We start from the raw sequence: 144179 nt of genomic DNA on the forward strand, positions 1-144179 counted from the left end.
TCAGTAACAATGAGGACTGAAGTACCAATTCCTGGAATAGCTATGGATGTGTCCTTATATTTGATCCCTGGAAGCAGGACAGTCCTCCCAAGAATATACCTTTAGTCTTAGTGTTGCCCACTCTGTGTCTGCAGCTCTACCCCAAGTTCCCACCAACCCACTAGTGGCCAAGATAAATATGTCTGTTGTCAGCTTTACATGGTGCTAAGCAAAGAAGAACAGACCTACAATGGCTCTATGAAGAACTGAGTAAACCTCCCTTATTGTGGAAAAGAATTTGGAGCTCATGGAGGACCAAATCCTCACACTTGCTTTAAAATTCCTATCCTGCTAATTCTCCTGGAACAATATAGAATGTTCCCAAAAAACATTTGAAGATGAACTAGTTGTGTCAGAGCAGCATGGCTGGATTCATTGAGTACAGAATCAATGGGGCCTGATTGCCCCTCAAGGTCTTCATGGTAAATGAATTTGCTCTTGGCAGCAATGGTGGAGGCACGGAGAATTCCAGGTCTCTAGGCACATGGTGTCCATTATGATAGCCAAAGCCACTTGTTGCTCCTGGCCACTGCACTTGACAGCCTTGAGTAAAGTACATCTCTGTCACTGTGAAGAGTTGCGTTGACAACGCGGTCCTGGACCTTTGCTTAGTCATCCAGTCATCTGCCAATTTACATGTGAGTAACTAGCAGGTACATGTAGTATGATAAGCACCATGTCAACTTCTCAGATTATAAGGTTTAACTGGGGAGCCTGGGAAGGTTGCAGACAGGTGATGATCTTCCTGCCTCTCCAAGGCAGAGTGAGGTTGGGGAAAGAGAAGGTGCTTTATGGGAAGAAGAACTAGCATGGCATGGTAACATCTCTCCCAAAGGCAGAGACCTTGGCCAGGTCACAATGTTCCTTTATTCTGCTGTTGACTGTATCTCCACGACCTTGTTGAGTTTCAGTTTCCTTATTTGTAAGATGGGAACAAGATCTGTCTCATGGCATTATTTTAAGTATCAAATAAAGCACAGCATAGGGAGGTACATAGCATCATGCCCCATACATTTTAGAAGCTCAATAGGTATTAGCTCTTTCTTTTTAATTTGTCAGAGCCAGGATGGAGGTCCCTAGGAACCCCTCCCTCCCAGGCTTCCTGCCCAGGTCCTGGCTGCAGAGGGCTATGCCTTGTGGTCGTCTCATGTTCTGCCTGTGTGCTGGGCTAGAAGGCTGCTGTTAATTGCAGCTATTGCCAGCCCACAGTGAAGCCTTCATTTCTTTTCCTTGCTTTGTTTTGCAGCAGGTGGTTCTCATTATTCTGCAGTGAAGTGGTGGCAGTGGACGCACCAGTACGAGCCATGTGATTCACAAGTCACATGGCTCATGCCTGGGAGTGACAGGCAAACTCTACTAGGCATGGCTTCTGGAGTTGTCTCTGGTTAACCTGCAGTCTTCTGGAGTGCAGCCTCTTGGTAGGGAAGGCAAGGACTTTGAAATCAGAGCTGGAATGGAAACCAGCCCTATTGTTATCAACAGTCCGGCCTGAGGCCAGTGGCTCATTCTCTCTACCCTTTCAGTTTCTTGTCTCTTAACTGGATGTCTTAATCTGTCTGATGCTACTATAACAGAATATCACAGACTCGATAGTTTATAATGAAACTTATTGGTTGACAGTTTTGTAGGCTGTGGAGTCCAAGACTGAAGTATCATCTGGCAAAGGCCTTCTTACCGTATCATTCCATGCAGGTGGTGGAAATTGGGGAAGGGGACACAAAAGAGTATTAAACTTGTCCTTTTATAAGGAACTCACTCCCAAGATAACCAACCCACTCTGGTGATAACAGCATGAATGTATTCATGTGTGTAGAGCCCACATGGCTATCACTTCTCATTAGGGCACTTCCTAATACCACTGCATTGGAGATTAAGTGTCTAACACTGTTTTTAGGGGGACACATTCAATCCATAGCAGTGGCTGAACTCTTCAACTATAGCTTTGCTGTGAGAAGAGCTGCGATGCCACATAGCAGGCATCTAGTATAGTTCAGTCATATTCAATGCTGGTTTTCATTTCCTTATGATGTTAAGAATTCCAGAATTTTAGTAGGGTTGGGATATAGCTCAGTGGGAGAGCTCTTGCCTAGTATGTGCAAGGCCCTGGGTTCAATCTCCAGCACCACAGAAATAAAACAAAACAAAACAACAGTGACAATGATTCTAGTGCAGAGAGGCAACTCTACTGAGTTCATCATGCTTAATCAATGTCAGGAATTCCACACCTATCATGGGCCAGATGCTTTGGTTCCATGACCTTCTTTGGTTCTCACCTGAGCCAATAGATTTTGTTAGTCACAAACAGGGGTGAGGAAAATGGGGCACTGTCTCCAAAACCACACAGCCAGTGTGACAGAGCTGGATTTCATTTCTCACCTCCTGTCTCTAAGCTCTTTCCCTCAGGCCCTCCTCTACCCAACCTCAGCTGCTTCATGAGAAAAAACATTGGGGTAGCCAGATATCTCTGGTTGTGCTTTCTATGGAGCTGAAGCACAGCTGGGGATACAGAGAGGCATCATGGGAAAGCCACTTAATCCTTCACAATCTGAATGACAGAGTCAAACTCTGCCAGGAGAGTCACACTTGGGAAATAGTCCAGGTAACTAGAGTTGGACAAATTGACTTCACGCAAACACAGTGACCAGATGCGAGCCTCTTGACGGAAGGTAAAAGGCCATGTCCTTCTCACTGCCAGGCCCTTCGGCCCTCCTGCTTGCCCTAGTTACAGATCCAATAGTTTCCCTCAGTCCAAGCTCCACTTCATCACCCAGAGCAAACTCTGATTATCAAACTTTCAGCCGCCTACTGCTGATTCACCCATCCCTCCTGAATCAGCACAACTGGAAAAAACATGCTCCCCAGAGATTCCTGCCTCTGGCTCTGCTCCTGGAGGCACTGGTGACATGCCATGCCTGATAGTTAAAGCACAGGTCCTGAAAACTCCACTTTCACATTCTCTCTATATAGTTCCTTTTGTCCAATTTCCCTCAGTGTGGGAAAACACACCCTTTACACACAGTGCAATGGTCTGGGCTGTAGTTGTGGTAAGTATTAGGCCCCAAATGTAGTTTCTTTTTGCATCAAGACATCGGGCTAATCTTCACCAACCAATCAGGAATTCAGAGCAGGTAGAAGTTTCAGCAGCCAAGTGAGACACATGCTCTTCTCAATACGGTCTGTTTGCAAGCAATTGCCTCTGCAGTCTGTTTATGGAGAGTGGTGTCCCATGCAGTGTAAATAGTGGGGCTCTGTCATATTTATGAAGTGCCTCACATCTTTCACCTTACATATGAATATATGAACACTTTACATAGATAGGCCCATCTGTGCCTCCAGTGACACTGAAAAATGATATAGGGATTATTATCCTCACTTCCTAGATAAGGAAACCAAGACACTGGGTAGTAGTCATATAGCTGGTTCACTGTGAAGACAAGATTCATTCATTTCTTCACCCAAACAATATCTTCTGAGTGCCTACTATGTACCAAATGGAACACTAAGTGCCATGGGCACAGAAATAATTAAAACACAAAAATTTCTTCCTTACAATATTAGGCAAGACAGGCAATGGTCCCATTAATGCAGCAAGTGAGGTATTCTGTAGGAAAGTGCGGGGAGTCAGTCAAGGGGTGGAGAAGTGGTGGTCTCATTCACATTCCTGAGCAAAGACTAGGGTCCTGTGGGAGGTGTGAGGCACATCCTGTCCAAGCTCTGCATTTTTCCAGTCTGCATTCCACCCGAGTCCCCAGTCATGAACAGGAATACTATCTAAGAAGATGAATAGGCAATGCAGCAAAGATTGAGAATTCCTGGGTTTGCCCCAGCCAGCAGTTGGGGTCACCTTGCCCAAGGGTGGCTTCTAAACAGCAGAAGATCAGAGGCCAAAGCAGAGTCTGGGCACTGTCATTGCTCTTTGGGGACCTGATCCTAGGACCCACAAAACAAGAGGATATTGGTGTAGTCAGAAGAAAATCACAACAAAAAGTAGGATGGCCATGGTGAGGACAAGGGATTAGTGAGGAGAAAATCATGGCAGGGCGCTGTCCATTTTCATCATGAGCAGGACTCCACTTTTCACTGTGGATCCTTGGATTCCTGATTACTTCAGCAAAGGAGCCTGCTGCATCTCCTTCTTACTGTTCTCCCTTCCATCTCCAGGGTGCATCACTCTTCTTTCCATGGACATCCATGTGTTCATATTTCACACCTTTCTTTGGTGCCCTATGGCCCCTACAGTCCCTGCTGGGGCTTGACCCTTCTCCATTGTCTTCTTTTTCCTGTACTCCCCCAGCATGTCCTTCTTCCTCTGCTTGCTTTTTCTAGGCAGGAGCCAGGCCCACAGCCTGTCACCCATTTATCAATGCATTGGAACTGTAACTCAGGTATTGATCTGTGTTTGTTGGTTTTTTTCCTGTAAACTCAGGCTGTAAAGGTTTCATTAGCCTGCCTCACAGTCATTACATCAAGTAATAGGAAACATCCATCTTCCTCGGACTTCACTTCTGCACCCAATGGAGATCGGTCTGAAGAGCGTTAATCAAGCTATGAAAATCATTGGCAGCTCATTCCTTTATGATGAAAAAGCTGGTTTGCAGCCTCACTGGGTAGCAGAGGCCTGACACCATAGATACCTACAGCAATTATGGACTGTGTGGTTCCCTGCTTATGGAGTCTATTCTTTGCCTAACGCCTGTATGCAAATCTAATTCTTTGCTTTAATGTGATTCCCTGAGTTGTATGCAGTATGAATAAAGCAAGGATGAGTCTGGGTTTCTCTGCAGAACTGTGGGGAAAGGGAGGGCTGTCAGTTACTGTCACAGATCCCTGCCAAGGTCAGACCTGGACAGAGGTGGCAAAGTTCCACAAACATGGTACGTGTATGAAGGTGTATGATGGCATGTATCACTGATTTACACACCTAGCCCTTCACCCAGGACTTCTTCCACCCAGCCTTCGGTGTAGATGGGATGCCTGCAGAAAGCAGTGCAAACAAGCTACATAAGGAGGGTAACAAAATACCCAATTACAAGTAACATTTTCATATACATCAAATTCAGGGTGTAGAGTGAGTTCCTGAGGAAATATGATCTGGAATAAGTAAAACTGGAGACTGGAAGTAAGAAGATGGGAGAGGAGATTAGAGTACCCTGTGCTGGGGAGATGGGACAGATTGAGGGACCTGTAGATGGTCTTACGCCACTAGTCTCAATGTGTGATCCCTGGATCTGCAGCATGAGCATCACCTGGGAACTTGTGAGAAACAAGAATACCTGGGCTCCATCACACACCTGCTCAGTGGACAAGGCTAGGAAGAGATCCTACATCCGTGTTCAAGGAAGCTATCCAGAGGATTCTGATCCATACCCTGAACACCAAAGGAGTCACAAAATGGCATCAGATAAGAGGCTAAGGCATTAAAAGAACAAACAAGAAAACAGAAAACACAAAGCATGCCTAGGACTGGTCCTGTGAATGCCAAAAATGGGGGCAGGTGATAACCTGCTCTGCCACTCTGAGGGAATGGGGCTGGTTCCAGCAGCAATGATTAAATGATCAAGATCAGGCCCTACATCAGGAATGCATAGGTTCCAAGACCAGTTTTGCCATGTGCTACTGTGTATCTACTCTCCTTATCTACCAGTTCTGAACCCATGGATTCAACCAATCACAGACTGAAAAACTTAGAAAAAAATTGAAACTGTACAAAAAACGTACAGACTTTTTTTACTTACCATTATCCCATACACATTACAGTATGACAAGTGGTTACATATCATTTGCATTATAGAGGGTATTGTAAATTATAAATAACCTGGAGATGATTTCAAGTATATGGAAGGATATGTGCAGGTTTTATGCAAATACTACACCACTTTATATAAGAGACTTGACTCTATTCTGGAACCAATACCCCACCGACACCAAGGGACAATTGTAGATGACTTAACACAGGGGAAGCCTTTAGAACAGCATCTGGCACAGAGTAAATGCTCAATAAACATCTCTCTGAGTGCCATTTCACACAGTGTGCATTCCAGCTGCACACATACATAAAAGACAGAGAGATCTGGAAACAGAAACAACAATCTGATCAAAATACTGTCAGAACAGTATGTATATACTGTTATATCAATGAAGCAGAAGAGAGATCCAAACACCCACACTGAATCCTAACAAACAAATCAGCAAGAAATAGACTGCCATCAATTCAAAGATTCATATATTTACTCACTTGTTCAGCCTAAGTTGAGTAACTTCTTGGGACACACGAGAGTACAGAGATGCAGGGAGCAGCCATCTACTGCTCCTTTTGAGACCCTAAGGGTCACAAAAATGGCAAGCAGTGACACCAAGTGGAGGGCAAAGGCAGTTTAGGCCCAGAGATGCATGAGAAAACAGAGGAAGGGCCTCTGGGCCAGACCAGAATTTGGCTTCCTGGAGGAGTTGCCAAGCTAAGAGGGACTTGAAGCATTCAGAGGAATTAACTTGCATGGAGGGAAGGGCCAGGTGAGCACTGTAGCAGCACAAACAAAGCAACACAAACAAAAACCACAGCACTGGGAGCTGATAGAGGGAAAGTGAAACAGACTGGGGTGGTCTGAGCATGCACTGTAGCTTGCAATGGCCAGGAGATGGGTCTGCAGACACAGTATGGTGGGTTTTACAAGTCACATGCATGCATCCTTGAGATGAGGAGGCGTTAGACTTAAGCAGAGGAGTGAGCCATTCCTGCTTTAGTACTCTTTTTCTGGAGCCGTACAGAGTTCATATTTCAGAAGATCAAGACCAAGAGGAGGGAAACCAGTTAGAAGCTATAGCTCAGGGCTGCCCCACAACTCCCTGGGGCTCCCTGCCTTCTGACTTTCACAAGATGCGACATTTCATCAGGAACTTGAAAGACACAGATAGATCAGCCTTGAAACTATCTGAGCAATGAGTAGCCAGATGTACCCAGGGACTGGCAGGCACAAATGTATAAGACAGGAATGTGCTTAAGAACACAGGGAGTTGCAGTGTGGTCTAGGGGTCTAAGACAAAGATGAGAAGAGGTAGCCTGGGATCAATCCTATCCTCATAGGTCCTGGGAGAGTGTGACTTTTCTTCTAAGCATAACAGGAAACCATCAGAGGGCTTTCCTAAGAAAAATGGTGTGAAGCTAATGTAGTTGTTCAAAGATTATCCTGGCTGCTCTGTGCTTAACTGAGGTGTAAGGAAAAGAACAGCAGCAGGGCCCTGGCCAGGAGGCTATCCCCAGGTCAAGGTGGAGTGGGTGGGGACCATGGTAGCAGTCCTGAATCTTGGAAGGACTGGGAAACAGTGGTAACTAAGAGACAAACAATCCCGCAGAGCTACCAGGTAGATTTCAGCAGCTCCATTTTCCAGATGAGGAAACGGAAGAGTGAAGAGTTTACGAAATTTACCCGTGCTCCCCAAAGCTTCCACACTGGACTTCACTCTGAATTACAACTCCCCAGTGTTTCTCCCACATCCTCGAATAGCATTGTGAGGTAAGAGGGGCTGCATGGAGAGGTTGAAAGAAATAGGGAAAATGCCTATTGTGAAAAAACCATCCTTAGCTAACACAACGACCTACTCCCTGAAAATACATTTTCTTCATTTTCCCTTTCTGCCTTAAGCTTTACTGTTTATCACCTGAGTCTTTGAAATACCTTAAAGAGCAGAGAAAAGAGTTTCTACCCCCAGGCTGTCCAAGGGGGAGCCTACAGCAGCACACAACAAACAGGGAAGTTTAGGGAAGTCACCTGTTTTAGCTTTAAGATTCACGAGTGCTATATTCTGCTTCACAATGCAACAATGATTACTTAAATGCTTAAAACCATGTTTTAAATTATAGTCAAGTATCGCAACTTGAAGGTACAGGATTTAAAAACAAAATTTATCTTCCTGAATCATATATCATATTATAGATATTCTGTATCACTGTTTCCTATGGGCCAGCCACTGTTCTGAGTGTGTTACTTACATACCCTTCTTGTGAAGGCAGGTTTCGCTATGTCATCTGTGGATGAGGAATTTGGGGTTCAGAGAAGGAAGTGACTTACACAAGGACATACAGCGTGGGCAGAGTCTGGATTTGAATTCCCATGTGTCTATTAACACCTATGCATGTGGCCTCTACTGCATACACCTCGAGATAAGCAAGCCCCACCCAGAAAGCTCAGATTTAGGCTATGCCCTGCAGGACAAGGATCATGTCTCATGGCCCAGGTGGATGGCCACAGAACATGCTCAGTTTTCATTGTTGGGGGTTTGGGAGGCTGAGAAGATGCTAAAGTGATTTTGGGCCTGTTCCATGAAGGACTGTAGTTGGCATGTCATCAGTCCTATCCAGATCTCTGATTAAGATTTGAATGAGCCCACGCTCAGGATGGACTTAGCACCTGGACTTTCTGGGCACAGGGGACCAGTCACTTGAAATAGGACTCGGCTCGGGGCTTAGGAATGAAGGTATATTTTCATTCTTCACAAGAAGAGGTTGCTAAGAAAGAGCAGGTGCAAAGCCAGGTTAAACAGATCACAGTTCAGAAAAGAACATTAGCACCAACTGAGAAACTAAGAGACCCACCCTCCATATTAGACATTGTACAAGCAAGGCTGTGAAGAAGGAGAGGAGGCTGAAGTTGCTGGGTAGCTGGAGTCTGCAATCCACTTCTAAATCCATCCCTGCAATGTTCCTGCAGCATACCAGCTGGCAAGTCTGAGCTTGTCATTCTCCGCCCAGGTAGGGATTCAGGTTGGAAAGGGAGGGATGCACTTGGGTAAGGAAGTCTGAGTGGCTATATTTGAGAGATACTGCAAAAGACAGCAATTGACATCTAAAAATTCTCTTCTCTTTTTATAGCAGAAGGGAATCTACACAGCACACAGCCTTCACTTTCATTCCTCAAGAGTTAAAGCCCCTTCTCCATGGTCTAGTCCTCCCGCAATTCTAACTTGAATTATAGTATATAATTGTAGCATTTTGATCCTTGTTTCTGTTTCTAATGAAGAAAAGCAGCTCCAGACTAGCTCCCAACAACAACCTTCTTCTATGGTAAAAAGAATTGTACTAAAAATCCATAAAGCCATTGTTTACCTTCTTTTTCTACCAAATATCTGGACTGTATTTATACAGGTGAAACAAAAGCTGTACATAAGATAGAAGGGAACTTTTTAAGGGGCCTCCCATTTTGTGGTAGATTTCTTGACATTTTGCCATATCTTACTTCTTGCAGGCCAGTTGAAAATCTAGCTGGGACCATTATCACTCACTCAATAGAACAAGGGGCCAAGATTCAAGCAAAGAAAGGAATGAGTTCATTTGCAACCTCTGGGCTAGAAGCACAGTCTCATTGCAAATCCAAAATGAAGCAAGAGCCAGGAAGCAAAGACTAAGGGCAAATTGTCAATAACTATCCTGGGAAAAGGTTAATCGGGAGCTTGGAGGAACTTGCATAAGGACTGAGATCATTCAGGACATGTTTGCTATGTCAAAAGGCAGCCACTGCCCAGGGACTCCAGGCCAACTGGCTCTGGAGAGGATGGAGGGGGAGAGAGTTCTAGTAAATTGCATAATAACTGCTATTTGTTAACTAATGTTTATTGAGTTCATCTTCCTTTGCCAGACACTGTGCTAAGTATTTTCTACATATTTTCTGCGATTTAGCACCTCAAAAGCTTTGTGTGGGAAGAATTATTTCTGTTTTACAGATGAAGAAAGTGAATCTGTGAAATGCCCACAGTCACACGCCAAGATATAATAAAGCTGGAACTTGAACTCAGGCATGGGTAACTACAAATCTCTTAGTCTTAACCATTACATTTTATTGCTTCTTTATACTGCTTGTGATAACTGCCATTGTCTTGAGTTGTTAGTTAAACCTTAGATTACTTTAAATAGTGCATATGGCCAGCTTGGGTTTCCTACCTGGTAATGAGTTCCTCAAGGAAGAGACAGTTTTATACTTTTCTAATATCCCTCAAGTAGAAAAAATGCCCTAAATATAATAATTTGCTTTTTCACAGTACTTTATACTCTTCAAAACATTTCAGCATATGTATATTTGCTCACTCCCTGTGAGAGGAACAGGCTATTATTACCCCTAATTCATAGGTAAGAAAGCAGAAGCATAAGGAGTTTTACAATGTGCCACAGTTAGCCAATGGAAGAAAGAGACTCAACTTCCCTGTGCATTTTACTTCTAGGCCAATGTCCTTTTGTGTCAGGTACTGTTAACTGCCTTCCCAACAGCCAGTTCTCCTCACTAACAGGGAGAACACACATTTGTTTAGAAACTGGAGAGAGTGTAAATCTCAGGAAGCATAGCTCAGTCCCTAACTTAGTAGTGAACATTAGACCTATTTTAGGCAATGAGATGTAAACAGGTAGGGTTTCTTTCTCTAATAAAAGCAAAACCCTGTGCTGTGCCATGTTTCCTATCTGGAATGTGGGACCTGATTCTCAGCACGGCTGTGGACATCTTATGATCAAGAAGAGAAAAATCAATAGAACTATAGACTTGTTGACCTTGAGCCACTACCTACCACCATATCTTTGTTATAATAAAATACAAAATAAACTGTTACTTATAACTGAAAGATTTCCTACTGACTAGGCTTTCCATTGTACCAATGGAATGACACTCAGGTGATGTACATTTGAAAGATTATGATCTATACCTATTCTTTGTATAGGTTGGTCAGTCAACGGATTCACTATACAAGCACGAGTATCAGCATTTTTGTCACCATTTTATATTAAACAGGCCTTTAAATGATCTATATTGTTACATTATGTCATATTTTTATATCATATTACATTATTTTCACAAAGGACCATGGACATGCTGCACTGAGACACATCTGCTCTGATGAGTTGTTGTTGCCCTTTGTGCTATTACCATAGGCATACTTTCTCTGACTCAGTCTTGCTTTCTGTGCACTGACATAAAAATCTTCCATTCTTTCAGCTCACAGTACAGTATGAAGGCAAAATAGAGATGGGAGAGAAAACTAAAGAAGCAACAGGAAAGGGAACCAGCTTTTACTAAAATAAAGATTATGTTTGGATGTTGTGTTTGGCTCTTTATTTGTCTGCCCCTTTATTGCAGTCTCATTGAGTGACAGTGTTACCAGGAAAGCTCTCTCCTTTCCGAACCCCATGTCAGGATGGGACAGGGAAACCGGAGATGACTTGATGAATTGCAGCCCCACCAGGGATTTGGCTCTAATATCCTTCCTTCAGAATATAAAGCATGCAGGAGGAGCTTGTCTAAGCCCGGGTAGCAGGTCACAAGAAACAAAATCAACGGAATTGATTTCTTGGGTGGACCATGGGGGCCATTTAGTCCTTATGGTGACAGTGTATTGAATTATAGGCAGAAGAGGAATTTTGAGGGGAAATGATCTCAGCCCCCAGTTCTGTACAGTCAACAGTTACACAGAAACCAGAATTTGCCTCTTAACCTCTAAGGACAATTATAATTGGCCAGAGGAAGCTGCAAAATTTACCAGGCATAAGCAGAGAAAGATTGCTCAAAGTGCACAAGGAAGAAAATTAATTTAGAGGAAACAGGATGAACATGGAGTAACCTTCCAGAGGCCTGGCAATAAATGAACTTGCCCGGTTAGGATTACAGTGGCCAATCACCCACCCTTATCCATGTCTCAGATTCTACTCAGCTTTTAATCAATTCCTGAACCACTGAGAGAAGAGCACTTATGCCTTCCTCGGGTACCAATACAGATGTCATATTTATAGATGAGTAAAACATGGTCCCTGCTCTCAAGGTGCTTATATAGAAGCTAGAAAAGGTAACAAGCATGGCATTGTTCTTATGATTTGAAGCTGAGGGCCCTGAGTTTCACGTGCCCCTTTGTTTGAACCAAAAATGGTCTTCTGAAAAGACTGAGCTATAGTATGCTTTGAATGAGGGATAGAAACATGGTGTTCCTCAAATGGGGTATGCAATGATAGCTGAAATTTAGTTAATGCATATAAACTATCAAATGCACTGCCTATTGCACAGTGAGAAAGAAATTGGTGTTTAAAAGTTCAGAGAAGATGCAGCTGATAGATGATTGATGATCATTTGGGAAGACCCACAGATGAGAAGTGACACAGATAAAGAGGCCACTGTGTTGTCAAGAGAAACATCTATGATTTCATGAAGCTTGAAAAACTTTAAAATTCTTGATTCTATCCAAATTTATTGCTGGTCACAACAGACCACTGTGCTGTGCCCCAAAAAACCTTAAAATAATAATAATAATAATAATAATAAAATAAGAAACAGAAAACAGAGGAGAGGAAGAAAACCATGATGGAGAATCCAATTTACTGAATCTCTTCAATTGCAACATTAAGTTAAGGTGAATTTGGTATAAGGACAAGTACTCAGATATAATCTGAAGTGACTTTTCTGTTTGATATAAAGCCATAGAAAATGCACAGGACAGTTTAAAGAACAAGCAAGGTGAGTGAGCTGCATTAAAATGGGAATAAAAAAATAACCCAGAAAATGCTATTTATTGTAAAAATTGCCGGCATGCTTAGAGCTGCTTTGATCATCTTTGCCTCAAAGAAAGCAGAACCAACAAAGTGAAGTTTCAGAAAAGGGCAGCAAAATGATCAGAGGCATAATGGGTGAGAAAAGGTCTTTATCCCTAGAAGGAAAGAAACAATTGGGAAAAAAATTCTTTGGCTTAATAGAGATCTATTGGATAATGAATGGTGAGTAGCGGCCATTCAGGTGCTGCCCTCTCCCCTGTCCCAAATCACAGAAATGAGAAGGAATTTGAAAGGACTGAAAATAGATAAATGGCCATTGCGTGTTTAAAGCCTCCACTGGGGAAACTGGCAGCCTCAGGGCATTTTTGAAGCAAACAATAGAGTGACTTTCTAAGCAGATCAAAAATTCTACACTAGCCCAATAGCAACTCGTAATCCAGGGGTGTTTGCTAAAAAACAGGCACCACAGCCTGTGCCAGACCCTCTGGAATAGAGAAAGCTTTTCCCTTCCCTTTCCCCTTCCACTTCTCAGTGCTGTCCACAGCTGAAGTGGAGGCAGAGGGAGAGAAAAGACTGAATTGATTTTCTCTTTGAGATTCAGAAAATGCAACAGGAGAATGCTAAGGAGACACTTTCAGATTTGCGAGGAGGTGAAGCAAATTGTCCTGTCCTTCATATGCCTCTCCATCTTCCCTGCTAAGGAATCAAGAATTGCATCTTGGTTTTAGCCTCTCAAGGTTGATCCAGGACCAACTAAAGCAACCCCCCCCATACACAGATTTTGTGAAAAATCTAGAATCTTAGTCCCATTACAGATCCCAGAAGTAGAATCTGCATTGTAACCAGATTGATTCACTACCATCTCAGAACAATCAGGCAAGTGAGAGGGAGACCCGGCATGCTCTGACCCGAGCTATACCTACGTACGTACTGTGGGACAGCCAGTTATGCTATCTCCATAAGCCTCAGTTCCTTCATTCAAGCACTGGGAACTGAATCCCAATGAGTATTAAAATAGATAATGCATATAACATTTGGAAATGTATCTGACATATAAGCATTAGTGAATTCAGAAAGCATTAGTGAGCATGTAGGTTACAATGACTGATATTTAAAAGACAAGCTTAAGAATGATCCATAATGTTACAAGAATAGGGAAAGAGTACAAGCAATAAGAAAAAGAGACAAGAACATCGACTCTGAATGTCCCAACTATGAATGAGATGTGTAAGAGATGGGGCAGGAGACAATGGAAATTCACTACAATGTTCCAGAGCACATAAAATGGCTTTATATAAAGCCCAGCCGTGAATAGGCTTGAGAGACAGGCAAAAGTGTTACAAGCTAATTAAGAAAGACAATACAGAACTTATATGTGTCTGTGTGTGCATGCTTTGCTTAGTCATTTATCAAATATTTTGGTGTTGTTTGATTTGTTTTTAAAGTCGTTAAGGTAAATTATCACTTTATATTCTTCTCAATAAGTGTTATTTGTCTTTTTAATAAAAAAGATTACTGAATGGTAATCGCCCAGAATTCCTCACTCACTCACTTAACCAAATTGAACCCAAGATCCCAGTTATTCTTGTTAATAGAGATAATACCCCAGCAATTAAGAAGAAATAACTCAGCAGAGGTAACAGTGCAATAGAGAAAGGTATTCAAAAGTTTCAAATGCTCCCAAATATTGGTAAGGATGTACCACAAAAGCAGAAATCATGAAAATTGTTCCTAGAATTTACTTTAAGCATAATTCTGGCAAAGATGTGAGCCAATTTCTGAGGACAAGAGGTCAGTCTTTTCTACCTGTGTGTCCATAGCCTGAACCAGGCAGGTGGGTGTCCCATCCATGATGGAGTCATTGTAGCCTCCCAGTCCATGCTTCTGCCATTTAGACACTCTGCAATATCCTTACTCTAATTAATCGCCTGGGTAATAAACAGTGCCTGTTATTCACAGACAGGTGTATACCCTTGTCAAAGGTCTTGGCTAAATCATCTTGATTGTCTTTAATAACAACGTTAACGACCCTCTACATTAGCGTCAGGTTGTAAAACATCTTTCCTTGATATTTGTTCAATATTTCCATGAGAATTAGAAGCATCCATTACAGACTCTAGGATGCTAAAGGGCTCCTGGAACATGGTGCCATAATTCATGTTCAAAACTCAGCAGAAACCACAGCTACTTGGAGCCTATGCTATCACCTCCCAGAAAGAGAGAAAAATGTAGTCCTGAGCTATTGAGGAGATGTCTTCAACATTTCTCTTATGGAATACACAGATCCACAAAAAGGACATGAGATATTTGTGTGGTTCTCTACCATTCTAGACAGAGTAATAACCATGCCATGTAGGTGAGTTTTGCAGCCAAACTTCCTATTCTGGTACTGAATTTTATCAGTATTTTATCAATGTGGAGATATGCAATAGTACAAACATAAAAGAAATTTAAATTATCAGGAATGTGAATTAATCAAGATCTTAAAAATAGCCCAGAGTCTACGCAGGGAATATTAAACAACTTTGATTTCCATTATTATTATCATTATTAAAGATAATTATTAATAATTATTAAGATTCATTATTAAAGAATATATTCCCTATTACCATGCCTAGTGGTATTCTGAGGGATCCAGGAAGGTAAGGAAGAGTCTTGAAAGTTCCCTTCTGTAAAGAAACAGATATCTTCTTTTTTATTATTATTATTGTTGTACTGGGGGTATATTGTGACATTTACAAAAATTCTTACAATATACCATAGTTGAATTCACCCCTTCCATCACTCTCCTTTATCTCTCCTCTCCCCATTCCTGGAATAGTTACAACAGGTCTCAACAGGTATCTTCTGTTCATTCATTCAAAGTCTCAGTGAACTTAGGAGGAAACCTAAGTCATATCTGGACTTTTTCAAAGGGCAGAATTTTCAAGTTCTGATTCTTGTTTAAATTTGACCCAAATTTCTTTTGCCAAACCCACAAGTGCCCTTCTCAATAGCTGGCATATCTATATGATCTTATAGAATTTGTATGTTCTGTAACCTTTAGGATGGAAGGTAATATGACATCTTTCCTTCCTGCAGTCCAAATCCCACATCCACACCCCATATGTTCAACCATCTAACATAAACCTGCAGTTGAATTGTCTTATATCACCCAATGCTATCCAACCGAACAAAGAACTCATGGTCTGCCTCATCTCTTGCCCTTATTTTTCCTTATTCCAAATACCTCATGTTTGCTCCTGGTGACTAAGTCACTGGTACAGTATACTTTTCCCCATGTATGACCCCTCCTCCTTCTTTATTCCTTGAATCTGATGTATCACTTAGAAAGGTTTCTTTGTTGGGATTGTCCATCAGTTACTTTCCCCCTCTATTGCCAACATTCATTTAATAAATATTTGGGGGCAATCTTTTATATCTCAGCACTTTGGAAGGGCTGGACCTCAGGGTTAGAAGGACCCAGAAGTAGTTTTGTAATTAGAAATTCTACCATTGCCAGCGCACTCTGTAGTAGGATCGAACCGTCTGTGTCTATGCTACTGGCTGTGGGAGCCTGAGGAGACTAAGGTGAACTACTCTATAGAAAGATAGTATCATCTAAAGAGTCTACAATTCACTAGACATAATAAAAGACAAAACCAAAAGAAAAAAAAGGTAACAGAAAGCAATCAGATTTGATACAACTGGAGTTTTCAGAAATATACTTAAAATCATTATAGGTAATATGTGCAAGACAACAACTGATGAGATGAAGAATTTCACTGGAGAATGCAATTTCTATAAACCTACCAAACAAATCCTTTAAATAAATCTCTGAAATTATAGACACAATACAGTTTTCACAGCAGATTGGACCTAACAACTTTCATGAGGCCAACAGAACTTTTTTTTTTAATCAAAGCATGATCCAAATCACAAAATAATACATTTCATCTTTCTCAAAATCATAGTTTCAAAAGTATAACACAAGCCAGGCACTGGAGGCTCATGCCTGCAATTCTATTTGACTTTAGAAGCTGTGATCAGGATTGTGGTTCAAGGCCATCATAGGCAAAAAATTTGCAAGACCCCATCTCAATGAAAAAAACTTGGGCTTGGTGGTGTGTGCCTGCCATTCCATCTTTGCAGGAAGCTTAAAATAGGAGGATTGTGGTCCACTCTGGTCTAGGTAAAAATTGAGACCCTATCTCCAAAATAACCAGAGAATAAAAGACATGGCTCAAGCAGTAGAGCACCTGACTGGCAAGCATGAAACCTTGAGTTCAAACCTCAGTAACCAAAAAAAACCCAAAAAACACTAGCACACAGTGATATAATTCAGCACATTTGTAGACTAAATGAAAGATATTTTGTCATTTCATTATATATAATACATTTGATAACATTCAACCACTATTTATGATACAAATAACACATAAGGCTTACCAAAATAGAAACCTAAGGGAGCTTTGTTAATCTGGTAACAATTATTTATATTTTAAAAAGTAGCAGTAAAATTTAATGGAACTTGAAAACTTTCCTTTGAAACCAAGAAAAAGTCAAGGGTATTCATTATCACCACTTTTATTCAACACTGTACTCAAAGTCACACAGTGTTCAAAAGAACACTATCTTGATTTAGACAGATTTCTTTAAAAGGACATGGATGATACTAAACTGGAGGAAAATATTGCTAAAATCAGCTAGAATTTCTGTTTTCCCACCTTGAAAGTGAAAATTGAAGCCACAGAGTAGAAGGAAATATTTGTAATATGTAAATGACAAAAGACTTGCATCCAGAATATTTAAATAAGTCCTTTAAATTAATAAGACAAATGATAAAGTCTCAATTTAAACATAAGCAAAAGAGAGGTGCACACCTGTAATCCCAGAAGTTGGGAGGAGGAGGTAAGAGGATCCTGAGGTGAAGGCCAGCCTGGGTTTCATAGCAAGATCTTGTTTCAAAAACAAATAGTCAAAAGATTTGAGCAGACCCTTTCTGAAATGAGATATCTAAATGGACAATAATTAAATAGAACATGCTCAGCTTCATTAGTCATCAGGAAATAATGAGTTGGAAAATATTGAAATATAGCCACAAGGCTTATGCTAAAAGGACTAAAAGCAAGTGTTACAAAAAACAAAACAAAAAAAAATGGTTCAGCTAGAACTGTCCCCTGCTAATTGTGGGAATGTAGATTGCTACAACCACTTGGAACAAACTGTTCTTCAAAATGTACTGAAGGTGAATACACGACAAGAATTTCCACTCCTAGGTAGATGAGTACCAGAAATATTTATAGAAAGGCATGAGTGCAAGTTGTTGTGGCTGCACTGTTCATTGCAGACACAAACTGGAAGTAATTCAGTTATCTACTAACACTATAGTGCTTAAGTAAATTATAATCTATGGATTGGAATTCTACACAATGAGAATAAACAAATTACTGCTGTATGCAAAACGGATGAATCTATAAACAATTGAGCACTAAATGTCAGCTACCAAAGATTGCACAATATATGGTTTCGTTTATGTGCAGGCACACGCAAACGGACATTGATGGAACTGGAAGTCAGGAGAGCAGTGACCACTGGGGACCTGGCAAGTGGACGTGAAAGGACAAGAAGGAGCCCTGAGGTGGAGGTAATGTTCTGGTTTGTTGGTGGTAGTTTCATGGGTATTTTGACTTAATGAAAACTAAATTTATGTGTACGCTTTTTGGTTTATGCTCCTTTCTGTGCATTTACAATATTTGAATTAAAATTTGCTTAAAAGATGAGTTTCAAAAGGGAGTGATTGACAGTGTCCAGATTGAATAAACTGAAAATAGTACCATAATACTTTATTTTTAAGTGGAAGTTTTCATAACCTTGACAAGAATAATTTTAGTTTCCTTGTGCTAGCTAAGTCATTCTTCAACTCCTTTAAAGTATTTCAGTAAATATATTATTGTATTACTTTCAGTTTTTACTTTTGGCAGTACTGTGGTTTGTACTCAGGGCCTCGCTCTTGCTAGGCAGGAGCTTTGCCACAACTTCAGATTTTTTTCTTTCTTTCTTTCTTTTGTCCTTTTTCTTGAATAAGGTCTGGTCTCATACTGCAATCCTCCCGTATTGCCTCCCTTTTGGGATTACAGAAGTACATCACAATACCTGACTTACTTGTTGAGATGGGGATCTCACTAACTCAAAGCATGATCCTCCCAATCTCTGCCTCCTGATCCATTTTGGGTTAACTTTTGTACACAGTGAGAGATAGGGATCTAGTTTCTGTCTTCTTCATGTGACTGTTCAGTTTTCCCAAAACCAGTTGTTAAAAAGGTTATCTTTTTTCCAGTGTGTTATGGATATTCTTGTGAAAAATTCAGTGACTGTAGCTGTGTGGGTTTATTTCTGGATCTTCTATTCTATTCCATCGGTCTACATGTCTGTTTTTGTGCCAGTGATATGCTGTTTTTATCACTACAACTCTGTAGTATAATTTGAAGTAAGGTATCATGATAATTCTAGCATTGCTCTTTTTGCCAATGACTGTTTTGCCGATTCCTGGTCTTTTATGGCTCCATATGAATTTTAGGATTGATTTCTCTATTTCTGTGAAAAATGACATTGAAATTTTGATGAGCATTGCGTTGAATCTGTTGATTTTTTTTTTTTGGTAGTATAATGACATTCGCAACATTATTGCTGCCAACCCATGAATATGGGAGTCTTCTAATGTCTTATTTGGTTTTTCTCTTCTATATTTATAGTTCTCATTGTAGAGGTTTTCACCTCCTTAGTGAGGTTTATTCCTAGGTAATTTTTGAGGCTAAAGTGAACAGGATTGCTTTTGTGATTTCTTTCTCAACCTGCTGTTGGGATAGAAAAGCTATTGGCTTTTGTACATTGATTTTTTTTTTTATCCTGTTACTTTGCCAAATGTGTTTATCAGTTCAAAGAGGTTTTTGATGGAATCTTTATGGTACTTTATATATTGGATCATATCACGTGCAAATAGGAATAACGTGACTTCTTCCTTTCCTGTTTGCATTCCATTTATTTCTTTCTCTTACCTTATTGATCTGGCAAAGGACTCAAGCTCTATATTGAAAAAGAGTGGAGAAAGTAGATTCCCTTGTATTGTTTCTGACTTTAAAGTAAATGGTTTCTGTTTTTTCCCATTTATTATGATGTTGGCTATAAGTTTGTTATACATAACCTTTATTATGTGGAGGTATTTTCTTCCATTCCTACTTTCTTCAAGGTTTTTATCATGGGTTGTTGAATTTTGTCAAAGGCATTTACTGCATACATTGAGATAACCTTGTGATTTTTATCTTTTATTCTGTTTGTGTGCTGTGTTAAATTTAATTGATTTGCATATGTTGAGCCATCCTTGCATACTTAAAATAAAATCAGTTTCATCATGGCTTATGATCATTTTAATGTGTTGTTGAATTTGGGTAACAAGTATTTTATTGAGAATTTTTATGTCTAAGTTCATCAAGAAATTGGTCTATAATTTTCTTTTTTGTTGTATCTTTATCTGGTTTTGGTATAAGAGAAATACTAGTTTCATAGAATCAGTTTAGTAGTGCTCCTTCTCCTTCTCTTTTATGGACTAGTTTGGGGAGCACTGATGTTCCTTCTTTCAAGGTCTGGTAGAATTCAGCAGTGAATCTTTCCAGCCCTGAGCTTTTCCTCATTAGAAGACCCTTTACTTCTTCATTCTCATTGCTTGCTGTAGATCTGTTTAAGTTGTTTAACAACTTTATATCATCTTGGTTCAATTTTGGTGGAAATTATCCATTTCTTCTACATTTTCCATTTTTTTAGTATATAGATTTTCAGACTACTAGTAATGGTCTTCTGAATTTCATTGGTATGTGTTGTGATAACCCCTTTCATCTTTAATTTTATTAATTTGGGTCATTTCCCTATTTCTTTTGGTGAATTTAGCTATGGGTTTGTCAATCCTGTTTATCTTTCCAAAGAACTAACTCTTTATTTCATTGATTCTTTGTATCATTCTTTTAGTCTCCATTTTATTAATTTCTTTCTTGGTCTTTAGTATTTCTTTTTGTCTATTGCTTTTAGCTTTGTCTTATTCTTATTCAGCTAAGAGCTTGAAGTATGTCATTAAGTTATTTATTTGAGATCCTCCTAACTTTTTAATTTAAGCATTTATAACTAAAATTTGCTCTTAACATGCATGGCCTTCGCTGTGTCCCAAAGGTAAGTTGTGATTTCACTTTCATTTCCTCCTAGGAAGTTTTTGATCACTCCCCCCATTTCTTCTATGAAAGGCTAATCATTCTAAGGTGTATTGTTCAGTTTCCATGTGTGTGTCTATTTTCTGTAGTTTCTCTTGCTATTGATTTCTAGTTTTATTTCATTCTGGTCTATTAAAGCAAAAGATGCTATTTCAATTTTCTTGTATTCATTAAAACCTGTTTTTCTGGGTGCTGGTGGCTCACACCTGTAATCCTAGCTACTCAGGAGATAGAGATCAGAAGGATCATGGTTCAAAGTCAGCCCAGGCAAATGGTTCCAGAGACCCTATCCTGAGAAAACCCATCATACAAAAGGGCTAGTGGAGTGGCTCAAGGTGCAGGCCCTGAGTTCAAACTCCAGGACTTCAAAAATAATCTGTTTTAGATCCTAAAACATGACATAATTTGGAGAAGGTTCTATGAGCTTCTGAGAATAATGTATGTTCTATGGCTGTTGGGTGGAATATTCTGTAGATATCTGTTAAGTCTCTTTGATCTATAATGGCATCTAATTTTGATATTTCTTTGTTGATTTTTTTGTCTGGATGACCTATGTATTTATAAGAATGAGGTATTGAAGTCAAACACATTTATTGTGCTGGGGTCCAGGAGTGTTTGTTTTATGAAGTTGTGTGCACCAAAGCTTGGTGCATGTATGTTCAGGATTGTTATATCCTCTTGATGGAGTCTGCCTTTTATCAATGTGAAATGACTTCCTTTGTGTCTTCTTTTTTCATTTGAAATCCACTTTGTCAGATATGAGTATACTTACTCCAGCTTGCTTGAGGCTCCATTTGCCTAGAATTTCTTTTTCCATCATTTAACTTTAAGCCTATGTTTGTCTTTGCCACTGTGTTTCTTGTACACAATAAATGATTCAGTCTTGTTTTACAATCTGAACCACCAGTCTGTGTCTTTTGATTGGAAATCTATGAGTATAATCATTTAGAGTTCTTACTGACACGAATGTAGTAATTCCTGTCATTTTCTTGTTTTTGTAATGTTTCATGCTTTCCTAACCTCATTTGCTTATCTAGTTATCTAGTGAGATTTATTCTTTCTCGTATTTCTATGGTTGTGATTATCTTCCTCTTCTATGTGCAGAATTCCTTTAAGTATCTTCTGAAATTCTGACTTAGTGGTCATGAATTCCTTTCATTTTTATTTACCATGGAAAGATTTTATTTCAATTTTAATTATGAAGGATAATTTTGTTAGCTATAGTAGTTTGTCAGTTATTTTCTTTCAGAGCTTGCAATTATATGATATTTTCTGAAAGAAAATTATATTACAAGAAAATGCAACTATGTTTTCTGAAAAAAATCTTTATACATCATTATATTCCTACTTTTCTTTTAGAATTTTTGTTGAGAAATCTGCTGTTATTCTGATGGATTTGCCTTTATATATGACTGGATACTTCTCTCTTGTGGCTTTCAATATTCTTTCCTTGTTTTGTATATTTTATGTTTAGAGAAGTTCATTTTTGGTCTTCTCTGTTTGGTGTTCTAAAAGCTTCCTGTACCTGAATAACCATCTATTTCTTCAAATTTAGGAAATTTTATATTATAATTTTATTGAATATGCTGCTCCTGCCTTTATCTTGCATCTTTTCTCTTTTGTCAAAACCTACAATTCATAGACTTGGTCTTTTAATAGTGTTCCAGAGCTTTCCCATGTTCTATTTGTACTTTCTTATTGTTTTTCTTTTTAATCTGAATGTCTTCAAACCCTGATATTCTGTCTTCACCTTGATTAAGTCTATTGATGAGGATTTCAACTAAGTTTTACATTGGACTTATTGAACTTTCACTTCTAGAATTTCAATTTGATACTTTCCAGATCTGTATCGGTGAGATGACAGGCACATACCACCATTCTCAGCTTTATTAGTTGAGATGGGGTTTCACTCACTCTTTGCCCAGATTGGCCATGAACCATGATCTTTCCTATCTCCACCTCCTGAGTAGCTGGTGTTACAAGCATGAGCCATGCACCTGGTCTCATTCTTCAGAATTCTTTAACTGAAATTTAATCTGCTTCACTATCATTATTGTTTATTATTATAAATCATTAACTTTTGGAATTGTCATGTTGCCTTGTGGGTTTTTTCATATTTCTTGTGTTTTGTATTGGAGTTTGCACATAAGCCAACTCACTAGTTGGTGGTTTAAATCACCTACAATCTTTTTAAAATTTAAAAAAAAATTTTAAAGATTTTATTTTTTATTATTGTGCTATGGGCATAAAAATATTTTAACCAAAGTAAAATTTTCAACCCAGAAGGAGCCTGGTAAGCACTGACTTTTTGTTTTTGTGAAAGTTATGGAGAGGATCTGTTGACTTGCAATTCATCAACCTTATCTCCTCCAAGGATATCAGCATCTTCCCCACTCAGAACTGCATTGCTTAGATTTTGCTAATATCATCATCCTTCTACTCACCCTAGTGTGGAGTCTTCTTCAGTTCATTGGTTTTTTTTTTTATTCATCTTATCACTTACCAAATCCCTGTTTCCAACTTAAGTATATCTCTTGCACCAAACTCTCTCCTCTCCAACATTACGTTTCTTAGTTGGTTGAAGATCTAATAAGGTCTTGATTAAACTGTTTCAGCAACTTCCTAACTGATTCCTCTCTTCTATCTGTTTCTTTGTATTCTAGTTTCCAGTACTAGAAAAATCTTACTGGAAATAGGGCTCAGAAAATGTAACTCACTTTTTTGTGATTCCATATCGCCAAAAAAATAATAACAATGATATAGCCTTTATACTAGGTCCTACCTAACAACTCCCATTTGCCTTTTTATATTTTCCTCCCACCATGGCAGTTTCTCTAGTGATGGTTTTCCACAAATGCTCTGAACCTTATTATCTCCCTTGCCTTTGTTCATGCTTTCTTTTATTGACACACCTATTCCTATCTTTTATATCTATGAAAGTCCTGGTCTCAGACTTGATTAAAATTACATACTCTTGACAAGTATTTCCAGTTCTTCAAAACATGCTTACTTGACTCTCTTTTTCCTGTCCCCCATGTCCTCTAATAGTGGCTTTATTTAAGCATATGTCATGGTCTGGCTTGAATCATTAGTACTTATATCTGTCTGTCTCATGCTCTAGGAAGTACATCTCTAGAGGGAGGAGATAGGGGTCTCATTACCTGTTGTTTCTTCCTCCATTGCCCCGTCTCTGGCATATACTAGTTGATTGACTTGACTCTTACTATAATAGCCATAGCCATAGTCATCATCTTCCCTGCTGTGTCTGTATTTAACATTGGATTGCACAATTTAGTTTTCAAAACAATGCTAAGTGAGATGCTATCGTGGTGTAGGAAAAGCAAACCAGCCTAGGGATCTGATCACCTGGGTTTAGGGTCTAGCTCTGGCACTAAATTTTGTAATTTTTGCAAGTCATGTTCTCTTTCTGATTCTCACATACTGAACTATAAAAAAAAAGGACGTGGACTAGTTCCACATTTCCAAAAGTATGTCCCATGAACACTAGTCCTCTGGATGCACTTTCCACCAGAAAGGATTTTATAATCTATTAAATCACAGAAATGTCAAATAATATGTGCCCCTTGTAGAGATTTGCACTATACCAGGGTTTTTCAAATTGTAGGTCAGAAACAATTAATAGGCCATGAAATTAACTGTGTTTCAATGAATATTTTTAAATAAATTAGAACAAGAGGTATCATACGTCATTCCATATAATAAGTATAGTATGATTTTAAGAAACTTTTATGTTTTATAGATTGGGGGGGTTGCATGTGTATGTCTTTCTTATGGGAGGTTTTGGTTAAATGCTTTGGAAACACTGCACTCCACACTAGCATATTAAAGGCTCTAAATTATCTTGCACTAGACTCCCTATTCAACTCTTTTATTCTAAGCTTTTACAAATTTAAATGTTACCCCTCCAAGTACACACATATTTTTTTTCTTGACATATTGGCATATTGCAAGCCATGATTGTCCCAAGAAAACACACATCAGGAAATAAATTCTAGTTTACATCATCTTAGAAATTTCTTTATTCCCAAGCACCCTATCACTCTGTGACTTGAGAAATCAGCCAACCTGTAAGTTATAGCACTGTTACTTGCTGCAAAATTCTCACTGCTTACAGAAGACCTCTGGGAAATCTGGATTTTTCTCTTTCTCTTTCTACTTCCAGAATACTTTTCTTTTACTCTTACACAGCATATGGCAACAAGAGAAACTCCTTCATCAGGCTTACTAGCCAGGGCCCAGTGAACCCCTTAGCTGGCACAGAAGTATGATGAACATGTCAGGAGGAAGACTAGCCAAAGGACAATTGTGGCTGTCACTGATGGGTCCATCTGGGTCTTCTTCCTTCTCAGAAGCTGCTCTCCACCCACAGTTCCTGGTGCATCTATAGGAGACACCGCAGAAAAGCCCTTTGCTTCCCTCTATTACACAAACACAGACATGATGCTGGAAATGGGATTTGAAACAACTTCCAATGTGGTGGGTTATCCCAGTGTTTCCATAGTGAGCCCAAACATGAGACAGCCAAGACATTGGCAGATTGACAGAGGGAAATAGAGCATAGGAAGTCAAGTTTTTAAAATAATTTTTATGAGGATATATTCATTATATAGGGGGGATTCACAGGACAATTCCAATTAGACTTATATTATACATTCTTTACATTGCCCATCATTCTCTCCCCTTCAACCCCCTCCCTGCCCCACTTAAAACAATTGCAAGAGGCTTCTTAGTTCTATTTCATATAGGAATATGAAGTCCATCTACTGTATACCAAAAATGGATGCAACTGGAGGATATCATGTTAAGTGAAGAATACCAGGTTCAGAAAAAGAAAACCACAGGATTCTCTCATATGTGGAAGATAAATCCAAAGATAAACATATACACAAAAACAAGCATGATCATATACAAACTCAGATGTAGAACATATCTGTAATAGTGGAACTACTCTGTGGAGCCAGGGAAAGGAGGGAAAGAAAAGAGAATGATAGAGCAGCAGTGATATTGTATAATATAAGATGTGAAGGTAGAGGATACAATGATGTGTACTGAAAGCTGTTGAAAGTGGGGGTGGGTGGGAGGTAAAGGGGTAAGGGAGAGTAATGCAAGGGTTAAACAGACCAAAGTAAAGTATACTCACAGATAAATGGAAGTCAAGTGTTTAAACAGCTTTGCTCCCATGGTTGTCACCCCCTGACCAGGAAATTCTCCCATGTGGAGAAGGGAGTCTCTTCTCCTAATGCCTTGCTCTCTGCAGACCTTGAAGTGATATGCACCTTTAGGAAGTCAGATATGGAGTGATCCTTAGCAGCATTCGGACACTGTTCTTGTAAGGCATGTGTTGGCAGCCCTGGGTGACCAACCTTCCCTGCAGTGTGTGTCCTCCTCCATGCTATCACCATGGCTTTTCCCTGCTTGACTGTTGTGGCTCCCTATAGCCTTTCCTTTCTGGAACAGAACAGTCAGTAAATGAGATATAAATTGATGTAGCAGAGTGGCAGAGACTCTTGGAGTAGAATTGTATATAAATGAGGAAATCATCAGGACATAGCCTCATATTATTCAAGTCAGTTTGGCTTGGTTTTCCTTCTGTATCTTCCTTGGACAGTTGCTCAGGACCTCCTGTCTATTTCTCCCTTGCTTATCCTCAAATAGCCTGGAGCTATTTCTCTTAGCTCCCTTGACACCTGGGAAACACAGCTTATCCTGGGTAAGGCACAAGACCACCCCTTATCCCCAGGTTAAAATTGTTTCTCTATTTTTAAATCACTTAAGGCCCAACTTGATAACATCACCAAGTCTTCACTGCAGAATTGCGCTGAATTAAACTTGTTTTCCCCTATCACACAACCCAGAGACAGGGTCAGATTAAGTTTCCTTCATAGTGCTCTTTCCTCACCACACCCTATGACCCTCAGAACTTTATCCTCTTCCCCATCCTTTCTCTCAAATGCCATTAATCAGCTCATAAGAGGAGTACTCATTTCCAGGTTAATCTCTTCTCAAGTCAGTTTTGGAAAAATTCACTTACCTTGGGTCAGCAAAGCATTAAAAATTCTTTAGAATGTAGGTTGACAGTTTCTTCCAAAACAGAAATAATTTGAATAAACAACTTGGATGGTGTACACTAAGCATGACAATTTATGCTTTATTCTACAGGTATAAGAGAATGAGGACATTTTTCAGAGTAAGAGAAAAAAATTATGACAAATGTGTGTGTGTGTGTGTGTTGTTTCCTTCTGGAACAAATAGTTTCCAAAGAATGAGTATTAGTCAGAAACAAAACCAGTAGTAGGTGTGTGTGGTGACACCACCAGTATGTGTGTGTGTAAGAGAGAAACTGAAACAAAAAGACAGAGACAGAAGGAGAGAGAGACAGAGAGAGTGAGGTGGTGGTGGTGGTAGTGGCTCACAGGACAATGAAGGCTAAGAAGTCCTAAGATCTATAGTCTGAAAATGAGAGACCTGGGAGAACCAATGTTTAGTTTCAGTTAAACAGTAAGAAGGTTCAGAACAAAAAGCTCATATTTTAGTCTTTGTACAAAGGCCAGGAAAAGAGAAAAACAACAACAACAATAAAAAACAATGCCCAATGCAAAGATTCTGTTCTATTTTATTTAGGTCTTCAATTTGTTGGATGAATACCACCCACTTTAGGGAGGGTAATCTGCTTTACTCAGTCTACAGATTTAAATGCCAATTTCATTCAGAATCATCCTTTCAGACACACCCAGAATAATGACTGAAGGACTGTCTGGGCACTCTCTGGTCCAGTTAGGTTGATACATAAAATTAACTACCACAATAAGGCTATTTGGACTACTAGCCTTCTCATTTGAAACAAGGAAGGGGTTAGCAAAGATAGGAGAAATCACTGCATCTGAAAGAGGGAATAGAGGAAGAGGGGTTGCTGTCAGGGCATGGTTAATGCATTACTGAAGGGGTCAGGTTGATCAGCAGCTGGTACAGTCAGTGTAGCTAATGTAGCCAGCACAATCAGACCAACAAACAAATGGCCAGAGAGATAAGCAGCCAGTTAGCCAGAGCAGAGTTCCTTAAAGTTTCCAACAGTCCAAACCCTAAATTTTGGGGACAGGTTAAATTTAGGAAGAAGATTATGGCATTGAGAAGAGGGTACAAATGGGCCACACAGGTGAGTGTAGCCTGTTGTTAGGAGAACTCAAGGAAGCTGAGAACAGTATGGATAACTGTGCATCAAGTATTAAGTGCAACAAATTAAGTAGAAATAACTTTTCTTAACAAGACTGATTCAAATGTGTCACATTCAGTGTCATGCAATATGCAGATATATAAATGCAAAGATACAGAAATAGCTAAAAGGTAATAATTTAACAGTAATAGCAGTAACTTTTTAAGGAAAATGCTTGAAACAATGTAAATTAGAGTTACATAAATATAGAGGGATACTGTGACCACTGGTATCCAACCTGCTTTGAATACAGTATTATCACAGAAGATCACCAGCCTGTAAAATCAGACATCAGCCCAAGGAGCAGCTGTACAGAATAGAACCAGCTCTAAGATTTTGCCCATAGCTATCCATCGCCATGTTTTCCTAATGTCTTTATATTACTGCTTCACATTTGTGTTGTAAATATTTTCATTATGAATATATGTAACTAGGTTCAGTGTTTAGTAAACCTCTGTATAATTCAACCATTAACTTATGTAGGCTTTTGTTAATTATTTAGTTCCCAAATTTCTCTTTATAATCAGTTTATTGGTAGATTAGATGGTTTTGTTGCCTAAACAGGATCAATCTTGACCAAGTCACCCAGACAATGGCCCCTCTGATACCTTCTGAAGGCTCTGAGAAGGATCCTTTTCCTCCACCCATAATCAAAAGGCAGGAAAATAAAGCAAAGAAGACAATAAAGGCACAAAGCAAAATAGGGTTTATTGAAACAAAAGTAGTGAAACAAAGTCAATCACCATGACTGTGAAGGGCTTGTTGGGAATATCGAGACCACCAAAGTGCACACAGATAACAAAGTAGATAGGAGAATCAGAATCGGAGAATGGAAACAAAAAGTCTTCTCAAGGGAGAGCAAAGTTAGAGAACAAAAAGACTTCTCAAACAGGAAGGGGTTTGGCACCCCACAGCTGCCTCTCCAGTTTCCCGCATTCAGCTGCTGCCATGAGTACCTGCTCAGGGTCATTAACCCCTCACCCTCCTGTAACTCTAACTCACTATTTTAACTTGTGTACCTGTTAGCTCTTGCTCCCTAACAAACCACCCCCAATACGTGGCCTTTAAAAACAACATTTGTTATTTTTCATGAGTGGGTTGCCTGGGCAGTTCTAGGCAGTTTTTCTGGGATGAATTGGTTGATCGTTGTGGTTAGCTTGTCGCTCATCTTGGCTACTTGCTCTTTCCTTACTGGACAGTTGATGACATCTACTGGGACAGTAAAGGTGACTTGTTCACATGTCTCTCATCGCAGCCTAGCTGGCCTGTGTCTTTCTTATAGTGGTGGGCACAGTATTCACCAGAACAGCAAAGGAGGGCTAGTCACAAAACACAAGTCAACTTAAAATTTTCAAGCTTCTTCCAATGTCACATTTGCTATTGTCTTATTGGCCAACAAAAATTACAGGAGCAAACCCAGAGTCAGTGTGGGAGGGGATGAACCAAGGAGAATTATCCCTGACTTTTTGTTAGATATTATACTACAAGTGTATTGGTGCCACCACTACAACTTGCTTTTGCATCTTCCCAGTCAATCCATGTGAATTTTGAACAATAGCTTATGTGCCCCATCAGCAACATGCCAAGTCTGATAATGTCACCCCTCCATAACACGAGTGACTACTGCAAATGGATGAGAGTTCCACACACATTAGAACCGTCCTCTCACCTCGAAAAAGGGCTCTTCTTTTTCATTAAATGAAATTTGATTATGGGAAAACTTACATTCAAAGTCTCACTTTCTGCTTCATGCCCTTTGATGACTCAGCAGTATGTGGGAAAGATACATAAGGGAACAGAAACTTAATATATAAATTCCAAATTTATAGAACAGAAAGTTAGGGAGTAGGGAGTGATTCACCCATCACAATGGAATCCTTTGCTCTTAAACCAAGATTCTTTAAAACAGCCAGCTCCCCAGGGCCTCCAAAACAAAACTCATCCCCAAACTACCACACATACATTCTGGAAACTACCTGTGCTGCATTAGAGCAAGGTACACTGTATTGATTATTCTCTTCCTGGCTTCCACTCGACCTGAGGGTCAGTATAGGGCTGTGTCCTACATGGAAGAGCTATGAATCAAGCAACAATGTTATGCCTGAAGAATACCTATGAAACTCATACCATTCCACGATTTAAGTGTGTGAAATCATATGGTCTAGTGAAGCTAAAACTATCTCCCTTCCAAAAGGCGGGACCTGAGTTTGAGCATCAGCCTTCAGTCAGCAAGAGATGTGGGGGACAGGTGATATCCAACAGGCAGACAGGGGCAGAACTGAAGGTGTCCTCCCTGCATCTCCCAGGGTACTACCCCAGTGTTCCAGCCCCCACGGGGAACTACTTCTTTCTCTCTTCCTCTGTTCTCATCTTTGCCATGATGAATTTGCCCCCACTTGATTGACACAGTCCTTAAAGAGCAGGCATCTCCGTTCCTGAGCTGTGTGTTCATGCATTGCAATGCAGGAGACTGGAGTCCATCAAGGGGAAGAATTGCAGTGCTGTGGCCCGTGTCTCACAGCCTGTTTCTCCTTGGTGCTGCCCCCGTTCCATTCCACTAGGTGGTTGTGAGCCAGCAGGTTATGTAACATCCTATAGAAGGCTCCTATTTAAAACTCTGAGAGGTGACAGCCCACATGATAAGCAGGCTTCACTCCGTCAAGCGAACATCTCCAAAGTGTCTGCATTTACCGGGTTGCTGTTTTCTTTCTGTAGTCCATCAGGGCTGCACTCAGCTATTCAGGCCCTTCCATGGGATGGGAGTTGCTGTGTCTCAGCAAGGGGCTGTCAAATTGTTCCACTTTCCTGCCTAATTCATGTGAGGGTATCCATATTTATATCGATCTAAGCACATGAATGGCACTCACACGCTAAGCATCGACTTGGCAGAGATAATCCAAAGGGAGTTTGCACTGACTGCAAATTTCAACTCACCCACAAAATGCATCTATTTAGCCTGGTGCTGATGTGATTTGTTTCCCCACTATAAACAGAAATCACATCAGCAATGTGTGTGTGTGTGTGTGTGTGTGTGTGTGTGTGTGTGCATACACACTCATAGATTCTCTTTCTTATGTTAACTGTTTAGAAATCCCATCTATTACACATTTTGGCAGTTTTCTGCTGCAAATTACCTATGGGTTAGTGGTTATGGCTCCTATCATTGACATGGCAGTTGAAGCCTTCATCTAGTGCACACTTGGATACAACCCCTACAGCCCTGATGATGACCAGTCTGAGGAGAGGAGGGAAGCTGGCACGCTCTGTGTCTTCTGGCTCTGTTGAACAATTGCTATCCTGTGCCTTTGTCTTTGACATTTTTTTTTTTTGCAGTACTGGGGCTTGAACTCAGGGCCTTCACCTTGAGCCACTCCACCAACTCTATTTTTTTGTGAAGGGTTTTTCAAGATAGTATCTCACAGAACTCTTTGCCCGGGCTGGCTTCGAACTGCAAACTTCCTGATCTCTGCCTCCTGAGTAGCTAAGATTACGGGAGTGAGCCACTGGTGCCTGAGTTGTCAGTGACCTTTGCGATGCACTGCGCCTTTTCTGGTCCTTGCCATTTTCCTCTGTCATCTTGTCCTGATAACCATTCCAGCATGTTCCATGTGAGCCACCAGCAAACATTCTGTGTCCCCTTTGTCCCAACCACTGGCCACTTCAGTTCTGTTTGTCTTCTTTCATCCTTTAGTTGACTCCCTGACAGCTCAGATCTCCCAGTTCCTCAGCACCTGAGGTGCCCAGATTCTCAAACCTGCCTTCAGACCCATTGATCTTGGCACCTCGTTCAACTGGGCTACTCCATTGCTAGCATGCCCTCCTGCCCACGGTGCGTTTGCACCAGGGAAGGAAAATGCAACTCTCCTCTGTTTTTTTCATGTTAAACTTGCTTTCTTGGATATTCACCCACCATCCAGCCACCACTAACTCTGGTGTAGTGTCCTGACTTCTAGGGTCCACAAATTTGATATAATCTTGATATGTCCTTCCTCTTCTCTCTGGAAACAATTGGAACCAGGAAGTATCTATCACCTGTTCTGGCTGAGTACAATCCAACATTTACACTATCATGTATTCTGTATCTTACTGGTGTTATATAATACATTTTTTGGCCTGATTCTTTTCTTCACTCAAAACCCAGTACTTGTAAGTCAAAACCTTCTATTTTCAAGACTACTACTTCTGCTATACATTAAATTATATGTTTGTAATAGTATAATATATTTCTCTGTTTTTGTATTTTTCCACCCTCTGCCAAAGACAGTGCCTGTCAGAAATGGTTGCCTAAGTCTTGCCATGAAAGATTATAAGTACATGAACAATAGATCATCTGAGGACAGGGGAAAGAAGAAAGAATTAGTATCTAAAACTTTTATCTACCTCATTCTTATGAGAAATCTGCATTCATTTTTTTCAGCACAAATAATATTTGGTATGATTATGGATGTTCAATTATGTACCACCACCAACCACCATCAGTTACAACAACAACAATAATAAAACTAAAAGTGTATATGTTTGGCTAGTTTACAATGAAGAATTTTTCATATCTATTTTAAGAGTATGGACTTCATTGTATTTGCGTGTCATAAGGAGCCAGAGTTATGCATGGTATCTGTAGAGCAGATGCCAGTTTGGAAGAGGCAAGGACATGGTCCACCTTGTTCATCATGTATGCACACTGAGCATCCCCAGCATGCTGATGTGGGTCTCTGTGAATGTTGATTGAGTGACTGATGGACTCCTCCCTTTTTCTTGGACCACTGAGATGGCGTTCCAAGCAGGGCAGGATTAAAATATACTGATTCGTGTTTTGTCTACACCAATATGCTCTCTAGAAAAGACAGATGCATCTATGATAAATCAGAGTTTTGGAATCCTCACTGGCTCTGACGGCAGGAAACAAAAGGTGGCTGTCAAAACGAGCTATGCTTACAGCTCACAAATGCCCAACACAGCTGACTCTAATTGAACCTTCATTCCCAACCTGTTATGTCCACTTTACCACCTATTGCCTCTGAAATTCTGAAAATTATGTATTCACTGTGTCCTCTTGTTCAGATCACGGTATGCTTTGTTTTCTCAAGACCCTTGTTTTCTGGTTACAAAATAAATTCTAAATTAAGCCTGAGAAAAAGGAATACATCTAAACCACACTGCTCAAGAAAAGATAATTAACAAAAACCTATTGTTTCCCGAAAGAGGAATTCAAGACCAAGCAAGCCTGTGTGCTTCGACCGCCTTACTTTTAGAGCAAGATGAGAAGTCACCCCTTGTAAAAACCAGTCTTCACAGACCATACTAGGTGCTCAGTGAAAAATCACATGGCTATTTAAATAGCCTCTCTTCAAAGTGTCACCTCTCAGAAGAAATCACCCAGACCTTGCTTCCCAACTCTCCTTGGACCACCAGGATTAGTGTGTGCCTGTAAAAAGAGGAAATGTTCTTTTCAGATGTAGGAAAGGATTTCAGGAAAGGTGGGCAGAAGCATCTTCCAGAGCTCAGAGGCACTGGAGCAAACTGATCAAAAAAGAGGCCTGTTGAGGTTTGCCCCCCCACACCAGATATGCACATTTGCAGAGTTCACCCCACTTTGCTCTTAGAATAGCCCAGTCAAGCATGAGCAGCTGTAGAGAGCCAACTGTGTACATCTTCCACATGTAACCTTCCCCCTTCAGGTTCAAAACAAGGCCCAATTAGGCAAATCACCTTCACATTTTTTTTTTATCTTATCTCTTCCATGTAACTCAAACTTGAATAATTCCTCTTATCACCCTTCTAAATCTATCCAGATCTGTAGATAACATTGCCCTATAATTTGTTATATTTTTAAATCAACTCAATTTGTATTAGATGCATTTATTTCTTAAAATACATTTATATCAATAATAATGTAATACAAATTCAAATCACAAGGGGTTTCTATGTGCTCTATAAATAAAAAGTGTTTCCTAGGGGCTTTGGGAAGTTGCTGATACCTCTGGATTCAGACTGCCTGGACTAAATCCTGCTGCTGGTATTTCCCAGCTGTGTGAATTCTGAATCTTCAATTTATCTTTCACAAGATGGGAACAGTAGAACTCTATTTCATTGAGTTGTTGTGAGGATTAAATGATTAAATATAAGCAGTGTCCTTATTACCCAGGAGAAAATATGGGCTTAATATGTTAACTAATTAGTATAATTTACCCCTTTCTAGCACCTCATTTAATGTCTGTAGCAGTCAGATTTTTATTACTTTAATGGAATATATTAGGCTGGGAAACTTTATAAAGAAAAAAATATTTATTTCACTCACGGTTCTGGAGGTCTGAGGTCTGGTGAAGACCTCATTGCCACCAGAGTCCTGAGGCAGCACAGGGCATCACATGGTGAAAGACAGGGATCATGTGTGTGTGCATCTTTTCTGATCTCTCTCTCTTATAAAGCCATCAGGACTCACTCATAGAGGTTTCACCTTGAGGACATTATATAATCCTAATCACTTGTCAAAGGTCCCACCTATAAACACCACAGTTGAAGTCTCCACCTCTTAATTTCTGCCAATGGACATTACAGTTCAACGTGTGAGCTGTTGGGGCACACACTTGATCCATATCCAAACCAGAGCATTATACCTTATAGAACCCAAAAATGTTTCTGGGGTGCCCCACTGAGCACCATAAAAGATCACAGGAAATTAGAGAGGGAAAGAAGCCTTCTTATCGTTAGGCCTCAGCTTCAATGCCAAGTTCTCAGAACAGAGTCTTGTTTCCCTGATCGTCCTAGGTCCACTCTGCCACGTGCTCCCCTAACTCCTTATCAGGGCACTTCCAATGGTTTCATTTATCAAATGAAATTTTTATCAGACTCAACTGCCCATACTGATTTCACTTATTTATCTATGTGCTAAATGCTCATACATTGCTTTTATCAAAAATAATACCCTTACACACATATGTACATGTATATTGTTCTAGACTATAAAATAAGTACAAGGGCTTGGCCTGCCTTTCCTTGGCTGTATGCCCACTGCCTCATATACTGTCACTGAGATAAATATTTGTTGAATGAATAACTAACTAACTAAATAAATGCTATTATTTTGCAGCGCTAATTGATAAAGTGCTTTCCCAAGGTCACACAGGTACTAAGGAGCAGGGTCATGAAGAAGGTCTGTATGAGCTCTGTTGCCAGACACCACCATGCAACAGACTAGAATAGCTGTGAATGACTATAGAACCTTGGGAGTCCCCCATACCACTTGAGAAGTCCATGGGTCAGAATTATTTTCATAATTATGCTAAGAATGCTTTTTCATTTTTAACTTTACTGACATTGGCATTGATGATAGGAAAATAATGGCCGGTAAAACCAGTGGCCTCTTGACACAAATCAAGGCAGTTTCATTCATTGTGCTCACAGCCATCGTGTTATTCTTCATTGCCACACACTTGTAGTAAGGGAACGAAAAGCCAGCTCACTTAGGAATGTTCTCTGATAAAACAGTAAAAACATGGGAATTCTATCAAATCTCAGTCCTTAAATACAGATCTTCTTAATATTCTGTGTGACAAAAACTGAGGTACACATGAAGCAGAGAAGCTGCAAAAATCAATATTATGGTTATTTCCATGAACAGCCCATGTGGAATTCAGTTGGGAGCTGAACTAACCACTTTTTTCTTGGAACACAGTTTTGCTTGAAAGAACAAATTCCAAACAAACTATGGTTATTCAGACTTGGGCATTTGGCAGGCATCTTCTCAAAAATGAGCAAAGGGAGCCTGTCAGTTAAAGGAAAACAACTGAGAAGATTGGTTGCCAATGATAAAGTTGAGTTGCTGAGCAAAAAAAAAAAAAAATCAGAATTAAAAAAATATGTAATCTGTCTCTTGAACTTGACAGCTTCCCAATATCAAAAGACTTTTCTGATGTGATCAGTAATTATGTTAATAGATGTGATTTTTTAATAATGTGGAATGAAATGTGTCTGCATTTGAAAGATGTGAATAACTCAGCAAATGTGTATTGTCCAAATTTCCAATGCCCGGTGTTATGAAATCATGTTAGATGAAAGACCCATTGAGAATGCAAGGAACACCAAGTTTTATTTAACAAAGTATGAGGGCTTGCTGATAGGGTTTCACATTCCACATTAAAATTAACATTTAAGATTCTTCTGCCACCTGTCAAGTTTTGGTGTAGTATCAAAGAACAAACATTCTTAGTTACCTGAAAAGACTAGCCAAATAATTCTTCCTTTTCCTACTACATATCTGTGTGATGCCAGATTTTCACATCAATCAAAACAACTTATTCCAGCAGATTGAATGCAAGAGCACATAGGAGAATGCAACTGAATTCTATTAACTCAGACATTACAAAGATTTGCAAAACAAAAAAAATGACACTTTGTATGTTTTTTGTTTTGAATAATATGGTTACTTTTCATGACTATCTTCTTGCTAACATGTAAACATTTATTATTTTTACTTTAAAAATATTCTTATTTTTGTTTTTATTTCTAATATAGTAATCACTGATAATAATAACCTATATATAGTAATAATTCTTTGAGGACTTTATTTTGAAATGTATGAAGAGTTGCTGAGAGCAAGAAGGTTTTACAGATACAAATGCGAACCTAACATGCAGTGTTTAAACCCGCAAGTGCTTATAGAAGTACAAGCTCTCCCAGCTGGTGAGTTAGCGCTCACAGCCTCTGCCATTGGTTATGTGATTCTGCAAGGTGGCCTTAGTATCACTTAAAAAGTAGTGAGCTGTCTCTACAATTTAAAAATTAATAAATAACACAATTTGTATTGATGTGGATACGTGTTTAAACAAACAGACAAAAAATACCCTTCAAGGGTAAAAATGACAAAGATATATTTGGCAGTCTTCCTAAATACACATTTCAGGTTGCTTGGGGCTCTTTTCCACACCTCTTCACTCAAGAATTCAGGTGAGTGGAGCTTAGAGTACATGAAGCTCTGTGGGTTGCCAGAGGAGGAAAGGACACGGTGAAGTCTTCATTTTAAGAGAATCTGCTCTTAACCAGCTACCACCAAAAGGCTACATGTCTCTGCCATTTACATTTCTTTCCTGAAGAAAATTTCATAGCCCTCCCTGATTTGGAAGGGGTCAGGAAGAAGTTGCCATCCTCCCATGAAACCTTGACCTAGGAAGTAGAAGGTTGGCATGGATATTCGTGGCAGGCAGTGTGTATCAGCCGCTTTAATGTTTACCACAACAGGAATCCTCTATCCACAACAAAAGCCCCATTTATACAATTTAATGACATCTGACTCTTGACTTGTTCATTTCTCACTTTTTATGGTTAAGTAACTTTGAACAAGCTTTTTTGTGTTTTGTCTTGGGTTTTTTTTTTTTTTACATTATTTCACATCTTCATTGTTCTATTCTCATATTTGTAGTTTTAGCTTATGTTAAATTTTACTCTATTAACAAATTATTCTAATTTTAATTGTTGGGTATTTGGGTGGTAAGTAGCTACTCTTTCACTAACATATATGACATAGCAATATATATCAATGTAGGAAAATATTTTTAAAATTTTGGAGGGAACATTACTAAGTCAAGACTTAGATAGATTTTTGTTGGATGACATGTGCTCCATTTACCCAGCATTGCATAAGCTTTTGTGGATGGGATCTGACCTTATTTATTTCTGTATTGCTAGGGCCTAACTAAGTATCTGGAATTTGGTAGGCACTCAATACTTGCCTGTTGAATGAATGGTTCTTGCCATATTGCTTTCTAGAATTATTACTCCAATTTGCAATGCCACCAGTACAGAATTTTATTGCTCTAACAGACTCTTTAATAGTTTGAGCAGTGGTTTGCTTTTTCATTTATGTAATGATTAGCAGGGAAACATATTTCCAAGTTTTTTCTGTTATTCTGTCTTTTCTTGCTTGTACTCTACTTAGTAAAGTAAATCTGACAATTCTTCTTAGCAATTAACTCCATATATTTAAGTTTTTGAAGATTTGGAGCTATCCTTTTCAGGTTAATTGAGAAAAGAGAACAAACTAGGAGGAGGAGAAGGAAGAGGTAGAATCAATGGGTTTAGATGAAAAAATAAAACGCAAAATGGTATTGTTATAATCCTTGTCTTAATCCATTTTTTTTTTTTGCTGCTATAATTGAATACCTGTGACTAGGTAATTTATAATGAAGAGAAATGTATTTCCCCATAGTTCTCATGGTTCCTCATAGACGCAAGCCAGCTTTTGAATCTCTGTCCGTCTGTCTAAATTTGGAACCTGAGTTTTTCTTTCTGCTTCCTGCTTCCTGGCCACCAGCAGACAGACCAACAACCCGAAACACCTGTCTCTAGGAGAAGTACTCTTGGTCTGTGGGGGCCCACAGCAGCACATCTGTTCTGTGATCTAGGGGTCTGCAGACAGAGGTGCTCAAGGTGACACTCAGGAAGACATTTGGCCTGAGCTAGGATCCCTGGCAGCACCCGGGGGAAGGAGCACAAGGGCTGGTCCTCAAATGCAGGGGTGTGTAGGAGAGGGGCAGACTATCCTATGCCTGGCCACACAGAAGCCATTTCAAAGCAGGCACCAGGGACAGTACAGAGACAGACCAGAAGCAAGGCAGTAGCCCAGTTGAGGGCCCAGCATACAAGGCTCAGAGCAGGGTGGGAAAGAAGGAAGGGTAATCTGGTGGACATGCTGGACTCCCACGGGGGCTTAGGCCTAGAACAAGTTCCAAGCATCCTCTTCCACTGGTAAGTGACTGAGAAGCCACCTCTTTTCCTTAGCTCTTCCTTAGCTCTCCCATAGGCTGCTCGGTATGGTTATTCACCTTTAAATTAAATGGAAGAAAATTAAAATGCCAATTCCTCAGTCTCATCAGATACATCTCTCTCATGAGCCTCCTTAGCTCCTGTTCTCCTGACCTAACTGGGGGTGACTGGAGATGCAGAAAGGACAAAAGATTGATAAACATGCAGAAAGTGGGGATCAGGTGTGCTGGGTACTCAGATGGAGATGCACAATAGCCTTGTTGCTTCTTTTCTTTAATAACTCTTCTTTTACTTTGCTTCTTTCCTTTATTCTTTAAAGCCTTGCTTCTAAAGTCTTTCTTCTTTTCTGTTCTTTAAAGTCTCTTTCCTTAGACTCACACTGTCTCATGTTTTCCTTAATCTCTCTTAAAGTCTTGGCCCTCAGACTCACAGGCACACAACAGCCAGCAGCAGCAGCATTCTTGCAAGTAGCCAACCAATCAATCCATTCCCCCAACCAATCAACCAAGTCCTTCTTCAGTGATTCTTTTATATCCAGTGGTAAATAAGGAGGTGGAGCAACAGTTCTTGGGGAGGAACATGACATTGTAACAAGAGAAACCTGTGCTCTACTTCTCTGAACAGTATACAACTTAGGAAAGCAGCTTTGCTGCATTTTGCTTTCGGCCCCCTTCTGAAGCTGGTGCCATGCTAAACTCAGCCGGCCGATTTGACACAGCTGTGCTTATGTCACATTCTCATAGGCTTCTCATAATCCACTCCCTACACATCTCCAGGGCTCAGTAGTAGCTAGTGAATAGGACATCACAGAAAGTTCTATTGGACTACATAGCTAGCCCTTGCTTTTCCAGGTGGACCAGTACAGGCCATCACTAGCAGTATCCACTTTCCCTGGAGGCCTGTGAGAAGTATAGAATCTCAGACCCTAGTCCAGATCTACTGTATTGGGAGCTCCAGATAAGAAGACTTCCAGGGGTTGTGCAAGCACTCTCAGGTTAACAGCATTTACCTCTTCTCAATGGATTCAGAAAATATCAGCAGATCTGCTCTGCTAACGATTTGTGCTACCTGAGCTGAGGGGGGTCCAGGAAAAGACAGGCTAACCTTTAATTTGTCATCTTTAGTGCAAACATTTTCCCCAGTCTATTGCTCTTCCTTTTATTTTAGTTTTGTTCATTTTTTATGAACATATTTTTGGATCTTATTAATATTTAAAAGATTACAATAGTGGGAGCCTGCCTTGGCTCTAACTTGGGAACAAATTGCATCCTTCTACCTCCAGTCCTCCCTGCTTTAGCTCTGTAGCCAACACCTTTGTGGCATCCCTCCACTGAGGTGGTGGTTTCTCCTGCTCAGATTTGTTCCATTTCACAGCCTCACCAAGAAACTGGGTACAAAGACCCACCCACCATCTGCTAAGCAGCCCTATCCTCAAGAGCTCAGTTTTTATATATGCCCTGGCAGGAATAGGGGCCCAACTTGCAAGGCCTCATACATATTTAACAACAGGCACTTTGTAAAGAAGAGTGTTATTAAGGGCAGTGCTGCCAGCAGCTTCAAATGTGCCCATATATCAAGAGCTGCTAATGCTGTATGGACACAACCCTCTCACAATAGCCCTAGGCAGATCAGCTCCTTATCTTATAAGGGGAGTTGGGGAAGAATTTAGAGGAATTTGAAAATATTCCTGCCCTTCAGAGGCTGAATACTGGATCCTCTCCTAGCAGAGAATGGCTTTCCAACACATTAGGCATTTAAGAGAGAAAAGGCAGTAGTTGTAGTAGGAAAAAAAATACACACACACACACACACACACACACACACACACACACACCCTAGGATGTCCACATACAGAAGAGACCTGTGCAGCCCAGTTATAGAGGGCTTCTTTGGTTCTGCTGCTATGTGATGAATTTGAATCACCATGGAAGCCCAGTCCTGCCCAGCCCACTTATTTTAAGGCTTCAAGCTTTAATGATACTGGTTCAGTTTTCCTTACCCTGTGGATTGGATGTACCACGTTGCAATTCAAATCACCCCAAACACCACAGTAAGCATGAGGTGATCACATTTCTTCCTAAGTGGAAATGGCTCTCCACAGGGGACTCATTCTGGGAGCCAGGGGCTGGGACAGCATTGCCCTGGCAACTTCTCTTTCCCCAGATGATCATCACTGGAGGTAAATGCTTGGAAGATTAAAGTCTCCAATCCATGAAGCAAACTCCTGTTATGTTAGGAAAATATCCTCTACTGGCCATCTTCAGGGCAACAGATAAATCACAAGGGATTGTAAAATGTGTGTGTGTGTGTCTGGTGTGTATGCATGTGTGTGTGTAGCATGCTTATTACAGTTTTCCTTTAAAATCTTTTCACTTCTTTTGTCTCATAATAACCCCTGTGGAGGGGTCTGAACAGCTAATTTGACTAGCTGAAGGTGACCCACAGAAAACAGAGCATTTGGGTTTTTGCTACTATAAAACACTTCCTCCAAAGATCTGCCAGGAAAGAAAGTGACTGCTAAGTTCCTACATAGATTTTGTTCCAGGAACTCACCTTTCACTGCAGAAGCAGGCTCTTGGGGCTGTGTACATGAAGATGAGCCGCCTTGTAAAGTAGCGACCCATCTGCTTTTGTCATATGTTGTTCTGCATTTCAGCCAGTCAGTCATGCAGAGAAGGGCCAGTCACCAAGTATTTGCTGAGAACATTTAAGAGAGCTAACTGACCCATGTGCTAATGTAAACATCACTAACCTCTTCTATGCGTTCATGAGCAAGCACTTTTCAGTATAAGCTTTGTTGCAAATTATAATAAAAAAGTTCATTTGTAAGGATGTTGCTTGGACTTGGAATACACTTTCCCATAGAAACGATGTTATAAATAGTGCTCTAGTTTAGCCCACAAAGGCTCATCTCACCCAAATGTGGTTCCAGTATTATAGAGTTGCAAGAAAACTTTGTAGAAAACAATAACAGTGAGATATCCATAATCAAACCAAACAGTAGGACAGTAAGATGAAATCTCTCTCTCTCTCTTTTTTTTTTAACATGAACATTCATTCTTGAGGAAAAAGATTAATTGGAGGAGGGTGGGGGAGGTAAGTGGAGACTGTGGTGCTCTTGAAGGAGGCTCTGGGTTACCTGAAGGGCTGTTGAGGCTGATGGCTCAGGCTCTTTAATATGTCTCATTTCACTTCAGATCTTATCACCTGCTTTTGCTTGATTCAGGTAGACAGCTAGCACTACTTATACTTATCCCCCATAATTAAAGTCAGTTTTTATTTTTCCCCTACAGATTGAGAAAAAGGAGCATGAGGAATAGGGGAAGGCAGGCAAGACAAGAGGAAGGAGAGTGATTGGAGGAAAACAAGGGAGAAGTAATCTTTTGAAGCAGCTAGGTAAAGGTTAAAAATGAAGAGGAAAAATAAGGAGTTTAGAGAAAATCTGTATTTGTGCGTGAAAAATTGCCTTGGAGGTGTCAAATGAATCAGTCACGAGAATGAGAGACTATCCCTACTCTTATGGAAAAGTGCTGCCTTGGTCAGTTTCTTTGCAGGTCATTAGAGGGTGCTATCTTTGTTGCTGACTGGAGCAAATCAGACAGGGGACAGCCTTGGGGTGAATGGGGTGAGATGAGGATAATGCACAACCTCCCCTTCTCACATAAGGGGTTGACGGGTGCAGTGCTAACATCAGAACTGAAACATCTATGAAGTTACTGGAGGTGACTTAACTCCTCATGAATTATCATTATTTCTTACATAACCTCCACCTCCCCAAGTCTCCCGTTCTTCCTTCCAAGATGGCCCTTTTTTTATTAGGAAGTCCAGCACAACCTTCAAGATGTTCGAGTCTGCCTGGTTCTTAGTCCCCCTCTCATTCTGTTTTCTTCCTTCTGTTGCCCTTCTTCATGTCAACCTCCTTCTTCTCATTCCTAGAGAGTCACTCACGCATGCAGTTGGATTTAATGGGATCTCACCAAATATTTAGAGATAAGAGAAGGAAATTATAGAATATAAGAAAAGCAGTATTAAATTCAATGCCAGATACCCTTGTTCCTACAAAGTCATTGACTGCTCTTCTAGCACAAGGACTCTCCTCTGGCTCCATCTGACTCTGTAGAGCTGAGCCTCATCTTCTAGCCCCAAGGCACCACCCATTGCCTTACTCCCTGAGTTTCTGGGCTGCCTAAACTTCTTTCCTTTCCAAGAGCCTTCCAGGAACTTTCAGGAGACAAGAATTATTCCATCTAGGGCCCAACATCTTTTCCCCTCACAGCCATGTGGCGTGAAGCAGGTGAGCCTCAATCACCAAGCTTCTTTCTCCCAGTGTCTGGGTGAGAAAGCAGAATCTATATGAGAAGATTTAGATCTGTGGTCATAGTCATGATGGACACACTGGGCCCTCAGGGGATGTTGTTCTGCGGGCCTGACTAACTGTTAGGAAGCCTGCAGGAAAATGGAAAGCAGGAGAGAGGTGAGGAAGGTTGGAAGATGGAGGGTATGGGTGGGCTGGTTTGTATGAAAGAAAGAGATTTTGAGGAGGAGAATCTAAGCATTCCTTTGAGTCATAGAAAACTCAAGAACTATGGGGTGTGTTCTGAGAAGCTGGCAAAGACTCAAGAGGCAAACCCAGAATTCTTGGAAGAGAGAATCTTGCTACCTTAAATCCAACACAGCTGATGGGAGGCTGTTTCTGCCTCATTATGCAGAGAGATTTCATCCTCTTTTGTCTCAATCTTCCTCTGCAGACTAGATTGAAGCCTAACCTAGAGGCCTATTAATTGGCTTTTTAAACAAAAAGCCATCTTCCCTGAGATAAAGCTTGGACTCCCTTATAAAGCACACGTGGATGAAGTCATTTATTTTTTTAAATAGCGTCCCATCCCTCAGCTTACACTTATTCTATGTGTTCCTTCACAGTCCACAAAGAGTTTCCATTTAATCACCATCTGGCAACCCTCCCCCCAATCAAATTCTCATCATAAAGAGAGTGACTGTTTAATAAAAATATTTTAATTGTCACCAAAAGATGTAAAAATGGGGAAATATTATCATTTTGAATCCTGGACCAACTCCAAATGACTAATATTTTCTCATTACTGGCTGTCAGGCCTGGGGAGGGAAGGAGCAAGTATGAAGCAGGGAGACTGAGCCCTTTTGGCTGGACACACTAGGTTTGGCTGGAGCCAGGGTGAAGTGTGTTAGGAAACTGATATCACCCACAGTAGGTAGATATGAATGCAGACAGACTCAGGACCTCTTAACATCTGTACAGGCATTCCTAACCGTATCCTCTCCAGCCTGAACTGGTCCAGTTCCTTATTTTCCCTACTTAGTTCTCCTTTGTTAACTTGATTGTTGTTATGGAGTCAATATTTGGGTCTCCCTCAAGATTCATAGGTTGAACTCTTGGGAATATACCCAAAAGACTGTGACACAGGTTACTCCAGAGGCACCTGCACACCCATGTTTATTGCAGCACTATTCACAATAGCCAAGTTATGGAAACAGCCAAGATGCACCACCACCGATGAATGGATTAAGAAAATGTGGTATCTATACACAATGGAATTTTATGCAGCCATGAAGAAGAACGAAATGTTATCATTCGCTGGTAAATGGATGGAATTGGAGAACATCATTCTGAGTGAGGTTAGCCTGGACCAAAAGACCAAAAATTGTATGTTCTCCCTCATATGTGGACATTAGATCAAGGGCAAACACAACAATGGGATTGGACTTTGAGCACATGATAAAAGCTTTAGCACACAAGTGAGGGGTGAGGATAGGTAAGACACCTAAAAAATTAGCTAGCATTTGTTGCCCTTAACGCAGAGAAACTAAAGCAGATACCTTAAAGCAACTGAGGCCAATAGGAAAAGGAGACCAGGAACTAGAGAAAAGGTTAGATCAAAAAGAATTAACCTAGAAGGTAACACCCACGCACAGGAAATCAATGTGAGTCAACGCCCTGTATAGCTATCCTTATCTCATCAGCAAAAACCCTTGTTCCTTCCTATTATGGCTTATACTCTCTCTACAACAAAATTAGAAATAAGGGCAAAATAGTTTCTGCTGGGTATTGAGGCGGGGAGAGGAAGGGGGCAGAGTGGGTGGCAAGGGAGGGGGTGGGGGCAGGGAGGAGAAATGACCCAAGCCTTGTATGCACATATGAATAATAAAATAAATTAAAAAAAAAAAAGAAAAAAAATCCAACACATACAAAAAAAAAAAGATTCATAGGTTGAAATCCTATCTTCCAATGTGATGGTGTTAGTAGGTGGGGCCTTTGGGAGGTGATTAGGTCATGGGGGTGGAGCCCTCATTACTACAATTGGTGGCCTTATAAAAGAGACTCCAGAGAGCTTTCTCATCCCTTTTGCCATGTGAGGATGCAGCAAGAAGACTGTAATCTGTGGACCAGGAAGGAAGCCATTGGTGGACACTAACTCTGTGTCCAAGATCTCTCATCTTGGACTTTCAGACTCTAGAACAATGAGAAACAAAGGTCAGTTGTATAAAAGCTACCCAGGCTATGGCACTTTGTTATAACAACTTTAAATAGCTATGGCCATTGCTTTCCCCGCTCCTGCCCTTACTTCATAGTTTGGCTTGATAGGATTGGGTGTGAGAAATGACTTGGGGATGAGAGTCTTACCTTCAACTTCCTGAACACTCCAGGTCCTTTCATGGTAACTGAGCAGAAAGCCACAAGGTCTCATTTTTGGAATATCTATTTTAAGATTTCATTTGTGAAAACAAAGAGTGGACTACAAAGTTTGCTTTGATGTTATTTTAGTAGTGAATCCTAAATATAAGAAGATTATTCTGAAAGCAAGTATACATGAATTTTGTAAAAATGAAAACTATTGTAAAGCAAGACATAATTTAGTCATGCCAATGCAATTGACTAATTTGAAATTGATTGATTTGACCTGATTTATAAAGATACAGTAAAATACAAATGATAATAATTCTGTTATTTATTAAAGTTTTAGTTTATGTACTCATTGCTTAGAGGTGTCAAATGAATCAGTCACAAGAAGGAAGGAGAGAAAGAGAGAGAGAGAGAGAGAGAGAGAGAGATTATACCTGCTATACCTGCTCTTATGGAAAAGTGCTATCTCGGACAGTTACCTTACAATCTGCACTCCATCTTGTCTGAGAGAGCAATGCTTCTTATGGCTAGACATGGCCATGTTTAAGAAAGAAAGCTGGGCCTGAAAAATGTGAGTCTTGCCCAAGAGGGATCCTACCAGAGGGTAAGGGGAACACAATGGCATGATCCCTGACAATTACCATACGGAGCACCTCCCATGTTATTCTTTTGATGGAAGCATGCACTCTTTTCTCAGTTGGCAGCTCCCGGCCCCTCTATTGGAAAGGATGGTCCACTTCCTGTGGTCACCCATCCTTCCATAAATCCACTTCCCATCCCTATCAGAGGCTGTCTACGTGCTGGAAGAGAGGAAAGGAGAAAACTACTGTCATGCTGCTATAGGATTGATTTGATGTTAAATCAAGGTCAAAATCATGATGAAATTCTTAGACTGTATTCTCTAATTTCCAAACTCAGATTGCATTTGTGACTCAAAGAGAAGATCTGTTGCTTAAGAACTGATCTGAGGTTTGACCAGATGCATTAGTAGAACCCTGTGCATTGCTTATGACCAGTGTCCATTAATAGGGATCAAAAAAAGCCATGGATCTGCCAGGTTTTTTATCCAAATGCAAAGAGAGATTATAATAAAATTAAAAAATAAAACTTTTAAAACATTGAATAAAAAGTGTGAGATCTTTAATTTTTATACTAATTTAATGTGGCTTCTTCCACAAAATCATTTCAAACATATTCACATGCTCTTTAATACATATTACTGTTCTCATCATTTGGATTTCAAGGGGAAAACAAAACCAGTCAAGAATATGCTGGAATCAGGTAGGAACAAAAGACCACTAAGAGATAGGACTAATTCAGAAGTTAATAATTATTTTTTAGAAAGTTTCTCAAATTACCAATTATAATTCATTAATTAGTTATGAAGTAAATCTAGTGTGGGCTATGACCCAGTGATTTTTTTTAAATGAAATTGAATAGATGGGATGAAATAGAAAAGACAGAATAGAACATAGAATGTCAGAGTGCATCCTCCACAGTAAGATTAAATATTATTTAGCATGCTTTTATTTGTTATCCATATATGAGAGTGTATATTTGTGTAGTAGGCTGAGGATATAAAATTTATTTCACATCGTATCTCACAATCAAATTTTTTTGAAATACAGCATATACAAGATCCATGAAGAAAAAGTAAGCCAAGAGTCAAAGGTGACATGAGGAATAACATATAAGGAGTGAGAAAGAAAAGCCTAAGAGAAAGGTCAGACAAATTCCATGTTTCTTTATCTCTTCCCTTCCAAATTCTTTTTCTAAGAATTTAAGGTAATACTTACACTCAAAGCTCTTTAAAGCTATCTTACTCATTTGGGCCTTTGTTAACAGAAGGAAAAGGAAGGAAGAGGGAAAAGAGGATGAAAAAAGAAGGGAAAGAAAAAAAGAAAAGCAGTAAGTTACAAAGTAAATAAGTTACTGAAGATAATAGGGAAAGCTTCTACCCCCACCAGCTTTTAATACAACCTCACTGTACTCAGCATTTGGGAGACATGGGCACATTAAAAAAACACTTTGAAATGAAAGGAATTCCAAGTTATCGTCAATGTACAGTTCATTTTGCAGTATTGTTACATGTGATATACAAAAAAGATTGTGATACTAACAAAATGACTGTACTATGTATAGTGCTCTGGCAGTGAATTTTGTAAGCTCTTTTTTGAACACTCAACTTGTGCTTATCATGGAAACTTAACATATCTCACTAAAATTTCCAGGAATATTTCACAACAGATAGCATATCCCAGGGTATACATTGAGCATGAAAGATTCATTATACAGGATGGACCAGTCTCGGGTTGTCACCTAGTGCTGATTTTAGATGCTGCCTTTCCAGTGTGTGCTCCATGAGTGAGGGCCTTTGGGTTGTGAAGTGTAATGCTCAGCCCCACAGGCTGCCAATGCTTCCTGCTGGCCAGAACACCACCTGCAGTGTTAGTGATAGCCCTGGTCTCTGAACTCGAAGCCTAGGCACTGAGCCCTGGGCCTCTGCCTTGTCCTGTGCAGGAGTCTGTTTGGTCTGCCTTCACCAAGGGTCTTCTCCTGGTATGGCAAGGTCTTCTGATTTGCAGGTAGTATGCATACCCTCATAATTATACCACCTCTAAGATATCTAGTAGGGTTGATTTGTGGCAAATCTTCATTTTTTATCATATGCTACCAACACAAGCCCCAATCGTCCCCCAAACCAATCACAGTCTTCAAGAGCTGGTGAAGATTCCACAGTGTCTTCAGTAAAGCCTGTCCTACCTTGCCTAGCTCTCATTGACCTTCCTCTCATCTAAATGACCACCATGCTTAATGTTGTCTCATGTATTTGTGTTAGTCTTGGCTCCTCAGACTGTGAACTTCTCCATCTTTGCTATCCTTTGTAACAACCAGCACCCTGCAGTGACTCAAAGTACTGGACACCCTCAGAGTTGAGTTGCAAGCTGTCTATTCTTTGAGCATCGTTGCCTTGTGTGTGAAAAGTGCCTTCAGGACCAATGTATCTTTTTCAGAGCACCTATAAATGCTTGGAGGTGGTTCCTAGAGACATAAAACAGAAAAAGTAAAGGAAACATGTATGCCAGGCAGAATATAAAGTACCTTACATGCAACATTTTTCTTAACACTGACTAGAACACTAATAGGTGGGTATTTTTAAACCCAAATTTATTGAAAAAGAGAAAGGTTAGTTTCTTCAAATTGTAGAACCTGGAGCCAATATATGTTCTCCCGTTTTACAAAAATAGTGTCTTTTATATAGATTAGTCCTGTCCTGAATTTGAAATCATTCAGGTGCATAGAAAAAAAAAAAAAAAAACTGCCTCTGCCAGAGAGCACTGTAGCTCACCAGAAGTTTCAAAGCCACTTCTCAGGGTGCTTAAAGGTTAGTGGTCCAGGATGTCACAGAAGACTGTATCTGCCAGACTCACACTGGGCACTGGTCATTCATAAGAAAACTACCTACACCATCAAGATAAGATGGAAACAAACAGACAAAGAGGTGCATAAAGGAGTCATAATATCTGGGGGAAAACAAAGAAATCCCGAGTGAAAACGACTTAATAAATGAAGGTAAAATAGCAAGGTGAGGATCTGGGGTTATAGCTAAGTGGTAGGGCACTGACCTAAATGTGCAAGACCTTGGGTTTGATCACCAGCCAGCACTGTAAAAGAAATAAATAATAAACAGCAAGGCAATGTCAATACTGAAATGCATGGAATGAGCCAGAATGTGTGCACAGCTTTCTACAAACTTGATATTCTTTGAGAAGGGCTGCAACCACATTGCTACAAGAAATACAGGCTTACCTGATCTGAAGGTTTAGTACTCTTAAACCCAGGTCAAATTATAACTTAAAATGGCAAAAAAAAATTATTGAACACTTCTTATGCTGAACACTTAAATGTTAATGAAAATTTGGTGAGGTTGATTATACCAGCAAATATTTGTAGATCTTCTAGCCACTGAGGTGGGGGGAGGGAGAGGTACAGCAGTGAACAAAAAAGACAAAACTCTCCATCCTCTTCAAGCTTACATCCTTACAGGCACGAATTATTGGAAATACTATTTTTCCTACACGACAGATAAATAAACCAAGGCTTACAGGGGTTCAACATGTACTCCATGGCAGAGGCTCGGGTTTGAATCCAAATTGTTTTATTCAAAGCTCAAATTGAGCCTCATCTTCCAGTGCCTCCAGCTGCACTCAGAGTCATTGTCAGGAGAGCTTCTGTAAGATCCCACTCTTAATTATCTTACTTGCTGAGGCATTATACACTTGGTCTTTATTGTCTGTTCTAGCCCTTGATCATATTGTCATTTACTATTTTCTAAAAGTTTCAAAGATGTAAGATTTGTTTGCCTACCTAAATTGAAAACTTCTGGGAGGTTGGACAAGATAATATATTCTGTCATGTTTCCCAGAGGATCTAGTATCTTACAGGACTGGGTGCATTTCACACAGGTTTTAAGCACCTGTTAATCTGCCAGGGAAGAGTGCTCAGCACCATGGGAATTTCAAAAATCAAAAAATACTGCCACTGTCATCCAAAGTTGTGTAACTTAGTGGACACTGTCACTGGAACTGACTGCTGGGATGTTAGTTTGAATGAGCCCATTTTTGAGAACTCATGGATAAGGCTTCCAGTCACTAGATGCAGAGATATCAACATCTTTTTAAAAAGCAGAAAGACCATGACTCAGAAAGTTAGAGCTCAGTAACAAAGTGTAATTTGCCTATGAGGAGCGCTCTCAGTAGGAATCAAGAAAGGGTCAATTAGGAGAAAGGTTTTAGGGTGTTGAGTAAAAACCATTGTGACCTCAAAAGGAATATGTCATATCTGACATATCCAGTCACTTCTATCAAAAAGATGAAAATAAACCTAGTAGAAATGGTGAGGCAATAATTATATTATGGCTTGACATAGTAAGGTTGTGGATTCTGCCTCATGTGACATGCTCATAAATACACCAACAAAATAGAGCTAGGAGAACATACCAGATGATAGGTGTTCTCAGATGATGCTGACAAACAGCCAGCCCTCTCTTGAGAAGAAAGACACAAAACAGATATTGGGTAGGAACTGGCCACAAGTCCTGAAGTCTGTACAGTTTCCATTGATGAAGTGGGTGATGAGAGTAAGGACAGGCTTATTAAGTCATGGATAGCATTTGAAGTACAGTGTAGACATCACTTTATTGAACAGGCCTGGAATTCTCAATAACTCACATAGATTACTAAGGAAAAAGTTGAAAATTGAAAAACATTGGGTTTTAATAAGGGAAGGCATGTAGGAAAAACAATTTCGGATCTTTCTCTTCTTCTTTCTTGATGTTACCTCTGGGTGGCTCTGATGTGGGAGAAGGATTACCTGGCTTTGGGTGTGAGTTTATCCAGTGGGACCTCAGTTTTCTCATCTGTGAAATGGGTTAATAGCTAGTCTGTAATATGTGAGCATTATCTAGTGTGGAATAGCTCATTAAGGATCACTTAGGACCTTAAAAATGCAAAGTGTTGCATAAATGCTAAGTATTATTATGTTTTATGAAAAGGGCAAAGATCTTGACTTGGGAAGAAAATGGGAGGAAAAATTACAGGAAATAGAACAAGAACACACAGGAGAGAAGCTATTAGCCAGTTTGGGGAGTACAATTGCAAGACTTGAGCATCATAAAACATCTGTGGTAATTTCCACTCACCTCTGCTCCTCTAACTGCTGGAAGGGAGAAAGCAGTGTGTTGTCTTTTAAGTAAAGAATAAAGAAAAGCAATAAAGAGAGCATTTGCCCTTGACAAGGTCGAGGAAATCTCTCAAATGTTATACAGTGTGGGATATTCTAAATGAAGAAATTACTTAATCTACCTGGAGGATTGTAGCTATTACATAAACCGGGGTAAGCAAGGCTCCAAAATCCAGCTACTAAAGATTCCTGGCAGACAGCTCAAAATGATAAGTTTCTTGGGCCACCCTTAAAATTCATTTTGCTGGACTTGGTTCATTTTGAATTAATGGAGACCTAAAGCTGCCCTTTTGGGTTCCCTCAAGGTTCCAAGGTTATAAGGAAGGGTTCCAGGGTTATAAGGAAGGCCATAAAGACAAATTTTAGGTATCTTAGTACCAAGGGGTACTGTCTCAGTCAAGGGCAGGGGCAATCTAATTACCTTTCCTTTATTGCTGGTGGCAGAAGAGCCTCAAAAAGGTCAAGGTATTGGAGGTGGGAGTTGTTTCTAAAGCTATTGCCAAAAAACAAAAACAAGGAAAAAAAACCCCCAAAAACCTCAAACCAAAAAACAAAAATGCCTATTCACACATTTTCTTCCTCCCTAAATTCTAATCACCTGCTCTTGAAGCATTCCTCTAACAAATTAAAAGAGTTTTGTCAAGTAGCTGATTCTATTATTAACCAGACGTGTGTCTCTCCTGGGGCTTCTTGGTAGATCAAGAAGGCTATCGGCCTCCTCCACAGGATCCCAGGGCCTCTTAGCTGAGCTCAGCAGTCCCACAAGAAGATGAGTTCTTTAATTTGGCCAAATGGCCCAAAAGAGGGACCCAGTGATAACTGTGTGGTTGCATTTGGAATCTTCCATGCCTTCTTTTCAAGTCACTCAAGGGCATTGGTGCTGGCTGTGACTGTGGGCAGTGAGTGCAAAGAGGTGACACAATTCATGCCTAAAATATCTTATCCAAAGACCCACTGGACTTTTTTTACTTGACTGCGTAGCTGTAAAGACTGGAGAAGCAGAGAATTTACCTTTGTGTCCTTGGAACCCAATTGTCACAGGAAAATGCATTACAAATTATCACATGCCCAGCTGCAAAAAAAATCAGAACTGACAAAAATGAGACAAGCATGGTTCTGGACTTCCTGTTTGAAACTTGGCCTATTTTGAAATTTAACCTTCCTTAGGAGAGGTTCTTGGTCTTTTCTGGGTGTTTTTGATTGGAAGGAAATGTATATCTTTTTATATTATGTTGGCAAGAGCAGACATAGAAGACGAAGATCAAGATGTTAGAGGGTGGAAATGAATTTGAATGGGAACATTATTCATATTAAGTCAGCCTCACTTGGGAAACCCAATCACTTTTCAGCTCCAACTAACCGGCTAAACAAGCAGAAAATAGCAGAATCCTGAAACTTTAAGAATATTCACATTCCACAGTGAGCTGGAAGTGCCTGTGTTGGAGCAGAGTCCTTTTAATAAATCTCCTTAGATGACTCTGTATGCTGCCTGACACACAGTAGGTTTTCAACCAATGCTTATGGATGAGGAAATAGTTAAAGGGTAAGTTATAAAATGTCTAGAAACTTAGCACAGTAAGGTAATGTTTGCTTAAAACCTGAGTCATTTCTTAAAAATCATGTTTTAGTGTCTTGAGTGCAACTTAAACCCACTGTCAATAGAATGTCATCTTTCTTGGGCACTGGAAGCCCTCTCTTTTAGAAGTAAATGTCCACAGGGTTCCCTCAACTAAGAAGAGCACAACATGGACCTGGCAGTGGCTGCTTCTCTCCCCTGCTATTCGTATCAGCTGCTCAGGAAATCAAAGATCCGTGCAGCTTCTTAGGGTTTCCTGAGCATAATTTATGTTGGTTAAGGATTTAAGCTTATAGGATTAGACTGATGATCATAAACCTTGCCCATTATAAAATCCTAAAATCATTATTAATTTTAAAATGAGTATAAAACCTTGAGCAAAACTAATAACAAATGTATGCCAAGGCTAAGACCAAGAGGAAGCCCAAATCCTGTCTAATTTGGAGAGCTCAGGTTGGAGCGGATTATGGAGCAAGACTGAGGATTTTCCCTCCCTGGAGACAGCAAGGAGGAACAAGACAGGCTCCTTGCTTCTACCTGAAGGGAGGGAGTGACAGGTAGCAGCCTGGTAGTTCTCTAGCTCTGACTTAAAAAGAGAAGGATGGAGCTGGGGCTGGAAACAGGGTGAAGAATGTCCAAGGCAAAACAAGAGCGTGGACCAAAAACAGCATCCAGGGTCACAAAAGCTCTGTGATGCTCCGTTCTATGACTCTTGCAATCACTGCTTATCTCACACAGTCTGAAAGGTAAGAAATAGAAGAAGAGACACATTGGCATCCGGAGGATGGGGCTTATGATCGAATACAAAAACCTGTTTTTGCCAAGATATAACATGGATTTTCCCATGCAAACAATCCACAGCTGCCCACCCAGAGTGGGTGCAGAAGTGAAGAGGCCAATCTCAACTAGGGGTATGTGATTTACAACCCAAGTTCAAAGTAATCATAATACCATGTTTTTACTTTTTAAATTGTTTTATCCTGCTTTTCCAGCCCATAAGGAATGCACCTTGGTGTCAACAGAACCCCTTTGTCTTTGTAAGCTATTTTGAAGCAAACTATCAGTAAATTACTTCCCAAACCACCACACAACTAGATCATGCTGAGAAAATGGGCTTTGCAAGAATGCAGCAAATTGTTTCTGTCACAGAAGAAAATACAACCAGTAGAAATCGTTATGGATGAATCATTATGAGAGAGTCCAAAAAAATTAACCCTCATCCATTTTCTTTGTTTTCATGCATGTGAAGGGGGAAGGTATGTATGTGTATGTATTTATTTGAATTTGCCAGCCGCACTTAGGACTGGAGCTAGGGAGGATTTGAGAGATAATAAGGCCAGCATGTTCCCTAGCACAGGTGTGGCAGTGGGAGGAAGAGGAAGAGGTGACTTCAGAATAGGATATTTGGGGAGAGGGGGAGGGTTTAGCATGACTGAAGGATTAAAAGAGGAGGGAGAAGTTTACAAAGTAGTTCCGGGCCCATGACTATATGTTCTATATGTTCTATATGTGTTGCTTTTTCTAATTGTATTTCTCCCAAGGGCCACCTTGGATAAGTGCTGTTTTACCCTCATCTCACAGAGGAAAACATAGAGGTTTAGAGAGACTGGGTGATTTGTCTAGAGCCCAGAGCACTGCAGTGGCTGGGATGGGATTCATGTCAGGTGGTTTGATTTTAAGCCATGCTATCGAGTGTGATGCTAGAGGTCCATGGGTGGAGAATGTGTCATGTGAGCAAAAACGAACACTATGCACCAAGGCTAGGTGTCCATTTTCTGCTGGTCTGGGAAAATATCTGAGGCTGGGTAATGTATGAAGAATAGGAGCTTATTTGCCACACAATCCTAGAGGCTTGGAAACATAAGAACATGGCACTGGCTTTTGCTCTGCATCTGGTGAGGGCTTCTTGCTGCATCATAACATAGTGGAGAGCATTGTATGGAGACAGCAAGTGTTCTAGCTCAGATCTCTCTTCCCATTCTTATAAAGCCATTAATATCATCATGAAACCCATCCACATTAATTTATCTAATCCTTAACATACTATCAAAATATGACTTTTGGGATTAGGGTTCCAACTACCACAGCACATGACTGCAAAAGCCAGCACTGCAGATAACTGGAGAATGGGGTGCAAACCAAGGCAAGAGTTGTATCTATTCCCATTGTCCAATTTTAATGATATACTGTCATAGTTACCTGGTGGTAACTCACCCAACATGTCCATCTCTGAACTTCCCCAGTAACTGGGTGCCCAAGCATGGGGACTCTGCCAAGTCCCCAAGAGTGGTGCGTTCACTTAGCTTAGTCCATCCTTCCTTCTCTCTCTGACAATATAAAATCCATCCCCAGTCATTTGATAATGATTCCTCTTATCCCCTATGCAAACAGTGGTAGAGAAAAATGTTGCACTAAAATGTTAAGCATCCCCTAATGTGTGGTAACTGATTTCACATATGGAATCAGGGATAGGGTAACACTGTGTGACAATGGATTTGACACAGGCACTGTCTGATCTGATGACACAGCTGTGAGTGTCGATTCACCACACTAGGCCTAATCATCTGGGAGACTTGGCCAGGGGCCTGCTTCTACCAAGCAGTGCCGTAGGTGGACCAGACAAGAAGAGAGGGCTATCTTCCTCCCTGTCAGGGACTATTTCATCTTGTAGCCAATGGCAGATCAGATCAGTTTACAAGTGATATGAAATCAAGGGCTCTGTCCTGTCACATGGATCTATAGCGCAAAGCCACCTCAGAAGTCAGCCAGGCTCAGGAGACACCCTGAGGCAGGTACTGGTCAACATGAGTTGCCTAGGGAGAGCTGGGGAGGAAGGTCTGGAAAAGCATCAAATGAGGAGGAGAGGACTGCACAGCAAAACCACGGTCACTACACATCCACATCTGGAACCCAGTGAATTGATCTGTAGAAGAGCCAAGGCAAGAAGAAAGATAGGCATGTATGGGGCTACAGAGTTGACATGAAATTTTTGGGGAATGACCTTATTAAACTTTCAGGGTTGCTGCTCTTGACAAAAGATAGCTCCTATATATTAATATGCAGGCATATATACCAAGCACATGTTAATTAATGTAAATTAATGTTGTGTAACATTAACATGTTTCATAACATGTACATATTATATAATTTGCATGGTATATGGCATATATAATTAACACATATGCCAATGTTATACATGTTGGTTGACCTACATACACTGATGTATGACAATGTTTATTTCTTAGATATACAGTAATAATTAGGATACTCATTCTCAACTCGAGTTGCATAGTTACCTAGGAAGCTTTTAAAGAAAAATCTATAACCTGGACTCTTTCTCCCCAACCCAACCTTCTTTGGTTGAACTGAGATGGGCCTCAAGTGCCAGGATATTTATTTATTTATTTTGCAGTACTGGGGTTTGAACTCAGGGCCTCATGCTTGCTAAACGGGTGCTTTACTACTTGAGCCACTCTGCCAGCCCCAGTGCCAGGAATTTTAAAAAATAAAAACACAAGCAATTCTAACATGCAACCAGGTTAAAGACTACTGAATTAGTCAAATGTTTGTGGATGGATTGATTGAAGAAAAAATGTATCAGAAATGGAGATAAACATAAAATTTGAATGAATAAAGTAAGGAGATTGGGAAGATTTAAAACACACATACCCTTCAATCTGGCCAGATCTCACAGACAAAGGCTGAGGGATATGGACAAAGCCATAAGGCCCTATGCAAGGCAAACACATCCCAGGATGCTCCTCAGGTGACATACCAGGACCCCAGAGTCATGCCTCCAACCCACATGATTCAGAAAAGAAAAGAGAGAGGTGTCCCCGAGATGGAGGCTCTGCTCAGGCCAAAGTCAAAACACAAACACAAGAGAGGCCCCAGGAAAAGACCGTTCTCTGTCCTTGCTTTCTATCCCACAGATTGACTTAAAACAGTTTTTAGAAGTGTCCTCGCCTCCTGAGGGACTCATTTAGCAGCACAAGACTCCCTCTAATGAACTAGGAATTGTGCTCTATTTTCATCTCCAGGCAGGGAGGAGGCTCTGGGTAACCTGGATCTCTCAGGAACTTGGGACAGCTCCACAGGATGCAAGGCAGTCGCAGTGCCATATAACAATGAGATCAACAGTATCTGTCATTTACAGAGCCTCCTCTGTGCCATGACAGAGTAGGCTAAAGCTAACAGACCTGTGCTTTAGCTGGGCCCTCTCCTCTCTCCCTTTTCTTATATGTAACTCAGCTCACATTTTGCAAATCAGGACAAAGTCTCAACAGGGATAAGGAGGGCACCCAATGTCACTGGTCTGGCAGGGCCTGGGAAGGGATGAATACACACAGACCTGGCCCTAGGGTGTGAATGTGCCTTGGGAACTGATAAAGGGATGCTACTTGCCACTTGGAGGAAGAAACAATTAATAATAATGGCACCCCTTGCCTGAGCACTTCTTTAAGCCCAGCACTGTGTTAAGCCATTTAAATATATTCTCTCATTTAATGCTCACAAAACCCTGAGAGGCAAGTATTTTACCCTCAATTTACTCAAGAATCATTTGAAGCTCAAAGATGATGTAAGCTAACCCACAGCTGGTGAGAATCACTTTGGCTCCAAAGCCTGCGGCTTATTGCCTCAAGCCTGGGTGTGCATGTGTGGATTCAGAGGTTTTCTCCTTGCTGCTTTCAGGAGTCCCTCTCTCCTCAATATCACTTCACTCATCTGGGAGGGAGCAAATTCTGTCCCTTCGCTTGAAGGTACAATGTGCGTGCTCGGTCCAAAGTCAGAGAAATCTTCAGCTCTGAAAGAAAGAAGCAGCCCCTTGTTCTGGGAAACCTGCAAGTCAAGGTCATCCTAGTAGCACGGTTCTTGTTGTATCAGTCCACAGCTTGGTGGCCTTATGTACGCTCAGGACCCGAGCAGCAACTGCATCAGAGTGGAGCGTGAAGGGTAGGGATGACCTTCATGTAGCCTGAGGCTCAAGTGTTGGTTGTCTGTATAAATTAAGGGACTCATGGTTCCTCTAGCCTCAGTTTCCTCTTCTGCAAGCCAGTGACTAAAACAGCAACTTCTCAAAGCTGTTGAAAGTATTTTAAGAAATAATGTATGCAAACATATAAAATGCTTAGCCTTGTGTCTGATTGCTTGATTTAATGGAAGCTATTATTACTCTTAGTGGCTAAGGGCACTGGTGCTAGGACGGTTCTCTGTCTCCAGGCAAGAGGAGAAATGGCGAGCTGATGAACACTGATCTGATAGTTTATCCCGATTTCCAGGTGTGGAAAAAGCTCCATCTCACTGTTCCATCAATAATTGTCACTGCCATCCCCAAAAGAACCAAACTGCATTTGGACTTGAAAGGATGCTGAGGCAGAAAGAAAGGACAGCAGCTGTGGACATAACCTTGGACAAGCTACCCTCCAGAACTTGCTAGAGCCCATGACCCAGCAAGCCCCCTGTGTGTGGCCATTTGTGTGGTCCAGGCAAAATGGCCTGGAGGAAGTCAGGAACACTGTGTCCAGGGTTCTTGTGGATGCAAAGAACATGTACTCCCTCCACTTACCAAAATATCACTCACATGGGCACACATTCACTCATGCACACACACACACACACACACACACACACACACACACACACACAATGGCACCATTCACCATGTGGTGTCAGTATTCCTGCAAAGAGAGCTGTGCTCTCCAGGGATGGGAGGACTATCCTCTGAGCATCTGAAGCCCCTTCATTGACTGTGGAAATCTGCTTTCCCTTCAGCCTTCTTTCTGCCAGTCACCTTCTGTCAAGGAGTGATTATGCTCTTTTCTGTCAGGAACACTGAGTGATTGTGGCAAGAAAATTGCCTTCAGCGATAGGGATTTAAGAAACGCTTTTCCTGAAAATAGTGCTCAAATTAATTAACTTGGAGGAAAGGGTTGCTGGATTTTTTTTGGTCTGGTTTTAATTTATTTTTCCCATAGAGTTTTTGTTTGTGATAAATGGTGAGAAGTTTTACCTTCTTGGACACACTCCTGAAATACTTGGAGTGAGGCAAGCAGTGCAGAGCCCCAGCCCTGTGAGATCCCAGGGTGACCTAGGGTTGTGGGAGAGCAAGCTGCCCACCGATAGAAATGGCCATGTGTGATGGAAGTGGTAGGTGTTCATGAGGAAACACCTCCAACAGGAATGTGAAACAGTAGTCATAGTGGGAAGCACACAGGGGTAGGCACAGGACAGCCTTGACGCCAGCACCATCTCTGATGATACCTGGATAAGTCCACTTGCTCTTTCCGCATGGCTGTCACGAGGACCAGCTGTGGCACACCTGAGGCTGCATTTTGTGTTCAGCTCTGTGAGCCCTACACAGCACCTGATGTAAGGGTGCATCAAGGCCACAGAGTAGCGGGCAGAGGATATAAACATAGGCTTTGGTTCCAGGCAGGCCTGGAATAAAGCAACAGCACTTGAGCTAGTTGAGTTTGGTCAGTAATCCAACCTCTCTGAGCATTTATTTCCTCATAGTGACATGGGGATAAAAGATAAATACATCATGGCATCCCTGTGAAAAATAATGAATCAGTTAAAATCCCCAACCCATAATAGGTAGATAAATATCAGTTCCTTCCTCCACTCTAGTACTATGCAATACACCTAACAGGCATTCAAAATATGTGCAGTATGAATATTGAGTGGACACAAATGAGTAAAATTATACATGTGTTTGTTACTAATGCCTGCTATTCTTTCTTTTTACTTGTGCACACTTTGACCCCTGCCAGGCCAGAGTGAAAATTATTAACATGTCACATAAAAAATTCCAGTTTCCATGGAACTTCCAGTCTGAGGCATAATAAATCAACTCTGCAATCCACATGGAGGCCTATGGAAGCACCTTTTCATTAGCTACTTTTTCTGGGTCTTGTCCTCCATTTAAACATAAGAAATACAAAGACATTTCTTCTCTACGTGGACCAGCATTTCCTAACCTGGAGTACATGGATGGGCTTTTTGGAATCCTGTAAAATATACAAACAGTAGTTGCATTAAGTTTATGTAAGTATTCCTGGGGAATAACCTACAGCTTTCATTGGAACAGATGGGGACTGGTTGTGATCCTACACACACACACACACACACACACACACACACAATATAAAAAGTACTGATAGCCAACCAATTTAAATATATACAATAACACAGTGGATTCTTAAATAAAGGATCTTTGAATAGACTCTGGTCACATAATTTTTAAAGGTTATTTGAAGAAACCCCTTCAGAAATTACTCTCCTTTAGATGGCAGGCTACACCATGCACCTACATTCAGATTTCTCTCTCTCACCCACACTGAGTTCCCAGTCTGGATGCTGCTGCCTGCCAGCTGTATACTAAAGAGAACCAGCTGGGAGAATTGGTGTTCCTGTACCTACTGTCTCAGTTGCAGGTGGGTCTTCAAAGTATCTCACCAGCCTTGCTCTTTGCTCGAGGCTGGGGGTTCACAGTTCAAGGCTGAGAGAAAGGGAAGGAAAATATCTTGCCTTGATACACAGCAAGAACATTTCACTAATCTCTGATGGGTAGATGATAATTAAGAGGGGGAAGCAAGAAACAGATCTCATGTGATCAGGATGGTTGCTGAATTGCTGTAAAGCTGAGAAAGTAAAGCTCCCACCAGGAGTTGGGCTGGGACCTGGGGTACAACCCAACCTCAGAGATGGGCTCATATGCCCTGGCTGTGCTCAGAAGCAGAATGGCAGACATATAAACACCATTTCTGATCAAAGGCAAAAGAGAGACATGATGTCTTTCCCATTTTCAAAGAACTTTAGAAGAAAGACCACACCATGAAATGTGCTTAGCATCAATTCCATAGACACTGTGGGACATTTTTGAGCTGGGACTTGCCACAGACCTTTATTCAGCTACTCCTACAATCACTGCTACTATTACTGCTGCTATTGCTAATATATTTATTATCTTATTTTTCTGACTTGTTTATGTGCTTGTACTGAGATTAAATACCCAGTATAGGAAGCCTAGGGAAGTGAATGAAGAAGTAGGTACTCAAGCATATTATGACACGGATAAATTACCCAGTTTCAGAAGTTGGAGGAGCAATTACAGAGATAGACAACTGCTGGTATGGGCCTGGGCTTCTTTTTCCTTGCCTCCCACTTATTGTCTCCTGCAGAATTTTGCATATTGCAGGTACTGAAATACTTTTGGGATGTCAGGGAGTGCTCATAATTTTTCTGCTCATCTTCATCTCAAGAATAATGGAGCATTTAGTCATTTAAATAGCATTTCTAACAGTGTAGTCCATGAACCACCTGCTCAAGAATGACTTAGGGACATTACTTAAAATACACTCTGTGGACCTCTTTGAAGACACCCTGAACAGGATATTTGGAGGTGGGGCTAGGAGCCTGTGTTTTGACCACCCCCACCAAGTGAACTTGGTGTTCTTTGAAGTTTGAGAATCATAAATGTGTGGTAGACAAATGAATTTGTGTACCTTTAAATCTTTTCCAAAAGTCATGTATTAAAGCATTATTGAAGCATCTCAAAAACTGTAGTTTGCAGACTTTCTTCTGATGGATATAGAATGGAGGAGGTTTAAGCAATCAGTTTTGGGAAGGTATAAATTCCACCGAACTGTTAGTTACTTCAAGAAGACTGTGTAGGCCTAGTGCTAGTGGATCACATTTATAATCCTAGCTATTTGGGAGACTGAGATTGGGAGGATCTTACCGTTTAAGGCCAGTTAAGGCAAAAAGTTCACTGGACCCTATCTCAACCAATAAATAGGCACCTGTCATCCCAAACTATGTGGGAAGCTGAGATTAGGAGGATTGTGGCTGTAGAAGTTTGTGAGGCCCCCACTCAATGGAAAAAAGCTAAGTGTGGTGATGCATGCCTGTCTTCCCAGAACCATGGAAGCTTAAACAAGGAGGATTGTGATCTAGGCCAGCCTGGGAAAAAAACTGAGACCCTGTCTTCAAAGTACAATAGCAACAAGGGCTGGAGGCATGGCTCAAGTGGTAGGGCACCTGCCTTGCAAGCACGAATCCCTGAGTTTAAACCTCACTACCACAAAAAAAGAAAGAAAAATAGACTATGTTCTTACAGGTTGGAGATGATCACAGAATGTGACTCATCTTCCTAACTGACTCAATGATGTTTTGGTCCAAGAGAAGCCCACCTGCCACTTCCATGGGATTCCCTTGGCTGATGATACTACAGATGTCACTGCTTCTTTCTTGATTAAACAACAATATTCAGGGAGAGTTATAATGAGATGGAGGAATGGAAGTAGATAGTATGAATGAAAAAAGAGGAGAGGGATGCAGAGGCAAGGAAAGGAATGGTCAGAATTGACCCTTGTGGCTTTGCCAAATGCCTTACTAGAGTGAGGACTGAAAGACCTGTCCATAGGGACAAAAAGGGGGAGATGATTAAAAAAAAAGGAACAAATAGAAGAATGGAGCAAAGAGAAATAAAGACTGGCAAGAGTAAAAAGAATTTGAAATACAAAGACTCCAAAGAAGTAAGGTTTTCTTCTTTTTCTTTTTTAACTTGCAAACACTTCATTTTACTACACTTAATTAATCATAACACAAGAACATAAATGTTTAAAGGGTGAAATAAAATGTACAGAAATATAGTGATACTCAACAAAAATGAGAACACATAAATTTAACAGAAGTTTGTCATCCTAGCACTCTGGGAGCCACAGGAGGACAGCTTCTCCATTTCAATTCCTCCCAGTCATGAACAAGTTCATAGGAACGAAGCTCTCTTTCAGTTCTAGCTAAAATCAATGAGTGAAATGCAGAAGAAAAGAGAGAAAAATGCTCCAAAGAGAGAGGGAGAGGGCACAGGGAAAGAGCAAGTACAACACTGACAGAAATAGCTTCACTTTCTCGTGTCAGTCTTTCAGGTCAGGAAGTCCTCTGACGTGTCTAACTCAGATCTCTCCTGCAATTCCAGCCAATTTCATGTTCTTCTGGATTCATCAATAAGAGACTGTGACAATTTACTGATTCAAAATGCTGCAACATAAAAGGACCAAAATTTAAATAGAATCCATCAGACCCTGCTTCTGAAATCTTGGATCTGTAAGAATGCAGGGCCTGGAATAAATGAACAGAAGAAAAGAATACACTCAAGAATGGTATAATCTCTTATTTTTGTCAACTGCAAAATTCATCTGGACTTCCCATCTCCCTGCCTCAAGCCTTCTGCTACCAATGTCTGGACATTTTGATCACCCTGTGAATGGACAATTATTCCATCTTATATGTAGGTGGGGGCCAATACAACCCTCAGTCGGCTGAGGAGAATTGAAGATTGCTAAGTGACATCCTCAGGCCAACTTTGTCTTCAGGCTTCCCCTTCTTGAGCTCTGTCTTGAGTCTGGAAACTGAGAATTTGGGGAGCTGAGAGGGGTGCATCTTACAATCAGACTCCACTTGTGTGTTGGTCCCTGTGATGTTGATACTCTCTGCCTTATCATTGCTGCATGCATGGCCCTCTGACCCTGAGTCTACCAACAAGATCACTGACGCTGACCCAGATTGCCTGGCAGATGGATTACCAGCACCTGTTTTCATTTTCTGTCTATTCTCTGGAACACATAAACTCCCTCTTACTGGACTTGTATAATGAGTGGCACTTTTCCTTTATGAAGCCCCAGGGAGCCTACAAATCTTCCAGTCACCCCTAAAGAGATTTTTCATGCATCTGAGCCCCCAAAGCCTCTTCTACTGTCTAGTATATAGCATTCTCCATCTACTGGGGCCACTTTTCAGCAAGTTGAGCTCTACTTGGCTGACCAAAGCACACAGGGAAGACCCTTGTGTCTCCAGGGACTCTTAAAAAAAACAGCTCATATTTGCAGTAGGCCCATGATCTAGCTACAGTTGTTTCACTCTTCCCTGTAGCCAAAGTCTAGGCTGCTTCTCTTACTTTTGAAGTTTGTGCTCATCTCTGGAACAAACCAGGCCAAGTCACTCCCCCCGCACAAAGCTCTCTCATCCTTGCATGGCCATGGAGAGTTAAGTTTGGTTAAAGCTTTACTGTCAACTCTGAGCTGCATGTTGCCCTATAACTAAATTCTCATGGAAGCCTGCGAAAAGGACTTCACCTTCATCATTCCTTATAAAGTGAGGCTACAGTCTTACAGGATTTGAGTGAAGGTTCAATATGACTGTGAAGTTCTATTATAGTATGCAATGCAGAGACGCTGCCCAGAAAAAGCTAACGAGTGATTATGCCTCTCTAAACTCCCCCAGGGTTCCATAATTGTTCTTTGAAAGCTTTGCCATTGTTATATAGGCAAACCTCAGTGAATGCCAAGGGAGGGAGACCTCTTCTCTTGTCAGGAGCTCTTCTGTGCTCTTAGCTAGCCTCTGGGCTCACAGCTGCTCGTCCACCATGCCCTCTGATCCTGCAGGACCACTCCTGTAGTTCAGTAGGTAATGAGATCATGTCTGCACCAGGATAATCCTCATCTTCCCTCACAGCTTCCAGTTCCTTCTGCCTTCTACTCCAAGTTACCAGGACTATGGGAGATCATCCAAAATGTGATTTTATCGATGCTCTCTCTTAGCTAATATATTCAGGTTTCTTTTGTGCCCTTATGAGGATTTCTATTAGTATAACCACATGTGTTATCCTTGATAACTTTCAAACTAACAGAAAAACGCTGTCTTAGCCCAAGAGAAGCTCAGAGGACCCCACATGCAGCTTGCTGCCACCCGCCAAGGTAGGAGAACACATCTTTCCTTGACAAATGTCTTGCTGTTTTCTCCATCTCAGTAGACAGATGTTCATGGGCCTTGTAACTAGGCCACAATGACCTGAAAGGAGTCAAAATTCCTATCTTAGATGGCAGGGTCACCCCTTACTAACCACACAGTGCATGTCCACTCCCCTCTGAAGAACTCTGTGGATCCTGAGCTGCCTGCCCACTATCCACAATGTTGTATGATAGATTTCAATTGGTGAATTCAATTCTGAAAGATTCTAAAGCCACATCCAAGTTCATCAGCAGAGTATAGTAATCAGTTAATGGTGTCTATTTTGGTCACCTAAAGGAGAAAGGCAGTATTTCACCAGCTTCCTGAAGGCAGGAAGTCAGGCACCAGCATCTGCAACAGAGATCACTCTAATATCCTGGAGAATGGGCTCCATTCTAGGGTCCTGGCCAGGACCTAGTAAATAGACTGCAAAATAGCTAAATCCTTCCCCTCTTCTTATTCATTACCTTTTCAAGTGGAGTCCACTTCTCTACCCCTAGAATCAGGTCTGGCTTTGCAGTAAAAATAACAATATACCAATTCCATTTTTTTCTAGGCCCAGAGAGGCCTTGCATCATCTGTGTAATCCCTTGGAACCAGTGTCTATCACAAGAACAAGGTCATGCTGGTCTGCTGGAGATCAAGAGACATGTGGATCAGGGCCAGGTTGCCCCACCTGAGGCCACCCTTAGACCAGCTATTCCCCAGCTGTGCCACCAGCTGACTGCAAGCACACATGGATCCATCCCAGAAGAGCTGCCAGTGAGTGAAAGAGATGCCCATTGTATTATGCCACTGGGCTTTGTGTCTGTTTGCTTGCTATTCTTACAAGGCATTATTGTAGCAATAGATAATAGAGAAAAGACAAGTCCTCTGCTTCTGAGGTAGCTCAGGGTGGAGCTATAGGAAAAACCTAGTTTTGTTCCAAAGAGCAGGAGGAAGAGAGAGGTTACAAAAGATCTGTCTGAAGACTAGGGCTTCGAGGTACAATATTCAAACTGGAAAGAGTTCCCCTGCAACAGCTCTCCCCAGGATAAGAAAGATGAGACCCTGCTCCTAGAACTATGAACACCTTAAGTCATGTACCCCCTGAGGAAGAATCTGTCAGAAGCTTGGCATAAAAACAGTTGAGGGGCAGGTAATTTATGGCATTTTTCTCTTATCCTTATTGTTAACTCATCTAACAAATGGGCTTCCTCTTCCTAAGTGTTGTAAAAGAGTGTTTAATTTGGAAGGACCATATGAAAGGAATAAAGAATGGCAGAGACCATCTGAAAATTAACATCTTTCTGCATCTATTTTCACCTTTTTTTAATCATTCTTTTCCAAAAAGGTAAATCGAACCCTATCACTGTTATGTTTTGAAAACATTCAATATTTTCCCATTGATGGTAGAATGAACTTATAAGTTCTTGGAATGGTTTATATGGTCCAACCGGGTGGTTCCCTCAGTCATCACCCTACAGTCTCTCTCACACTCACTTTGTCCCTTCGTATTGGCCTTTTCTCTTTCCTTAAACTTATCAAGCTCCTTCTCATATCTGGATATCCTTCCTACTCCTGCCTTCACACCTTTCCTCTTAAATTCACATTCTTTGATTATTTAGCCATCAATTTCAAGATTATATTAATTCCCTAATACTCATTCTAAGCACTTTTTACTTCTCCATCCCCCCCCCCGACTGTAAACATGTAAGTATGTGTATGGTTCCACGAAAGCAAGGACTTGGGATGTCTTGTTCATCTCTGTGCCTCCATTACCCAGCAAAGTCACTGGTTCATTCAATATATTTCTTGGATAAAGGCAAATCAAATTCAATGCCAGTTGCACCACGAGAACTAAAAGCCCACAGCATAACACGCTTAGAAATTATGCATTCCAGTAACAAAGAAAAGAACAGCACAAGTCTATTTTCCTTTAGAATTTGAACTCAGATGAACTCAAAACAGGAACACATATTTTTCCAGGATAAGAAAAAAAAAGATTCTAAATAAAAAACAAGCTTTGTGAGAAAGCACAGCTAGATAAAGGCACTCTTAAAGTTGAAAAGATGAACTTGAACTTTACAGATTCTTCAGGGGCTCCTATCTACTGGGAATAGTGATGACAGTCCATCATAGTGGAATTCCTCCAATCTCTGCTATGAATTAGAACTGTCTTCCTATAGCTTAGTCTTACCTAAACTAATTAAAACAATTTTTCTCTGGCCTCAGCTAATGGTTGTCAGTGTAATCTCCAATAGCAGCATCCTTTGAGGTACAGAACGCCTCTTAATCTGGTTGCAAGGGAAAAAAATAACAGAGAGAGAGAGAATGCTAGCCAAAAGTATCTCTTTAAGATTACATTCAAACAAAGCCTTATTCAGCTTTTAAATATAGCTGTCTTCCATATCAAGATTTACTTGATTTCTTGATAGTTCAAAGTATCAGGAAGAGGAGTAATGTTCTTTTTATAAAAGTGTGCATAAAACTACTAATTATGTAGTTCCCTCAATAATCCCCAAGAACAACTTAGAAACCATGTCCTACAGCAAACTTGTTATTTTGACTTCTCTGTATAGTGACTCTGCTCTTGACCTTCTAATAAAACCATAGATATGTTGGTTGTTGATATAATGTCCACCTATAAAATTTCTATAATATTCTTTATAAACAAGCCCCAGTATGACCATACCCAATGTGTGAAGCCTTATATATATTTCCCACCAAAGTAACATGAGTGCTTGCTAATAAAGAGACCAAAATATGCAGATATTCTCCCCTTCCCTTAATCATCAAGCCCATCAGTACTTATTTGGCATCCAGCCAGTTTCTAATCCTGGCGAACACTCTGGCCTTGCAGAACTAAAAGACAGCTTTAAGCAGATATAGTAATAGAACAATGAAAGAAAAAAGCCTGAAAATAAAATGATTTGGTGATAATATCAATTGCTCTAACATACATGAAATAGGAATTGCAGCCAGAGAGGTAAAATGAGGCATGAAAATATTTGGAAAATATAATGGCTTAAGTTTTTTTTAAATTTGATGAAAACTATAAATTCACAAATGAAATAAGGTCAATGAATCCTACACAGGATAAATATAAAGTAAACGTCACTAAGGCACATCATTATCAAGCCATTTAAAATTAGTGATAAAGACAAAATATTAAAAACTGCTAAAGGGAAAAATGGACACACTGTTTAGAGGTAAAGACAAGAATCAGAGCAGAAAACTATGCAAGACTTACATCAAGAGAACAACATTTTTAAAGTATTAAAAATCTATTTTCAGTAAGAAGTAGCATTTAAAAATGAAAAAATAAAACCTTCTGCAAAACAAAGCTGAAAGAATTTATCACCAGTCAACATTCCCACCACAAATATTGAAAGAAGTTCTTTGTGCAGAAAGAAGAGGAAGAAACATGAATATACACAAAGAAATACAGACTACTTTTAAAAAGTCACTATTTCCTTTTTAAATTTTTTCTTTAAAAGATAAATGAATATTCAAAACAAAAATACTAATATGTATTGGTGTCCTAAAATGTATGTAGAAGTAAAATATTTGATCACAATAGAATAAATGATGGAAAGGGGGAACAGAAACACTCTATTTAAGGGCCTCATTTTGTACAATAAACAGTAAAATATTCTTTCAAGACAGACTATGATAAGTTCATATTATAAAACCAAGAACAGGGCTGGGATGTAGCTCAGTGGTACAGCACTTGCCTAGCATGCGTGAGGCCCTGGGTTCGATCCCAGCACCAAAAAAGAAAAGACAAAAAAAAAAACCTCTCCCCATAAAACCAAGAACAACCACTAAAAGAAAAGAAAATAATAGATATAACTAATAAGCCAATATTGGCAAAAAATGGAATTAGAGAAAATGTTTAATCCAAAAGATCTCAGGAAATGGTGAAATAAGAATAGAGTCCATAAGGTAAATAAAAAACAGATAGTGAGATAGTAGACTTAAATCATATTAATAATTATATTAAATGTAAATGGTCTAAATATATCAAATAAAAGACAGAAATTGTCAGATTGAATACACAAGCAACACCCAATTATGTATTGTCTGCAAGAAGTCTTTAAATGTCTTTAACCACAAATGTGATTAAAAGAACATATCATGCAAACATTAACCATAAGGAAATTGGATCTTAATTGATATTAAGATCAGGCAAATGTAGAACAAGGGATTTACCAAGGTATTTTCAAATAAAGGTCTAAGGAATTACAAATCTTCAAATCCAACCCAATTAAAATGAACTGTTTTATGGGACTGCTGCTATGAAACCTCCTAACTAGTTACAGGTAAATCCCATGTAAGCTTAGTTAGAACCAAATTTAAAGAACTAGAATGTAGACTACATACTCCTTTCCTATTCTAGGTCAATCTTCTAAGATACACATCTGTTTTCTGTTTATTATTGTTATTATTACTATTATTATTATTATTGCCTCTCTCAAGTTTCCTTGTATTCTTTTTCTTTTTCCCCCAACTGCCATTTCAATCCAAGCAGTCGTCACACACATTGATTAGAACTCAGTGTTCACTTATGTTCCTTCTGTGTGTGACAGAACCTTTAAACTGTGCTTTTACCCTTCATCCCTAGACAGCAGAACCCCTGTCTTTGACCCGGGAGCTGTGGTATCCCAGCAGCAAGCTGACTTTTCAGGTGTGTTTGGCTGTGTGATGAAGCTTTGTCACCTCCTGACTGTGACGTGTGAGCCCCGTGCTTCTCTCTATCTTCCAACTGACTGAGAAGTACTTATGAGAAAAAATTCAGGATTTTTATTCTTGGTTAAGCAGTATATTGCATGAGTCTCTTTTGGGGATAGATAGTGAGCTATAGGCAGTCAGGAAAAGATGGCAGATTCCACATGGCTGGAGAATGTCACGTGGTGCCTGTGAGGGGACTGGGTGGACCCCTGCACTTCCATATTCATGCAACACTCACAGGTGATGGATTCAATCAGGGACAGGGAAAGACTACGTGGACAGAGGGTGACAGAAGCCTGGGCAAACTGAAATGAAGGGTATATCCCAAGCCACTTAGGGGAGGGAAAAGGGAGGATCTTAAAAGGACATCAGGGGATGACCGATTTCCAGGTCCCCTTCTCCTTGGAGAAGTTCTTAGCTTTACTTTCACTTTCTGTTTCTCCAATAAATCTTTGCTAAATTCTCTCACAATTTTTCTGCCTCTTAATTATTTATCTGGCAGAGAAAAGAACCCATACCCCTAGTTGGTAACACTTTGTAACAGCAGCTTAGAAGAATTAATCCTAGTTAGTACAATACTTCCTTAATTTTGTTTGAAAAAAAACTGGTTACTTTGCATAGTAACTCAAATTTCTCATGCAATCTATACGTTCTTCCTATTTAAGGACAATAATGAGAAAATGGCTATTCTCGAGACTTTCTCGTGCTCTATTCCTACTGACCTAACTGGGGGCAACTGGAGATGCAGAAAGGAAAAAAATAGACAAACATGCAGAAAGTTGGGGTCAGGTGTGCTGGGTACTCAGATGAGATGCACAACAGCCTTGTCACTTTTTTACTTCACTTCTTTTACTTTACTTCTTTTCTTCTCTATTCTTTAAGGCCTTACTTCTTTACTATTCTTTAAAACCTTGCTTCTTTTCTGTTCTTTAAAGTCTCTTTCCTTAGACTCACACTGTCCCATGTTTTCTTTAATCTCTCTTAAAGTCTTGGCCCTCAGACTTGCACTGTCTGCTGTTCTCTCTTAAAGTCTTAGTCCTTAGACTCACAGACACACAACAGCCAGCAGCAGCAGCAGCATCACTCTCGCAAGCATCCCACCAACACAAACCCATCAATCCAATCCCATCAACCCTTCCAATCACCTGCATCCTCCTTCAGGGAGTCTTTTATAAACAAGGAGGTGGAGCAACAGTTCTCAGGGAGGGGTATGACATTGTAACAAGAGAAAACTGTGCTTTACTTCTCTGAAGGAAACAATTTAGGAGAAGCAGCTGAGCTGCATTTTACCCTTGCACCCTTCTTGGGCCGGGACCATGCCAAACTCAGCCTGTAGATTATTTAACACAGCTGTGTTTATGTCAGGTTCTCATAGGCTTCTCATAATCTACTCCCCATAGGCTATGGGTTTGGTTTTAACCATGACTTTGTGAACTGGAGATAGGTGTTGAATTTTCAGAGAAAATCTTTTACTTTTGCTTTGTCCAAGACAGAGTCAACTTATATCTTAAAAGCACAGCAGTCTGTTTCTATTCTCTAGAAAGCAGAACTTCTCTAGGGCTAAGTAGTAAATATAACTTAGTATTAATAGTAAGCAATATACACATATAAATTCAAAAGCTAATTTCTGGGACTGTGGATAAGCTCCTCATCCTTCTAAACCTCTGTTGATTATCACATGAGAGGAAAATGGCTGTGCTGGCTCTCTGTTCTGCACAGGTTTTCCTAACTGCTTAATTCTTGGCCTGGTCCCATGCCCAGTTTTCTCAGGGCTGCCTACTTTCTGTTCCCCTAACTTCATCTTCCCCTGTCTCTAGCACTTTGCTTTTGTTCTGGGGCTTTTTTTTCTTTCTTGTAGTGGTCATTATAAAGATGTTACAACTCTCTGGTCTCTATGATGGGATTAGATTAAGTCAAATGATGTTAAGGATTGAATTTAGGAATACTCAACAGGGCTGAACTGGACTCCTGCTAGTTATTTGAACCTTTCCAAACAGCCACCATATTGGTCCTCCCAGCCCCTGCCTAACCTTTGGAAAATCTTTTCTTGAGACTAACACTATCTCAGATTACAGACAGCATTCTCAGGAGGGCATCACCATGTTGCCTTGCTTAAGTGAAACCATCCCTATTCTGGTGCCTGGTTAAAGAATAACAGCTGGAATTGTGTGGAGACCCAACACTGCTTTCTGTGAAGCTGTTTTATCAGGAAAAAGTGCCAGGGTAGGGTTGCTTAATTGATAACAGAGATATAGACAGGGAGAAAAAGTACACAATACACTGAGAGCTGCATCATCTTCTATGAACAGTTTCAAGACTAGTTAAAGATCTGTAATCTCATGAAGCAACCAGACAGATTGATTTTTTTATTACATTTTTTTAATTGTAAAATGAGTCTTGATTTTATTTTTTTTTTCTTTTATTATTCATATGTGCATACAAGGCTTGGGTCATTTCTTCCCCCTGCCCCCACCCCCTCCCTTACCACCCACTCCGCCCCCTCCCTCTCCCCTCTACCCCCTCAATACCCAGCAGAAACTATTTTGCCCTTATTTCTAATTTTGTTGTAGGGAGAGTATAAGCCATGATAGGAAGGAACAAGGGTTTTTGCTGGTTGAGATAAGGATAGCTATACAGGGAGTTGACTCACATTGATTTCCTGTGAGTGTGTGTGTGTGTGTGTGTGTGTGTGTGTGTTACCTTCTATGTTAATTCTTTTTGATCTCACCTTTTCTCTAGTTCCTGGTCCCCTTTTCCTATTGACCTCAGTTGCTTTTAAGGTATCTGCTTTAGTTTATCTGCGTTAAGGGCAACAAATGCTAGCTAATTTTTTAGGTGTCTTACCTATCCTCACCCCTCCCTTGTGTGTTAAATCTTTCATCATGTGCTCAAAGTCCAATCCCCTTGTTGTGTTTGCCCTTGATCTAATGTCCACATATGAGGGAGAACATATGATTTTTGGTCTTTTGGGCCAGGCTAACCTCACTCAGAATGATGTTCTCCAATTCCATCCATTTACCAGCAAATGATAACATTTCGTTCTTCTTCATGGCTGCATAAAATTCCATTGTGTATAGATACCACATTTTCTTAATCCATTCGTCGGTGGTGGTGCATCTTGGCTGTTTCCATAACTTGGCTATTGTGAATTGTGCTGCAATAAACATGGGTGTGCAGGTGCCTCTGGAGTAACAGACAGATTGATTTTGAGTTGGTGTGGAGAAGAGAAAAAGGAAGAGGGAAAATGAATGCATTGTTGGGATCCACACCCTCAGTGGTGATCAAGAAACTCTTTCAAACCTGCACAAGCCCGCGTGAGAGCATTGGGCAAGACATCTGGTCCTTAGCCCAGAACCAGGACCCACATCCAAGTCCCTGGAGAAAGACATTGATTCTTTAAAGAGGAAATTATATGCTTCTAGGTACATCTACACTGCACTCCAAATTCCAAATGAAAAGGAAAAAAAATTTGTTATCCAAATATTTTGTTCATATCATATTAAATAGCTTTCCATTCAAATATTTGCACCATTTAGATTTATAGATGTGTTTTAACAAACTTAGTTACCCTATCTCCCCTATTTGACAGAGAGAAAGATTAGAGATGACCCAAAAAGGATATGAAATAAAAATAAGTCAATTTGATTTGGTGCTTCTAACTCAATTTGGAATTGGTAGACTGTCCTTCAAAATATTTTTATTCTTTTATTTGCTAATATGTTAATGACCTAAAATAGTGACCTATCAAAAAGTGAATTTTTTTAGGCAAGTGTCTCATTGCTTTATAAAATAAGCATATACAGGTATATGTAGGTTATACAAATTGATTCAACAGTAAAATACATGGAAATGGGCAGTTTTGCTTAAAGGAATTATTATTTTCTTTAATTAGATAACTCAAAATACCAATTTAATACCAACTTTAAGAAATGTATATATTGTGCTTTCTTTAAATTGTCATGACTAGTTCCTGTCTGTGTGAAGTTCAATCAAAGGTGAACGGGTAATTTTCAGGCAGGCTGAGTAGTAGTGCAGCAACATTCCACTGGGTGACCTTTTCCTGGAGCCCTCTTTCCTTCTGAGAGCTCCAAGATACCTTATGAAATGTCTCCACTACTAAACCAATACTTATGTATTATCTATTATTGGCTAGACATTCAACTGCTATCAGTAATGTAATAGATGCTTATTCAAGCATGGGTCCATCATCTCAAATAACTTAACAATTCTATTTGATGATGATTATAAAATGTACACTGGGAGGTCCCAGGGAATGGCAATTAATTGCCCAGACTTAAATGGTTGGGGCTGTTAGGACCTAGATGAATAGGGCTTGTTCTGGGAAGCAGAGGGAGACATCAGCAGATGAACATCTGAGTTGAACCTGAGGCAAAAAAGCATAGAATGTTTGAGGAATTCAAAGAAGTATGGCAAGAATTTAGAGAAGAAGGCAGAGAGCAACAGGATTTCAGGCCAGAAGGGGACAGAGGGAATAAGCTTCTACAGGAGTCAGAACTCAGAGGAAAGTAAATTTGTTAATGGCAGAAAAGTATCTTCAGAAGATCTCAGTCCTTGTGCTCTGGCATGGAGGAATCCAAGCAGAACATGTGGGTGTACCTGGGGTTTATTAAAAGTTAGGGAAGGGAAACACAGATGGAAACCAGAAAGCAGAGAGAGCGTGCTTCTCTTCTCCAGGTTCTTTTAAAACTTATGCTAACCTATGCGAAGGGAGGAACCAGGTGATTCCCATCCAATAATCAATGAGAGGGGAGGGGCATGGGTGGTTCCTGGGCCAGGTGAGGGCAGTTCAAGCAGTGCTTGGGCCAGGTGTGGACAACCTACATACACATACAATATTGAGTCATATATTTTTTATGAGCCCTGAACTTTCCCTAACTCTAGCCTGCCTCAAGTTGATTTACATGTTCCTCAGAGAGTAAGGAAAACCCAGAGACTTCCTCACAGTGAAGTAACAGAATTGAGTTTAGGAAAGATCAGTAGCACAACAGAGTTGAGAGTCCAAGGCAAAAGCTTAACAAACCTACTAAGAAGATTTTCAGTCATTTGACAATGGGAAATAATAGGACTGAGGACACATGGCCCACATCTTTTATGGTTCATCCCTGCTAACCTCTGTACTTTCTGCAGCTCAGTGCCCTAGCCTAGCTTTCCCCACTGTGACCAAGCACATGAATGACTCCATGATCAGACCCTTGCATCGCCAGGCTCCTAGGAAAGCATCAATGATGCTAAACCTTTGAAGAGGTAAAGATGGTAACAATATCTGTGAAACCATACCAGGTACAGTCTAAATCTTCTGTAGACACAATTTTTCCTTATAGAGAGAAAAGTTTGAGATAAATAGCAAGGAATCAGGAAACAATTCAGCCTATGACCTTGATGCTTATTGATTCCTGCAGCTGTTTATCTTTCTCTAGGCTACCCAGGAGGGGAAAATCTCCAAAAAAAAAAAACCCAATTATTACTTAATTATAAAATGGCTTAGTTTAGGAGAGCCTTCTGGTTGGTTGCCAAACCCTCTTAAGGGGGTGAGTTAAATCACTGCAAACCACCCGGCCTGACTGAGACTGCTAACATTCTTAGCCACAAGTTTTATTTTCCTACAGTATAGATGAAAGAATAAAAAGAGAGAAACACCCACACTTTCTTCTCATTTTCTGACACTTACAATATTTAGCCCATCAGATGACTTAAATGGTTGGTTATCTCTCCCCTATGGGATTGGAATACAGATTGGTTCGAGCCATAGGGGCACCAGCTGTAAGCACTTGGGGTGCACATGTGTGCCACGTAAGCATTGGATGGTGTCTGGTGATGGTAGCAGTGATGGCCAGAGACAGGTGGTCATAATCACTGTGGTTGTTCTAGAAGAAGGACTTCAGATTAAATGGCAAAGGCAAAGGACAAATTTTGTCTTTTTTTTTAAACACAATTTCTTCTTCAAGCTCACTGTGGATGAAAGATGGGGCCCTAAAGCTAGATCTGACTCTCACCAGTCATCCCATGGGTGCTGGGAATTTCTCACTGCTAAGTATTAACAGGCACTCTGAGCTTGAAGCCTGATCATGGCAGGGAGCAGGTGAGGACGTCAGCCAGCTGGAATTTTAAAGTCTGAGCAGACAACTGCTTAGCCCAGCTGGGCCTGTTTCTTTATACTTACTACCTTAGTTTGGCAATTGTAGAAAATACTCAGCTGGTAGATAACCTTCCTTTTTAAAAAAAATGAGCAAAGGACTTGAATAGACATTTTTCTAAAGATATATAAGTGGCCAATATGCACAAAAAAGAACATCAACATCCCTAAGCATTAGGAAATGTAAATCAAAACCACAATGAGTTACCATCTAACACTCGTTAAGATGGTTTTTAGAGGTGTATCTATATATTTTTTAAAGCAGAAAATAATCATTGAGGTGAATGTGCAAAGAAAACTGGAACCCTTGTGAACCGTGGAAAATGGTAATGGAAAATGGTGGAGCCACTATGGAAAACAGTATGGAAGTTCCTTGTCAATAAATAAGTAAAAATAGGATTACCATATAATCCAATAATCCCATTTCTGGGTATATTCTCAAAGGAATTGAAAGCAGGGCTTCAAAGGGACATTTGTAAACTCATGTCTGTAGCAGTATTGTTAACAATAGTGGGGTAGAAGCAAGCCCAGTGCTGGTGGATCACACCTGTAATTCTAGCTATGTGGCAGGCTGAGGTCAGGAGAACAGCAGCTCCATGCCAGCCTGGGCATAAAAAAAAGTTTGCAAGATCTCATCTCAACAGAAAAAAGCTGGGTATGCTGGTGCATCCCAGCAATGGCAGGAAGCGTAAATAGGAGGATTGCGCTCCATCCAGCATGGACAAAAAGCAAGACCAAATAACCAGAGCAAAAATTGCTGAAGGCATGCTCAAGTGGTAGAGTGCTTCCCTAGCAAGTGCGAACCCCGAGTTCAAAGCTTAATATTGCAAAAAAAAAAAAAAAAAGTGAAAGGAACCCAAGTGTCCATATGTGGATGAAAAGAAACCAAAATGTGATATATACACATAATGGAATATTGTTCAGCTTTAAAAATAAAAGACATTCTGATAATTACTACAATACAAATGCCTCTTGAGCTCATTATGCTGTTTTAAAAAGCCAGCCACAGGAAGACAAATACTGTATGATTCCACTTACATGTGGTACTTGAGTAGTCAAATTTCCAGAGACAGAATGTAGAATGGTTGTTGACAGGGACTGGAGGAGGGGATGGAGAGTTTAATGGGTATAGAGTTTTAGTTTTGTAAGATGAAAAGATTTCGGTGAATTGTTTGTATGACAATGTGAATGTACTTTGCACAATTGAACAATATACTTGAAAAGGATAATATGCTAAATTTGTTTTGTCTATTTTATCACAATTAAAAGTAAAAAATTATTCTTGGCTACGTATTGGAAATGAGCCCTATTCATCAAGAGAATGGACAGTCTTCAATGGAAGTAAATCAATGGAGTTGATTTACTGGAAGAACTCAGGCATATAACTGTTCTCACAGTCTCCCCACTACCAAAACACAAAGGACAATAATGCCTAATTAACTCTTGCTAAGGGGCGGGGATTGGGAGTAGGCGTTTGGAGTAACAATGGTATGCAGTATGTCATAAAGGCCAGTTTCCTGACTCTACTTAAATTGTGGTGGGAATAGCCATTCATAGATTCATCTCTGGCAAAAAGAGAAGTTGCGGGGTCCCAGGGTTACCTGCCTCTGTGAGTATCCTCTTATTAATGAAATCCTACCTTTTGGTATATATGTATATGCATATGTATACACACATATGTGTACATATATCTATATCCATGCAACATGGGGGAGGAATGTCACCCTCTTGACCTGTAATTAGGGAAATGGTTAGGTAGACAGAGGACTTGAAATCCATATTCTGTGACATCAAGTCTAGAACCTGTGCTTGCTCTTGACCCCCTGTCTTCCTCCATGATAACTGGTTATGGTTAGAAAGCTCTGATTTCTTTGTAATAGCCACATTCTAAACATCCTTCAGATCTGATTCAAATCTTCCTCCCATCTTGACCTCCCTCGCCTCCCTCTTTTCTGAGCCTCCTCAGGCTCAGAAAATGGATGTCATTCCAACATCCACCTCTGACCATTTCTTCCTCTTGTCTCTTAGTTCTTCCACCCTGCTGTACGCTGTTTGGCCTTCAAAACCAAAAGCACATTCCAACCTCTGAACTAGGCTTTGAGTTTCTCCTCTTGGAGTGCTCTTCTGTGTGAAGACCCCATGGCTAGTCTGCTACTTCCCTGACTGACCCTCTGAATCACCCTCTGAATCCCTATGTGTTTCTTTGTAGATACGGATTATCTTTCTTCACCACACTTACCACCATCTGACTTGGCAAATCACATATGTACTTCCTGTCTGTCTCTCTCCATAGGAATGTAAGCTCCATGAGGGCAGGGATTTGGTCTGACTATTCATTGCTGCTTCTGGGTCTGCATCATTACACAACAGACACTCAAAAATACTTTTGAATGAATGAATTAATGAACTCTTATAATTTAGCACACAGCATTATGAAACTCTGTATTATTTATAAGTTCTGAGAAACCATAGCTCTGTGGAGCATTAATAACTGTTTTGCAACAAGACAGCATTGTCCTACCAATCTAATTTGGCAAAAGCTCAAGATTCCTGAAGTCAAACATATTGTGTTCCTTTGGGACTTTGGAGATCCTTCTATACTGTGATTTGTCAGGCCACCTGCAGAACTCTGACCGACAGGGCATCCTGTGCATCCTGTGCAGCACTCTCTGCCTATGGCATCCGTTTTGGAGGTGTGTCAGCAACAACAATCTTGGATGTGTCAGGCTGCCTTAATGAGTTCTGCCTATTAGCTAAGTCCTCTGTCTTCTCTGACCTCCAGCTTTCCATTCTTTATGGCTTGGACCTCAGGCATGTTCTCATGACAGAATTTCAGTCTCAAAGAGCCACTCTTGGTTGTATTTGATACCCATTCCCTCAGCAGCAATCTGCTCCTCAGGAATGCTGGTTCTGTCCCCTTCAACACTCTCATTCTGCCTAGAAATCTGGAAAACTGCTGGAAATGGGTAAGGAGGGCTAAGCTTAGGCAAACTGAAAATCTTCAAACCAAAATAAGAGCTGGTAGGTGGAGTGAGCTTTTTCTCACTCCTGTTACTACTGAACCTAACTGGGCCTAAATGGAAGATACAGAAAGGACAAAGGATAGACAGACAGACGTGCAGAAAGTTGGGGCCAGGTATGTTGAGTGCTCGGGTGGAGACACACAACAGCCTTGTTGTTTCTTTTCTCTAACAACTCTTCTTTAACTTTGCTTATTTTCTCTATTTTAATTCTTTAAGGACTTACTCCCTTATAGTTCTTGCTTCTAAAGCCTTTTTTTTTCTATTCTTTAAAGTCTCTTTCCTTAGACTTACTCTGTCCCATGTTTTCTCTTAGCTTTTCTTTAGCATAATCTCTCTTAAAGTCTTTGCCCTCAGACTTGCACTGTCCCATCAGATTTGAACTGTCCATGTTCTCTCTTTAGCTTTCTTAAAGTCTTGGCCCTCAGACTTGCAGACAAACAGCAGAGGCCTTGTCATTCAGTGGCAGTTCCCTCACAAGCTGCCAACCAATTCTATCAATCCCTTTTTAGCAATTCCCCTTTAGTGGTTCTCCTTCAGCAATTCTTTTCCCTTTAGCAATCCTCCCTTCAGCAATCCTCCCTCCAGCAATTTCCCTTCAGCCAAAACCCCCCCATCAAAAAGCCTCACATCCTCCTTCAGCGAGTCTTTCGTATCCAGTGGTAAACAAGGAGGGGAGCAACAGTTCTAGGGGAGGGGCAAGACATTGAGAAAAAGCAGCTGAACTGCATCTCTCTTTCTTGCTCTCTTCTGCAGCTGGGGCTGTGCCAAATCTCAGCCTACAGATTATTTGACATAAACATCTTAGGAAAAGCAGCTGCTCTGTATCTTACTCTTGCCCTATTCTGTGGCTGGGGCTGTGCCAAACTCAGCCTGCAGAATACTGAGTACAACTGTGCTTTTGTCCTCATAGGCTTCTCATAGTCCACTCTCCACAGGTAGGCAGTGTGACCAAGAGCCAAGTGGGGTCACACTAGGATTACTACCTGCCTTTGTCAGGGAAGTCATTGGAAATGCATGAGAGATAGTGTCTGGAATGGAGCTATGGTACTACTTAGAGATGCAAAATGCATACACCTCAGAACCAGAGCAGACACCCCAGCTCCCTGCCTCAGAGCACCTCAGGACAGGATTCTCACCTGGGCACCCATCTGGCTCAGCTCCTCCCAGCTGTCACCTGTAAGTCCACTAGATGGCAACACATGTAGGTTATAATGAAAGAGGTGAAATCTGAACAAGACAGAGATTGCAATCAGTGTCTATGTAGGGAGTACTTATTATGTATCTGGCACAATTAGACCCTTATTCATTCCCAATTCATTTGATCTGCATAATAATCATGAAGTATATATTATATCCCTATTTTACAAATTTAAAAACTGAGACTCAGGTGAAATAATTTGTTCAAGGTCATGAAGAAAGTAAGCAATACAGGCAGATCTCCTGGCCTGAAGCACAGTAGTTATATCTGAAAGCAGTGTGAAAACACAGCAGAAAACTGAAAGATGCAAGGTGAGTCAGGAGATGCAGGAGGCATGTTCTTCAGTTTTTCTGAAGATCCATCTTTTACTCATCTTCTAGACCTCATGAAACCAGAGAAGATCCATGGAACCTGTCTCCAGAAAACAGAGGCAATAGGATGAGTTTGGGAGATTATACCAGTTCCTGGCAAGGAAACCCTGACTTTGAGGAAAGAAACAGAAGAAGATAGGGATAGAATGTGAAGAGTCATTCAGTTTTTATCTTCTTCAGATAGTTCTTTGACTCCTCCTCAAAGGTTGTCCATCGCAACCCAAAGTCCATCTGGAAGACGGTTAAGAATAAGCAAGCTCTTTGGAATGAGACAGAAAAAGTAGCATTGATTCAATCTGTCATGATTTATTAGGTTGCCACCATATGCTAAGGCCTTCTTTTTTGCTACTTAGAAAATATGCGAAATGGGTTCTACTCTCAAGTAGGCTGAACTATGGTTTAGGGAATGGAAGGAGAACTCTTCACTAAATAAAGACTTGGTAGCTCAGCTCAGCTTACACCTGTAATCCTAGCTACTCAGGAGGCAGAGATCAGGAGGATCACAGTTCAAAGCCAGCCTGGGGCAAATAGTTCTTGAGACCCTATCTCGAAAATACTCAACACAAAAAAGGACTGGCAGAGTGGCTCAAGTGATAGAGTACCTGCTTAGCAAGAAAGTGGCCCTACACTATTCACAATAGCCAAGTTATGGAAATAGCCAAGATGCCCCACTACTGATGAATGGATTAAGAAAATGTGGTATCTATACACAATGGAATTTTATGCAGCCATGAGGAAGAATGAAATGTTATCATTCGCTGGTAAATGGATGGAATTGGAGAACATCATTCTGAGTGAGGTTAGCCTGGCCCAAAAGACCAAAAATCGTATGTTCTCCCTCATATGTGGACATTAGATAAAGGGCAAACACAACAAGGGGATTGGACTTTGAGCACATGATAAAAGCTTTAGCACACAAGGGAGGGGTGAAGATAGGTAAGACACCTAAAAAATTAGTTAGCATTTGTTGCCCTTAATGCTAAAGCAGATAGCTTAAAAGCAACTGAGGCCAATAGGAAAAGGAGACCAGGAACTAGAGAAAAGGTGAGATCAAAAAGAATTAATCTAGAAGGTAATACACATGCACAGGAAATTAATGTGAGTCAACTCCCTGTATAGCCATCCTTATCTCAACCAGCAAAAACCCGTGTTCCTTCCTATTATGGCTTATACTCTCTCTACAACAAAATTAGAAACAAGGGCAAAATAGTTTCTGCTGGGTATTGAGGGGGTAGAGGGGAGAGGGAGGGAGCGGAGTGGGTGGTAAGGGAGGGGGTGGGGGCAGGGGGAAGAAATGAACCAAGCCTTGTATGCACATATGAATAATAAAAAAAAATAAATAAAAATAAAAGACAGCCATGACAATTGGCAAAAAAAAAAAAAAAAGAAAGTGGTCCTAAATTCAAAGCCAAATACTGCCAATAAATAAATAAGTAAATACCTGGCAGTGTAGCCCAATATGAAGGGAATGCCAGAGGATGATAAATACTGAAGGGTTCCTTTAAAAGTGGGTCTAGGAATTGAATGACATTCTCAGATAGCAGATTATACAAACTTTCCTTTGGAAGATTAGAACAGCACAGACAGAAAAGAGTGGGAGTCATGGTTAGACAGCCTACAAACTTGGAGCACCAGGTAGAGAGCTTGCAAAGACACAAGATGGGAAAGGTAAGGCCATGCCAATTTGTGGTGAGCTTTTAATGTAATATAAGAAGTTTCAGTGTGACCATCTAAGCTCTAAACACTTACAGAGAAAAATTGATAGATCATAGGTACATTTTATGAACTCAAAGTAATTGCAAGATTCAGACAAGATGGCCCCATGGAGAAGAGGTTTGGAAACAAGGGCGGGGCGGGGTGGGGGTAAGGTAGCGGTTTATATGGGTCCAGTGAATATGAATTCTTTTTGTTTGCTCAATATCCATTTTCCTTCTCCTGGTAATTGTGCATGGATTTTTCTTTGGGAATAATTTCTTGTCTGTCTCAAGCCCTGTGTTTTGAGAGGAGCTGATTCTAGCCCTCACTTCCTTTCCTGAGACAGATATATACATGGTATGGACAGGCCAGGCAGGATGATTTTTCCTCTCACCACACGGAGCTGCATCTTAAGAGGTCCAGTAAGAGTCACAGCTCACATTTTTCCAGAAATCATCGCAAATGAGGTGTGGTCTGGCATTGGAGATGCCAGTCAGAGGCTAAGCCAGGTTGTTGGCAATTTTGCCAACACTGTGGAAAGGGGAATGAGACTGAAACACAGGAAAGAGTCAAAGGAGGGGAAGTGAGATTCCTAAACTGTTGAAACCCTAGGATTCAATCATCTCAAACCTAATAAAAATGCTTCAGATTGCCAGAAGGGAGGGGGAATGGTGGTCAGGAATGGCCACTCTGATAAGGTGACATTGGACATCTTTCTCATCTTATCTGCTTGAGAGCTCTGCATCTAACCTGGCTGATTACATTGAAGGACATAATAAAGTGAGCAACGGGGATGTCCAGCAAGGGACAGCGAGAGCAAAGCCCTAGGCCGAGTGCCCTCGACATGTCTGAGGAATAGCAAGAAACCAGTTTGGCAAAAGAGACAGCAGTAGGCCAGGGGTCAGGTCATGTAAAGCTTTGTTGGCCTTTGAAAGGAGCTTGGCTTCTACTCTCTGAATGAATGGAAGCCATTAGAGAGTTTTGAGTGAAGGAGTGACATGATGCAACTTATGTTTAAAAGGGTCACTCTGGTCACAGTGCTGAGAATAGACAGAAGCAGGACAAGGGTAGAAAGCCAGGACATCAGTTGGGAGGCAATAAACAGCCCCTTTGTGCTCAGCCAGCAGGATTTAGAGTCTGTCCCCAGCTAGGTACCAAGTCGTTATAAATAAGGGCCTGGTGCAGGATGGTAGCTGGGAAAGGATGGGGGAGAGGGAGGCGATGGGCAGGAACAGTCACAAAAGAGAGGACAGAAGAAGGAAGATGGCAAGGAAGAGCTCAGTGAGCTCACAGCAGGGCCCAGGTAGGGGAGCACCAGAAGTCAGTTACCATCTCATTTTAGGGCAGGAACAGAGTTGTGGCAATGCCCACCTGGCGAAACTGAGCCAACCTGGCAGAGCAGCCAAGCTGGACTGAGTCTCACCCAGCCAAGGCCAGTTGGGGCCCTTGTCCTCCAGGTGGCTCCTATGTTGTTAGAAGAAGGTTCCTAGGGGTATGGGTGGACTCTAGAAAAAGTATATAGAAACCTTCTAGGCTATTGCTATACTCCTGGCTACGTTGGCCATGGGGACAGATGAGGGGCCAACCAGTTATTCTCATTAGTCATGACCCAGAGATCTTCCCAAAAACTGAAGCCAGTTACTTCCTCCTTCCACTACTATCCTGCCAAGCCTTTTATTTTCTTTCTCTTCCCCAGGTGGACTGAAAATAAGACTATGTGCTCAAGTGTCCACTCGAAGGGAACCTTGGCCATCTAAGAGAGTCTGAAGGGCATATTCATGTGTAAATTTCAGCCATAAATATAAAGCCAGAGTGGGTTCTATAGCTGGGGGCACCTCTACTGAGGTCAGGAGGTTTCTCTTACACAAAGAAAAAGTCAGAAATAGATTTTGCTTTTAGCATTTGCCAGGCATTCTCTGAGGAGGCTGCTTCATTTAGCCTCAGGGGTTGTCTGCGAAAGCCATCTTGCTCTTCCTCCTCCCATCCCCAGCCATCTGACTGCTTTGCTCAACTCATTCTCCATCTCCTCTTTTTAACTTTGGATTTGTGCCTAATATTCCAGCCTCCTTACTTACCTCTGCACTCCAAGTGCCCATCTCAGCATTTGGCCTATAGTGAATGCTCGATAAATTTCTGTTGAATATTGCTGAATGAATGAGTTATTGCTACAGTAGGCCCTTGGTATTGGTGAGTATATGGTTCCAAAGAGACCGCTATGTAGGAAAAAGTGCACGTGCTCAGGAGGCATAGAGTCAATGCTGTACTGTGAATACTTAATTCATTTTTCCCATTACACTACCCAACTTCCACTAAAGACATGCTGTGTTTCAACAAATCTCAGATTTTCACTTGATCAATTAAGCACATTTACTATTGCCTTGTTTGGCCTCCATTTTCTTTTGAGGAGTCATATTTTCACAAAATTAAGGGCAAGGAAACAATCAACAGATCACACAATGATTTAAACACAACTGACTAACATGGGGACTGACTGAGAGGTCCACATTAACTGAGCTGTGTGCTATATGCTCTGGCATTTAAAATTTTTGTTTTTTAAATTTCTTTTGATTTTTTTCAATTTATTGTTTTTTGTCCCTACTTGATCAAAACTGCATGTAATAAATCTGGGAATAAGGTGGGCTTACTGTATTGGTTGCCAGCCACCTCGTTCTTTAGCAATACTTCACACCTATCCCATGTCTTTCTCCCAAGAAGCCAAATCATAGTATAGTAAGGTATGTGAAAGGTGGTCTTGTCTTACAAACCCCTCTCAACAACCCAGGACAGGAAATTGGACACTGGCCTCTGCTCTTTATATCCTTAGACAGGTACAGATGTAGATCTGTCTCTCATCAAATTATAATACAATATACATGTAAATTATATTACATATAAAAATATATATATATATATATATCAAACACCTTCTAATTCAAAGGCTTTGTGCTAATTGCTATGGGGCTCCAAAAGTATGAAACAACCCCTGTCTTCTAGAAAACAAGAAAGGCAATTAGGGGACTGGGACTCTAGATAGCTCTACCAGACAGGCAATTAGGGGATTGTGACTTCTACTTACTGCTTTGCCAATAATTTTACTTTTGTGATCTTGAACACACTGCCTACATTCTGGAATCTCAGTTTTCTCATCTGTAAAATCAGAGAGTAGGGATGGATGATCCTCAGGATTTTATCAACTTATGTATTTTATGACTGGAAGTGAAACAAAATCTAAGGCAATGATCTAAGAGCTATCAGAGAACAAGTGACAGGTGGGACGGTGCCTCATGTAGAGCTGAGACATGGAGTCAGGATGGGAATGGCAGTATTGTCATCTTCATAGTAATGTGAATAGGCTTAATTAGTTAATGTATGTTAATTTGGCAAGACAACTCACTATATTGGAACCTCAAGAAATTAACACATCAAATGACCAAATCCATAGTTTCCAGCAGCGCTACCCAATTGAACTTTCTATGTTAATTGAAAAAGACTAATACATAATCACTAGCCAGCCACATGGACGGTTGAGAAGTTTAAATGAAGGCTAGTGTGACTGAGGAACTGGGTTTTAATTTACTTAAAAGCAAATTAAGTAATTTTAAATTACTTCATATGTAAATAGCTGTACACGCCTAGCGGCTGTGCTCAGACAGAGCAGATCTGGACATTAAGAACTAGGTTTTAAAATGAGCAGTGAGGTGTGGCATTTTAGACAATGGAGTATTATTCAGTGCTAAAAAGAAATGGGTTATCAAGACATGAAAAAACATGGGAGAACCCCAAATGCATATTACTAAGTGAAAGTCCAGTCTGAAAAGGCTACATCCTGTATAATTCTGAGCAAGAAAAACTATGGATAATGAAAAGATCAATGGCAGCCAAGAGTTGGTTCCAGGAAGGGAATACACAAAGCACAGAATTTTTAGCACAGTAAAGCTACTCTGTATGATAGTATAATGGTGGATGCATGTTGTTATAAACTTGACCACACACACAAAATGCACAGAACACTGAACAAAAACTAGAAACTTTGGGTAATAATGATGTGTTAGTGTAGGTTCATTAGCTATAACAAGTTTTCAGCATTGCTGTAAACCTAAAGTTGTCCTTTCTCACAGCCTGCACAAGCTGATCCTAGCAACCTAACTGGGAGCCACGGGAGATTGAGAAAGGGCAAAAGACAAACATGCAAAAAACTGGGATCAGGTGGGCTGGGTGCTCTGGTGGAGACACATACAACCACAACCACCTCCAGTGAGTTTATTATATACAGCGGCAAACCAGGAAGTAGAGCAACAGTTCTTAGGGGGTCGCTGACATTGTAGTTATCGGGAACAGGGGGAACTTGTGATCTCTGCCTTCTGCACATACTGGTACTGTTCCTGTCCAAATGGTGTGGTGTAGACATTCTTGTTCCTATGCAAAGCAGCTGCACTGCATTTTTCTCCTGCTTCCTTCTGCAGCTGGGGGGCTATGCCAATCCCAGTCTGCAGATTATTTGACATGGCTGTGCTCATGTCAGGTTTTCATAGGCTTCTCATACTCTACTCTCCACAGTCCTAAAAATGGTGTATTGCAAAAGGAAGAACAAAGATTGGTGACAGAAGATATAGAAGAGGTGGAATTTGAAGTTAAGCCCTCCAGACTGGGTTGATATGAATAGCAGGGGCTGTGTTTGCAAAGACCAGAGTGTTTTGGTGCCATGAATCAGCCCATGGTTTCAGAACAGAGAAATGGGGGACAGTCTGGAAGATCTCTGTACTCAGGTTGGGAAAGACTTTGAATTCTAAGCTCAGGAGCCTAAAATGTGTTCAGCAACCAAGTTAAATCTCTGAAGGTTTTCGACTAGGACTATGAGATAGCCAAAAAGTGTTTTAGTAGTATTAATATTCTAAATAAGCATGCTATTCGGGACTTTAAGCTCTTTGAAGGTCGAGTTTATGGCTTCATGTTAAATTATGTGAAGTTCCTGCTATCACACCAGGAATTCAAAAATGCTTAAAACAATTTAAATCAAATAAATAGATAGCTTTACTCTGGATCACGCTGCTTTACAAGAATCTTCCATTACCAATGTGGTATGTTCCACATTGCCTGGAAAATTATAGGCTTTTAGAGACTCCTGCTTGATGGATTTGTCTAACTGTGCCTAAAAGGAAGTGTACAATGTAGACCACATTGGCACTGGATATTCAGCATTCAGAATGCTTAAGTACCAAGATAAGATTTTCATTTATGCTCTCCTACAGTGCACTGTCTTCAAAGGTCCCCAGATTTATTATTTCATCAACAGATTGGAGAGAGGAGTTTGTATGAGATTAAACAAACAGGGGTACTATAGGAAGGCTGGCCGGTGATAGTGTAGAAATTGCTGGATGGAAAATGTCAAAAGTTGACATCAGAGCAGTAGGAGGGTGGGGAGTACACAGAACTGAGAACAAATGATGGTTCCTTTCTGGGAGCCAATTCCTTATAAAGCCTATCTAACACACTGTGAGAAACTGAGGGCTCAACCACCCAAGAATCTACTGAAGCCTATTAACTCAAAAATTGATTTTATTAAAAAAAATTGAAGCATCTCTTTGTCTATGCCTTATCTCATTTGATTTTCCTTGTTATCACCCTTTTTTCCTTAATCTGTTTCTGTTTCTCTGTCTGTGTTTCTGTCTTTTTCACACACACACACACACACACACACACACACATTCCTGTATATTTTCTTCTTGACTACACTGTGTATATCCACTTGTTTCTTATGCATCTCATTCGTTACATCTGTTTGCCCAATCTTTCAATAATAGTGTCTTGAGAGTTAAAGCATCTTCCAACGTAGAAAATTGTACCTTTTTATTCATGCCAAATCCTTAGAGACTCTGATACAATAAAGACTGTTAAAAGTTTGTACTTCCTTGCTCCGTGCTTCTGAACATGGCCTTTGTCCTGAATCAGATTCTATATGTCTGAATAACAGAACAGAAAGCAGTTATGGGACATTTAGGGCTGTGTCTGAAATGTGTGCTTTAAGTGTACCAGCAAATTTGTTAGCAACACAAACACCAGCAGTCTCTGTACAAAAGCTATTTTATGCAAGGAGCCTTTCTTGAGCACCTCCCCTAGAATAAGCATCAATCCCTGCCCCCAGCCTTTACTCCTTGCTCTACTTTTATTTCACAGCACTTTTCATCACATGACACCAGAGTTTATATTTATTTCTTTGTTGATAGAAATACATATTTTCCCTTCTCCAGTAAAATGCAAGAGGAATATTTCCTTTCTCTTCTATTAAAATGCACATTCCACCACATTTGAACTCTCATAGCACTGCAAGGTAGGCACTGTTCTTCTGCACTGTCCAACTAGAGACACATGTGAGAACGGGACTCAGGGATTTCAACAAGATCCTCCTGATCCCACATTGTAAAGCAGGGATAGAAATAACAGGCCTATCTGTTACTCTCAAGTCAGTGTTCTCACGACAACCTGGCCTTCCTCATGGTGGTAGAATGAGGATTCAAGATCAGACATCAAACTTGAATATGGCTTCATAAACCTAGAATAGACTGGAAATTTATTTGTTCCCCAAAAAGAGTAGCAATGAATTCTAAACTCCTATAAAAAACATGGGCTATCAGAATTTCTCAGAATGCAAGTTCTTAGTATAATGCTTAGTTGCTGGTGCAGCATGCAGTTTAATCAACAACCTGTTTATTTCTATTCTCATGTTTCTATAAGGGTCCTAGACTCTCCAAGACTATGTAAATGGTATGTAACTAGAGCCCAATAAATTTCATTTTATTTCTCAAAATAAGACTTAATCTACTGTAAGCTTCTAGTTACCAGTCTCAATAATTTGGAGGTTCTCTCTCTCTCTCCCTCTCTCTCTCTCTCTCTCTTGCTTTCAATGGCTCCATGGTCTCAATCTTTATTGATTTATTTATTTTGTTGCTGCAACCATCTGTCAACATCTCTCCCAGCACTAGTCCTTGTGATGTGTCACCCATCTTTTGAGCATTCTATAGGGGACATGCTATGTGTTTTTTTCACTGTCATCTGCCTTGTAGAATTGAGGCTTCCCACTTGGAGCATGCTGCAGAACTGTTCTCTCCACTCACCTGACTGTGGCAAAGCCTACTTCTACCTTTGAACTTATAGCTTCCATTTCTGCAATGTAAGCACCATTTATCTCTTCCTCAGAGACAACCCAACACCATCTTCCTCAGCTAAGCCTTAAAAACATTATTCTGCCCTTCCTTCATGGCAATAGGTAGGAAAAAGGACTAATTCAGTTACTTTCTCTTTTTTTACAGTATTGAGGTCTGAACTCAAGGCCTACACCTTGAGCCACTCCACCAGCCCTTTTTTGTGATGGGTTTTTTCAAGTAGGGTCTCATGAACTATTTGCCTGGGGTTGGCTTCCAACATCCATCCTCCTGATCTCTGCTTGAGTAGAAAGGAGTACAGGCATGAGGCACCAGTGCTTGGCTTAATTACTTTTTTAAAAGGAGCTCAAACAATTACTTATAGTTTCTATATTGCATTCATTTGTGCTACTACAGAGTACTTATTCATTTCTTTCACACCCTGACCATTTGAGTTACCATTTAGCTGAAAAATAGATCTTCTATAGCCAAGAGGGAAAACTTCTTTCCTTGTTCACAAATCAGACACTGGACTTCTGGGATCTTAGCACACAGACCATTTCCCTGGTAGTGGCCTACACTGAAAGCAGGGTCATGGGAGTAGTCGGTCCAGAGGCAGTGCCTGTGTCCTTCTCCAGCTTGGCACTGACTAATGCTGTTGTGTCCCCAACGACACTTACAAGTTATTAACAGCTGACAGAATGCCAAACCTTCTGTTCCTAACACATTCTAACACCTTTCATAATCCACAGTTGTTACCAAAAGGCATTGGCAGCTGTGAAGAAAGGTGGGTGGGCAGATGAAATAAATTAATAAAGAGTTCCCATGTGGGATGTTTAGTTCAGCACAGCTTGAAACCTTAACACGACCCATCTCAGGACAAGGCAACCTAATCTGGTTTCTTTTTCTTTCCCACCTTCATGCAGGAGATCATACTGCAAATGTCAGTCAGGTAGCAGATCCCCAGTTAGAGCAAGTCCTGCATCCAAAGAAACATCAAATGAGTGAAGAGTCAAGTATCTTACTGGGAAGAAGGAACTTCTTGGTTGAGACTCAATAACAACAATTCAAAGTACACCATGAAGATTCAGCAGTCTTCAATCTTCAAATCCAGTGACAGTGGAAGAAATTCCCTAGCTTTAATCTTGGCATCTACTGTGTTTTCCCACTCTACTGCCTCTGGCTTTTGAGCATTTGAATGGGAAAAGATGTTGAATATCGAAGGCTCAATTAATCAGTCCATTCTCCATAGAGAAGCAATAAAAGTAAATTGCTCCCCCAAAAAGGCTGAATAGTTTCTAAAGAGCTGGCTGAGGAGATTTCTGATAGATAATAAGGTTTGAGTAGTATCTATGTTAGCATGCCATACTGGTCATGTTAAGTGAAATAAGCCAGACTGAGGAAGATAAAATATTGCATCTCCTTTCTCATATGTGGAATCTACACTTTAAAAAATGAATGACAAAAGTATAAAATGGAGACTATTCAGGGATAAAAATTAGTGAAAGTGGGGAGGGGAAAGGGACAGTGATGCTGGGGAGCAATTATGATCCAAGTACTTTGTATGCATGAATGAAAATACAATAATGAAACCCATTAATTTTTTTTAAAAAAGAGGGAGAGGGGACAAGAAAGAGTAACAGAGGAGTTGAAATTGATCAAAGTATATTATATTCTTGAATGGAAATATCACAATGAAACCTTTTTGTACAATTAATATTTGCTAATAAAAATTTACATTAAAAAATGTGATTGGTTTAAACCATCAACAGTTAATGGGTACAGCTAGTTGGACAGCCATTTTCTAAATGTTTATTGAGTGTCTCTTCCATCTCTTCTGTCAGGCATACTAGGAACTGAGCATAAAATGATGGCTAAGATCTATTCCCTGCCCTTGAGAGGCTCACAGGCTTGTGAAGGAGACATTTTCATGTATCAGGACTTGGGATATCTCAGCACAGGATGTTCTGGAAAGTAAATGGAGTGCACAGTGGAAGAGGGAATTAGAGGAATTACTGGAAAGAAGAGATTCTTGGGCCAAGTCTTCAAGAACAAGAAGGAGTTAGCCACTGGAGAAAAATGTGAAAGTTATTCCAGGCAAAGTGTACTAGGTTCAAAATTCTATAGAATTCCCACTAGTTCCATGTGATTGACATACCAGTTTGATGCAGAAGTGGCAAAGAATAGGTTCAGTTCCTATGAAGAAAAGCCTATGTGTTGTGCCAAGGAAGTTGAAGCTTATCTTGAGGTTCAAGAGAGAGTCTTGGAATATTGAAGGAAGAGAAGTATGTAAGGATTTACAACATGAAAAGATCAGTCTCACAAAAATGTGGAGGGTAAAGACTGGATAAATGAGTACAGGAGGATTAGAGTCAGGGAGACCTATTCAGGAACTGTTCAAACCTTTCAAGTAAGAATAGATAAGTCCCTAATGTGATAAATAGTAGTACATATCAACAATGACCATTTAGAAATATTTAGATTCTTCCACATGGTTTCCTTTATTGAGAATGAACCACATAGAATATTGCTAGTGGTGCTAATTTTACCATAATCATACATTTCTCCAAGCACTCAATAGTGAACTCATCTGGAAATGTAACTAATGCACACAGTGTTTTTCCCTAATGTTTCTGACATCAAGAAGACAGGGTGTTGTAGTGTGCCTTTGCCTGAAAAATCTACTATGTCAGTCTTGCTTGGATTGAAACAGGCCATTTTAGGTCTGCGAATTTATTTAAGCTGAGATTTGAATCAGCTTAAAGGATTATTTTTTCCAGGTTCTTCTCTCTCCCACCTGCTACATTAGCCCTCCTCCCTCCCATATACACACACACTACAGCCAACCAAGATTTAACTTAAAGCCAAAGAATAGGCTCTCTAATGGGAGGGAGATGTCTCATGTGGTATGGTGGAAGTTACGGAGAGGGGAAAGGGAAAGGAGACCTTGCAGAAGTTCCTGAAGTCACAGCCAAGGTCAAACAGATGGGCTTCACTGTCAGACCTCTTCATTGTTTGCCAAGCACAAGGACTGTCCCCAGAGGACTAACCAGTCAGGGAGTGTGGAACAGGCTCAGTTCCAGCAGGAACTTGATGTGGGAGAATCTCTAGAGCTGCGACCTAGCTCCACTCCAGTTTCTTGTCCATCAAGAATGAAGGGAATAAGCCAATAGTGTCTGTAAAGCACCCACAACAAAGTCAAGCTCAAGGGTCCTCTGCCAGCATCGATTGCTGCCCCAGCACCTGTGAGGACTTCTGAGATCGTTTTGGCTGACACAACTGGGGACAATGGCACTACTGGCATCTCTAGTGGATAGAGACCAGGGATATTGCTGAACATCTAAAATGCACTAGATGGCCTCACAATAAAGACTACTCATGCTAAAATTCAAAATGCTGAGGTTGAGAAACTTCTGTCTAGCTCAATAAATGATTCTTATAGCTCCTCAATCCTACTATCCACTCCCTCCCTCACCAGATACAAATTAAAAGGCATATTCCCAGCACAGATATCCACCCTGCAGGACAGCCTCTGGCTACTGGATAGAGAGATTCACCTCTGATAATTCTCCCAGCTGACGTTCCCATCTTAAGCAGAATGACTGTTTTGTGAGCAACTGGCTCACTCAGACTCTAAGCTACTTATTTTTCTGTTTTCTATATTTTGAATGAATTTTATTTTCCATAAAATAAGGCAAGCCCTGACATCTTGCTAGGTTCCTCCCCTCTCCTCACAGGTTTTTTTTTTTTTTTGTCCACCCCCAGCCATTGTCCTTGTCATTTCTTCTCTCCTTCCTATCCCCTCCCGCCATGCCCAAAGATGACTGTTTACTGACCACAGAGCAGGTGTGTGCTCTCAGCAAGATTCTTAGGGACTATTAGGGGTGATTTTTATGCTTACAAACCAGCTTGTAGAATGAGACTAAGAGTAAGTTATCTTTGCAGATTGGATTTGAGCCCCTCCCTGTCCTCTATTCTTTGTACACTCATGTTGGTACCAAAAAGCTCTACACTATTCTGAGTCAGTCATTCTCTGATGCTTCCCTCCAGACAAAACAAATACAAACATTTAAGAAAGAAGAGAGAAAAAAAAAAGCTCATTTTTCTTTATCCTTCACACACATACACACACACGTGTATCTGTATGGACAGCTCTGGACACAGTACAGCACACACTAATACACAGAGACATTCAAATAGTTGCCCTCACATACAAAAGAAAAAAATCAAGGAGTGAAGAAGGATGCTTAGAAGCAGTGCCAGCACTAAGGTCCACTGGTTTCTGGCTGCAGGGACCCCCAAGGGCTGATTATTTTCTGCATTCTGTCTGCAGAAGGAGATCAGGAGCTCATTTCTTCTCCCTCCATAGAACCTGCCTATAGATGCCCAGCACAGCTCTCCATCACAGTCTGCTAGGCAGCCTCCTTTTCCACCCATCCTAGTCTGTCCTGCACATCAACCTAACGTGATGATAGACACCGATCAGGGTCTCTGATTATCCTGAGTTCAAGATTTTCCAGTTTAGAATCTCCTGCCCTCTTGTCCAAATGCTGACTGAATCAACTGTGACAATACAAAAGAATTTCAGAGATAGAATAAGGGACAGGGAGAATGGCAGTCATAGACCGAAGTCTGGAGATCCTTCTTCCCCCTTCTCTAGATATTGTTTCACCTTTGGGGACACAGAGGTGGGGACTTCATTCTTTGTCTTCTAAGTTTTAGGGTTTGCCTACAGGAAGCCTAACTTCATTAACCCTCCATGAAAAGAAGTACCCAGACAACACAGAGAAAGAGATGAAACTATATATTCTTGCCAAAAAGCTACCAGTGTAGCTGTCCATCAGGGTTATTTCAAGGAGCCTCTGCACATACCAAAATCTATGTCACTCAAGTCCCGCATATAAAATAGTGTAGAATTTGCATATAATCTATACACATCTCACTATAGGCTTTAAGTAATCTCAGTATTTCTTGTTATACCTATTACAATGTAAAATCTATGCAAAGAGTTGTTATACTGTACTGTTTAGGCAATGACAACAAGAAAAGAAGTCTGCACATGTTCAGTACAGATGCACTGAAATCTAAGATTCAGAGGGCCATCTGTATTTAGTTGCCAGTACCAAAAGAAGTCAAGCTTTCAACAGAGTCAAAATCAACTTCACTGCTGTGTGGTCTATGAAGTGGAGAAAGCAGAAGGTTTCTCCTGAAGGTTCATCTCCCACCTGTTGCTGGCTTGTCCCAAGGACACCAAGTCCCTGGCCCTGAAGCCTGGCCTATTGTGTGCTGAGCCCACTGTGGGGCATGAGAAGAGCTCTATGAAGGTGGCATGGAGCAGGGCATCCAGGGCCCAATCTGGGGACTCAAGCAAGGCTTTCTGGAAGAATCCATGTCCAAAAAGAAGAGCTTTAAATTTGAGGGAAGACCATCCAGGTGACAAGGAAATCAGAAGGAGAGCTGCTGTCTGGTAGAGGGGAGAGGGCCTGGAAGGGCATGGAGGTTGCTGAGCTTTATTAGTACTTACGTGACCAGAAATAACTGAGGCAGGTGGTAGTAAGAAAAGGGTATACCTGGATGGGCACCTGGTGGGGCTCAGACCACCATTTACTTAGCGTGTGGCCTTGAACCTGCAGGCATGCAAAGCCCCTGAGGGTGTTCAATAAAGGAATTAAATGACCAGATACACATTCCACGGAGGCCACTTAGGCCACTGTGGGAGGGGAATGAAATATTGCCCTGCTTTAACATGAAATTTAAATGTCTCTGAGATTTACTGGCAATATATCAGGCTAGTGTCTGTGAATCGCAGCCCACTAGCATAGGTGTGTGATATACACCTCTTTTTATAATTCTCTTTAATGCCTTTTTCAAGCCTCCTTTCTGATCAAGTTGTTACAAACTTTTAACACAATCTTTTTGAGGTGACTCTATCCCCCAGATTGTGCCATGGCTTGGGAGTACCTTGGCAATTCCAGGTAGGAGGTGTGACCAGGCATCATGAAGGTTACTTCCCCATGCCATGATTCTGGCCAGTGCTCGTGACCTACCTGTTCACAGAGGAAAAGAAGTGGAAAATTATAGGCAAAAATTGCAATACCCAAAATGGTGACTTCACTACAATGCTCTATTTTTAAAAATCAAATATGGATTCCTAAAGAAGGAACACCAGTACATTATAGAAGAAAGTAGGAAAGTAATGAGAGGAATAGAAAAGCAGCTTGATTCAATATTCAAGAAAAATGGAAGATCTTCAAATAATTAAAAATAGAACTACCATAGGATCCAGCAGTCCCACTTCTGCGTATCTGTCCAAAAGAACTGAAAGCACAACTCAGAAATATCTGCATTCCCGTGTTCATTGCAGCATTACTCATAATACCTAAGGTTTGGAATTGACCTAACCATACATACACAGATGAATGAACAAAGAAAATGTAATGCATATACATACAATGAAATATATTCAATCTCCACAAAGTAGGAAATTCTGTAACATGTGACAACATGAATGAATAAGAAGGGCTGAGACACAGAAGGACAAATACTGTATGCTCTCACTTACATGAGGTATCTACAGTAGTCAAGTTCATAGAATCAAGAGTGGAATGATGGTTGCCATGGGCAGAGGGAAGAGGAAGGAGACATTGCTGTTCAGTGTGAACAAAGCTTCAGTTATTCAGGATGAAAAAGTTTCTAGAGATCCACTCTACTGCAACACTGTACTTAACAAAGTTAAGATACGATGTACAAAATGGCCCAAACAATGTAGGCACATATGAATAAATGAATACATGAAAAAAAAGATACAATGCCACGCACAGGAAATCAATGTGAGTCAATGCCCTGTATAGCTATCCTTATCTCAACCAGCAAAAACCCTTGTTCCTTCCTATTATTGCTTATACTCTTTCTACAACAAAATTAGAAATAAGGGCAAAATAGTTTCTGCTGGATATTGGGGGGGAGAGGGAGGGGGCGGAGTGGGTGGTAAGGGAGGGGGTGGGGGCAGGGGGGAGAAATGAACCAAGCCTTGTATGCACATATGAATAATAAAAGAAAAATGAAAAAAAACAAAAACAAACAAACAAAAAAAAGATACAATGTACCATAGTGAACAATTACATACTAACGCCTAAACCCTTGTTAAGGAAGTAGAGCTCATTTTAACCACAATAAAAATTTAAAAAAAAAAAGAAATATTTCAGGAGCAACTATTGAGGAAAGCAGGTTGTGGGACTCACCATTCTTAATGAAGTTGTTGAAATAATGAACAAAAAACAAGAGCTGCTGATTGATTAGAAGTGGGGGGTAAGGGAGAGGAACATTAGGCTTTTGATCTGACAAGAAAGGCATTGGCAGAGCTAGAAATCCAGCAGAGACAGGAATGTGGGCTACGGAGAATCACCTTGGGACAGGTGAATGCAACATGCCTATGGGTCATTTGTGAAGTGCCTCCTCAGCCACTGAGCTGCCTCTTGAGTCTTCACCCTGAGACTCCTGCTCAGTGTTGGGAGTACTGAAGCTGGCAGCTTGTAGGGGGTCTCCCTGTTCCTTGACCAGCAGCACCCCAGGTCACACCTTCAGGTCATCTTTTGCCCCGCCTCTTCACTTCAGTGTTCCCTAAGCACTTGTGTTCATTCTTCTATCTTCTTTGAGTGTTTTATGGAAATGACTGTACAGTAATATAATTGTTCTTCTCCTTTATCCTATAGGTTGAACTAACAGAAAGAGTTGTTCTGTCCTTTGGACACTAAAGAGCAACCAGCAGATAGGAGACTAGGGAGCAGAAGGGCTGGGTGTAAGTACTGGTTATATCTAACATCACCTGTTCATCCAAAAGAAGTACTAAGTTTTCTTAGTATCTGTTCCTTTATTTGTAAATGAGGATGATGGTGCATAAGCTGACCAACTCCCAGTGGTGTTACGGTAATCCAATGGCATAACTTAGAGAAGAGTATTCCTTAAAGAGAGTGCGTGCTGTTCTAATGAAAATTATTAAGGTGCCTTCACATTATCCCTTCTGGGTTTATCTCTGTCTGGAGTCCCTCCTTTCTTTCTCTTAGCAATTTCTCACCCAATAAATCTAAGCTTAGTAAATATCCCAGGAAAGGGGGGTAATGTTTGGAAACTGGTTTGGTCTATGCAGGAAGAGGGTTCATGGAACAGAACTTAGATACTGCCCTCAGGAATGAGCAGGATTAGAACTTAGCAGTCCCTGCCAGAAACCCCAGGCTCTGGACTGAGACCATCACAGGATGAGCTTTTTAAATTTTTTTCATTTTTACTCTTGGCAGTCTGGTAGAAATGGCACCTGCTTATCCCCATTCCAAGCCCAACAAAATACAGCTTTCATCACTTGATAGTATACATGTGCAGCCCATGCAGAGGCACAAAAATCAATGTGCATTGATTCCTAAGCTAGGAATTCATAAACTTCTTTAAGGTCATGGATTGATTTTTTAGTTTCAGTAAAAAAAAAAAAAAAAAGTGAGACTCCAGACCTTTTTCTTCAATTCTGCAGCCTCTCTCATCTGCAGGGACAAATGCTCTTGCTCACATATGCCTTTCCTTCCTCGGCACTGCCAGGAGGGAGAAGCAGAAGAGACATGGAGAGACAGGTGTGGGGAGAGGGAAGTATTTAAACACTTCTGCTACATCAAAGGCTCTGTGCACTGCTTTAATCCCTAAGATTAATCAGATAATGGAGCAAATGGATTTGAAGGATGACACCACAAAAAAATGAGCACAGTGACTGGAACAGACTCCTCTACATCTTCTGCCAAATCTAAGTTGGGCAAAACAGGGTTTAATTTCAGAGCAAAGGCCAGGGATAGGATGGGTGCCTCATCCTAGGACTGCATGCTGATGGCACTGTGTGCTAGGGGGATAGCCCTTGAGCAATGTCCAAACCTGGTCATAGGCCACCTCACCAGCAGAGCCACTGATCACCTGGACCTAGTTTATCCACATCAGTAAAGATCAAAATGTACTTACCATATGAAAGTGGTTATGAAGACCAAATATGATAGATGTAAAAGCACTTTCTAGACTGCAAAGTGTCAGATAAGTATGAGATAATTACTATTCCAGAATCCCAAATCTGCCTTCCTTATATTTAGAATCAAAAGCTTTAAAGAAATTCATGAATAATATAATTGATTGGGTCATCCTACACCCCTTCCTTCCTGCTTTCCTTTTGCAAAAATTTTATTTACTGTGGTAAAAATGCTTAACATGAGATTATCATCATCTGGGTTAGACATAATATTGTACAGACGACCCTGAGAAGTTATTCATCATGAGCCTGAAATCTTATCTGTCTTTCCCCAGTGCCTGGCAACCACCATTCTATGCTTTGCCTCTATACATATGATGATTTTAGATACTTTGCTTAAGTGGACTCATAGAAACACCATATGATCCAGGTATTTCTCCACTTCTGGGTATTTCTCCAAAAAGTTGAAATCAGGACCTGGGAGACACATCTGCACTTTTATGTTCAATGCAGCATCACTCGCTAAAGCCAAGAAGTAGAAACCACCTAAATGTCCATAGATGGATGAATGGATAAAGAAAATGTGGCACCTACATATAGTGGAATATTTTTCAGCCTTAAGAAGAAGGAAATCCTGCCGTATGTGGCAACATGGATGAAACTGGAAGGCTTTAGGCAAAGTGAACTAAGCCAAGCACAGAAGCACAATCTTTTTTCTTCCTTTTTTAGTCAATACTATCTCCAAAGCTGTGAAGCACGACTCCACAGCCAAGTACCACTGAAGTCACATCCCATTTTTACTACTTGTTAGCTGTTACCTGGCTACATGTCCTCCTGCAGCCCCATGCTTCCTCATTCATTCACACCTATCAAGTGCTCGAGATATTAAGCAAGATAACCTATGAGCCTGCCCAGACAAAGCGACACCCGAGGGCTGCTATGCTGATCAGCATTCTGCCTCAAACGATCACGTCCTGCCAACTGGAGGGCTGGGGTGGCAAATGGCACTGGGGATCCAGGCCTTGAGCAGGCCTGTCGCCAAAGCCCTTGGATTTCCACTTGCTGGAGGCCTTGCCCAGACAGCTCTCCCTGGCACCTGCCAGGTTGCAGTTGGTCCTCCTGGCTCCCCAGTGAGCCAGGGGAGCTGGAGTCTCTGATCTCAGCTGCATGCGGATTACGTGGCTCTGCTGGTGTTAGGCTGCTCAATTAGCAGCAAATCAAGATGTTCAGATGGTGTGGGGAAGCACCAGCAAGCTAGTCCCCCTACCTCCCTAGTGAGGATGGCAGATTGTACCAGTGCTGGCTACCAATTTCCTGTCAGCCTCTCAGGCCTCTTTGTGTCGCGCCAGCCTCCTCTCTGAATTCTCAGAGTCCTTCTTTCCCTCTGGCTCAGGTCCTGGGAACTGTCAGCACCTGGCCCTGGGAGTGCAGCTCAGCTGTGCCAGCCAACTGGGCCCCTCGCCTTAGCAGAAGCCCCCTGCTGCCGGGTGGATGCCTTGGAGCCTGAGCCTTGGCCTTCTCTGGTCTGGACCTGGACCAGCCTCTCACACCTAAGATGGACAGGAGAATGTTGGCAGTTGTGCTTCTCCCAGCATCCGAAGCCAAAGGACCATCTTAGGCATGGCCTGAGCCCAGAGTCTCATTTTAACTAGGAATCTGGCTGAGAATGCACCACAGGTGACTTGGCAGTGACCCAAAGGATGAGGCAAGCATCTCTTCATCTCTAGCCAACCAGCTGACAGTATCAAAACCACAGAGACCTGATAATCATTTATACGCAATAAACGCTTGTCTTCACAGCACAGAAATAGTACAGCTCTTGTTGTTTTCTGTACATCTTCTGCTGTATCACTGTCTCTTTGACCACCATACAAATGCTAGGTATTATGGGGAGAGAGGCCCCAAGGAATTACTTACCTTAGCCCTGTGCTACTTAGCCTATCCACTCCCCTGGCACCCTGTGCCAGGCACATGGAATCAAGGCAAGCTGGCCCCTAGGGGTCCAATGTGGGGCAAAGCTCATACACAACAAAGTGTAGAGGGGGCAAGGCTGAGGCGTAGCTTAGTGGTAGAGCACATGAAGAGGCCCTTGATTCAATTCCCATGGCTCTGCATTAAATTTAAATAAGTAAAAGCGATGGGGCGGGTAGTATGTATCTGAGAATAGTGCAGGATGACCTGGTCCTCAGGCAAGGGGCTTTATCAAAGTACTAGCATAATGGGTAGCGGTCTCATCTCTATCATACCTTGAAAGAAACAAGTTGAAACCCAAACAGCCTCATCCTGGGATTAATTTTCAGACATTACTTGCTTCAGAAAGTACTACCTTTTTAATGGAGTCCTTGGGAAATATAACCAGGAAAATAAAGAAGCACACATCTATAAATGGGTGGTGGGGCCATCAGAACAGTGGCTGAAGAAAAAAAAGTATGATTATGAAGACAAGTCATTCCTCTCTCCTCCTCAAATCTTCTCCTAATCCAGTGTCAGAGACTCTACAGCACACAGACACACCTAGGATCCACACCTGCAAGGCTTCCAGCTTCCTCTGCCTATGTGCAGGGCTCTCAGTGCTTCCAGGGAAGGGCAAAGCCATAGGGAACTCTGTAACTTCTGCAGTCTTAGGGTGGGGACTCTCATGGTGAAGTCTTTCAGGAATCAATCACCCAAACTTCTGTATGATACTCCATTGTTTCCTCTCCCTTACTCCTCTTTAGCATCTAATGCAGAGCTTACTACAGCTGCTTCCTGAGGAATATTGCTGGGCTTATGTCTTCTCTTCTCAGTCAGCTCCATGTACTTCTAGCAAATGCTTGTGAAGATATGATCTTCAAAGGGAATTTCAAGTTCAACTTCAGGTTAGTAAGTGCAAACCCATCCCAAGAAACTCTATCACAAAAGGCCTGGAAAATGACAGGATAAAATTCACCTCTTTGTTTGCTTTGAGCAAGGATACTGTGGTGCCAACCTGGGCTGTGGGTAGCACATCTGTGCATCATCTCTATTTTGGAGAGGTGCCAGGCAGTGCCAATATATGGAAAATGACCTGGACCTAAAAGGGTGAGTCACATAAGAAAGAGGTCACAGAGTCATTTTGCAATACACAAAAGTGATTTTTTTCTTGCAGTGTTGCTGGAGATACCTTTTTATTTATAGAAACATTAACAGGGTTCTTGCAGCTCATCTCCATACCCTTTGCATTCCATCTCTCCCTTCCAGCATTCATCTATCTAGGCAAATAGAATATCTTCTTTCTAATCTGTTCTTCCTGTGCTCAGTGCTGAGGGTAAAAGAAAACAAAACATACAACACCTGTGTTAATCATCATTCCATAACTGTAACAAAATGCCTGAGATAATCAACCTATAAGGAGGAAAGATTTATTTTGGTGCATGGTTTCAGAAGTTTCAATCCATGGCCTCATGGCCCCATTGCATTTGGACCTTTGGTGAGGTGGGGATCATTTGGTGAAAGAAGCTGTTCACATCATGGCAACAAGGGCAGAGAGAAAGAGAAGGGGCCAAAATCTCAACATTCTCTTCAAGAACCCACCCACATATGGCTGGAAGACTTCCAACTAGGCCCCATTTCTTAAAGGTTCTGTCATCTTTCAGTAGCATCAAATTGGGGACCAAGCCTGTAACACATAAGCCTTTGGAAGTTATTCTAGATCCAGTCTATAGCACTGCCTCTCTTGCTTCATAAAGTTGGAAGTATGTTGCTGCTTCAATCAACTATAATAGCACCTAATCTCTTTTCATTCCAGTGGATTTGTTTGCAGAGGGTGGCCACAGCCCATAGGAAGATCTGAGGAAATGGGCAAGCACACAAATTGTGCTCCCAAGTCATGCAGCCTCTTAGATGAAAGCAAATGAGCTAAGCTGCGACTAGAGGCTGGAAGTTCCAAGAAGCCAAAAAGAAACTTCAGTAAGCACAAAAGTCAGTAAGGCCAGAGCCTGAGGCATTTTCAGGACAGGTAGTGTAGAGAAGAAAAGGCAGTGGGTATTTCTTTATGGAATAGCAGCTTATTGATTTTAGGGCACACTGTCCCCTCCTTCTTTCCTATACCCTGACAGGCGCAGGTCTGGTTACATTCTTCTTAAAGAGGCTATACTAATGTGGCAGCAGCAATGAGAGCAAGCGAAGAACAAGAATCTCTTTAGCCTTTCTTTGTTTTACCGAGAATGGGACAAAGTAGTGCAAACAAACTGCAGACTCTTGCAATTCTGATGACTATTTGGAACTTCTTACCAAAAAAAAAAAAAAAATTGAATGCACATATACAGAAAAGTTTTATAATTGCCAAAGACTAATTCCCTAAAACCCTCATGGAACCTAGGATGAAAACCAAATAAGGGTAAATACTCCAGTTTGTCCTGTCCTGGGATTTATGCTCTTGGGCAGCTGTGGAGTCTCTGGTAGTTGTTACCTGTGATGTCTTGATGTCTGATGTCATGAGGTCAGGTGGGAGCAGAGCCCCTGGGACTTAGGTCTAGCATTGTATTAGCAGTGAGATGTCAAGCAGAGAAAAGTATCAAGGATGGAGTCATCTTCTCCATAGCAGACCAGGTCTTCTGCCCTCCTGTCTACCCTGCTGGCTTCTGGAACTTCTCCAAAGGCAGCAGCAGGCAGCAATGGCTAATTGCTCCGAAATAGCAAGTCTCCATTTCAGGGTGCTGCTTGCTTTTGCTTTAGTAGCTGGCAAATGCATTCTCCTAGGGATTATAATAACCCTGTCCTGGATGTGTTCCCTGGAATCTTGGCCTCTTTCCCTGGCACTTGTCCCAAAAGGGCTGGAAATCTCTGAGTATTTATCCCCTTGAAGATTCCCCGTGCCTGCCTGGCTCCTGGCCACTCTTCACACAGACGACTAGCTTCCTTTCTTCCTCCATGGAAGTGATCATGCCCTCATTTTCCCCCCATGCTCACCCAGCACTCTGCTCAGTCCCCAGCCCTGTACCCCTGAAGGCTGCTCTCTTCCTACAAGGACTGCCAATCTGCCATCCGAGAACTGCTGCTCTCTTCCCTCCTCACTGTCCTCTCTGTCAGCAATGTTTTCATCACTTTCTGGCAGATGCACTTTTTTCCTACAGTATCATTTCCATCAAAAGCCCAAAGTACTGTAGGAAGAACCAGGATGGCTGCTCTGACTGAAGAGAGACACAAGCAACCACTGAAACAGTAAGTGAACAGAGTGATTGCTTCCTCAAAAAGCCAATTGTCAGCTCACCCTTCCTGATAACAAACACATGATTTCCACGGCAGAGAATGCGTTTGACATTTTGTTTCTGCTCCTCAGAACACTACCGAGGACCATTTGTTAATGACACAGTGTTATCAGAGCACAGAGGAGGGTACAGTCAAACTTTGAACACTTATCAGGTGATGTTACTGTTGTTTTGTCTGTCTCCCCCCACCAGATTCTGAGCACCAGGAATCTTACAATTTTCTGTAGCTACTATCATTTCTTCCTTCCCCCAGTCACCAAAGGTAGGACTGGGGAAGAGGAGTCCCAGGCACAGGACAGACATCTTTTTAAAGCTTAATGAATCATTGGTGGATGAATGAGCTCAGATGTCCCAATTTACTTGGTTTGCAGCAGAACCCTTTTATAGGGCACTGTGTTTTAGTGAACATGAACCTTACATGTTGATGTCTCCTTAGACCGTTAGACCACTGAGTGGAGAGCTTTTGGGACACTTCATTTTACCAGGTCCTTGACCATGATCATAGTGAAGATCAGGCAAATGGGTGTGTAGCTGGATTCCAGCCCAGCCAACCTCATTGCTGGAAAGCACACTGGGAGCTCGGTTGGTGCTATTTTGGTATAGGAAGTAAAGCATATTTTCCTTAAGTCAATCCTATGGAGTGCTATGTAACACTTGGGAAGATTCTCAGCTGCTTCCTTCCAGGAGCACTTACTCTAAACAGAGACCAGACCCAGAAACCAAGCAGACTCCGCAATGACACACACCATGCTGGTCAGGAGGACCATCTCTTCCTTTTATGGCTCTACAGCTTTATAATCCAGGTCTGCTGCTTCCCTGATAACAACATTGCAATGTTGCCTTTGAGTGGCCTTTGCCAAGTGTCTATTGGCTGTCTATGGCAACTCAAATACAATCATGATAAATAAACAACAGTCATTAAAGCATCTCATTATAGATCATATAAAACCTTTGTGAGGCTGAAAAGCCAAACAAGTAGCATTTTAACAAGAGAAAAAAGGGAGTGGGCTAGTTCACAAGGAATGTGTTTGGGAAACTAAACTGTTTTCAAGCAATCACCTGTGAATTCCCCCCATTCAAAGCAAATTTGTGGTGTCACACATCACCCAAGCCACATGGATTTGTCCTGTGTGACTAACTGCAGGCACTTCTAGAAAATAGAAGATGATGTATAATGGAGAGGCTGAAATTCAGACAGAAATTGTTTGGCTATATCAGAGACTTAAAAAGGATAACACATGAAGAAAATGAGTAGACTTGGACTTCTTTGTGCAGGGTCACACAACCTCTGCAAGGGAGGTAGACAAACCCCCAGGAAGCTGGAAAGCAGCAGAGACCTCCAAGGAGGATGCTTCTGGTAAACAGTAAAAGCACCCTTTCCCTGTTCAACTCCCTGAGGAGGCAGCACAGGAAAATATATGTACTTTACAGCCAGAGAAAAACATGGGTTTGCATAGGAAATCCGCAATTTATCATCAAAGCTACCTTAACCTGTCTAAGTCTTCCTTCATCTCCTAGAAGATTTAAAAATATCTAATTTGGGGCTGGGAATATAGTTCAGTGGGTAGAGAACACACTTAGTATGTTCAAGGTCCTTGGTTTAATTTACAGCACCAAAAATGAAAAAATATCATTCTTTTTCTGATAATTAAATGAAGTAACAGATCACAGCATTCAACACATAGTGAGTATTGACAGATGTCATTCTCTTTCCATGGAGTCCCAATTTTTTGGAAAGGACAATGTAGCCACAATTGTTGGAAAACACTGGGTTGCTTTGGGAGTCAGGTATGGCCTGGCTGCACCAGGGCCTCCTGTGTCTTAGTATCAATATTAGCACCAAGGATCCTAAGGAGAACGGGTTTTAGATCTCCAAAAGGCTAAAAAGTAGTGGAAAAACCATTTCTTATGTTTGCCTCATCCATGGCTAAAGGCAATAGGGAACCAGAGGAAGTTAGAATCAAGTCTTCCATGAGGCTAATGGGGAAAGAGACCAAAAAAGGGTTAACAGTTAAAATCTGGACTTGGTGGTGCACACTTGTATTCCTAGTTGCTCAGAAGCAGAGAGGCAGAGATAGGAAGATCACAGTTCAAGACCAGCCATGGAAAAAACTATGAAACACAATCTAAAAAATGAACTAAAAGCAAAAGGTCTGGAGAGTGTGGCTCAGATGTTAGCTCTCTTGCCCAGCAACCACGATGCCCCAAGTTCAATTCCCACTACTGCAAAATAAAGCAAGGTGGAGGGGTTAACAGTTGAGTTGCTTTATAAATGAGGGCTAACAACATCTTCCCATAAAAATTAGAAAAAGATATCCTGAGCAGAGAAAGTAATATGGAAAAGACAAAGAGGAATGAACACATGTATATGGCATATTTGCAAATGCCTTAGAAGCATCTAAAATTGAGCAAGCAGAGACAAAGTTGTGAATGTGCATTCCTCCTTCTACCTCACACTTCTTCACAGGCCTGTCCTTCTCAGAGTTTCCTGGGCCACACAACAAAGGCTTTACCCTTGGTCTGTGGTGCCACAGTGCCAGCGAGATCTGGCACATTTCCTCAGAGTGCTAAGCACAGATTAGGAAATTAGGGATAACTGGGAGATCTAGGAGGAGAGGCCGGGGACCAAGTGCCAAGAGAATGCTACTGTATGGGTTGAACTTGAACTTGAGGCAGGGTTGAGATGGGGTGGATATTGGGGGAAGGAGCAAGCCTATTCCCTAGTTTCCTAACTGAGCTGAGTTCCACCTACCAACCCTCACCTTCCCATTTTAACACCTTGTAAAGTAAAGAGGAGAAATGTAAAAGGAAAATGAAAGATGACAGTTGTACAGTAAAAAAGCTGTGGGAAATAAGTGAGGAACAGAAGCCTCAGGATTCTGCTCTGCTGTCAGTAACTTGTGAGATGTCCACAAGAACCCACAGTAGCTGCGTTTGAGACTGGAGGGCACAGAGGCACAAGAGCCTGGAGACATGGGGGTTGGAGAGTCTCTAGCCAGTTCTGACATATCCTTTTGTGTCAGATCCAGGGAGAGAGTGGCTGTTCCTAGCTGTCATAATGTGTCCTAAAATAAGGACCTGTCTGATGTTTGTTCTTGCTTTGCCTTCTACACTTCTCTCTTCAGCATCAACTTCACAGGCTGTAAGGGTGATGCTAACAGTAAAGTCCTTAGCACTTTTTAAAGGAAGAAACATGAGCAATCAGAGAGGTCATTGAGCCACATGAATTAGAAGGCAACATCACATCACACCAATTGTTTAGAGTTTTCTTGCAGAAAGATAAATAAGAACTAGAAAAAGAGTTTGTTCTTAATCAGAATGGCTCATTACCATTGGCTCAGCCCATTTTCAACATTGAAGCAGAAAGATCAAAGTCATCCATTTCTCAGCTTAAGTTCCCCCTAAATCCTAAACTCTTTTCCCTCTCAAAAATTGAGACACAGCTCTGCCTTAATGATCTTCACAAGGGTTAGAGTTAGCCCTAACCACTAAGTGAGTAGACAGAAACCTAGTTCCTGCCTGTCTACCATTGTATTCCACATTCTCTGTTTTCCCTCCTAGGGGAAAGTCCATCTTGCTGCTTTTGTGGCCCCTCCTGCTTCCATTCCCTGACATTTACCTGCTTCCCATTGGATCCTCAAGGAAAAATGGATGGTCCTCTTGTGGCAATGAAAAGTTAAGAAACACAGTTATCTCTAGAAATGAAGAGGGATATTTGAAGTCCAAAGGAGCATCATTCAGTATAAGAACAATCTCACTACTGGTTCTGTAAGCTCTTGTGGTCACCCTAAACAAGTGACTGCTCCAGGAACCAATGATGTGCCACCGTTCAGTGCTGCAGGAATAAGCAGGGGTAGGTCCACACCTAGCTGTTCCCTCCTCTTAGCATCTGCAGGCAGGGACCTTCCCACCATTCCAGTTGTCATCCCTCTGGTATCTGCCTGATATCAAAACCAACTTTCAATTAGCTGCACAAACATGTTTAGTTTTGTTACAGACAATCTCCAAGACATTTATATTTGACTTTATAATGCCTTATGGCAGGAAGGTGGGACGGGGGCGGGAGGTGGCAATGGAGAGGCCAGGGTAGGAAAGAGTTGCTAAAGATTTATCTTTCTAATTATGCTTTGCTTAGGGCTAATATTAAAATTAGTTTTAATTCCCTGAGCACATAGCAGCTCAGGAACACGCTGGGCATGGGGGGAGGCTGGCCTAGGATTTTAAATTTGCTTAGGATAGACACACACAGGTAATGGAAACTCAGCTATTAAAACTCAGCTCTGGTCCAGCTCTGGGTCTGGCCCAAGACCTCCAAAAGTGGCTATTCTTACAGTTCCTATAGTGCAAGGATTATGGGAGACCAGTCATACTGCTTTGTGCCGAGTACTGCCCTTGACTTACAAGAGCTAATGGGCTTCTGTGGGTGAAATCTTTGTTGTTCTAAAGTTCTAACCCTGGATATGGTAAATAATATGCTATTATCAAATAATATGGAATTAATACATATCAATGCAGAATGGTATACCTCCTTCACCTCAGTGCCAGAGATGTGTTGTACTAATGACTTTTGCACCTGCTGAGCATAATTAGTGAGTAATCTGCATGGGTGTGTAATTACTGGCTAAACACATGATATTTGCCGATAACTTCCTGCTAGGAAAGCACCAATGAGGCTAACAGGTAGCTATTAGTACTAACTTCAGGTGCAATGAGAACTGTCTCCAACTTTGGCTTAAGTCTAGGCTCCAATGGAGACTTTCTTCAAGGAATGTGATTCAGTTTATGAGCAAGCACCATGTCAATGCATGTCCTCCCCCACCAGCTTTTTAATCAAACCTTGAAGCATAAAAATCACACATCCCAAGATATCTTATTCATGGATCAGAAATAGTATGACTCTCAATATGTGATGCTGAGGGAGACACTTGAGGCTGGACTCAGGTTTTTTATGTGAAAAGTGGAGATAGATCTCTTTTGAGGGCCTCTTCTGTCTAGTAAATGAAACAATTAACATGGAAGCAGGGCTAGAAATATAAAAAGTCTCACATGTGTATGTTATTAAAACTACTATTCCAATATGGCTGACACTATGCAGGCCCGGGGATCCTATATGAGAAATTGTAGGAAGGACAGACACAGTGAGGTAGGAACTAAAAACTCCCCAACTGACTTCCCACCCCAGTGATACCTTAGCAAACTTTTGGTTACTAAGAAAGGAGATAGAGCTTTTGCATTCTGCATCCCCCACATGCACATGTCCCAAAGTCTATGCACACGCGCATACACACACACACACACACACACACACACACATACACACACTGCATTGCATACCACTCTCAGAAAAATTTCTTCTGTATAAAATATCACAAGCTGTGATCCTAACAATGCAGAGGAGGAATTAATGCCAGGTATGAAGACTCCCAAGATGTGTTCAGTAATTAGTTTGAACTTCCAAAATAGCTCTTAGGCATTTTTGCCTCACCTCTACACACATCCCAACTCACTATGCCCTTATACCAACTCTGGTCACAATATCTAAGAGTGCAAGGATGTGACTAGAAGAAAGCTACCAGCAGGAGATGGAATGGAAGGGTAGTTGATTATTGATAAATCCCACTAGGCTTTCCACTAACAGACCCAGTCCTGCCACAGGGGAAACTTGCTTGTAAGAGTCTTGTATACTCCCTGCGTTCTTCTCATCTTTGACATTGTCATGAATACCCTCCCTCATTTACCTCCACCATTACATGAGGGCACCCCAATCTCCTACTTGTCTTTCTATTCAGAGTGAACTCTTATCAGAGCTTCACCCAGGGTTTCAACCACAGGCCAAAGGACACTTTCATAAGCAGCTAATCAGGGCAGGATGATATAGTCTGTGTCTCCACATAGAATCTGTCTACCTTGCCATCTGCAAGTCAAACCCCAAACCCCAGTCTCATTACAGCTGAACCCTAGCCAGTTGAGTTACTTCTCACAATTCAAACAAGTAATACCACTACTTCTGGGAGTCAAATGGTTCTGAGTCAGCACAGAAAGGGCTAAAAATAAGAGGATTTTCTCTAGGTATTAACTAGAATTGACATTATATTTTTGAAGTACCTTTGTTATGGCATAGTTTTGCAAATATTTAAGCAACTTCTCAGAAATGAGCAGAAACTACATTGATTTTCACTAGACACAATCTCTATTTTAAGTTTTTAATTTTGTTTATCCTTTCTGTGAATAGCTAATCAATACATTCACATAGTTCAAAATTCAAAAGAAACAAAGACCACCCAGAGAAGTCATTTCCTCTGATTCCTGATCCACCCCACTAGCTTTCTTTGCCTAATGTCACCCAGTTATCGATTTCTCTTAGATCATTCCAGAAACAGTCTATCACATATAAGCAAATATTCTGTGTAAGCCTTTTCTCTCCCTTATTTTACATATTTGGTGAAATATGATTTTTATTTCTCTAGGTAATGTGTCTTTATTGGGAATTTTCAATTGTTTTTCAAAGACTCAAAATCATCTTCTTATTTGTATCATCTTTATGTCTTGAAGACTGGATGTCAGATTGTACACTTGTAGAAGATTTTTCCAAATACCTGATTTTTTTTTCATTAGCATGATTATTCATCCATTTCCCAGGTGGCTAATGGGACAAGTGTATTTTTTTTTCACAAATGTACTATCTTAGGTTATAGCTCAGAAATGGTGGGGCTAAAAACAGCCATCTCCCCTTGAAAAGTGAACAGAAATTAGCTTATGCTTCCTGTTTTATTCACTCTTTTCTTTAGCATGAGCAGCAGTATCCATGTGCTGATTACAGCTGAGGGAGGAAGAACCCAAGAAACAACCAGTTCAGCACTGCATGTGCACAGAGCAAAGGACACACAGTGATTCCCTTACCCTTCCCACAACTCTGGAAGGAGAAGGGCTATCATCCAGCTGTCAGGTAAAATGCCATAGCTTGGAAAGGAAATTTTGCTTATAGTCCCATGGCTCATTGGTGGTGAAATCTATTAGAGTTGAAACTGTTTTCTAATTCTATATTCTTCCTTTCCTACGAACCAGTCCCATAAAAAGTAATTGAAATGAAGGGATAATAATTGTTGGCAAGGATAAAGAAGAAAGGAGACCACCCCAACTGTGTGCACTGTTGAAGATAATAGATATCAGCATAGAGGTTCCCAAAAAACTGAATCTGGAACTACCATATGATCCAGACTGAGCCTATATTTAAAAGAAATGAAATCAGTATGTTGAAGACACTCACTCCCATGTTTATTGCAGCACTATTTGCAATAGACAAGATAATCTAAGTGTCCATAAATTGGTGCATGAATAAAGAAAATGTGATATATACATGTGCACATATACACACAAATATATGTGTGTGTACACACATGTATACATATATAGGCATATACATTAATGTGTAAAATAGAATATTACTCAGTCTTAATAAATAAAGATATTTTACCATTTGCAAAGAGAAAAAAGGATGAACCTGGACTACACCATGTTAAGTGAAATAAGCCAGCCCAGAAAGACAAATATGGCTTGAACTCTAGGCATGATTATCGCATAAAGGTAAAGAGTGGAATGGTGCTTGCCAGAGGCCAGAGCCACTGGGGAGATGCTGATCAAAGGGTACAAAATTACTGAGACAGGAGAAGTAAATTTAAGAGATCTATTTGCACAGCATGGTGACTCCAGTAACCCACAAAATATTGTATTCTTGGGAAATGCTAGGACAGTGTATGTTAGGGGTTCTCACCACAAAAATAATAACAATGTGAGGTGTTGTACATGTTTATTAACCAGATCTAACCAATCATTCCACAATGTAGATTGTCTTCAAGCCATTTTAAATATATACAACTTAATATGTCAATGAGAAAGAAAGACATGTTTTGAAAAGTGATAAAATTTGTGATATTTTAGAGAGAAACGTGAGAATGTTAGGAAAAGAAAGTTGTACAAATTATACCATGGTCTTGCTATCACAAGTTGGGGTACATAGACTTTTCCCTGGCTTAATAGCAGTAGCACTAGACTTTCCTACAGAGAATGTCAGCTGGAAAAATCCCAACGTTTCCCCCTGCTGGTCAGCATCTGCACTCACATTAGATAGTCTCCTGGGGACAAAAATAGTGGGAGCTACATGATAGTGAGGAATGGGTGACACCTTAAACTTATGTAAACTCCTCTTTGCCTTAAGTTAAACTAGTCGGGTGTTGGTGGCTCACACCCATAATCCTAGTTACTTGGGAGGTTGAGATTGATCGGGAGGATTGAGGTTCCTGGCCAGCCTTCAAGACCCCATCTGAACAGAAAGAAGCTGGGAATGGTAGCCCACGTGAAGTGTAACATAGGAAGATTGAGGTCCATGCTGGCCTGGGCAAAAAGCAAGACCCTATATCCAAAATAATCAAAGCAAAAAGGGCTGGAGGCATGGTTCCAGCAGTAGAGGACCTGCCTAGCAAGTACAGAGCCCTGAGTTCAAACCCTAGTACCACGACCAAAAAAAAAACAGCATTTCCTGCATTGTGACTGTTGTCTCCATTTTGTAAAAATCTCAAAATTGGCTTATATGCAAAAAATATCACATTTCAAGTGAGATACTTAAATTACAATGGGGTGGAAAGGATTCCATTCTGTTTTCCACATTTTCACCTTTATCAATTCTACACAAAAGTAGGGAGACCACAGATGCAACGGCCTTCACCCAGTTAAACAGCAAGATGAAGACAGCTTTGAACATCAATCTCAGCTCCTAACTCTCTCCCTTTGGTACCAAGAGAAGGTGTCAGATATACACAAGGGTTAAACAGATGTCTCTCTACAATTCATTTGTTGAAATTGACCCCCATGGTGATGGTATTCAGAAATAAGGCCTTTGGGATTTGATTGGGCCTCATGGTGGAGACCTCATACATGGCATTAGTGCTCTTATAGGAGGGCCTAGAGAGCTGCCTTGCTTTTCCATCATGAGAAGACACAGTGTAGTGAAGGTCATCTATGACCTGGAAACTGGGCCTTCTTTAGGAACTGAATCTTCTAATGCCTTGATCTTGGACTTCTCAGCTGCCAGAACTATGAGAAATAAATTTCTATCATTTATAAATCATGTAACCTAAAGTGTTTTCTGACAGCAGCACAAATGAACAAAGACAAGCTCATATTTTTCTTCCCATTTTTCAAATAGGAAAATTAAGACACAAAGGACCTAAGAAAGAGCCTCCAATGGCAACCAAGTCCACCGTGCTGATACTGGCTAACTCGAATTGGTCTGCATCCTGGAACTCTGCTGTATGAGTACACATGCTGAGCTGTGGACAGAGCAGCCCCGAGGGGAATAAAGGTGAAGTGTTTACAATCAATGCTCAGCTAGAGGCCCCTGAAAGCACTGTGCAAATTGTCATAAGTACGGACCCACTTTGTTCAGCAAATACTGTTGGTCCCCACAAAAAAGCGGTATACCTGGGAATTCCCACCACAATGGGAGAATCACATTTTACTAGCCGCTTCTAGCACAGGATGCAGTCATTGCCACCAAACATCCCTCCCACCTCCAGAAATAGTAAACACCTGCCAAAAGATGGCCCATTAGTAACATTCCCCACTTCTCTGGATCGCCAACTGAATTTCTTCTGAGCTTTCTGCCTGTGCCCTGCATCTCTGCAGCCTGTTGGAGCGTGCCCAGACACAGCCCTGTGGGCAGCCCCAAGCTGTCCCTTCTCTTCTCTTCTCGGCCCACAGCACTTTCCCTCCAGGAGCACAAACTCTTGAGCTGTCACATGCCTGTCAAGCAGATGGGAGATGAGCCACAAATCTGCTGCTGCCTCTTGCAAGGACAGGGCTTTTGTCACAAGCAAGCTTTCTGGGAGGCTTGGAGCAGGAATGAGTGGGCCAGGGACTCTTGGTCACTGTGATCACTGTAGGGCAAAAGGGCTTTTTATCACCAGATTCCCATTGGTAGAGCCCTACATCACTCCCCTCGCCTTCCCACATGTCCCTTCCTGACCCTTCTGTTATCCCAGCTTCCTTGCAGCCAGCATTGAGAACAGCATGCTGACAATGGAGTGGCTCCAATGAGTGCCATTCCAGATGTCAGGAACAGGCTTGCAGGTAGGAGCCCTGCGGGATATTTACGGCTTTAATTCCTCAGTAGAGGTTTTTGTTCTGTCATGCGGTGACATGTGAATTGCTATTCATTTGCTCCTGTATTTCCACATCAGTGGCAATTATGGAAGGACTGCTAGCTTCTTGTACAGCCCCACAAGTTATGATCCCTACACATTTCAGACTGAGTGAAGTGAGAAGGATTGCAGACACTGGTGAGAAAGGACTGGGAATGACAGAGTCACTGGAGGAAGAGCAGACTTCCAGGCCAGAGGTGATTGTAAACTTGTGAACATAGGTAGGGAAGTGCCCGTGGTCCTTTCAGGGAGGATCCAGTGAGGTCAGAGGCTTGGGGGTAAAAGGAGACCATGGGGGTTTAGGACATCTGTAGAAGATTGTGGCTGTGCTCTACCCAGCAGCTTCCACCTTTATTCACCTGTGACCTTAGAAAAGTCACTTCCGTCGACTGGCTTCTGCTTTCCCTAGTTTTGAAATGAGGACAAGCCTCTTGGGAGGAGAGAAGAACTCACTGATGCATGTACAGATGCAAAATTCTGTCCAAAGACCCAGAGCCATGTTGCTCTTCATGGAGTGAGGACATTTTCTGGCTCAACCATGACGATTTTCACATTTATAAAAGAGAAGACTTATCAAATCCAGAATGTCACTAACTGAGGAGCATAAATTCCCCAATTTCTTTTTTGGTAATTGACAACAAATTCGTAAAACAAAAAGGCTTTTATTTCATTTTTGTCAATAAACTTGGCAATGGAAATATCAATTTGAACAGTAATTTTCCCCCTGGTCTGAGCTGAAATTGGCTCTGGCTGAATTGTTTTTCAGTTTTCACATGCAAATTCTTTCCACACCCTGGCTCTTACAGATATTAGTGGGAGCCCCCCATTTCATGGCCACTTCTCTGTCCAAACCTTTGCTTTCTGGAAACATCCCACATTTACACTACACTGACTGATGCCTTCTGCTCGAATGCACAGCCCCATAGGATACATGGCTGCAGGACCCATAGAGGGCTGTGGGTGACACATTACCAGCAGGCAGGGGGAATTAGTGGCTGACACTGGAGGCAGGCTTGTCTCATTGCACCTCATGGGCCTTCTACTCTCCACGTTCAGAATGGCTGCTCACATTCCAGCCAAATGCTGAGATGGGATCACAGGTGTAGCTTCTGACAGACTCTGATTCATGCCAACGTTGATGACTTCTTATATCAGATTTCAGTATGTTCCAAGTATCACATGGGATGTACTTATACTGAAAATCATTCATTGTTTATCTGAAATTCAAATTCAGCGGGGCCACTATGTGAAGGACCTTTGCCTCCAATGATGTTGGCTGTGACTTTTGACATAAAAAGAGTCTGTGCTCACCCAACAGTTCTGCTCCTCCTTAAGATTATTGTAAACCCAACCACAGCTGTTTAAGAATACCTATCAATTGTTTCCCGTGATGCTACTGTTGAGAGGCCAAGGTGGACCAAGAGAGGCAGATGGAAATTCGAGTACTGGCTCAGCCATCTAGTGGAACTGACCTTGGGTCAGTCCATGATTTTCTTTAAGCCTTAAGTTATTCATCTTAAAATCTGGACATAAATATTATCTGCAATGAGCACAGTGTGGTGGTACCTGCCTGTAATCCCAGCACTTGACAAGCAGAAACAGGAGGATCAAGAGTTTGAGGCCAGACTGGGTTATATAATAAGTCCCTGTCTCAAAAAAAGTCCAAATGTGTGTGTATATGTACACACATAGGTGTATGTACCTATTTATTTGTATATGTAGATTATGTATATATATTACATAATACAAAAATGTTCCAAAAGTAAGATACTATACAAAAAACTTTAATGTAGAAACTGGCATTCAGCAAATAAGAACTCATTAATTATCTTTAATTTTTAAAAGTTTTTCTATCTAAAATAGAGTCTCAAACATAAAAACAGTCAAACCAACAAATGCAAACATCTTCTAAGATATCATTATATTTAACCTAACAACCATGAGATGCGTTATTATTCTATTTTGTACATGAAGGTTAAGTACATTTACAGCGCATACTATAATTAAATAGCAAAATGCTGAGCTTGAGCAAGTGTATTTTCAGTCTCAGATCAGTATGCTTCTAATTATATTTCAGTTGTCCTGACCCCTTTCCCCCAAGTATATTATTATTCTACTAGGAGGTGGGGTGAAATACAAAGTTATTCCCCAAACCAAAGTGTGGGATTCTGTCTTTGCTCTTTAACTGGGCTTTTGAAGCTAAGGTCTTCCCTTTGTTCTTGGTCATGGATAGTCTTAAATCAGTTTCAGGGAGTGCGGAGATACTAAGAATAGTGATACATATCAATCTGCAAGTTACAGGCATGCAACATGGGTGATGGTCCAGCTTGACCCAGCGTGGGAGGAAAGCCTAAGTCAGTTCTTTAGACTTTGGCTGTCTACCCGGTTAGTCTCTCTCAGCTTTCATTTCTTAAGCTATTCATTCTTGCCAATTTTCCATACAAAGGTACACCATCTTTGGATTAAGACAAATGTCTAAAGTAGTTCCAAGGCATCCAAAGCTGTTAACAACTTGTCATCCTGGGTTCTGTATCTTCTTCTTCTATTGAAGATTGGATATATTACTTCTGTCCTTCTCTATGTCTGAGAACAGAGTAGCCCAGGAGGGTGACATGGAAGAATGCACTCATCAGCCTCCTTTCGAGGGCTGGAATCCCCCACAGTGGTGAGCACTTTTCTCCTTGTTCTCCTAGGACCAAAGCCCACTCTCTCTGGTTTCTTGAAGTTGCTAAGATCTTACTTTGATGATTTATAATCCTTTACATCTTAAAATTACCACAATAGCAGTGATGGATGAATAATACATTTATACACAAAAAGGACAAACAACATGGCATGAAAAACCTAACTTCCTGAACAAAATGCTACACTCATTCTGCATCTTAGAGAAATCCATATCTAAAACCCAATGACCAATTTTATTCCTAGCTTTTTCAGCCTAAACCAGTCTCAGGAATTATAACTTCCTCCTTGAATAATCTAAAACACTCCTGGTTTATCTTTTATACTTTCCTAGCCCTACTTCTAATCAATTTTCTTTCACACATTCCTGCCTCCCAGATAAATCAAACTCCAATTTATCTTCTTCTCCCCTATTTTCTGCCACCTTTCATCCCATCTCTGGCTCATCACTAATCAGCTTGTGCAAGCATCCACATGTACATTGAGGGTATATTTCATATTTCTTATTTTCAGTAAGGAACAATACCTCAAATTCTTCAAATACCTCAGCAATAAAGAAGGATGCTATTTGCTGCAAAGACCTGAAGTAAAACATTTAAAGCAATTATAGAACAATTTAAGCTAGCAATACCAATAGTAATTAATAACATTTGTATACAACCTGAATCTCATTTGATCTTCACAATAATATGATCAAAGCCAACAACGCACTGTATAGAATGGAAGCATGAAGATGAAATTGCATTTATCATCAAGCAGATATGGGTTTGAATTGCAACCATGTCAGCTAGTGCATTGTGCAACCTGGCCAGTCATAAGCTGTCTTAGTGTTCTCATCACTAAATTATGATGAGACTATCCAAAATGCACTTTTGATAAGTAATAAAATGCATACAAAATTCCTGACTCATGGTTGGTGAACTGTCATTGTCTTCATTTCATATATAAGGAAACAAGGGCCCAAAAACCTTTATAAGTTTATTCAAGGTCACATAACAAGCAAGTGACAGAATTGGGATTCAAACTCAGGCTTTCTACCTGATCCATGATATGAATAGTCTTCTGCCCAATGATTCTTAGGATTTAATGTGAATACCAATCACCTAGGGCCTTGTTAATATGCAGATCTTGATTAAGTCCAGTGTTCACTGAGATTCTGAATTTCTTATAAGCTTTGAGGCGATGCTTATCCTTCTGGCTTACACTTTGAATAGCAAAGGTATAAGCTATGAGTATTAAACAGAATTTAGGATTATTCTAATGTGATACAGTTGGGTCTTTAGCAAGTGGCACTTTTAGTAATAGTAATAGATCATGAAAATGTGTCGAAGGTGCTGAGTGCTTACCATGTACACAACGTGGAGCCAGGTTTTTGATCTCCAAAGATGAGCCAGATATTCTAGGAAGCACATATATAAATAAATACTCTATAGAATATGGCCTAATGTATTTGAGGGGCAGTAGGGAGACTCACAGGATATAAAAGGAAGGTGAAATATGTGCTTGAAATGTAGATTAAGGATAGATTATGACAGCCTTGAAAGATTTCTAGAGAAATGTAGTTTAGATCCAAGATTGTAGGAATTCACAGTTTAAATCTGAATGGGAGTGGAGAGACAAAAATCCACCATAAGGCTATTATAGAAAGCAGAGGTGATAGAGTAGGAACTGGGGCTCTGATAGAAATGAAAAAAGAAAGACAAATATAGGAGACACCAAGGAGGACCATGTTGCTTGGAACATTGGATGATATTGTTGGAATATGGGTTTTCCCCTCCAAATATCATGTTGAAAGTTGATTCCCATCATGGAAGTTCTGGCAGGTAGGACCTCTAAGAGGTGAAGTGGTCTTTTAAAAGGATTAATGGCTTTCATGAAGGAGTAGGTTTGGCTTAGCAAGAGCATGGTGTTGTTATAAAGGTGACCAGCCCCTCATACTTGTCTCTTTCCCACCCTTCCACCCCCCCCCTCAACCCCGACCATGTTATAATGCAGCATAAGGCCCTCACCAGATTCAATGGCTCGACCTTGAACTTCTAACCTCCAGAATCATGAGCTAAATAACCTTTTTATCTTTATAAATTACCTAGTCTCAGGTATTCTGTCAAAGCAACAGAAAATGGACCAAGACACTGAACTTTATAAACCCAAGAGAAGTCCTGAACTCAATTCCAACTCCTCCTCCCATCAGTTGTCTGATTTTGGTCCCCTCTGAGTTTCTACCTCTCTGTTTGTAAAATACCAATCATCTATTTCAGAGGCCATTGCAAGTATTAAATAAGATAATGCATGTGAATGCCCTTTGAGTGCTCTAAAATACTATCTAAATTAAGGAACTATTATTATTAATTTCTCATGCAGTATTTGACACATTAGCACAGAATTAATTAAGAATTAAAAGAATGGAATTTGATGAATGCTTAGATGTGAAGAATGAAGAAGAAATAACCAAAGGTGATCTGAAAATGACAGAGTTGTAGAATAAGAAAAGAATCTTACTACTTGATGGAAATGGGAGGGGCAGGGAATTCCTAAAGGAAGGTCCTGGGTTAAGAGCTGGTGAATCTTGGGAAACTTGAATGTGCTAAGCCTAAGAGCCCCAGAGGCAGGCCATTTTTCTAAAGGAGCAATGGAACAAACAACAAATGCTGGTAAGGATTGGGGGAAGGGAAAGGATCCCTCACATTGTAGTTGAGAATATAAGCTACTACAACCACTATGGCAATGGGTATGGAGATTTCTGAAAAACTAAAAATATACTTGCCTTATGACCCAGGCATACCACTCTTGGGTCTATATCAGAAGAGGTATAAATCAATATATAAGAAAGACACCTGCATACCCGTATTTATTGCAACTCTGTTCACAATAGCCAAACTGGGAAAATAGCCAAGGTGCTCAACAACTGATGAGTGAATAAAGAAAATATGGTACTCAGCCATAGAGAAAAATGAAATTTTGTCATTTGCAGGAAAATGAATAGAACTGGAGATCATCATGCTGAGTGAGATAAGCCAAGCTCAAAAGGCCAAATACCACATGTTCTTGCTCATTTGTGGAACCTAGACCTAAAATGCTGCTGCTGATAATAATAACAATAATGGGACATGAATGTATATAGTGCATTGTCCAGGGGGTGTCAGAGGGAGGTAAAGGGGAAAAAGAAATAAGCTACACATATACATATGAAGACAGCGTAATGAAGCCCACTAACACTGTTTGAAATGGGGGGAGGTGCACAGAAGGAATGGAAATATAATGGTAAAGGTAGTACATTGTATGCATGTATGGAATTATCACAATGAAATCTCCTCATGGTATTAATGTATGATATTAATGATAAATCAAAATAAAAATTTTAAAATTTTCAAAAGGGACAATGAGATTCCTAAGAGTTGCAGTGAAAAAACTTCACCCCCATAGCACCAGGACCCATTTGGTGCCCAGCTGTATGGCCTCAGGCAAGGTTTGCTGAGTACCATCTCCCCGTCTGTAAAATGAGGACAATCTGAACAATGGGGACAAAAAGGAACAATCTGAAAGGGTTATTAATAATGTTTATAAAGCTCCTCTCCCAGGGCCTGGCACATAGTGGGATGGATCTCAATAAATCCTCATTCTTATTACCAGTGATGTTGTTGTGTTACTATGGCAACATTTAGCCCAGAGAACATAGAAACCTGGAAAGAACTTTGTGCACATCAAAACACAAAGAATATTAAAGCTCAAAGGAGCCCAAGAGGTCCTGGGTCCAATTCTTCTCCACTCACAACACACATTCTTACAAATGAGGAAACTGAGGCCCACGGAGTAGCAACGTCTTTTCTTTGGGTTTCAGATAGGCTGCTATAATGTTCTTACCTTCATGGTTCTCTCAGTGTCACTGAAGGTGCAAAATTCTCCTGGAAACTATGAAGAAAATATACCTGGATAAAGCCCTGACTTGGGGAAGCTTGCTCTATATCAACGGCCATTCTTTTCATCAATGGAAGAAGCCTATTCCTTCTGAGCTGGACTGTTAATTAAAATTCAGCAATGCTAATTTTACTGCCAACTTAGGAGATTCTTATTACATTTATTTTCCAGGTAATTGCTGCTTGTACAGGAGTTCAAATAGATGTCGTTTTTAGATGGTGCAATAGATCAGAATTATAATAGTTACATTCTTCACCCTTCATTTTGCTCCCCTCTAATTCTGAAACCCGCTTCCTTAAATTATCCTGAGAACTCTCTCCCTCTCTCTCTTCCTCTCTCCCCCTTTCTCCCTCCCATACACTCACTTTAGCTCTCATGCCTTTTTCTTTCTCAATGATAGGATCCACAGAGGCACAGACTATCAAAATAGAGTTTCTGTTTTGTTGTTCACAATTTTATCATACCATTTCCTCTCAGAGAACGAACCAAAAATAATCCCTTCGTTAAGTATGGAAATGTATACAAAAGCACATTCTCTGTTTCTTATCCTCACTTACGTCCCCAGATTACAGATGAGTACATTGACACTCAGATTCATCATTCTCCCAATGTCACACAAATAATAAGTAGCAAGTTCTCGTTCTACTTCTTAATTTTTAATAATGGTCAGGAAAAAAATTACAGGAAAAAATTGTAATGTATTGTGATCCAAATGAGAACAGAAGATAACAAGAAGATGGGGAGGTGAGCGTCATTGTCTAGAAACAAAGGAACTGAGTAAGAACAGCAGATGGGAACCACTACAAGTCAAGGTCACTTTCTTCCTCCTCCTTGTCACTACTGGTCCCATGTCTTACTATGGGAAGACCTTCTCTTCTCTGCATCATGAGTCTCCCTGTGATGACTCTAGGCCAGAAGAAGTCACACCTGAAGACAATCAAGCACTTTTATTGAATCTCCATAGTATCAAATCCTACACATATTTTTCAGAGGCCTGTAGGAGGAAGTATGGGATCCCAAGGCCCTGCTGTGCAGCCCTGAGCTCACAGAGAGGCTTGGATCTTTGGACTAGAGCAACCATCAATCCTGTATGCCAGAGAAGGTGACAGTTGACAGCAAAGGCACACATTAATTTAAAAATTTCAGAGGTGTTGCCCTATGATATGCCAAGCATAATACTAAGCATTTTGCAAGGTTGATCTTCATTGTCTCAACAGTCCTGTAAGATAGGAACTGTGATTGTAATTAGATCTGTTTAACAGGTGAAGAAACCTGAGGTGCAGTAAATGAAGTAACTAGTGAGAGTTCAGATGGCTAAAACAAAATGGAGTCATGATTGATACGTGGGTATTTCTAACTCCTGAGCTCCTGTGTTCCCCATAGCCTTACAAACTGCCCACCTGGAAGTTTTGTTTTGTCTGAATCCCTCTAGTGCTATAAAATAGTACTAGGTAAAATAGAGAAATGAAGAATTTTGTCTATAGTGCCCTGCTATCCACCAGCGACCTAGAAGAAAATGTTAGTATGTCTATTTATACTTTAATGTCATTCTTTGAGAGGGGTATATGTGAGTTTCATGATGTAAATAACATATTATTAAAATAATGGATACATGATTTACAAGCATACACATATAGCGGGACTTTCTCAAATTTATCTTAGAGACAGGGATCAAACATATTCCAAGTCTTGAGACACAAAATTGGCTGATTTAGAGTTGGGAAAGAAGTTTAGAGAAAAAAATAGCTAATCCAACTTTCAGCTTCCCATCCACCCTGGCTAGGATTTCTAGGATTAACCTCCAGGCTTCACTTAGCGCTCAGAGGGAGTTTGCAGATTTCCAAGTCATTTTTTTTCTCTACTGTCACATGACAATAAAAATATCAGCTATTTCTTTCCTAAGAATCAGAAATACACATCCCACCTCTAGACCCAGAGAGGCAGTCTGCATCCAGCTGACCCAGGGAACACAGAATGTGCACAGTGTGGTGGACACAGACTTCCACATGAGTGGTGCCAAGAATTGCTTCACAGGGCAGAAGGCAAACAGACTTGTTGAAACCAGTTAAAATCAGCCCAGCTGAACACAGAAACCCTGCAACAGCCAAAGCTTGTCCTCTCAAGTTCACTCATCTAGAGAATTAAGTTGGAGGCGCTTCTCCAAGTTCATCTCTTCTGAGCTCAATCTCTCCGTGCTTAGTTCTTTTTTTGCACTCATGAATTGCAAGTGTCTTCGTTGAGCATAACTGAGTTGACAGAAGACAGCTGCCAGGGAGGGAAAGATGTTTGTGAGGTGAACAACCTGAGTGAGGGGCTTTCAGCGAGTGCAGAGGCTTGGACACCATTAGCAGAATCCCATGTAGGACAGAGCCATGGCCACCAGAATGCAGGTGTTCTTAGAGGCTCAAGTCGTTGGAGAAAACACTCAGTGCCGGCTGGCTTCTGTATGAATGATTCCTGATTCTTAAGAATCTTTCATCTCTCATTACTTAGTAGTGCATTCACTCCCTCTAAACCCATTTCCATTCCTGATATCCACGGGTTTTTCTTCCTCCTTGACCTCTGGCCTAGACTCGCCATCAGTCCAGTAGTAGTCACCGTGGTAGTCACCATCAACATCACCCCTTGCTTCCCTGTTACTAGAGAGCCACTCCAGGAAGACGTAAGAAGAGGATGGGACATACAAGATGTCAAATTCTGCTTTTTCACCTGCTTTGTATCTACCATTTGGAAGCTACTGCACTTCTCTGGCCACTCTTCCTTGTCCACAGAGCTGGTTATGGCAGCTCTCTTGGAGAAGCATTGTAGTAGAGGCAATGAGGTAGGAGAGGTGTTTCACATGCTGCTTTCTACCACTGGCCTCTTTCTGTACAGCTTCCCCTGGGGGCTTTCTTGGGTGACCAAAGACCACTGTGCCCCTAAGCACTGCTGGCCAGGAGTTTGAGAATTAAGACTTTTCCAACCCCACAAGAGCAGCTGTCAAGCAATGTTTAGTGTGATTGGCATATGAATATTTTAGCTTCCCAGCTATTAAAATAGAAGCACACATTCAGTAGTAGGCCCAGCAACTCCCAGAAGGACTAAGCTCCATACCTATGGTGGTAATTTGCTTGATGTTGCTCCATGTACTAGTGGCCTCTATCACTATCTCAGTTTCCACTGTCCTATTGGTATGCCTGAAACCACTTCCCAAAGAAACTGCTTGGATCTTTGTCTCAGATTGCTTCTGAGAAGACCCAGTTTAAGTAAATATGCATTTCTCTAAATACAGTTTTGATACAGAGCAGATCTTGAGGATTTTCCATGGAAAATCCTCAGCAAGTAGAAGACCACATACCCATGCCTTCTACAGCTCTCTTGCCCCTTTCTCTTCAATACACCACAATCAAGGAATTCTGTTATCCTAAGGGGATTTCTTTTATCCCTGTTGTAAGATTCTGTTGTAAGAATAAAAAATAGGCTAACTCACTGAACCAGGCAGAATTTCTTGGTTGATTACAATTTGCCTAGCACTGTGCTAGCCTCTGCAGAGCACACTCCCAGCCTAAGGCCTGCTTCCTGCCCTAAAGTTAGAGAGACAGGACATGTGAAATAAGGAGCAATCAACTTCTAGCCCACACTGTGCCACATGTCATGAGGCCTTCTAGTATCCTTCCCAAGGCCCTTTGGCTGGATGGGTCTCCTGTGCCCCTCTGATGTGTTAGTGGATGAGGTATAGCTGTCTCTCCAGAGAATCTCTGTTGGCCAAAAACCTTCATCTGGTGGTTGCCTCACACTGAACCAGCCCCACTTCCAATGACCTCAGCAATGATTGAGATTTGTCCAGGGATTCAGAAAGCCAGTCCCTTGCTGTATTAGTCACTTTTTGTCACTGTGACAGCATATCTAAGACAAATAATTTAAAGGAAGAAATATTTATTTTGGCTCATGATTTCACATGTTTCATCCACGATCATTTTTCTCCATATCTATGGACCTGTAGTGAGGTAGAAAATCATGACAGTGGAGCATATGACAGAGGAGACTGCTCAGCTCACAGAAGCAGAGAAAGGAAAGGGCCCAGGGACAACATAAACCCTCCAAGGACATGCCCCCAGTGACTTCTTCTTCCAACCAAGCTGCACTTCCTAATTTCCACCACCTACCAATAATGCTATCAAATTATGAATCCATCAATGGATTAATCCATTGATTAAGGCAGAGACCTTATGATCCAATCACTTTCCTAAAACCCTAGCTCTGAATATTACATTGTAGATGAAGCCTTGAACACATGAATATAAGAGGGGACATTTCATATCCACACCATGATATTTGCCTGGACATGAGACAAAGTCTGCAGGGTGACTTTGCTCCAGTGCTTTCCCTCAGGATCAGCCTAGAGCCAGTCTCCAGCTAAGGCCATGTCCTTGCTTTGCTTTTCTCTATATCCTGCTCTTCTTATCCCACCTCCTCCTGAGAGCTGTTCCCCAGGAAGCATGTGGCCTCAGCCTGGGCTCCAAGGAAACAAGACCTGACACTGCTCATGATTTTCAAGTAAATTATAGACATCATGACACTTCACTCTTCAATATCTCAGCATGTATTCTCCAAAAATAGAGACGTTCTCCTACATAACCCTAATACCATAATCACTCTTAAGGAAATTAATACTAATTTCTTAATATCATGAGAGCATATATAAGGTACACCTTCTTCTTTTTTAGGTCAAGAGTTGAGATTTTTTTCAACTGTAGATAGACTGTAGATAGAATAGAAGTTTAGAGAAGGAAGCACCATCTATGGATTTTATAAAAGTGTCTACACCCAGCTATTTAACCACCTATTGAACCAGAACCTATAGATCTTCAGGTTGAAGAGCAGACAAATGTATACTTTAAAACCTAACAAAGCTTGGTATGATGGTTCATGCCTGTAATCCTATGTACTTGGGAGGCTGTGATCACTGCTTGAGGCCAGCCCAGGCCAAAGATTCATGGGACTCCATTTCAACCAAGAGCTGGGTGTGGTGGCACACACCTGTTATTCCAGCTATGCAAGAGGCTAAGATTGGGAAGATTATGGTCCAGGCTAACCTTTGTAAAAAAGTAAGACCATACCTCCAAAATAACTAGAGCATAAAGGGCAGAAAGTGTACTCAAGTGGTAGAGCGCCTACCCTAGCAAATGAGTTCAAACCCCAGTACCAGGAAAAAAAAAATCTAATAAATATTTTTAATGTACTTGTTTATTTCTCAAATTTTTATCTTGAAATTTTCAAACTTATGGAAATAAAAAATAATGCAATGATGAACACCTACATAGTCTCCATCTAAATGTACCAATTGTTATCATTTGCCCCATTTTCTTCTTTCATTCCCTCTCCCTTATATAAAAGATGATTTTCAAGTAAATTGTAGACGTCATGACACTTCATTCTTCAATATCTCAGCATGTATTCTCCAAAAATAGAGACATTCTCCTACATAACCCCAGTACCATAATCACTCCTAAGGAAATTAATACTAATTCCTTAAAACTATGAGAGCATACATAAGATGCACCCTCTTCTTTTTTAGGTCAAGAGTGCGTTGAGTTTTTTTTTTCAACTGTAGATGCAATAGAAGTTTAGAGAAGGGAAAAATCCACATGGTTTGAATAGAAAGAAGTCTTCAAGGAATAGCTAAATTCTTGAACTAGTTCTTGAATTGACCTATGAAGGATTGATAATATAAAGGGGGAAAGGAGGAAATTCTCAAGAGAAGTAGGTGAGTAAACATACAACCACAGAGAGCTAGAAGTCCATATGGCTTTAGTGAGAAATGGTAACTGAGCAGAGCTGGGAAGACTGGGGTAGTTTACATTTTGGAGCAGAGAGTAAGCTGGACAGGTCAAGTGAACTAGAATACAGAGAAGTTGGCAATTTAAGCAATCAAACAAACAGTGTCCAAACTCTAAGAAAATATAAGTGAGCCTGGATTTTTAAGAGTTACATTAGAATTTTGAAACACATTTGGGTGAACACTGTAAAGAACAATATTTAAGGATTTGGGGTCAGAATTAGAGTGAGAAACTAATCACTTACTGAAATTCATTTCTTCATGGATTAGTTCTACAAACATTTTCTAAATATGTACTATCTGTCAGGTGCCAATCTAAACCAGAAAACAGAAGCATTGAAAAAAATTAGACACAGTCACTTTTGTCATGGAACTTAGGTTCTTATGTGAGTGTATGTCAAGTAGGAGGAGTCAGGAATGATTCAATAAACAAATAAGTGAACAAGAAAAGATTAGATTACCTGTGATATAGTTCAGATGAAAGCAAAAGAGACAGGTTTCACTGTGATTTGGGCTTGCTTTATATTGCTTATTCAGAGAAAGTAACATTTAAGACACTGCTGTACCGGAGCCAGCTACCAGCTTCAAAGAACAGATTGTTAGAATTTGCTCAAGTTTGTGAGCTACGTGATATCACATGGGCAACTTTAAATAGTCCAAAGCATTGTATTTACACTTGTAGGCAAATGCTTACAAATCATGGTTTCCTTTTCCCAGACAGCTGGCTGTTAAACATTTACCAGCACACCACTGCATTTAAGACAAACCTAAATGACAGGAAGACAGGAATATGAAAATCCAGACAGTTGCCTGGAGAAAATATTCCAGGCAACTTGTATATCACCCTGCAGTGTAGAATAAGGTTGAAACATCTGAGGAACACAGAAGCTGCTGAGTGGAAATGCAGGGGAGAGCCACAGGACAAGGAAGGGGTTTGGCAGAAACTTGGAGCCCTGTAGAACTGACATGGCGCATGGGGGTTTTATTTGAAACATGATAGGAAGCATTGGATGATCCTAAGTATGACAGTAGCATGATTTCAATCCTGTTTTTAAAGATCACTTCAGTTGGTAGAGAATAGATTGGAGGAAGAGAAGAGTGACAGAGAAGAACGCAGCTAAGATGTTTAGTGCTTATGACAATGAAGGAATATATGGACAGAATTATTCATTGCAGCTCTGTGCAATGGCAAAATGTTGGAAATGACGTGAATGTCCATCAATAAGAAAGAAAATAAATGATTAAAAGAATATCCATAATGGAACTTCTCAATACTTGTTTAAAAAATAAAGACACTCTTTACTTACTATTAACAAAATATCTCACATGTATTAGTAAGTGTAAAAGATGCTATTATTTTCGTATAAAACAGTAGGAACACAAAGTCTACTTTTTAAAATGTTGGTATATATGTATCTTATAAACTATCTGCAGGAATTTTAAGAAATGAAGGGATCAAACCATATTTAACTGTCACTTATGAAGGTAAAAATAATTTTTAAAAATTGCCAAGTTCATTTGGCTTAACAGTTGCTATTTTTATTTGATATTTACTTATGCGAGAGAATAGATGGAGTACAGTATTATAAGATACACTTTTTATTGTATCACCTTTAATGTTTTATTAAAATATGAGAAAAAGTTAAACTTTTAACTATTTTAAATGATAAATATGTAGACAGATAGATAGGACAAGAAAGATAGGGAAAGTTCTTACAGAAATCCTAGTCCAAATCTAAGTTTCTAATAGTTGGAATTAGAGCAGTAGTGGAAATGAAGAGAAGATGGACCGACATACAGTTTTGAGGTAGAGTTGGTAGGACTTGCCATTAGATTTTATGGTGATGGGAATGCAATTATGTAAAAAGCAGTTCCATGGGAGCAATTATACTCCCATGTGCTAAAGTGAAAAAGACTGGAGAAGGACGAAATTGGTAGGAAAAATCAGGACATCGGGGGTTGCTAACTGGGAGAGTCTGTTAGGTGCCCAAGTACATGTGTCTACTAGAAACTTGGTAAACCAAGGGCTGGTGAATGGCTCAAGTGGTAGAGTGCTTGCCTAGTAAGCATGAGGTCCTGAGTTCAAACCTCAGTAGTGCTGGGAAAGAAAAAAGAAACTTAGTAAGCCAATCTGGGGCTTAGGGTGGAGTTAAGGGCTTTGCTATAGAGTCAAGTATCATCTCAATTGTGAGAAGGGAAAGGAAGACATTGTTAAAAGGGATACTGGCAATTTTTAAGATTCTTTCTTTTTCTGTCTCCTAAAACTTCACAGATGTTGCATGATAGTTAAATCACACAGGATGTCAGGGAGAATTGAGTACACCGAGAAAGCACTGGAATAAGTTTTATGCATTTCAATGTCCTGGTGCCTACATATCATATGCTATTCAGGCCATGTGAGGTCATAAATGTCATCAAGAGAGTTGCGAGGAAAGGCTTTCAGGGGCGACACCATCAGACTGGTGTCAAGAGCAGTTCTCCATCCACACAAGGGTGTTCCAAATGCCATGAGCCATGCACATCCTCCCTTCCACAGTGGGAGGTGCGTGGGCACAAAGCAAGTTCAAATAGGGGCAAAACTGAAATGATTCTATTTTCCCCCTAAAACTAGTGAATCCAACCTTAAAAAATAACTCAAAGAAAAATACAGCTCTGTTATTGAATATAGCGATGCTCTGACCTGGTCATCTATAGGACGGGAAATAAAAGTGTAGGTGACAAAAACAAGATAAATGGAAGCATGATCAAAAATCAAAAGCTTTTGTGAGATCTAATGATTGGCCTTCTCTGCCTGGGACTCAGGCTCAGTACCCAGCAGGGTTTGAAGTGAATTTGGCAGTGGGGAAAGGAGCAGATTCTCTGTAGGTTTGCAGAAGAGGCATGAAAACCAGACTCTGAACATGCCGAGCACGTGGTTTTTCAGAGAAGATGCTCCCCAGGCACTGCTGGCGAGTGTTGAGCTGTTAGCCTCACATCCTAGCTCAATTCTAAAAATGGATAATTAAATTCTATCACTCTAATGAAATTCCCCCTGTCATTTACACAGCAGAGATAGTTCGTGGAGCCCCTGGGAGACAAGGAAGAGCACAGCCCTAAGCAGGAGGTCATCTATGCAGCATAGGACAAAATGGAACTGAGCCACCAATGGATAAGTGTGAGCCTGGAGGGGAACTCAGGTGAGACGTACAAGAACAACGCTAGACAAACTAGATCAAAACAGCTCATGTTCTTTAGATCCAGGGCGGTCCCCACTGAACAGAATTCACCAGATAATTGCCAAATGTGTACTTCATTTGGTGTTATGAACATCTGCTCTCAGTTCACCCTGGAGAGATACACATAAATTGGTAAGTTAATAGCTCTCCGGCCTACTCAGAAATCTTCCAAAAAAAGAGGATGTGTCCATGTGTGAATGCATATGTTGTTCTTATCCTCACTGCGATAATATTGGATCCAGGACTGAAAAAGAGGGATGATAGTATGAAACATTTGAAAAATGTGAAATGTACATGTATTTATTAATGTTCATTTGTGGCTTTGTGTTGAAAACCAAACTTGGAAAGCTATGAAAACTCTTGCAGTCAAAGAAAGAAATAATTTATATTTCCTCTTTGGATGTGAAGACATTATCAAGGCCTTCAAAATCATCTTAGTTTCTTTAGATAGGTCTGTGTAGGTCAGTGGGACAACATAGGGCCAGGAAAGTCTGGTGTTACAATCTGCTTTAGGTTCTTAACTCTTTCAAATAGTGAGTACTTGCCACTGAACCCTTGCAGGGAGTTCATAAGAAAAACTTGGGGTCCAAAGAGATAACAAAAAATGTACATTCATATCATAAACCTAAGACAAGAGCAAGGGTTAAGAGGAGGAGGAATGAATTAAGGGAGCGAGCATGACAGTGAGGTACATTATTCCTGAGTTACTCATGCACTCTTGGCTGCTCAGTTGATGAACTTTTCACACCAGAAGTGGGGAAGCTCATCAACTTTTCCTCTCTACATGTCTTCTGTCTTACCTAATTGCTATGCACTCGACCTGGACAGACATTGTTCTCATTTCAACTTTCTCTACAAAGCTCAGGTGCCCTTATCTGACTCTGAAACCCATGTTCACCTCATCCAGAATAAGCTGCCTCTAGTTTCTGCAGTAATTCCTTCAGTGTGCATGAATGGGGAATTTCCCTGGCTTCTTTCCTGATATGAGCAGCCTAGCCTCTCCTACTTTATCACACTAGTGAAAATTTCTCAATCTCCCCTGCTCCCTGCACTGCCTCTTCCTTCTCTTCTCTCCCAGTCACCTAGAAGAAAACTGTCCAAAGATATTGACAACCGCTATAACCGGGCTTTGTAAAGATCCTGAAAAAACCTAACTCCATGCAGAAAGCAAAGACTCCCTTGCAAAAATGATGGCAAATATTTCTGTCTGCATACTTAAGAAAAGAAAGAAAAGGGGAAACTTTTTGGATGCATCTATTTCTGGGCATATAGACTTCTGATTATATAGTTCTGGAACACCAAATAAATGTAATTATTACACAGGGGTTTTGCATTATGCAGGTAAACTCTTTTCTCCTACAAAGCAAGCCATCTGAAGCCTCGTGTGTCATCATGGGAATTTAAGACCTTTAGAACACTAAGCTAACTAAGGCCTGGACATCACCTCTCTGGTTTAACGACCATTTATTTGCAGTCTGTGTTGACATCACTCCTATGTGACAGATTTACAAAGGAAGAGACATAGCTAGCACATGAAATATAAGATGATTCCATGTCTTAAGTACTTAAAGCCTATTACCAAAATAGGTGTGCGATGTTGCTGTTATAAATATCATCCTTAACACCTTTTGATTCTTTTACTCTGAAGTGTCCAACCTATTATGGAACAAAGAAAGGCCGTCTTTTAAATCTCAGTCCCTTCGGCTTCCTCAGAGATGGATGTGCCCCCTCCGAGCTCAGCCTCACATAAAAGCACTGCAGTGCACTGCTGTAAATCTGTTTTACATCAGCTTTTATGTGAACCAGGCCTGGGCTGGGCTTCATTATCTTTTCTTTTAACAAAAAAAAAAAAAAAAAAGTAATAAGTAGTCTCTAGCTAACTCAGAAGCTTTGCTTTGTAAATAACACAAATTTACTGTCCTTTACAAAAATATCTTGGGAAGCCTGAGACCCTGCACTAGCTTTTGGAGGTGACTTTTTTGAGCCACTTTCTATGCTCCATGCTTCCCCTGACACAGCAGGGTCTCTGTCCAACTCTTTTTTTTTTTGCCAGTTCTGTAGGGCCCGGCTTGCCAAATGCCATATTGATACCAAGGGAAATTCCACCATGAAGTTCCTACAGAAACATACTAAACATATTTCAATTTTATTTTAAAGTTGTGTTAGGTGTTAGGCTTCTCTGATAGAATCACATTCATGTATCTTGAGTTGTGCTTATTCAAATTCAGGCTTTTCACCACCAGTTAAATGACTGGAATTGTATTTTAATCAATAGCAATTTAATGAAAATTAAGGCTGTTAAAGCAGAACAAGCAATAGGAGTTGAAAGATTTGGGGTCGTGGGCTGCAGAGTTTGAGCAGGTCAATTAGTTTCTCTGAACTGCAGCTCCCTATTTTCTAAAATGGGAAGTTCTTGCCAGATTATCTGAGAGGATCAACCTGATTCCCTGGGACTGTGGTTTTATGATCAGTAGGTAACTAGCCTAACAGAGCAGAACCTCTAATCCTTGACTGGTTTCATTGCGTTTACTATAATACTGCTTGGGTCGCTGACAATTAAGCCCAGAAAACATTGTCTTTTGCTAATAGATGACTTATCCAGGAGACAAATTCAGAAAAACTAAGGTTAAATTAGAGCTAGCAATAATTTAACATGGAGGATTAGACATGTGTCCATATCTGGTTCCTTCTGAGCAACCACTGCAATAAAAAAAATAGAAGAGGCAAAAAGGAATGAACTATTATGTACTAAACAGCTAAGCAAAGATGAGCTTTAGTATGTGGGAATCACCAACAAATTAGAAATTTAAATGCAGAAAGCAAGACTAGTTAATGAAACAAGTACAGAAAACAGTCATCTAGGTGGGGCCCAGACTGCCACAGGGAGCCCTAGGAGCCTAGGCTGATAGAAGGAAGAACAAAGTCAAAGTAAAACAAAAGAGGAAGGTATAGAAAGTAAAGTTTCTTTACTTTCTAACAACTGAAGCATGTTGTTATCCTTTGTTCATTCTTGCTCTGCCCCATACCTGCCAGAGTTCAATGTCAAAATTCTCACTTGTTCTTTCTACAGAACTAAGCAAAAATCACTTGGTAAATGCAGAGAACCAGAAGTGGGAAAGAGAAAGGCTTAGATTAACAACCAGAAGAGGAAAAACTTTAAAAAGGACTCTAGAAGAAAAAGGCATGATTTTGAAACTGAAGAGAACTTTCATCATTTTCATCACCACTTTTATCATCATCATCACTGCCACCACCACTATCATTGTTGTCATCATCATCTCAAAGAGATTTAAGAAGATACCTTGGCCATTATGAACAAGCAAGTAACAGGAGCATAAGAATGAGCTTATAAATATTAAAACTACAACTGACAATTTTTAAGTTCTGTGACTAGAAAATAAAATTAAGAGAGGCTCCCAGAATATAAAGCAATGAGCCGAAGAGAAAGAAATTGTGAGGAAACTGAGCCCTAAAGAGGAGCTAACATCCAAATAATATATATCTTAAAGAAAGTTAGAGATAAATGGAAGGAAAGAATGACCAAGGAAACAAGAGATAGAAATTTCCAGTGCTGAAGTACATGAGTTTTTACATTAAATGAGTTTACAGAGTTCCCAGAAGAATCCAAAGAAAAAGAGTCATGTCTATACATGATCTATACATGCCATCATAGAGAGAAAGCCTACCAGTGGGGCAGAAATAAGTGACCTAGAAAGAATGAGAACTGTTCTGGATAAAGTAGCTCATGTCTCATTCTAGCCACTTGGGAGGAGGAAATAGGAGGATCATGGCTTGAGGTAAGCCTGGGCAATAAAAAAAGAACAAAGAACAAGCCAGGTGTGATGGTATAGGTCTATAATCCCAGCTACATGGAAAACATAGATAGGAAGCTTCCTGACAGAAGAGTCCCCAGAGAAAAAGTGTGTAACCCTATCTGACAAATAAAGTAAAAAGGACTAGGGTGTGGCTCAAGTAGTAGAGCACCTGCATAGCAAGCACAAGGCTCTGAGTTCAAACACCAATACTGCCAAAAGATGAAAAAGAATGTGAATCAAGCCTGTGCCCCATCTGGTTTCCAATTAGCAACCTGGGTGCAGGAAAATAACAAAGAGATGTTCTCAAGGTTTGAAAGGAATTTAACTTTAATCCACACTTCTATGCTGACATGGACAATCAGCCAAGTCTAAGTGTAGAATAAAGTCACTTTTAGAATGAAAAGACTAAAAAACTTCAAAGAGCACTCTTTCATGGGAAATTGTTTGAGGATGGATTCCATCCTAGAGATAATCCCAGAATAAGAAAATGTGTGATCCAAGAAACAGAGAATTCCTCCTAAGAGAGCAACAGAGGACATTCCATGACCACTGCTGGGTGGGAGCCAAAAAAAGTAACTCCTGGAGATTGGAGAGAGAGGAAAAGGATGGAGCTCCAGAACAGAGGGGCAGGGAGCAAAAGAGGACTCACGAAAATAGATGGTGCAATAGAGAGTTTAAAACATAATTGGATGCATAATAAAGGCAATGGTACAACAAAAGACATGTTAATTTCTCATGAAATAAAAAATACATAAGAAATTTACGTTTTCAAAGAGAACAATGCAAAATGAAACATGGTTCTAAGCAAATAATAGAGTGTGAGAAAAGAGAGTCTATCTGGCTTTGAATCCAGAAATAGTCTCCCAGAGAGGACTTCCATAGAGAAGGAAATGTAATCCTGGCCCTTGCCTTGGTCAGAGATTGAATAATAGCTTTCACGGTCACAATAATGCAAATTCTGTTTATTAGTTTTCGATTTAAAGAAGACCTGTGATCAAAGAACAGAAGCCTTGATTGTGGCTGAGGAACAGGATGTATATGAGTTATCAGTTTTGACAAGGTGGTGGGGGGTAAAGGGTTTAATGTAGAAGGAAGAATAAAGAGTTAGGACTTCAATACTTTCCTCTTAACAAGAGAATAGCAAATAGATACTGTCTAGAGCAGGTGCTTTAAAAGTAAGAATTTAAGTACATTTAAGTACATGTTTTTAAAATGTACCAAATTGGATAATCTAAAAATTAATAATAAAAATTTTCAAATATTGGGAGAATATACTTATAAATTATGTATTCAAGAAAGGGAAGCATTGATGACCTAAATTCTCACCATTCAGATAATAAGTAAATTCAAATTAGCTAAAACTATAAATAAATGAAGCATTAAGCATACACCCTAGGTCATGTTTCAAGGCCCTATATTAGAACATGCTTTCAACCTTGGCTGCACAGGGCCTATAAAAAATACTGATGTCTGTATCCCACCCTAGAGATTCCAATTTAATTCCTAAGTCTGGAGCACTGTTTTGTTGTTATTGTTGTTATTTATTTCCTAAAGTCCCCAGGTGATTGGAATGCACAGTCCAGACAGAATCCCTACTGAAAAGGATAAAGAATATGAATAGAGGCTGGTGGAAGTGGAGCCTGAGACTTGTCAGGTGAATTACCAGTTGCTCCAAGTCATTCGATTTATTAACATGTACATATGGCATCTTGATTAAAATAGAACTTATCACTTTAAGGTGGACTTGATAACTGGAAACAATCACTAAGGTATAGTGCTCAGGTGATGAAAAACTTGGGGTTTAAGAACATTGGGGTTCAGGTATTATCTCTCTATTCATTTCTTATTTTACAGACCAGGACACTAGGGCCCAGAGAGACTGAGTAATAGGTGGTAAATATGCACAATACGATACTGCATAGCCTTGAAAAGGGAGCCTGCAGTCTTCAACATCATTGATGAACCTCTCAAACTAAGGCAGACACAGCCAGACAATACTATATGATCTTACATAGATGTAGAATTTAAAACAGCCAAACAGAAATAGAGAGTAGAATAGTGGTTGCCAGAAGCTTGAGGAGGGGAAAGGAGAGATGTCGGCCAAAGGGTAAGGTTCCTCTGTTATCCACTGTACATCACGATCACTGTTAATAATAATATATGGTATATTTCAAATGTGCTGAAAGAGTAGATGTTCAATGTTCTCATCAGAGAAATGTAAGGAGGTAATGTGATGGATATGTTAATTAACTTGATTGAATCATTCAAGATTGAATGCACACGTTAAAATAACACATTGTACCCCATAAATATGTACAACTATTATTTGCCAATTAAAAATGAAATAATAATTTGAGAAAGCAAAATGAGTTAGAAGTGGGTCCTGGACTGTCAGTTACCAGCATGCATCTCTCTCTGAGTCTCTCCCTATCTACCCAGGTCCCCTTCTGTCCTTCCTCTAATTCCATCATTGTCCTTCCCCTGCAAGTGCACTTTTCCTAACCTTTCTTCTTCCCCACTTTCCTCATCTCAGCTGCAGTGGAAAGAAAGATACAGAACATGCATCTTAGAGAACATGGCTCAGTCTTACTGAACTGCATGAACCTTCTCCTTGTTAATATGGCTACAGTTAATTTGTTCTGGGCCATTTTCTCTTTCACAGTAAACTGACTTTAGCTCGCATTTTACTTCTGTGTGGTCTTCAGTCTCCTCCCTCCGTGGGTCAGTGACCCACCATGGAGGAGCAGTTCTTTGTCCTGGCTGTGAAGATACCTCCGTCTTTCCAAAGGAGAAGAAATCCCAGTGAGGGGCATGTCTGAGATTATACATCACAGTGTAGAGTAACTGAGTTTACTTTTTTCCCAAGCAGTTTCTACTCTTCGTTTCTTCTTTTCATTTATGTCAATGTAAAAGACACATATATCTCCATCCTTGTTTCCATAGCCATGAAGAAATATGACAGGGCCAAAAACAAAGGTAAGAGATTTATAGACCCCGTGAGATCCCAATTAAGAGAAGCCATTGGGACATTGCCACCTTTTGCTTCTGAGGCCTCTAAACGCAGCAGTACCTTCCCATAAAGCAGAGCAGTTGACACTAGAGATAAAATATCTGCACTGGTGCACAGGAAATGTTTTATATGCATTTCTGAGCTATACTCTGTGTTTAAACTCTAGCTTTTTAGTATAATTTTAGCTGTAGAACTTAACATTTTTACTGCCTTTTTCTCCAAATAATCAATATTGATTTTACTGTATCTGTTATAATTCTGACATTAGGATTTATTTTCTTGCCTTGCTCTGCACGGGATTGTAGTTTACAGAGGGAACATTGATTCTATTCTTTCAGGAAGGCTCCTAGGATAATTCTCTTGCCCCATTGGCAAATCATTCAGCTTATGTTGTATTGAAAAATAATAATTGGCTTTGCCCCCTCATCAGGTTTGAACAGTTTTATTACGATTATGTTTTCTGGTACATTGTGATAGCATCATTGCAGGCTTCGGAACTGTTAGGGACAATGAAACCCGAATCCATTGAAGGTCTTCTTGCTAGCTTTCTTGGAACTCTGTTTACTATAAGTAGTACAAAGCGCACTGGTGTGTACTTCTCAGACCCAACTTCTAGCATAGCTTTCGGCTATTTTTACAGATGCTAAGGACCTATTGCAGACCAAGTATAAGGTATCTTTAGTCCTCACTTATGGCCCTCCCATAAGAAATGAGGCAGAGATTAGGAAGATCACAGTTTAAGGCCAGCCTGAGCAAAAATGTTCATGAGACCCCATCTTAACCAATAAAAGCTAGAGGTGATATCATAAACCTATATCACTCCAGCTAGGTGGGAAGTGTGAATAGAAGGCTCACTGTCCAGGTTGACTCTGGCATAAGCATAAGACCCTATCTGAATAATAACTAAAAAGAGAAAAAGGAAGTAGCTCAAGTGGTAGAGAGCCTGCCTAACAAGTGTGAGGCTCAGAGTTCAAACCCTAGTACCACCAAAAAAAAAATAAAGAAAGAAAAGAAATAAGCAAGGGAATGACTAAAGGAAACAACAGTCTCAAGAAAACTCATCTCTCATACAGTAGCCCTCCGTTGTCTGTGATTTTGCCTTCTGCAGTTTCAGTGACTCAGTTTCAGGCAATTGCAGTCTGAAAAATACATAATGGAACATTACAGAAGTAAATAATCCATAGCTTTAATTTGAGTAGCATGATGAAATTTCTTGCCATCCCAGTCCATCCTGATCAAGATGTGAGTCAATTCTGTTTGTCCAACGTCTCCACATTGTATACTCTATCCACTTGTTAGTCACTTGATAGCTGTCTTGACTATCAGATCAACTGTTACAGTGTCATAGTGCTTGTGTCCAAGTAACCTTGTTTTATTTAATAATGGCCCCAAAGCATAAGAGCAGTGATGCTGGCGATTTTATTACAGTGTATTGCTATGATTTATGCAATGAAATACCATAAAAGAGCATAAAATCAGAAACCAGTGAATTTGGGATTTACCCTTTACTACCTGTATGTCTCTAAACAAATTACCTAAACTTTCTGAGCATTAGTAGGAATGGTAACACAAGAATATGTTATGTTGTTTGAATTTGGGTATTAAATAAATGATTCCATGTATAATAGTTTATAAATGCAAAGCTACATATCAATATGTATTTATACAATGTCTTAAGGTAGGAACTTATGCAAAGTATCCACGAGAATCATAGCTGTGAGGGACCCACCTACTCATTCATTCACTCATTTTATCCATGCAACAAATATTTACTAATGTGTTATGTTGCAGGCTCTGTGCTAGGTGCTGAAGTGCCAAAAAGGGACATGATCCTATTTCTCCTGGCTCTTACAGGTAGCTGAAATAAACAAGCATTGAACTAATCGTCCCACAAGCAAAAGTCAGGTGGCAGCTGTGACAAGGTCTATAAATGCTACATGGAGTCATGAAAACAAGGATATAATCCTAGGTGAGGATACCTGAGCTAAAGACTTGGGGGAAGAAAGAAAAGTTAACTCATTGCTAAGAGTAAGGGAAAAGCATTCCAGGCTAGAACAGCATATGCAACTGCCCCACATCTGGAAGAACCTCAAAAATGCAAGCAGCTGAAGAAAAGTCCATGTTCAAAGGAGGATACACTGTAGACCAGAACAGAGGCAGAAGGCAGGCTGGGAGGCTAGCCATGATACGATGGTAGAAGGGAAATACTTGTATTTAGTGATGGGTTTATGGGTTATTTATGTTTTTATCTTCATAATTTCTTTGTATTAAGAAGAAAAAAGGGTTGGTTGTGGTGGTACATGCCTGCAACTCCAGCGTCTCTGGAGATGGAGGTAGGAAGATTATGATCCCAGGCTGGTCCAGGCAAAAGCATGAGACCCAATAGGAAAATCAAAGTAAAGCAAAAGGGACTGAGGGCATGGCTGAAGTGTTAGAGCGCTTACCTAGAAAGTGTGAAGTCTTTTGTGCAAACTGCAGTGCTGCCAACAACAACGACAAAAGAATAAGAAAAAGAAAATGAATAAATCAAACCAGGGTGTAAAGAGGGAAATGAGAAGGATCGCAGATAGGACAATCGCTGGTAAAGGTGAGAGCAGAACACAAAGAGTTTGGGCTGGGGGAGGAGGCCAGAGCTGTGTCTGGGATGGCAGGCTCTGTGCATGTCTTTTGTGAGCATCCAGTGCACGTCATGAGGTAGACATGGGATCTGCTGAGGTACGCTTAAGTCACAAAGCAACACATCCATTTATCAAGAAGGGAAAGCAAAACATATAAACAAAAATAGGTGTGGTGCAGTGAAAACCACCTTGCCAGGCATAAGGGCTTCTTCTGTATGGATACAGACTAATTCTGGCGTTACCTAGAATTGCATTATTCTGAGGTCTACTAATCTCATCTCTGAAGAAATGTTAAATTCAAGCAACTAGAGCTGTTCTGTCTTTAGGGGTCCCACAATCCTCTGCTGTACCTAGCTGGGCAGGAGGCTGTCAGGGTCCTGTCTGTCCTGGGTCTCCTTGGGGCTCCCCTGTGGTGGTCAGACTCGATTCTGGAACAGTAGTTAAGGGGAGTCTTTAGGGAAAGTTATCACAGCTCATAGGCTTGCTGCCGTGGCTGACCTGCCAGGAGACAGAGCATCTGACCCTGACACTCAATTAGGAGAACAGATGGTATATAACGTATGCTTGACACTGATATGATTTAACGTTAATAACTGGTTTTCAAATATTTATTACAATGGCTGTTTTAATAAATATTTCATGAACACTATTTTTTTCCCAAAAAACTCTCTGTTGCTGGCTTCGCTGCTTTAATTTGCCTTAATGAGGATTTTTTAAAATGCAGTGATAAATTGCTTCCCTGCTCGTGTACAGGAGGCAAAGAGAATTCTTCTGGAATATTCGTCATCTGGAGCAGCCAGCCCAGGAAAGGATGAAGAGCCAGCATAAAAAGACCCCCAAAGAAGGACAGACAGCTGCTCTGCCAGTTGTCAGCTGGCTAGATGGCATTTCTGTGTGAAGGGTGTGAAGTGCTTGGATGGCTGCTGGCCACTGAGGAGCTTGGGATCTTTACAGGAAATCCTGGGAATCATCCAAATCAAGGAAGAACCCCAGTCCAGCCCTGCTTGAGGGAAAGAGGAGAACAGAGTTATTTGGGGGTCTCAGAGCTTCTCAAACAAATGCTTCAGATGGCCAGGCATGGTGGTGTGTGCCTGTAACTGTAATCCCAGCTACTATTCTGGAGATGGAGGCAGAAGGATGAAGAGTTTGAGGCCAAAGGGTAATAGGGGAGGCAAGAGGGAAAGTAGTGAGACCCTATCTCAAAAATAAAATGCAAAAAAAAAAAAAGTTTGGGAGCACTTATCTAGCAAGTGTGAGGCCCTGAGTTCAAACTCCAATACCACAAAATAAATAAATAAATGCTTCAGAAGGAGCAAAGCAGGGAGAAGGTACTTGGCAGGAAAGGTTCTCTGCCTTGTTCCTGCTCCCCACAGTGACCCTATACAGTCCTGGGCATCTGCAGAGCTGGCCAGAGGGGGCGGCCTCTACTTCCAACCAAATTGCCAACTTGTGACACGGTCTTGCCCCACTTCCTGGACCACTCAATTGAATGTTTCTGAAATCCGGACACTTATGATCCGTGTGCACATTTCAGGGGGCAGTACATCCTGTTTTCCCTGGGAAACTACTTTTAAAATGGGGCTGCAGCCTGTCACAGAGAGTGTCAGAGACTGACAGAACACTGTGCATCCACAGTGCACAGGGGCAGCAACATCTGGGGAGCTGTGGAATGACTTACCTTCCCAGTCAGGACTCCAAATTCTAAGCCCAGCTGCTTAATGACCCTATTGCTTCTGATGGCTCCTGGTTGCCATTCCCCCTTGAGTACCCATATCACCACTATGGCAGAATCTCCCCTCCCCAGGCTCTTGACCATGCTGTGTTCAGGTGATAGAGAACTGGCCCAGTCACCTCTTCTTGATTCTGGTTGACTATCTTGCCTGGAAAGACTTGAGTCCAGACTACCACTTCCCATCTTGCAACCAAGGACATTGCTGCTCTTCATTGCTCAAGTTCATGTTTCTTCCTGGCCTGGAGACTTGTCCTTTCTGCCTTCCCAGAGCCAGAATTGTTCTCCTAAGTGATAGGAAACACAACTGAAAGCCCTCCAACTGCCACCACCTGTCTTTAATGGTGCCTCTTCTGCTTGTCTCTTGCAGCCGTGACTCTGGAGGCTACCTCCACAGCTGTGTCACTCTTCCATGCCCTGCATCATTCAGTCTTCCCACCTTCTGATTCTAGCACATTGCTCCATCTGGCCCCGGTCGTTTTAACTGACCTCAAGTATTACATGAAATATTAGCTATGTTCGGAGCAATTGATTCCTAATGATTACGTTCACTACAGAGTTCCAGAAGACTCTGTCCGCACTGTATTCTACCCAAACAGAAGTCCCTGGAGTTGCATAGGGCCCAGTCTTCATTACTGAGCATGGCAACCCTGCTCTGTCAACCTCCCCAAAGTCCCCCAAAGTTGTAAAATCATGGCTTCCATAAACCTACTTGGACAGGTCTTAATCCTAGGTAGATGACACATAAATTGATTATGAGAAACAAGCATTTTTTGAGTATTTACTATTTTTTGAGTCACACACTGTTGTGTACAAAGAATAAAAAGATGTTGAAGAAATAAATTACATACGCAGTTGACTGAGTTCCGTGAAGTTGGTGTGCTTACAGGGCTGTGAATTAGGAACATGTACCCAAGTCTATAAAGGTGGCAGGGAATGGATACCAGGAGGCAGAGCAAGACAAGAAATTGACTAGAACTAGCCATGGGACTAAAGATAAGGACTGAAGGTAGAGTGGATACTGCAGAAAGAAAGGGGATGACACAGGCACCTGCCAGTCCCCCTCACACCTCCCTAGGTATTAACTGATTATCTGTGTAGTTTAGTGCAGATGGAACATAAAATATGAGTCAGAAAATGTCAGGGCAAAGCTGAAGAGAAAGCTGGTGGATCAAGGGGGCTCCTTTACTTTGTTAAGAAACCCCATATGGGATCAGGATGTAGCTCAATGGCAGAGTGCTTATCTAGCATGTGTGAGGTTTCACCCCCTGCACTGAAAAAAGAAAGAAAGAAAGAAAAGCCACCTCCATCTTATCCTGCAGGAAATGGAGAACCACTGAAGAGATTTTAAAAAAGAGGAATATGATTTGAGTCATGTGTTAAATCATCTATCATTTTGGTAACTCTGGAAAGAATAGATTTGAGCAGGACAAAATAAGGTAGAAAGCCCAATCAAATGTCAGACAGTAATTTCATACATAAAAGATGTTAAGGCCCTTAACTAATAGTACCAGGGCCAATACTTACTGAGTGCTTATTATCTGCTAGACACAATATGAGTCCCTTAGAAGATCACATATTTAATTTTAATTATGCTGCTATCAGAAAGCACTATGAAGATCCTATTTCATAGAAGAGAAAGTGAGGTCTGGGTGGGTGAACTTGGCCCTAACATTACAGCCAAGAGAGCTGTAGGACTGAAGCAGAGGGGAAGGCTAACTTTAGGAAGATTTAGGAATCCCACTGAGATGATTGCCCAAGGAAGGAGAAGGGGTGAGAGGGCAGGGAAAGGTCAAGTCATTGCCTAGGTTCTACCAGTGTTCACAAGGGAAGAAATTGCTAACAAATTATTTAGGGGAAGTTCAGGTGTGGTGGTTCACAAGTGTGATTCCAGATACTTTGGAGGCAGAGATCAGGAGGATTGTGGTCTGAGGCCAGGCTGATGCAAAAACATGAAACCCTATCTGAAAAATTACTAAAGAAGAAAGGAGTGGGAGTGTGGCCGAAGAACTGGGGATGAAGGGCTCAGGGTGAAGACCCTGAGTCAAAGCCCAGTACCACCAAATATATAAACAAATAAAATTATTTAGGGGAAAAGTTTAAAGCTCAGGGGGAGAAAGATTACGTCCAGCCTGGAGCCTAGACATCAGTGCTATGAGGACTTTCGACCAAGGCTTAGGTAGTGGCCTTGGTCAGCGTTGAAGGTCCAGGGGGCATTTACATAGAGCTGGAAACAGAAGCAGTCGGAGGAGCCTGTTTAAACACTGAACACACCTGCATCTTGTCCTTGCCTATACAAGTGTAATCAGAGAAATGATTCTGATCCCCAGCTTTCAGAATTGGTAGAAGGTGACTAAGAATATAAAGGAGCTGGCTTTGCCTACTAAAAATGACAGTATTTCTAGACTCCTGGGCTACCGCTGTGCAGTTAGTAGTAGCAGCAGCCGTTCCCAGGCTGACCCCTGACTGATTCTTCTCGGAGTCCTGTTGATGATGCCTTCTTCATGGATAGCCACTGGAGTTGTGAATAGTGAATGTGTGGAATGCTCAGATGAGCCAGTGGTAAAGAGGCTAAGCTCAAGCCGAATGAGAGCTTCCCATCTTTCCATGTGCCTTTGAATAAGCTTTAACAAAACATACATGCTGATCTGGACTAGTCAAAAGGCTGAGTGAGGCTAGTCTGAATCCTTTCCCCCAGGGGCAAGAAACCCATTTCTGGTCCCCACTGTGTCTGTGCCACTATGGTGCAGGACAAAGGGTTGTTTGGAAAGCCAGGACATCTGACAACAGGAGCCTTGATTAAAGGCTGTGCACAGGAGCTCTGCTGTGTCAATGGCCTCCTCTGATAAATTCAATGCACTTCTTGGTTTAGCAGCAATGAACGATTGCTCCTCTGGAGTCTAACAAACCCATAGCAGGAAGAGTTGGCTTAGGTTATGGAAGCTGGGATCAGAAGTGGGTAGTGACTGTGGTTTGCAGTAACATTCTAACAGAGGCCCCCAGGTGACCACAGGCCTTGTGGCTAATCTCAGGAGCAGGTGGTATGGACTGGGAGCATGGGGGGCGGGGAGCAGAGAGGAACCCAAAAGACAGCCTGCTTTTCAAAGATCTGCAGAGGAAGAAGCAGCTAGGCAGAAGGATGAGCCAAATTCCATGCGATATCAGAGAGAAAGGATGCTGCATGGATACAGCAAGTCTGGCCTTTGCCTAAGACATTAAGAGGTGGTCATAGCCTGATCTGAGCAGTGTAAACCAGAGTGCAAGGCAAAGGGGAGGAGGAAATGGATCCTGAACTACTAAGTTTGAAAAATAAAGGACAGAAAGAAATACCACAGCTACTGAAGAGAGACAGGGTTTAGGGAGAATGACTTTATGCAATAGGATATATTCATTTCCTAGCACAACTGTGGCCAATTTCCACAGACTGGGTGGCTTTAAAAACAGAAATGTATTCCTCCAGGCTCTTGAGGCTAGAAATCCAGAATCAAGGTGTCAGCAGGGCCATCCTCCCTCCATTGCTGCAGGAGGAAATCTGGTCCTGCCTCTTCCATCTGCTGGTGGCTGTGGCTTTCTGGGACTTGCATCACTCCAGTGTCATTCTTCTTCACCTTCTCTGTGTGTCAGTCCCCAAACACCCTCAGCTTCTCTCTAGAAGGTCACTTATGATTGGATTTATGACCCACTTTGATAATCAATGACAACATCTTCTTTTCAAAATTTAACTTAATCACATCTTTGCCATATAAGGTACTGCTCACTCTTTTGCCATATGAAGAGATATTCACGTGTTCCAGGGATTTGGAAGTGAATATATCTTCAGAAGGCCATTCTTTCAGCTAACCACAGGGAGAGTAATATACTTCTAAGCAGAGGAGAAGAAATCAAAGGAAAGAAATTGTTTAAAAAAATGGAAAGAGATGAAATATCAGAGCAAAATTCTGAAGCACTGGGAAAGGTCAGAAGGAACCAGCTGCCTGCGGATGGACTGCTAGATAGAGTTAAGTTTGAAGAGCATGAATCTTTATTGTTGCTGGGTTAAATGCGTCTTTTCCAAGTGATGGATGATCAGGGTAGGAACAGGAGCTGGGGACTAGGGCTTTGCTAGTTGGTGTGT

At 40.9% G+C, this 144179-nt stretch overlaps 1 long non-coding RNA gene across 1 annotated transcript; it reads left to right on the plus strand.

Moving 5' to 3' along the window:
• The first annotated feature begins 17877 nt into the window (after positions 1-17877).
• LOC141417532 (uncharacterized) lies at positions 17878-91441 on the plus strand. The gene is made up of 3 exons (XR_012442170.1): positions 17878-18179; positions 65108-65313; positions 89771-91441. It is a non-coding gene; the product is annotated as an uncharacterized lncRNA (long non-coding RNA).
• The last annotated feature ends 52738 nt before the right edge of the window (positions 91442-144179 follow it).

Source organism: Castor canadensis, chromosome 2 (genome assembly GCF_047511655.1).
Source record: "Castor canadensis chromosome 2, mCasCan1.hap1v2, whole genome shotgun sequence".
NCBI lineage: Eukaryota > Metazoa > Chordata > Mammalia > Rodentia > Castoridae > Castor > Castor canadensis.